General features: G+C 48.4%; 1 protein-coding gene across 4 annotated transcripts; it reads left to right on the top strand.

The window, feature by feature from the left end:
* The first annotated feature begins 31,212 nt into the window (after positions 1 to 31,212).
* gramd2aa (GRAM domain containing 2Aa) lies at positions 31,213 to 87,320 on the top strand. 4 transcript variants are annotated; one of them, XM_068015330.1, is made up of 13 exons: positions 31,213 to 31,332; positions 59,842 to 59,958; positions 62,830 to 62,890; positions 66,711 to 66,783; positions 69,171 to 69,274; positions 72,381 to 72,479; positions 74,179 to 74,250; positions 78,269 to 78,331; positions 79,514 to 79,673; positions 80,155 to 80,248; positions 81,190 to 81,360; positions 82,266 to 82,373; positions 85,804 to 87,320. In XM_068015330.1, exons 1-13 carry the CDS (start codon positions 31,292 to 31,294, stop codon positions 85,805 to 85,807), a joined length of 1,167 nt encoding a protein of 388 aa, XP_067871431.1. In that variant the 5' UTR covers positions 31,213 to 31,291; the 3' UTR covers positions 85,808 to 87,320. The 4 variants fall into 4 exon arrangements, with proteins under 4 accessions (XP_067871431.1, XP_067871432.1, XP_067871433.1 ...); XM_068015331.1 differs by lacking the exon at positions 81,190 to 81,360 and having other exon boundaries at positions 31,217 to 31,332; XM_068015332.1 differs by lacking the exons at positions 81,190 to 81,360; positions 85,804 to 87,320 and having other exon boundaries at positions 31,217 to 31,332; positions 82,266 to 82,377.
* The last annotated feature ends 56,075 nt before the right edge of the window (positions 87,321 to 143,395 follow it).

Below are 143,395 nucleotides of genomic sequence, written 5' to 3'. Positions count from 1 at the left end.
AACCCCAAACTGGTCCTCGTGGGGGCAGGCCATGGAATTAAGCAGAATTGCCCAAGAGTTTGACATGGGCGAGTCCAGGCAGTTCAGGCTCAGACGGACGGTTCAGGACGAGTTTTCTCTCTGCTGTCTATCTGCTGGCAGGGGGTAAACCTGGTGCAGAGGTGGTGTGAAGATAATGGGCCCAGCTGCGATGCCCACCCCTGCCAAATGGGCATTAACCATCTAGACACACACACACAAGGAATGGCCAAGTAAGTGAGGGAGTACGGGGCCCCTCTGTGCACACACACATAGCAAGTATCAGCACTTTGAGGACAGAGGGGAGAATCAGTTAGAGTTTCATACAGCTGCATCTCATTGCATTCCTTCTGTGATGTCAGGGCCTGATAGAGACTAGAACCGTTTAAAGAGAAAGGTTTGACAGGAATTAATGACACAGATTCCTCGCTGTTGTGTAAATCTGCCCAAGGGGCAAGCTCATAGATTGGATTCCTGTTTCTGCTTCTTCCATCAGGCTGTTTCCAGGGAGAATCAGTGAGTGTCTGTACTGGGTGGCATATGGGAGCATAGAAACAGGAGCAGGCCATTCACTCCCAGGGGAAAGGAGGTCGTGGGAGGAGAGGAGTCCAGGAGAGGGGAGGCTGGGAGGGTTGGGAATGGGAACCCAGGTGGGGGGAGGTTGAGGGGAATTGAGGGATGGGAGGCCTGAAGGCAGGGGGACGGGAGACCTCAGGGCGGGCGATGGGAGGCCTCGGGGTGGGGAATGGGAGGCCTCGGGACGGGGGAACGGGAAGCCTCAGGGCGGGCGATGGGAGGCTCGGGGCGGGGGATGGGCAGCCTCGGGGTGGAGAATGGGAAGCTCTCAGTTTCCCAGTTGGGTTCCAGAGGAGAAAGGCTGCTCCTACTGGCCTCACAGGTAACCCAAAATAATTAAAAATAATTTGCACTTTATGGACCTTTTTCTGGCCTTGCTCCAGTTTGCCGCCAGGCTGGGATTCTAGATATCTCAAAAATCAAGCGTCACAGTAGTCATCAACATTTCAAATGTATTGGTAGGTAGTTAATAGCTGTGGGAAAACTGATAAGGCCATTAAGGAAGGAAAATATAGTAGGTTTGGTGAAAGCAGCAGTAGATCAATGAAAATAATATGCTTTTCTGATTCGAATTTGTTGTCTGTTTTAGTTACTGGTAGTCTGTATCTTGAATGGTAATAAGTGCTATCATCTTTCTGCAGCAGTATTGTTCGGCTCACCCCATGGTTAATTTGATTAAAGATTGAAATATAGATATGAAGGAAAGTCTCAGCAAGGGAGGTGGTAGGAGCTCTGCAATTGGTTTCAGTGTCCCTGAGTTAGACAATGACACAATAAAGGATATAGGCCCTGACAACAGCCCTACTGTAGTACTCAAGACCTGTGCGCCAGAGCCAGCCACTCCCTTAACCAAGCTGTTCCACTAAAACTATGACACTAAAATCTACTTGACAATGCGTAAGACAGGATAAATGTAACCCTGTTGGTGTCCTCCCAATCATCAGTCAATTGGTGGAAGGAGTTATTTATTGCCATTAAGGGATACCTACTCAACAATAATCTGAAAAAATGGAGATGGTTGATAAAGATAGTGCAGTTAATTTGTGTATATGGACAAAGAAGGAGGTGGATAGCATAAAAACAGATGATGAGGAAGTACTTTAGGGTTGCACAGTGGTGCATTGGTTAGCACCGCAGCCTCACAGCTCCAGCGACCTGGGTTTAGTTCTGGGTACTGCCTGTGCGGAGTTTGCAAGTTTCCCTCTGACTGCGTGGGTTTCCGCTGGGTGCTCTGGTTTCCTCCCACAGCCAAAGACTTGCAGGTTGATAGGTAAATTGGCCATTGTAAATTGTCCCTCGTGTAGGTAGGTGGTAGGAGAATGGTGGGGATGTGGTAGGGAATATGGGATTAATGTTCTTTTGGGCCTCCTTATCTCGAGAGACAATGGATACGCGCCTGGAGGTGGTCAGTGGTTTGTGAAGCAGCGCCTGGAGTGGCTATAAAGGCCAATTCTGGAGTAACAGGCTCTTCCACAGGTGCTGCAGAGAAATTTGTTTGTTGGGGCTGTTGCACAGTTGGCTCTCCCCTTGCGCCTCTGTCTTTTTTCCTGCCAACTACTAAGTCTCTTCGACTCGCCACAATTTAGCCCTGTCTTTATGGCTGCCCGCCAGCTCTGGCGAATGCTGGCAACTGACTCCCACGACTTGTGATCAATGTCACACGATTTCATGTCGCGTTTGCAGACGTCTTTATAACGGAGACATGGACGGCCGGTGGGTCTGATACCAGTGGCGAGCTCGCTGTACAATGTGTCTTTGGGGATCCTGCCATCTTCCATGCGGCTCACATGGCCAAGCCATCTCAAGCGCCGCTGACTCAGTAGTGTGTATAAGCTGGGGATGTTGGCCGCTTCAAGGACTTCTGTGTTGGAGATATAGTCCTGCCACCTGATGCCAAGTATTCTCCGAAGGCAGCGAAGATGGAATGAATTGAGACGTCGCTCTTGGCTGGCATATGTTGTCCAGGCCTCGCTGCCGTAGAGCAAGGTACTGAGGACACAGGCCTGATACACTCGGACTTTTGTGTTCCGTGTCAGTGCGCCATTTTCCCACACTCTCTTGGCCAGTCTGAACATAGCAGTGGAAGCCTTACCCATGCGCTTGTTGATTTCTGCATCTAGAGACAGGTTACTGGTGATAGTTGAGCCTAGGTAGGTGAACTCTTGAACCACTTCCAGAGCGTGGTCGCCAATATTGATGGATGGAGCATTTCTGACATCCTGCCCCATGATGTTCGTTTTCTTGAGGCTGATGGTTAGGCCAAATTCATTGCAGGCAGACGCAAACCTGTCGATGAGACTCTGCAGGCATTCTTCAGTGTGAGATGTTAAAGCAGCATCGTCAGCAAAGAGGAGTTCTCTGATGAGGACTTTCCGTACTTTGGACTTCGCTCTTAGACGGGCAAGGTTGAACAACCTGCCCCCTGATCTTGTGTGGAGGAAAATTCCTTCTTCAGAGGATTTGAACGCATGTGAGAGCAGCAGGGAGAAGAAAATCCCAAAAAGTGTGGGTGCGAGAACACAGCCCTGTTTCACACCACTCAGGATAGGAAAGGGCTCTGATGAGGAGCCACCATGTTGAATTGTGCCTTTCATATTGTCATGGAATGAGGTGATGATACTTAGTAGCTTTGGTGGACATCCGATCTTTTCTAGTAGTCTGAAGAGACCACGTCTGCTGACGAGGTCAAAGGCTTTGGTGAGATCAATGAAAGCAATGTAGAGGGGCATCTGCTGTTCACGGCATTTCTCCTGTATCTGACGAAGGGAGAACAGCATGTCAATAGTCGATCTCTCTGCACGAAAGCCACACTGTGCCTCAGGGTAGACGCGCTCGGCCAGCTTCTGGAGCCTGTTCAGAGCGACTCGAGCAAAGACTTTCCCCACTATGCTGAGCAGGGAGATTCCACGGTAGTTGTTGCAGTCACCGCGGTCACCTTTGTTTTTATAGAGGGTGATGATGTTGGCATCGCGCATGTCCTGGGGTACTGCTCCCTCGTCCCAGCACAGGCATAGCAGTTCATGTAGTGCTGAGAGTATAGCAGGCTTGGCACTCTTGATTATTTCAGGGGTAATGCTGTCCTTCCCAGGGGCTTTTCCGCTGGCTAGGGAATCAATGGCATCACTGAGTTCCGATTTGGTTGGCTGTATGTCCAGCTCATCCATGACTGGTAGAGGCTGGGCTGCATTGAGGGCAGTCTCAGTGACAGCATTCTCCCTGGAGTACAGTTCTAGGTAGTGCTCAACCCAGCGGTCCATCTGTTTGCGTTGGTCAGTGATTATGTCCCCCGATTTAGATTTGAGGGGGGTGATTTGAGGGGGGGATTAATGTAGGATTGGCATAAATGGATGGTTGTTGGTCGGCACAGACTCGGTGGGCCTAAGGGCCTGTTTCAGTGCTGTATCTCTAAATAAAATAAATAAAACAGCTTGTCCCGTGCAGGCCTCGGGTTGAAATTGTAGTCGGGCCCTGATTACATCACTGGTGCTTGATATGCACATTTAAAGCAGGACCCTCCGCCTTCTGGAGGCTGTCCCATTTGCCTGCTCGAAAAAAAAAGGCTAAAATTCCGACCTTGTGGGTCGGGTATGTCATCAGCATCATTTATCCATTTTCCCATTTATTTCTATCCCTTGCTGTTCTCGCCCACATGGTTCTTGGGTATGATATTACGTCATCTTTCCATCTTCTTCTTGGTCTCCGCCTTCTTTTTCCTGTTCTTGGCTTCCACTCCTTTAGTCCACCCATTATCATTTCTCCGAGCAACATGCTCAGCCCATCTCCAATTGGATTCTTTTATCCCCTGAATGATGTCCTTAACTCAGGTTTTCTGGTGTATTTCATGACACCTAATTTTATCACGAATGGAGATATGTAACATTTGCCTTTCCATTGTTCTCTGAGCTGCACACGGTTTGTGTTGTATATATTTTGTAGTTGTCCAAAATTTCATGATCGGTAGTCCACACTGATCATATACTCTTTTACTTAATGCCTGTGGTATTTTCTTATCACACAGAATATCTCTAACTCCTGAGACAGCTCCTGCACTGCCCTAATCCTACTCAGTGCCTCTTCATTTGTACAATCCTCCATCTTTAATGTTTATTGTCAGTTACTTTTTCAATTTCTTGTTGTACAATTTGTATGGTATCTTGTGTCTTGAAGTTCGTCATATACTTTGTTGTTTCTTTGCGGATTATCAGTCCGATATTTTTATCATCTTTATTTAAGTTATTTAGTTGTACTTCCATGTGTTTAACAGACGAAGTAATCAGTGCAACCTCATCTGCAAAGTGTAAGTCTATTTGTTTTTCTCCATCAATATTTAATCCTTTCTCCTCGAAGGGTATTTCTTGAACATGTCTTCCATTACTGTGGTGAATATTTTTGGTGAGATTGTATCCTTTTATCTCACTCCTCTTTCAGTATCTATCAGCTGTAGGCAGGGTCAGTCGCGATGGCCATTTTAATTGTCTGCCCACCTGGTTTGTGCCAGACGGGGTAGGGTTAAAATCGGGCCTTTAATTTCCAGCCAGGTATAATATATTGGGCATCTAACACACATCTATTACACTTAAACATCCAACTTCACAGTGCTGAAACTATCAAACACACAGAGCTAAAGGCAGTCACTTCACAGCTGTTCCTTTCTGCCGTGCGGCCAGAAATTTCCTCACTCCTCCCAATCTGTAAATTTCCATCTCCAACAATTGGTCTCTAATTCACCTCAGGATTTCCAGCAATTGGACTTTGTGGCTTTAACACGACAAGCTGTCTTAATGACCGGTCCATTTTAGAGGTTAGTGTGTCATGGTATAATGATGGGTTATTATAAAACAAGGCATAATCTGAATGAACATTAACATTGAGGGAGGGTCCCCCAGGCAGCATTTGAACAAGAGGCAATGGATAGAAACTGAGGGTAAAGAACAGATTTAAAAAGGCAGAGTGCACTGAGATTAGCCATGGGTTAGTGGTAGTTCTCTCACCTTGCAGTCAGAAGTTGTGGGTTTACATCCTGATGTAAAGGTTTGACTACATAATCTAGGCTAATGCTGTAGTGCAGTGCAGTACTGGGAGAGTGTTGCACTATTAGAGGTGCTGTCTTTCAGATGCGACGTGAAGCCGAGACCCTATCTGCCCTCTTATCTGGATTTAAACATTCCCGAGCCACTATTTCGAAGAAGAGGAGGGGGATTCTCCCTGGTCGCCTGACCATTATTTCTCCCTCAATCAACATCACAAAAACAGATTATCAGGTCATTATCACATTGCTTGTAGGAAGGAGACTTTTTCAAAGCTAACTTCAGGAAGAAATAAAGAAAGAAAAAAAAACTCCATGGCTGTTTTTGGAGAAAATGCAAATCTTATGGGGCACCTGGGGGTAGAATTTTATCTTTACTGCCACCTCAGCAGAGCAGAGAAAAGAGGATCTGGTGCAAAGATTGACACAGCTCTGAGCAAACTCGCCAACTCTCCTGTAATAAAATGGCCTTGTGCACTGCCCAAGGACAAACAAATGAAAACAGAATCTCAACACTTTAGGCATGTTATCACCTGGAGTTATTCGACTGTGGATGAATCTTTGACAGGTACAGATGCTGTCAGTCTGGGAAGGTGGAAGCATTGAAGTTCTCCGGGTCGTTGATATTCCGTTGATATGCGGTGCAGGGAAACACATTCTAGCTGTACACAGTGGAGGGAAACTCCACCAGGATTTGGACTTTTATTTCCTTTTTCTTTCAGGAATTTGAACATTTTTTCTTTGAATAGTGCATGAATGTCACATGATCCGTGAAACGGGCTTTCAGCAGGAACTGAGGCCCACATCATCGAGGAACAGCATAAACATGGGCCAATTCAGATAGATAGTTGAACCTGGGGCTCCTCTTTTCATCCTCCAAGGCCCTGAGCTCCACTGATATCCTGGTGGGTTAGGAACAGGAGGAGGCCATTCAGCCCCTTGAGCCTGTTCTTCCGTTCAATTAGATCATGGCTGATCTGTATCATGAACCCATCTACCCGTCATCCTTAATACTCATACCCAGCAAAAAATCTATCAGTCTCAGTTATAAAATTCCCAACTGAGTGCCAGCTTCAACAGCTGTTTGAAGGAGAGAAATGTCGATCTTCCCAGCTTGTTGTTGAACCCTGGCAAACTGGATTCCTGACACTCATCATTAATTGCACCCAATTCCAGAAGTATTTTTTTATTTTCAAAGCTAGTAAACAAGTCCAGGTCAATAATCAGTGAGGCAGTCAGTTCAAAGTGAATGAGATAAATATTGATGTGGAAAACTACCAGTCAGTTGACTGGCATCCGACAGCCAGTCGACACTTCGATTGTTCACCCATGTTAAACTTTGGAAAACTTTTTGACAGATCTTTTCATCTGTGACACTTCATGGGAACTGAACAGGCCTTCTGATGGGCTGGGCTTGGGGGTGGGGCAACGAGGGAGCCAATGGTTTAACTGGAACTTGCTACTTATGAAATTCAATCATGCTTTGACGTCACCCCTGTAGCATTTGACCCTGCCTCTCAGCCCTGCTCCATTCGCTTACAGGGAAATGCCAGAGAACATTAACTCTTCAGTTTACAATTGGAAAAAACTGAATCAAAAATAAGATTGTTGGACTGGGAGAAAAAACAAACTTTTGGGGTCCAATTACTTGAGACGCAAACCTGGCAGATACAACAGGCCAGCAAAGATCAAAAACAAAGACTTGCATTTATGTAGCACCTTTCATGACCTCAGGCTGTCCTAAAGTGGTGTGCACTCACCGGTTGCCTAATGTTCTCTGACATTTACCTTGACTACACGACCTGACATTTACACTATCCGCCACCTGCAGTGTGATGCCACCACCAAACACATCTTCCCTTCCCCTCTCGTGTCAGCATTCCAAAGGGATCATTCCCTCCTTGACACCCTGGTTCACTCTCCATTGCCCCCCACACCTTGTCCCCTTCCCACGGCACCTTCCCATGCAATTGCAGGAGGTGTAATACCTGCCCTTTTACCTCCTCTTTCCTCACCATCCAAGGCCCCAAACACTCCTTCCAGGTGAAGCAGTGATTTACTTGTACTTCTTTCAATTTAGTATACTGTATTCGCTGCTCACAATGTGGTCTCCTGTACATTGGGGAGACCAAACGTAAATTGGGTGACCACTTTGCGGAGCACCTCCGCTCAGTCCAAAAGAATGAGCCTGAGCTTCTGGTTGCTTGCCACTTCAATCACCCCCCTGCTCGCCTGCCCTCCTTGTCCTGCTGCAGTGTTCCAGTGAACATCAACACAAGCTCGGGGAACAGCACCTGATCTTTCGATTGGGCACTCTGCAGCCTTGTGGACTCAATATTGAGTTCAACAATTTCAGAGCATGATTAGCCTTGTTTTTAATTGTTTTTTAAATTTATTTTTTAATTATTTTGTTTTATTTTATTTTTTAACCATGTGCCTGCCTTTAACTTGGTTTTTCATGTGGTGCTTTTGGACATTATTCTGCCATTAACACTCTCTCTCTGGACTAATGCTTTGTCTTTGTCTTTTAATACAACCTTGAGCACTCGCTTTGCTTTTGTCCCAGGACAGCTTTGTTATTTAATCTCTCCTGCCCTCAGCCCTATCACACACCTTCCCTTTTCCCTCTTTCCACACCCCCCTTCACTTGCTTAAAACCTGTTCCATTTCTAACCTTTGCCAGTTCCGATGAAATGTCACAGACCTGAAAAGTTAACACTGCCTCTCTCTGCACAGATGCTGCCTGACCTGTTGAGCATTTCCAGCACTTTCTGTTTTTATTTCAGATTTCCAGCATCCGCAGTATTTTGCTTTTATTATAGTAATCTGGAGACTTGAGTTCAAATCCCACCATAGAAGGTAGGAGTTGGGGGAGGTAATTTAATTTCAATTAAATAAATCTGCAATTAAACAGCTAATATCATTAATGGTGCCCTTGAAACTACTATATTGTCATAAAAACCCAGCTGGTTCACTAATGTCCTTAAGAAGGAAATCTGGCCTCTATGTGATTCTAGGCCCACAGCAATTTAGAACATAAGAACGAGGAGCAGCAGCAGGCAATTCAGCCCCTCGAGCCTGCTCCACCATTCAATACGATCATGGCTGATCTCATCTCGGCCTCAACTCCACTTTCCTGCCTGTTCTCCATAACCCTTCAACCCTTCACTAATTAAAAATCTATCTATCTCCTCCTTAAATTTACCCAATGTCCAGGCATCTACCGCACTCTGGGGTAGTGAATTCCACAGACTCACGACCCTTTGAGAGAAGTAATTTCTCCTCATCTCTGTTTTAAATCTGCTACCACTTATCCTAAAAGTATGACCTCTCGTTCCAGATTGCCCCACAAGAAGAAACATCCTCTCTACGTCTCTTTGTCAATCCCCTTAATCATCTTATATACCTCAATTAGATCTCCTCTCATTCTTCTAAACTCCAGAGAGTAAAGGCCTAAACTGCTCAATCTCTCTTCATAAGACAAGCCCCTCATCTCTGGAATCAATCTAGTGAACCTACACTGAACTGCCTCCAATGCAACTACATCCTTTCTCAAGTAAGGAGACCAAAGCTGTACGCAATACTCCAGGTGCGGTCTCACCAATGCCTTGTACAGTTTGAGCAACAGTTCCCTACTTTTATACTCTATTCCTTTAGCAATAAATGCCAAAATTCCATTTGCCTTCCTTATCACCTGCTGTACCTGCAAACTAGTTTTCTGCGATTCATGCATGAGGACACCCAGATCCCTCTGCACCGAAGCACTCTGAAGTTTCTCTCCATTTAGTTATAATTTGCCTTTCTATTCTTCCAATCAAAATGGATAACTTCACACTTATCCACATTAAAATCCATCTGTCAAGTTTTGGCCCATTTATCTAATCTATCCATATCCATTTGTAGATTTCTTATTTCTTTATTGCAACTTATTGTCCCACCTATTTTAGTGTCATCTGCAAATTTGGCTATAGTACCTTCTATCCCTGCATCCAAGTCATTAATATAGACTGTAATTAACTAATATGGACCGAACCCTGTGGCACCCCACTAGTTACATCTTGCCAACCATAAAAAGACCCATTTATTCCAGCTGTGTTTTCTGTTGGTTAGCCAATCCTCTATCCAAGCTAATAAATTGCCCCTAACCCCATGTGATCTTACCTTGTGTATTAACATTTTGTGTGGCACCTTATCAAATGCCTTCTGTAAGTCCAGATATACTACATCTACAGGATCCCCATTATCCACTTTGCTTGTTACATCTTCGAAGAACTCTAGCAAATTAGTCAAACACGATTTACCCTTCATAAAGCCATGCTGACTCTGATGGATTGCATTTTGACTTTCTAAATGTCCTGTTATTACTTCCTTAATAATGGATTCTAACAATTTCCCAATGACTGATGTTAAACTAACTGGTCTATAGTTTCCTACTTTCTGCCTCCCTCCCTTTTTGAATACATTAGCTTTTTTCCAATCCACTGGAACCTTTTGAATTTTGAAATACTATAACCAATGGATCCACTATCTCCACTGCCACTTCCTTTAAGACCCTAGGATGTAGGCCATCAGGCCCTGGGGACTTGTCTGCCTTCAATCCCAATAGTTTGCTCAGTACTTTTTCCCTAGTGATGAAGATTGTTCTAAGTTCCTCCCTTTCTATAACCTCTGCATTACCTGGTACTATTGGGATGGTACTAGTGTCCTCCACTGTGAAAACTGAAGCGAAATACTGCTTTAGTGTCTCTGCCATTTCTGTGTTCCCTTCTATGAACCCCCCCCAGTCTCATCCTCCAACGGACCAACCTTCACTTTAGCTACTCTCTTCCCTTTTATTTGTTTGACTCTGCACTAGCCCAACACATTGCATCCAAAAATGACTGTGAAAACGATAACCCACACAGACTGCAGTGATTCAACACGTTGCCAACCAGTGCTGGCCTTGCTAGTGATGCCCACATCCCCTCAATGAGTAACAAATAGGAAACACAGCAAGGCTCTGCAAACAGTAACTTGATAACAACCAGGTAATCTGCTTTTTGTGATATTGGTTTCAGGATAAATGTTGCCCAGGACACTGAGGAAAACTCACTTGCTCTTTTTAGAATTAATGCCACAGGATCTTTTATAACCATTTTAGAGGCAGACAAGGCCTTGGTTTAAGGTCTCAGCTAAAAGATGGCACTTCCAATAGTGTAGCACTCCCTCAGCACTGGCGAGAGATTGCAGAGCTCTGAGATGCAGAGGGATCTGAGTGTCCTAGTGCATGAATTGCAAAAGGTTAGTATGCAGGTACAGCAAGTAATTAGGAAAGCTAATAGAATGTTATTGTTTATTGTGAGGGGAATTAAATACAAAAGTAGGGAGGTTATGCTTCAGTTATACAGGGCATTGGTGAGACCACATCTGGAGTACTGTGTACAGTATTGGTCTCCTTATTTAAGGAAGGATGTAAATGTGTTGGAAACAGTTCAGAGAAGGTTTACTGGACTGATACCTGGAATGGGCGGGTTGTCTTATGAGGAAAGGTTGGACAGGATAGGATTGTATCCATCGAAATGAGTCTTTGGAACTCTCTTCCTCAAAAGGCAGTGGAAGCAGAATCTTTGAATATTTTTAGGGCAGAGGTAGATAGAATCTTGATAAGCAAGGGGGTGGAAGGCTATTGGGGATAGGCGGGAATGTGGAGTCGAAGTTACAATCAGCTCAGCCATGATCTTGTTGAATGATGGAGTAGGCTCAAGGGATCAAGTGGCCTACTCCTGCTGCTAATTCGTATGTTCACATAGACTGTCAGCCTGGATGATGTGCCCAAGTGTCGGGAGTCAGACACGAACCTACAATGCTCTGACTCAGAGACCAGAATGCTCCCCTTCGGCACCTCAAATATTTAAGAGTGAAATTAAGTGCGAGATGGACAGGGCACAATCTGAAACAGGAGAAAAGAGCCACATCAAAGGCCAGAGGGTGTGGATGGATAAGGAAATTAGGGCCGATCGAACATCTATAATCCAGTGCTGCTACCTTCAGGGATCTGTGGACATTCACTCCAAGGTCCCTCACTTCCTCTATACTTCTCAGTATTTTCCCATTAATCGTGTATTCCTTTGCCTTGTTTGACCTCCCCAAATGCATCTCCTCACACTAATCCAGGTTGAATTCCATTTGCCACTTTTCTGCCCATCTGACCAGACCATCAATATCTTCCTGCAGTCTGCAGCTATCCTCCTCACTATCTACCACACGGCCAATTTGTGTCGTCTGCAAACTTCTTGATCATACCCCCTACATTTACATCCAAATCGTTAATAAATACCACAAAAAGCAGGGGACCCAGTACTGAGCCCTGTGGAACGCCACTGGAAACAGCCTTCCAGTCGCAAAAACACCCATCTGCAACTATCCTTTTTTCCTGCCACTGAGCCAATTTTGTATCCACCTTGCTGCATTTCCCTGGAACCCATGGGATTTTACTTTTTCAACCAATCTGCCATGTGAGATCTTGTCAAAAGCCTTGCTAAAATCCATGTAGACCACATCAACTGCACTACTCTCATCTATCTTCCTTGTTACTTCAAAAAATTCGATCAACTTGGTCAGACAAGATCTTCCCTTAACAAATCCATGCTGACTATCCTTGATTAATCTGTAACTTTCCAAGTGACAGTTTATCCTGTCTCTCAGAATTGATTCCAATAATTTGCCCACTGCTGAGGTTAGACTGACTGGCCTGCAATTATTTGGTCTATCCAAACAGAAGCACAACGTTAGCAGTCATCCAATCCTCCGGCATCACAATGTATCCAATGAGGACTGGAAAATGATGGTCAGACCTTCTGCTATTTCCTCTCTTGCTTCTTTTAATAGCCGGAGGTGCATTTCATCTGGCCCTGATGATTTATCAACTTTCAAGGATGTTAATCCCATTAATACTTCGTCTCTCCCTATGTTTGTCACATCCAATACTTCACACCCCTCTTCCTTAACTACAATATCTGCATCAAAGAACAAAGAACAATAAAAATTACAGCACAGGAACAGGCCCTTCGGCCCTCCAAGCGTGCGCCGATCCAGATCCTCTATCTAAACATGTCGCCTATTTTCTAAGGGTCTGTATCTCTTTGCTTCCTGCCCATTCATGTATCTGTCTAGATACATCTTAAAAGACGCTATCGTGCCCGCGTCTACCACCTCCACTGGCAACACGTTCCAGGCACCCACCACCCTCTGCGTAAAGAACTTTCCACACATATCCCCCCTAAACTTTTCCCCTCTCACTTTGAACTCGTGACCCCTAGTAATTGAATCCCCCACTCTGGGAAAAAGCTTCTTGCTATCCACCCTGTCTATACCTCTCATGATTTTGTACACCTCAATCAGGTCCCCCCTCAACCTCCGTCTTTCTAATGAAAATAATCCTAATCTGCTCAACCTCTCTTCATAGCTAGCGCCCTCCATACCAGGCAACATCCTGGTGAACCTCCTCTGCACCCTCTCCAAAGCATCTACATCCTTTTGGTAATGTGGCGACCAGAACTGCATGCAGTATTCCAAATGTGGCCGAACCAAAGTCTTATACAACTGTAACATGACCTGCCAACCCTTGTACTCAATACCCCGTCTGATGAAGGAAAGCATGCCGTATGCCTTCTTGACCACTCTATTGACCTGCGTTGCCACCTTCAGGGAAAAATGGACCTGAACACCCAAATCTCTCTGTACATCAATTTTCCCCAGGACTTTTCCATTTACTGTATAGTTCACTCTTGAATTGGATCTTCCAAAATGCATCACCTCGCATTTGCCCTGATTGAACTCCATCTGCCATTTCTCTGCCCAACTCTCCAGTCTATCTATATTCTGCTGTATTCTCTGACAGTCCCCTTCACTATCTGCTACTCCACCAATCTTAGTGTCGTCTGCAAACTTGCTAATCAGACCACCTATACTTTCCCCCAAATCATTTATGTATCTCACAAACAACAGTGGTCCCAGCACGGATCCCTGTGGAACACCACTGGTCACACGTCTCCATTTTGAGAAACTCCCTTCCACTGCTATTCTCTGTCTCCTGTTGCCCAGCCAGTTCTTTATCCATCTAGCTAGTACACCCTGGACACCATGCGACTTCACTTTCTCCATCAGCCTACCATGGGGAACCTTATCAAACGCCTTACTGAAGTCCATGTATATGACATCTACAGTCCTTCCCTCATCAATCAACTTTGTCACTTCCTCAAAGAATTCTATTAAGTTGGTAAGACAAAGCATCGCCCCCCTCTTTTGAGAAGACAGACGTAAAGGAGCACCAGAGGCAGAAACACATTGCCACTTGGTGCCAGCTCTGAACTCTAAGAGAAACCAGGGCCTTTGGAGAGCTGAGAAAGTGGACTGTCTGCCTGAAAAGCTTGCTCTGACTCAAAGAAGTCTTGCCTTTCCAGTTCTAGCACAGCTTTCCTGTGCACTATCCTATCTGTTCTACTCAAACCAACACTCTCCTGGGCTGATTCCGCAGGCTAGACATTGGCAAGGAGTAGCTGATTGATGGCTCCGGTCTTCCCAGTGAGTTTGCCTCCCCACACACTCCGATTGGACGGAGGTCTGTGCTTTTGATTGGTGGATTGGCGGGCTGGATACAAAACTTTGGCGGGCTGTAGGAACCAGCCTGATTCCCCCATCCTTTGTAATTACTTTTGCTTCTGATAATTATAAAGGTCTTGCTCCAAGACTTTAAACTTATGTTTTAAAACCCAAACCAAAGAATTTTTTACCATGGACACTGGTGTCCGTGTACTGACATGTTGCTGACCTCTGCGACATGCAGGAAGTTGGGTGGTCGGCAGTTTAATGGGAATGAAGTTGAGAACCCCGTGCTATGGATCCTGCCCCTTTTTCTGATTGTCTAGTCCCATGCAACGCCCATGTAAGTGACCAGGAGATGTAGATGACTGTGTAGACAGAGGAGGTAATGTTGACTGGGCTTTGCTGAGTAAACTACTCCAGGTGGAACCCAGAAAACCTCTCAGTAAACAACTTGTGAACATGCCTGCTTGGAAAGTGTGTTGCTCCATCTCTGTTTGGTTTTATTAGGACCCAAGGGCACTGGTGGAATTTCAATCCCTTATAGATTGGAACTGCAACCCTGGTGACACACAAAGGGCCAAGGGCTAAATCAACCAACAACTCAGAACATCGCCATCAACAACTACTCCAAATTAATTTGTCTTCTGTTTCCATCAACACCAGACTACAATGGTAATTATCTTTGTTAAAAAAAAACTATTATTCTTTCTTGGAATGTGGGCACCACTGGCAAGGCTGGCACTTATTGCCCATCCCTAGTTGTCCTTAAGGAAGTGGTGCCAACTGAGCCAAGGCTGGCTCTTTTGCCCTCTTATGAAAGGCCTTTGTGTGTGACTTCCAACAGAAGGAGTGTAACGGTAAAGCTCTTCAGCAGATGCTTCGTCCCCAGTTAGTGATTGAGACAATATGGTGAGTAGAAAATGGTGGGAGAAAGTGCTCAGCACAAACTCTGACTTGGGGCTGTGATTTCCTAGCTTCAAACGTCCCTTATCTGTTCTATGTCAGTTCTGTATGCTGTCACCTTATTTAGCCTAACCAGAGATATCCTCAGTGTGTAGTAGTTAAACATTAATCTTTATTACCTTATAACTATTTACACTCCACACTAGTCTGTATGAATCCTCCAAAGGCCACGCTGTATCTGTTCTCGTATCTCTCTCACCTTATCTCTTACATCATCATGGTGTGAGGTATTCTTTGCACTTTCTCAAGATTCACCCTTTCTTACACTCTATCTCTCTCCAGGTTTTTATCCAAATATATATTTACTTTTTTATTTACATACTACCCCATCATCCCCCAAGTCTCTGACTTCATAGATTCAATCTGTCAGGAGGCTTCACAACTCTCCCTGATCTTGTTGTTGTTGGATGTAGAAGATTGGTCGTCTTTCTCTGATCTCTTGTGTCTTGACTTGGACAGCCTTCATTGAGGTTTGTCGTATTTGATGCTTTCTGAATTTCCAGTTCAACATCTGATTCGTCTAACTGTATGACCGATTGACATCTTTGATATAAAGGAATAAGATTCCTTTCATTTCTTCTTATCGTACCTTCTGGAGTTCTTCGTAACTAATATTGCTGTTGATCTCCTCTTTCTGGAGAATTACCCCTTCTCTGTTTTGGTCTTGTCCTCATACCTTTTGTCTTTCTGTCGGTAGGTTTCTGGTACGGTATTTCCTGTTATAAATACGGGCTTGTTTCTTTCATTATGACTTTTCTTTGTCTTGTACTGTCTGATAATCCTGGCTTTGTAACCCTGGAAGTAATTTCTAAGGTAAAATTAGAAGTTGCGTTCGAAGTTTTCTTTCCATTAAGAGTTTGGATGGTGCTAATCCACAGAACAACGGGGTAGTTCTGTAGGCCAGAAGTGCTAATTGGAGATCTTGATTTTTCTCCATCACAGCTTTAATGGTTCTGACTGCTCCCTCAGCATTTCCATTAGATTGTGAATACCTGGTAGAATGTGTTAGATGAACAAATCCACATTTTTCTGTGAAGTGCGTGAAGTAATCGTTTGCAAATTGTGGTCCATTACTGGATACTATCTGATTAGGTATACCATGTGTGCGAAAACTTCTTGTAAAACTCTGATGACTGCTTCAGTTGTTGTTGTGTACATCCATTTAACCTCATCCATCTTGAGAAGTAATTGACTATAATTAGATAGGATCTTCGATCAAAGAAGAATTGATCTATTGCCAACCATTCCCACGGTCTAGCTGGGAATTGGGATGAAATTAGAGGTTCTCTCTGATCCTGTCTGTGAACTGCACATAGGTCACAATTTGAAATCAGTTCATCGATATCCTTTGAGATTCTTGGCCACCGCATGGACGCCTGAGCCTGTGCTCTACATTTAGTTATGCCCATATGCCCTTGATTTTCTCCAAGATGTCTACCCAAAGTGACTCTGGAATCACCAGTCTCTTGTCATATACCGGCAAATCATCCACAATGATAAAGTGTCTTCTGTGTTCGAAGAATATTTTCATCCTCTTACCCTTGGGATTCTGTTGTGGCCAACCTTACTCGCTATACTGGGGGGCATGGATGCATTCTTTATCTTGCATCTGTGCCTGATGAATTTGTTGGACTTGCTTCTTCCTAAGTTCTCTGTCCGTGTAGAACTCCTGCAGGAATTTGCTGCATTTCTCTTACTGTTTGAGTAGCATGGCGGGCTGTGCTGTGTTGTGCGGGTTCTCTCTCCATTGGGCGGGCTCTCTGGCAGAGTCCGGACTCTCTGCAGTGCTCAGGTTGGGGTGGGGGCTGTCCCCCATCTGTTCCAGCTCAGTCTCCCTAGACCTGTGAACTATTTCAGGAATTTCTATTGGAAGTGATTCCTGGATTCTTGTTGTTTAACTTCTACTTTCTCTACTTAAGAGTGAGAACTCCTAATTTCTTAGAACATACGGTGTTTCTATTATCTGCTTTCCCTTGTACTGAAGTGTTGCTTGTAATTTCCGCTTTACTTCAAGTTCAAGCCCTCCTGGGCCATGTAACTGAGTTTCGGTTGGTTGCAGAAAGTTTGTGGATAACCACAGCTCTATGTCTGATAAGACTGTTACAATTGCTCCGGCATTGAGTTCGAAATTAGTGATATGTCTGTTGATATATATATATCTGCAGACCAAAATGCCTGATTCGGATCATTAATCTCGCCAAGAAAATGTTTCAATTGCTCTGCTGCAGGAAATTGTTTAACTTCATTAATCACTTGATTCTTAAATACTTTTTCTTTAGAATGTGAAGTAGTTGAGATTTTATTTTGGTACATTTTACTGAAGTGGCCTATTTTTCTGCAATAAAAGTACTCTGCTCAATATGCAGGACACTGTTCGTGCCTGTGGGTACTTTTGGTGCCACATCGCTGGCAGGGTTTTATGGCATCTTTTGCTTTCTCACCCCAGTGTACCTTTTTTCCTGGTGCCTCATTTTCAGCTCTCTGGTGAAGGAACTGAACTCTGAGGCTCTGTTGTTCTTTTGAACTTCAGTTTGTCTCACTAGCTGAATAGATTTATCCAGGGTCAGGTCTTCTTTAGACTGAAAAAAATCTGATAGGAATTCATCAGCAACCCACAACAATACAATTCTGCTTTAAGGTCTCCATATTCACATCCTTCAGCTAGTTTGTAAAGCTCATTGATAAGAGCATTGACTGTTTTGCCCGGTTTCTGGACCCTTTGTTGAAACTGGCTCTTTCTAAAATCTTATTACTCCACAAGCTGAAATAAGAATCAAAAGCTTTTAAAACTTCTTTGAATTTGGCGAATGTTTCATCTTGTCTTGCAATTACATCGTCTGCTGTAGCCCCAGTGGAACACAACAGTTTATTCACTTGTTCTGCTTCAAACTGGTTCTCTAACTTAAATGCAATTCTGTATCTGAGAAAACTTTTTCTCCATAATACCCAGTTTTGAACCTGATTGGGTCCCTCTTGACTTTGGAAACTCTCCGACTTTTTTAGACTGTTCCCCTTGAGGAAACTCTTTTTTTTTTAGGCTAGCTTGCTTTAATGGAGTGTTGCAGGTGCTCTTGAATGTCCCCTGCTCTTTTTAATAGGCTGTTTTAGGGTTTTCTCCTTTGCTTGAGAACTTCACTTTGTTTGCTTATTTAGCTTGCCTTAATGGAGTTGACGCAGCTGTTTGAGTGTTCCCTGCTATTTTAATAGACTGTTCTGGGGTTTGCCCCTTTCTTTGAGAACTTCAGTTTATTTGTTTTTCTTCAGGCTTGGCTGCATTAATGGAGTGTCCCTTCTGTGTTTGGGGGTTTCCAACACTTTTTGGCAGTTCTCGTGCTTTGCAGGGATTTCCCAATCTTCGTCCTCGTGTTCAGCCCGAGTCAAGGATTGGGTTTTTCCCCTCTTTTTTTCTCTTGCATGATGCCTTCAGAAAATTACTTTAAGCCCTTCAAAGGCTTTTAACGTAATTCCTCGACCGTTGGCACTGTAATCCCGATCGACGAAATTCATTGGCAGGCAACCACGTTTCCGTTCTCTGGAGCTTCTCTTAGCCTCTTCTCGAGATTTGCAGCTTTTTGGTGCTTTATTCCAGGTCAGGCCTTTTTAGCTAGTTTTTCAGATTACCATGTTATACGTAAGTTCAGTACACTGCCACCTTATTTAGCCTAGCCAGAGAGAATCTTAGTCTGTAGTAGTTAAACATCAATCTTTATTACATTATAACTATTTACATTCCACACTAGCCTGTGTAACTTCTCCAAAAGCCACATGCTGTATCTGTTCTCGAGTTTCTCTCGCATGATCTCTTACATCATCATGGCGTGAGTATTCTTTACACCCTCTCAAAATTAACCCTTTCAGACCCTTATACTACAGTCTCACTCCCCAGAATTTGTGGTGTTCCTTCTTCGACAATAACGTGCCTTTAACATAATAAAAGTCCTTCAAGGAACGTTATGGGACTGCAGATTGACACTGAGCCAAAGAAGAAGACATGAACACAGGTGACTTGCTGTAAGAGGGTGGTTTTAAGGAGCATTTTAAAGGAGGACAGATAGGTAGAGAGGCGGAGAGGTTTAGAAAGGGAATTTTTCCCATGCGATTAGTAAATGAAGTTTTAGAGCATTCTCTTTCCCTTTTATGTCTGCTTTTTAAGCAGACTGTATTCTGCCAGCAGAATAGAAGAGGTAAGAGGGCATAATTGCCCCCTTGTTTGCCCATTGATACCCAAATGTTAGCAAACAGCCCATGTTGAGTCTGGTGATGTGTGCAGTGCATCATGTGGTTACACTAGATAGGACAATCACTTAATTCCGAATGCGTGTGAGGTTGTGAGTGAAGGAACGTTTCCACAACCAGGTTTTTTTTTAATATTCATTCTTGGGATGTGAGCATTGCTGGCTAGGCCAGCATATATTGCCCATCCCTAATTGCCATTGAGAAGGTGGTGGTGAGCTGCCTTCTTGAACCACTGCAGTCCCTGTGAGGTAGGTACACCCACAGTGCTGTTAGTGAGGGAGTTCCAGGATTTTGACCCAGTGACAGTGAAGGAACGGCGATATAGTTCCAAGTCAGGATGGTGTGTGGCTTGGAGGGGAACTTGCAGATGGTGGTGTTTTCATGCATCTCCTGCCGTTGATCTAGGTGGTAGAGGTTGCGGGCTTGGAAGATGCTGTCGGAGGAGCCTCGGTGAGTTGCTGCAGTGCATCTTGTAGATGGTACACACTGCTGCCACTGTGCATCAGTGGTGAAGGGAGTGAATGGTGAAGGTGGTGGGTTGGGATGCCAATCAAGCTGGCTGCTTTGTCCTGGATGATGTTGAGCTTCTTGAGTCTTGTTGGAGCCGCACTCATCCAGGCAAGTGGAGAGTATTCCATCACACTCCTGACTTGTGCCTTGTAGATGATGGACAAGCTTTGGGGAATCAGGAGGTGAGTTACTCGCCGTAGAATTCCCAGCCTCTGACCTGCTCTTGTGGCCACAGTATTTATATGGCTGCTCCAGTTAAATTTCTGGTAAATGGTGACCCGCAGGATGTTGATAGTAAGGGATTCAGTGATGGTAATGCCATTGAATATTAATGAGATAGTTAGATTTGCTCTTGTTGGAGATGGACATTGCCTGGCATTTGTCTGATGTAAATGTTATTTGCCACTTATCAGCCCAAGCCTGGATGTTGTTCAGGTCTTGCTGCGTACAGGCATGGACTGCTTCAGTATTTGAGTTGTTGTGAATGGAACTGAACACTGTGCAATCATCATCAAATCAGCCTTATGATGGAGAGAAGGTCATTGATAAAGCAGCTGACGATGGTTGGGCCTATCCTGATGAACTCCTGCAGCAATGTCCTGGGACTGAGATGATCAGCCTCCAACAATCACAACCATCTTCCTTTGACTCCAACCAGTGGAGAGTTTACCCCCAGTTCCCATTTTGCTAGGGCTCCTTGATGCAATTCTCAATCAAATGCTGCCTTGATGTCAAGGGCAATCACTTTCACATCACACCTGGAATTCAGCTCTTTTGTCTATGTTTAGACCAAGGCTGTATAATGAGGTTTGGAGCTGAGTGGCCCTGGTAGAAACCAAACTGAGCATCAGTGAGCAGGTTGTTGTAGGAATTGTGTGATAGCACTGTCAACAACACCTTCCATCACTTTGCTGATGATTGAAAGGAGACTGATAGGGCGGTAATTGGCTGGGTTGGATTTGTCCTGCTTTTTGTGGTCAATTATTGGGTATTATCAGGTAAATGCCAGTGTTGTAGCTGTACTGGAACAGCTAGGGGAGCGGCTAGTTCTAGAGTACAAGTCTTCAGTACCACAGCTGGGGTGTTGTCAGGGCCAATAGCCTTTGCAATATCCAGCGCCTTCAGCTGTTTCTCCAGTTCACGTGGAGTGAATTGGATTACCTGAAGTCTGGCATCTGTGATGCTGGGGACTTCAGGAGGAGGCTGAGATGAATCATCCACTTGGCACTTCTGGCTGAAGACGGATGCAAATGCTTCAGCCTTGTCTTTTGCACTGATGTGCTGGGCTCCCCCATCATTGAGGATGGAGATGTGTCTAGAGCCTCCTCCTCCGATTAGTTGTTTAGTTGCCCACCACCATTCACAACTGGATGTGGTCGGACTGCAAAGCTTTGATCTGATCAGATGGTTATGGGATCGCTTTGCTCTGTCTGTTGCACGCTGCTTTCAGTGTTTAGCCTGAATATAGTCCTGTGGCTCAATGGGTAGGACTCTCACCTTTGAGTTAGAAGGTCTGGGTTCAAGCCTTACTTCAGGGCTTAAACACAACAATCAAGGCTGATACTTTAGTGTAGTACTGAGGGAGTGCTGCACTGTTGGAGGTGCTGTCTCTTCAACAAGATGTTAAACTGAGGCTCCATCTGCTTGGGTGGATGTAAAAGATTCCATGGTACTTTCTGAAGAAGAGAAGGGGGGGTTCTCCCTGGTGTCTTGGCTAATATTTATCCCTCAATCAACATGGCTAAAATAGATTATCTGGCTGTTATCACGTTGCAGTTTGTGGGAGCTTGCTGTGCACAGATTGGCTGCTGTGTTTCCTGCATTATAGCAGAGACAACACTTCAAAAAGTACTTCATTGGCTGTAAGCACTTTGAGGCATCCGGTGGTCGTGAAAGGTACTATATAAATGCAAGACTTTCTGTTTTTTATGTTGTAGCTTCACCAGGTTGGCACCTCATTGGGTGGTGCTTAATAAGCATTCACTGAAAGCTGTGAAAGGAATTTAACCAGATAGTTATAGTTGTTCTAGATGCTTATTATATTGAATTAATGAAATGTAATAATCTGTTCTGTTATCTTGGCTGACCTGGTAAATTCAGAAAATTCCTTCCTACATTGCCTCCAAGTACACGGTTTGTTGGTTGCTCCATTACCACTAGTTGCCTTTCTTGTTCCACGGCCTCGCCCCCTCCCTATCTCTGCAATCTCCTCCAGCTCGACAACCACCTGAGACTTCTGCACTCCTCTAATTCTGGCCTCTTGAACTGCTGCTGCTGTTTGTAGCTACTGCTACCAGGAGATCTGCTGTCCTGGTATGTCACACTCGTCTATCTTGCGCCATCCTCACACATTCACTGTAGGTCATCTGCAACCGCTCTGTGACGTCCATCATCCAACTACGCCTGGGTCGCCCCCTCTTTCTGCTGCCCTCCACTTTGCCCTCGAGGAGAGATCTCGGTAGCTTTCCAGCTCTTGAACATCCTTGATTTAATCGCTGCACCACTGGTGGCTGTGCCTTCAGTTGCCTCGGCCCAAGCTTTGGAATTCCCTCCCTACACCTCTCTCTCTACCTCGCTTCCCTCCTTTAAGACACTCCTTAAAATCTTTCTCTTTGACCAAGCTTTTGGTCATCTGACCTAATATCTTTTTGTGGCTCCGTGTCGTATATTGTTTTATAATGCTCCTGTGAAGAGCCTTGGGACGTTTTATTACATTGAGCGTAAGTTGTTGTTGGGCAGCTTGCCTGGGCATCCTGTAACTCTCAGTCCCAATGACAGACAGCTCCCTACTGCCCCCCACCCCCACACTGTGGTTCACTTAATCTGCCATAATTTGAAGTGCCACATCAGTGAATGAGAGCACTCTCTGCCCTGCTACACTGTCTTGCCTGCCGCCTTTACACTCCTTTGAATCCTGCCCACAGAGCTCTGTGTCACGGTGAACGTCACAGGGCTACAATTAAAATCAGAGCTAGACCATTCAGGACAGAAGTTCTGAAACGCTTGTTCAGGAAAAGGGCAGTCAAAGTGTGGAACTCTTACCCACAAGAAAGCAGTAGACTCTAGCTCAATTAATAATATTAAATCTGAGATCAGTAGATTTTTGCTGGACAAGGGTATAAAAGGATATGGAATCAAGGCTGGAGGGAAGTATTAAGATTCAGATCAGCCATGGTCACATTGAATGGCAGAACTGGTTTGAAGGGCTGAATGGCCTCCTCCTAACAGCTGATTTGTACTATATTTGGATTTTAAATGAAGCTCCTGTGAAGGCATCATTTTAAGTTCCAGTGCAATGCAAGTCAACAGTTGATGTTGCAGCCAGTGAAATTCCCTTACACCGTGTGAGCAGTGCAGGTTTTCTGCTGTTGGGATAGTGGGGAGGGGGGGGTGGTGGTTCCCTTAAAACTGTGCTCTTCACTGCCTTTTCTTGCCACTAGCTTTGGAAATTACTTTCGGTGCTCCACTCTCATTGGATTTCATGGGCAAAACAAAAGAGCGGAGTGTCTAATGACACCACTGTGCCAGCCAGTGGGTTAGAGGAGGGATGAGACTGAGGTCTGGATTCACAGCAAGAGGCCTATTTACTCAGCAAACAGGATCTGTTCAAACAGCGCACTAAGGAGTCTATTTAAAAACTCTTTACCCGCTATGGCAGGTAGAACTCATGACCAGAACAGCAGCAACTGCTCCCGATAAAAGCAGGGAGATTTCTCCAGTAAAATGCAGTGAGTTACACACAAATTAAGTGCATCAAATCAATCCCAGTCCCTTACAGCAGTGCGGATTCCAGGTGTGATTGACGGAGGAATTAGCCAATCTATATTCTGGAAATAGTACTGGGAATAATGGAGTGTCATGGTCCTGTAGTTTTTTTTCCAGGAATATGCGGTTTGCCTTTAAGGCTTGCAAAGGATCAGTATAGCTTTAAGAATCAGCAAGATTCAGGAGTTATAGGAAGGTGCATTTTCATTGCATAAGAAACAGCCATTTGGAGACTGCGATTCAAAGGGTGCATTCTCGTTACCATAGATACAGCCACTGGGAGTGAGTATCAAGCAATACATTTGTTACAATTCAATTTTGAACTGGCTTTTTAGTTGAAGACAGTTTTTTCCAATAGAACACAGACACAGAGGACACACAGACAGACAGCTGTGGCATTTAGCACCTGAAAAAAGAGCTCTCAACCATTTAAACTGAAGGAATAGGATGTTAGTCTGTTTATTATTGTCTCTCAAAATTCAAAAAAAAAGTCAAGCCAAAACAGAGATCTCCGATAATTTGAACTGAAGGAAAGGAAGTTAGACCATGACAATCTATTATCCCTCAAAAACTCTAAAGTCAGATTGATTCTATTGAAAGTGTTTGCAAGTCATTAATTGTTGAAATTCGCTGGAGAAGGAAAGCATCACCTACTGCTGGAGTTAGACTATGGACTGTTCTACTGTGGAAGATACTTTTTTCAGCATCGGACAACTGTGAGGTCTTCAAGCAACATTCTGTGAGGACTTCAAGCAATATTGGACTGTAAATTTGCAAGGACTCTAATTTTTTTCTATTTTAAATGTTGTTTATATCTTCATAGTGTTAATTCTTCTAATTAAAGAGTTAATTTGTTGATTTAAAGGCACCTGGTTTGGTTAGCCTCATTCGGGGGGTTAATAGATGGTATAATTTGGCTGGGTCTTTCTTTAATTTGGAAAGTTTTAAATTATATGTTAGGCGATCTGTGTAGCGACGGGATTGATTTAACAATGCGTTTCTCCCAACCCAATCAGAATCATATATTTTGATTGGGGGCTTTGGCTGGAGCAGTCAGTCGTGACAGGAGTTACTATATCCCACCAATAAAGAGGGGACACCAGCTGGCATTAGGTGCAGACAGTTGCACCCATTGTGGAATCAATTGTATCTGCAGCTACCCCAGCATTAACAGACTTAAAACCTCCCCAAAGAATCCTTTTATTACTAATTAGACATTGGAATGTAAGAATCTGTGCTGTGTAATTTTCCAAAGACCTGCTGCTCAATGGAAGAGCCACATTGGGAATTGCCCATGTAAAAGGGTGGGAGCTCATCAAGCCAGTGCTTCACACATTACATACTGAAGCTGCAGACGGGAAAGAAGGTGTTCTGCTAAATCCTGTCTTGACAGCCTTCAAGTGGAATGAATACGTTAGTCACGGAATAAATCCTGTCCGGACAGTGTTTGGGTGGTTCTGTACCATGAAGATATCTGCTTGTGTCTAATCCTTGCTGTTTGGAAAACTGAAGAAGGTTTTGCCTGAAGCAGTATTGCACAGTTCATTCTCTGCTGACATTGGAGTAAAATCATTGCTGTTCACAGCTGCCCTGTTGCTAAAGAATGTCTCGCTCTGTGTCGGCTTGATCAGGCACATCAATAGTTAGGGTGGAGAAGTGAGGGTTGTTCTCCTTGGAGCAAAGGAGATTGAGGGAAGATTTGATAGAGGTGTACAAGATTATGACAAGTTTAGCTAAGTCAGACAAAGAAAAGCTGTTCCCATGAGCTGTTGGTACAGGGATTAGGGGGACACAGATTTAAGGCTTTGGGGACGAGATGCAGGGGGGATGTGAGGAAGAACTTTTTTACACAGCGAGTGGTAATGGCCTGGAACTCTCTGCCTACGAGGGTGGTGGAAGCGGAATGATTTCAAAAAGAAATTGGATGGGAACTGGAGAGAAATAAACTTGCAGGGCTACGGGATCGAGTGGGGCAATGGAACTGACTGGATGGCTCCACAGAGAGCTGGCATAGACTCGATGGGCCAAATGGCCTCTTTCTGTGCTGTAATGCCTCTATAGTGTCAGCGAATGGCCGGGATACAACGTGGCACTGAGACAAGGGCCAGGGAAAGAGGAATGAGATGATCGGAAGCTGTGAAAACTCTCACTTTGACAGTGTGATGGAGGCAGTGTGATAGGTCATAGCCTATCAAAGGCTCTTCAGGGCTAATTGTTTGAGCTTATCGTAGAACCATAAAATGAAACAGCACAGAAGGATACCATTTGGCCTATCGTGCCGCTGTCTGCCCATCGTGACTTAGTTCTGGCCGTTAGGTGAACAGTCTGCAGAACAAGTTAACTGATCTGCTCTGAAGACAGAGCAGTTGATTTTTGTGACTTGATTTGCATTCACTAAGGCTTCATTAAAGTGTGTTTTGCTGTAAAGTGTGATGTCGGTCTGTGGAAATTAGATCCCTTTGAGAATATGAACACTGAAGCCACTTGGGGATCAGTACCTTTATTGATCAGTTGGTTGGGTCACTGCATTTTGATGGCACACTTGGCACATGAGGAGATGTTAAACTGAAGCCTCATGTGCCTTCTTGGTTGACATAAAAAATCTCGGCACTATTTCCATGAAGAGCAGAGGAATTCTTTCCCCGTGTCCTGAATAATATTTATCCCTTAACTAACATCACTAAAAAAAACAGATTATCTGGTTATTATCTCATTGCTGTCTGTGGGAGCTTGCTGTACAGAAATTGCCTTCCGAGTTTCCTACATTACAACAGTGACTGCTCTTCAAAAGTACTTCATTGGCTGTAAAGTACTTTGGGAGGTCCTGAGGTTGTGAAAGGTGCTATATAGATGAAAGTCTTTCTTGCTTTAGATTGCAGAAATCTTGTGAACAAATATCAATATCTAATCCACAGAGATGTGACTATGTCATTCCTGATGATAATTGGCTAGGATGTTGGAAACTCGGGGGCAGACGTTACGCTGTTGTGCATCGGAGGGGAACATTTATTCCCTGCGTGTAAACCACAAGAGAAAGAAGGCAAAGACTCACATGCTGAACCTCCATGTCCTTTTATCTTCCTTCAGGGTGACGGCGGCTTTAGCTGAGGGGAGGCGGAGTGCCTGCTAAAGGGGTAGGCATGTGAATGAGGTGGGCGGGGGTGCTCCCAACCCTGGCACATTTTGTCTTGCACCAGATTCGTGCCCAGGTCCAGGGAGGGAGGGGGAGACCATCGGTCCTATACTTTCTCACGTCAGGCTTTTGATGTTCCATCTGAGATTAGGTCAGCTTGAAGCTAAGGACTTCAAAGGAACTTAATTAAAACAATCGCCAATTCATGCTGGTATCATAACTGCTCATGGCTGGGTTGTCAATGGATGAACAGAGCATCTCATTAAACGTCCAGGTTCTGCCACTGATTTAAGTTCGCAGGAGGGGAGGGGTTACAATTGGTCCAGTACCTTTGACCTGGGTTCCCAAATCAGGTCAGTAACGTTGCTATTCCCAATGACCCCTTCTGGAAATACATAGATCTGGACGTTGAGTGAGAACAAGATCGAGCTTGTGTGAGATGCCCCGTCCCCACCCCCTGCACTTGGGTATCTTGCTCACGTTTACTGTTGAGGCTCATCCATACATCCAGACTTAGATCAACTGTAGGTGGCACAGAATAGCCATGGATCAGAATCCCTGCAAAGGCTCCTTACCAGCAGGGGCGGCTGCTGGAAGGGAAAAGATTTGATGAGAAAAGTAAAACAAAAACAGGATTAAAAACAATTACAATTACTGAAGGGTCAAATGTCACAAAATGCTGTCATTTTAAAACATGGAACCTTGATGGAATGTTGGTGTATTTACGAAACAGCTTTCACAACCTCAAGACATCCTGAGGCATTTTACAGCCAATGACGTACTTTTCTTCTAAAGTGTAATCATTGTTGTAATGTGGGAAGTGTGGCAGCCAATTTTCACACAGCAAGATCCCACAGACCACAACGTGATAATGACCAGAAAGTTCCTTCTGACAATATTGTAGAATTCTAGAATTTCGAACTGCAAAGGGAGGACTGAGGATATTCTGTGCTTTAATGATGCAATGCGGAAGTGAGGGGGGAGATATTCCTCTTCACTTTGCTTGGGCAGTGCTCAGATCCCAAGAGCACTGAGTTAGAAATGGGGCCCGAGATTAGAATTAGAATTAGAATTAGATCTGTTAGATCAAGTCTTCACCCCGTAACCCGAACCCAGGATCTTCTGGGGGTTCCACCAGCGGGCATAACTGGACTGGCAGAGTCTTCGTCTGCCTCTGGGGCACACGAACAGGAGGGCACTCCAACACTGGCAGTGAGGTTTGAGCCAAGACCCTCTGTCGGAGTTCCAGCCTGAGATGGAAAAGTGCAATTGGTCAATTCAGTCACTCTCCCAGAATGACAATCAGGCTCCAATACCAATGGTCAGATCAGCAGCAGGCCTTGCCAGGGGACTGGGTCACACCAGGTAGTGAGGGGGCAGGGGAATGGTGGGAAATGTAAGTGGCCTGGGTCGAAAAATTAAGATTTCACTCCTTCCGTAGCAGGTGGAGCTTAACCTCCAATGCACCAGGTGTGTCTCCATGAACGTACATTTATACAGCAAGTTTCAGATCCCCAGAAGGTCACAAATCCACTGTTGTTACGTAGGCAAATGCGGCAGCCAATTTGTGCACAGCAAGCTCCCACAAACAGCAGATGAGGTGAATGACCAGATATGCTGTTTTTGCTGATGTTGTTTAAGGAATGTTGACTACGGCTATGGCAATGGGCAATGATGGCAATTCTGACAAAGCAGCACTCCTGCAGTACTGCGCTAGTGTCAGATTATATACTGTTAAATCCCAATTTGCCCAATGGGCGGATGCCCTTTCACTCATGGAGGTAAGAGATAGGAACATGGGAAGAGGAAGAGGCCATTCAGCTCCTCAAGCCTGTTCCACCATTCAATTAGATCAAGGCTGATTTGCATCCTAACTCCATCTACCCACCTGGATTCCATAATCCTTAATATGTTTCCCTAACAAAAATCTTTCTATCTCAGTTTTAAAATTTTCAATTGTCCCCCAGTCTCGGAACAGTCTTTCGGAGGAAGAACGTTCCAGATTTCCCACTACTCTTTGTGTGAAGATATGATTTCACCAGTGAACTGGCTCTAATTTTAAGATTATTCCCCCTTATTCTCGACTCCCCCCTCCACCCCCCTTCAAAGCAGAGAAAATAATTTCTATCCTCCCCCACAGAATCACAGAATCGTTACAGTGCAGAAGGAGGCCATTCGGCCCATCGTTTCTGCACGCTCCGAAATAGCAATTCACTCGGTTCCATTCCCCTGCTTTCTCCCCATTGCCCTGCACATTCTTCCTTTTCGTATAACTGCCTAATCCCGATCAAATCCTATAAACAGCTTAAACCTCTCAATTAGATCATCCCTTAAGCTTCGAAAATCAATGGAATAAGAGCCTACTCTGTGCAACCTGCCCTCATAATCTCACCCTTTTAGTCCTGGTTTCATGCCGAAAAGATCAGACACAGAACTAAGTGTGAATCCTGGTTCAGAAGCACCTGGAACTGAAGCAAAGTGAAACTCAGCGCAACAAATGACGAGAGCAAAGAGAGTGAAGGAAACAACGGAATACCGAAACCAAACAAGCACCTTAAGTGTACTCCAGGGTAAAGATTGAGTTTCAAAAAAGCAATAGATTAGATTGTCACGTTTTTACCCCTGCGGCTTACATTTCTGTAATATCTAGACTGAAGGGATGAAAGTTTCTCTTTTTACCAGCTGTAAGGGTCCTATGTGAAATATTAGTTCATTTTTTAACTCTGATTCTCACTCGAAAAGCAAAAAAATTCCTTTATTTGGCACAAAGTGGGCTAAATTAACATTCTCATTCAGAAAGGCCTATAAGGACAGTGTAGGAAATGGAAAGTGTCACTCTGGTGTTGCAAGGAATGCTTTTTTGGAGTTGCTGAGGAGAGGGGCAGCATTATCATGTTATATCTGACCCGGGCCTATTGAGGAAAATTCAACACTCCCATGGTTGAACAGAATTTGAAAGGAGCGTGGGTCAGAGACAGAGACCCTTATGTCTGAGTCGCACCATCTCTGAGAGCAACTCAATGCTGGGAGTGTGGGAGGACTGAATTTACCCAACTCAGCTGGGTGATACTGTGCGGATAACTGTCTTCGATAGGGATCACCTGACCAAAGAACTGATGTTTCAAGGAACTGGGTAGCCAGTCAGGTAGCTGATAGAAGAGAGTCCACTAAACCAGTAGAACAGGAAAGGGTGTAGAACAGGAAAGAATTCGGAACAACTTATTCAGGAGATCAGACTTTGGCAAGCCTCCAGTTTCAGGCAGCATCCCAGTAACAAATCCTTTGTCTTTCGGAAGAGAAGGTGATGGGGGCGGGGGGAAGGAAGATTTTCCACTATTAGCCTAATTGATGAAATGTCACAGCTGTGTATCACTGGGTAAATGAAATGGAGCTGTCACCATTGATTTCCAGGCTCATGAGAAAACCACATGGAGAGTTAAAACATTTCCCGTTACTGGAGTATAACAGAGAGCTGCTCGGTCATGGCAAGTGTGATGATTCTGAGGCATTAAATGTCCCTGTGGTGACATCTCAGTGTAACAGAGCAGCTGAGTGCTGGCTGTGCTACAGTGCAAAGGCATCAACATCCACCCTGAAATATATCAGGGTATCCAAAGCTACCCAGTACTGACTGGGTGCCAGTGGCAACATCACCAACGTGGCAGCGGAACAGGTCAGCTGCTGTTGAAAAGCTGTACAAAAAAAAATGCAGTGTTGCAGTACAGTTTTAAAAGAACAGGTCCCGCTGTCAGAACCCTTTTAAAAGAGAAGGCAGTAAACCTCAGCACCCTTTCGAAATAGGGGTCCCGCTATCAGGAGCCTTTTTCATTCATCCTCCAATTCTCCCTTTGATTATTCTGCGGTTGCTCTTAACCCCTGAGTGTCGAGTCTCCGGATGGCACTGCCATGGGCAGCTGCAAGTGGGTGGGCAGGTTCCTGTTTGATTTCCCCTGCTGCTTAGCTTAGTACCACTGAGCCAGTTATAGCTTTCACACTGGGTCCCTAGTCAATATTGACTGTAATTGTACTCAAGATCTTCCTGTGATTTGCTTTCCCTGCTTGGTTCAGCCCTCTAGGACACCCTCTAAGCAAGAAGTCCTCTGCTGGGACCTGCTTGCTCAAACATTGTTATAATTTGCCTATGCTTTTTCATTAACTTTAAAAGTATTTCCCCATGACTAGGGTTTGAAATCTGCTACAAAAGCCTTTTCAAAATCTTTGTCCAGGGGTGTTGCATTCTGCCTGCTTCACCCAGTTGCTCCAGAGAGAGATGGCACACAGGTATTTTGTGCTGAGCTATTATTTTGCAGTCTGTGGTATTTGTGTGGGAGGTCCTTTTAGCTGATTGAAATGTGTGTGAATAATCTGTCTAACCACGCCCTCCTTCAGATCCGATTTCCTAAATCTTCCCCCAGCTCTGTTGACATATCACTCTGTGGTCATACTGACTGGCTGCGTGCGTTCAAGGAGCAGAGTGTGGGATGACTACACTGAAAAATAGAGACAGGCTGAACAGCCACAGGTGAGTGACAGCTGCAGTCTTACTGTGTCTTTGTGATCGCTGGTGCCACACTGTGTTGCTGGGGTGTCAGTAAACTGGACTATTCACCACAGTTTATATCGTGCCTTCGGTAGGCGGCTTGTGCAAGCTTACAGCTGAGAGCTGGAATTGGCCTCTTAAGCTGCATTAGAAAGATCTTTTGAAATAAACTGAAATCTTACAGGCCTCCCTGCTGATGTGTGGTCTATTTTCGGTCGGTCAACTGTTTTGACTGTTTCAGCTGCTCTGGCAGAATAGTTTCCTTTGTGTGTGTGTGTGTGTGTAACTGTGCTGGGGCCCCGTCTTCACTGTTTCAATTCCGGCGAGCTGCTCAAAGCTGAAACTAGCTGAACATTTAACACTGTAATTGCCGGCAGAGGGCCTCTGGTGAAACTGCATTCCGGAGCTGTCCCTGCTCCAGAGAGGAGGATCTGCTCAGCAACAACTGACCACAAAGTGCCTCCCTAAAATTCACCCACCACATCTCTCTTTGCAAACAGGACACAATAGACCGTTCTGTCAACCAGGAGTGGCTGTGTAGTCTAGGATCATGTGATGAGGTATAACATGAGGTAGAAACAAAGAAAACACTGACCTAAATTAGCCTCAGTAGCAGCTAATAAAGCGAATCACGCTATAGATAATTGACTTTGGAATATGTCATCCAGGGACAATACTTGACAATGGCCAGGTGAGACTGACAGTTCTCAGACTGACAAGAGCCAAAAAATAGCCTGAAATGCAACCTGGCAGAACGGTGAGCTTGCTCTGTAACAGAGGTCGTATTGCTGGGTTGGAACAGAGGTGGGGAGAGAGGAAAGGGAAGCGGGGTGGGGGGGGCGGTGGAATTTGAACCCCGTAAACGGGTGGCCCGGAGTTGGGGCAGATGTTATAAATTTCAAAAAATCTGAGAGCCAATCCCAACTTGGCCCACTTTTCTGGGTTTAATGGAGCCACGCCAGAGGTCAGACAATTTAAATACTTCAATAAGGCTGGCAGCCTCTGGTTTAACCTGTTTTACCAGTTGAACTGGAGTCGGACAGCTGTCTGAGGCTTTAGAAAGCCCAGTAGCTAAAGGGAGGCAAATAAGCAGGGAGAAGCTAAGTGTTTTTCTAGCACTGCTTGTGGGCCCGGAGGAGCAGGAGCAATTCCCCCACCCCCAGTCCCAACCTTCCCCACCCTCTATGGATGTTCCTCCCACCCCATACAAAGGCCTCTGGGGTTGAAGATCGGACGCTGCCCTCTCCCCCCCCCCCCCCCCCCCCCCACACAGGGTCAGGGATCAGAAACTCTTCCCTCCTCACCCCCCCCACCCCCCCCCCTCCCCCCATGCCCCTGTCAATATCAAGATTGAATTGCTGGTCTGTATAACTGAGGCCAAGCAAGTTTGGAATGAAGACTGAAAGGGCTGAGTGATGTTCTGTATTTGGAGACTGGTTGCTAGTTAGTAACTGTAGCTCGATGTAGAAATTAAATACTACTAAACAAGCAGTGTGAGAGGGCCATTTACTGATGTAGCAACCGTCTGGCATGAAAGAACCGTAAGCTCCAGAATAAATATAACTGAGATTACAATAAACCAGCCCAGGACAATTATATTTAACTGTATAATTATACTTAACATGACTTATTATACTTAACTTATACTTAACTATATTTAACTATAGTTCGGTTCCCTTTCCTGACCATCTGGATCACTCTGGCCCTGTTCTGCTGTCTCATTGGTCACCCAAAAGCTTCAGGCCTGTCCTGAGCTATCCTGGACCTGCAGCGTCCTGTGTTTCCTATTGCCTGCTACACTGCCCTGAGCTTTGTTACTTCTGGCCTATTGTCCAGTCCCTCTGGAGTACTGCTGGGAGTTGAGGGCAATGTTGAGGGTACAGTGCCGATTGATCAGAGTGATGCAAGGGCTTAAAGGGTTAAAATAGTAAATTGACAGAAGTTGAAGGGGTGTTCTAAATGATGTGTTTAAAACGACTAAAGGATTCAATAGGGAACAGAGAAACTGTTTCCTTTTGCGATTGGGAGAATCCAGACAAGTCGGCCAAAATTACAGCTGACCAGGGATTAAATCAGCAACCACTTTTTCACACAAAGGGGAGAGAAAATCTGGAATTCTGTCCCCCATGGGGCTGTGGCTGCTCGGGGGCCATAGAAATGCTCACGACTGCTATTACCAGATTTTTATTAAGTAAGAGTAAACTTGAGGTCTGCCAAAACTCTGCTGCCCGTGTCTTAACTCATTCCAAGTCCTGTTCGCCTAGCACACCTGTACTCTCTGATCTGCATTGGGACCCGGTCAAGCAACATCTTGATTTTAAAAATTCTCATCCTTGTTTTCAACTGCCTCCATGGCCTCGCACCTCCCTATCCCTGTAATCTCCTCCAGCCCCACAACCCTCCGAGATATCTGTGCTCCTCTAATTCTGGCCTCTTAAGCATCCCTGATTTTAATCGCTTCACTGTTGGTGGCCGTGCCTTTAGTTGTCTAGGCCCCAAGCTCTGGAATACCCTTCCTACACCTCTGCGCCTCTCCACCTCTCTCTCTTCCTTTAAGACACTCCTTAAAACCTACTTCTGACCAAGCTTTTGGTCATCTGACCTAATATCTCCTTATGAACCTTTATAAAGCCCTGGGTAGGCCCCAGCTCAAGTATAGCATCCAGTTCTGGTCACCACACTTTAGGAAGGTTGAGAGGGTGCAGAGGAGATTTACCAGAATGGTTCCGGGGATGCGGGATTTTAGTTACAAGGTTAGGTTGGAAAAGCTGGGGTTGTTCTCTTTGGAGCAAAGGAGATTGAGGAGAGATTTGATAAGAGATGTACAAGATTATAACAGACATAGGTAAGTGAGACATGGAAAAACTGTTCCTATGGGATTAGCATCCTTGAAAGTAGAAAAATCACCAGGTCCAGTTTAAATGTATCCTAGGCTGTTAAAAGAAGCAAGACAGGAAATAGCAGAGGGTCTGACCATCATTTTCCAGTCCTCACTGGAGAATTGGAGAATTGCTAATATTGTAGACTGGGTGACCGCTTTGCGGAACATCTCCGCTCAGTCCGCAAGCAGGACCCTGAGCTTCCGGTTGCTTGCCATTTCAACACTCCCCCCTGCTCTCATGCTCACATCTCTGTCCTGGGATTGCTGCAGTGTTCCAGTGAACATCAACGCAAGCTCGAGGAACAGCATCTCATCTACCGATTAGGCACACTACAGCCTGCCGGACTGAACATTGAGTTCAATAATTTCAGAGCATGACAGCCCCCCATTTTACTTTCATTTTTAGTTATTTTTTCTTCCTTTTTTTTTACATTCTTTTTTACATTTTTTACAATCTTTTTTTGCATTTATTTCATTTCATCTTAGTTTGTTCAGTTTGCTTACCCACTGTTTTTTTTCAGGTTTGCACTTGCTGCTGTTCAATATTCAGTGTATTTACACCTAATCTGTACTAATGCTTTGTCTTTCAACACACCATTAACATATTGTTTGCCTTTGCTCCGTGACCTTTTGGTCAGCTATGTGGCCTGGTCCAATCTGCACCTTCTCCTTTGTTATCTCTTGCCCCACCCCCACCTCACTTGCTTATAATCTGTGACTTTTCTAATATTTGTCAGTTCCGAAGAAGGGTCACTGACCCGAAACGTTAACTCTGCTTCTCTTTCCACAGATGCTGCCAGACCTGCTGAGTGATTCCAGCAATTCTTGTTTTTGTTGCTAATATTGTACCTCTGTTTAAAAAGGGAGCAAAGGATAGACTGAATAATTACAGGCCAGTTAGTCTAACCTCAGTAGTGGGCCAATTATTGGAATCTATTCTGTGAGACAGGATAAACTGCCACTTAGAAAGGCACAGTTTAATCAAGGATAGTCAGCATGGATTTGTTAAACTTGATGGAATTTTTTGAAGTAACAAGGAGGATAGATAAGGGTAGTGCATTTGATGTGGTCTACATGGATTTTAGCAAGGCTTTTGACAAGGTCCCAAATGGCAGACTGGTTGAAAAAATAAAATCCAAGGGATCCAGGGAAATGCAGCAAGGTGGATACAAAATTGGCTTAGTGACAGGAAACAAAGGGTAATTGTTGACGGCTGTTTTAGAGACTGGAGGGCTGTTTCCAGTGGCGTTCTGCAGGGCTCAGTACTGGGTCCCCTGCTTTTTGTGGTGTATATTAATGATTTGGATGTAAATGTAGGGGGCATGATCAAGAAGTTTGCGGATGACACTGTGTGGTAGATAGCAAGGAGAATAGCTGTAGGCTGCAGGAAGATATTGATGGTCTGGTCAGATGGGCAGAAAAGTGGCAAATGGAATTCAACTTGGAGAATTGTGTGGTGATGCATTTGGGGAGGTCAAACAAGGCAAAGGAATACACGATTAATGGGAAAATACTGAGAAGTGTAGAGGAAGTGAGGGACCTTGGAGTGAATGTCCACAGATCCCTGAAGGTAGCAGAACAGGTTGATAAGTTGGTTAAGAAGGCATATGGAATCCTTTCCTTTATTAGCTGAGGTATAGAATACAAGAGCAGGGAGGTTATGCTGGAACTGTATAAATCATTGGTTAGGCCACTTGAGTACTGTGTACAGTTCTGGTCACCTCATTATAGAAAGGATGTAATTGCACTAGAGAGGGTACAGAGGAGATTTATGAGGATGTTGCCCAGACTGAAAAAATGCAGCTATGAGGAAAGATTGGATAGACTGGGGTTGTTCTCCTTGGAACAGAGAAGGATAAGGGGAGATCTGATTGAAATGTACAAAATTTTGAGGGGCCTGGATAAAGTGGAGATGAAGGGTCTATTCACCTTAGCAGAGAGGTCAATGACGGGGGGGCATAGATTTAAAGTGATTGGTAGAAAAATTATAGGGGGATGAGGAAAAACTTTTTGGTGATGGTCTGGAACTCACTGCCTGAAAGGGTAGTTGAGGCAGAGACCCTCAACTCATTCAAAGGGAGTCTGGATATGCACCTCAAGTGCTGTAGTCTGCAGAGCTACAGACCAAATGCTGGAAGGTGGGATTAGAATAGGTGGATTGTTTTTTGGCCGGAACAGACACGATGGGCCAAGTGGCCTCTTTCTGTGCCTTAAACCTTCAATGATTCTATTAACTGATTGTACAAGGAGACTAGGGAACACAGATTGAAGGTTTTGGGTAAGAGATGCAGGGGGAACGTGAAGAAGCACTTTTTTACAGAGCGGGCCTGAACTTGCTGCCCATGAGGGTGGTGAAAGCGGAGACAATCAATGATTTCAAAAGGAAATTGGATGGCAACTTGAAGGAAATAACCTTGCAGGGCTACGGGGATTGAACGGGTGATTGGGACTGACTGGATTGCTCTGCAGAGAGCTGGTATGGACTCGATGGGCTGAATAGCCTCCTTCTGTGCTATAAATGACTCGATGACACTGTGTGGTTCAGTGTCATCATTTGTTTTATAAAGGTTCTGTGAAGTACCTTGGGACAATTTATTGTGTTAAAGGTGCTATATAAATATAAGTTTTTGTTGTGCTGGGCTTTAGGTTAATCCCAAGGATGTTATAAGGTGCTATATCAATGCAAATGCTCTCCTTCCTATAACTGTGTGATACCTGTACCAGAAGGTGTCAATCCTGTAATGTCCTCTGGGGTCACACCATGCCCTGGCATAGATGCCGCTTATAGTCTAAATAGAGTGCAGCTCATTGGCACTTTAAACAGCTGAAGAGCGTTCTGGGTGGAGTGCCCGAATTGGCTTCAGCACAGTGAATGGAACTTAACAGCCGAAGCTCGAGACATCTAAACATCAGCTGGACGTCGGAGAGGAGGGACTGAGAGGAAGTGAGATTCAGCAATGCACTGGGTTTTCCCACACAGTTTACTGGTCAGCTGTGTAAAACAAGCACTCCCTACCTGCTCTCAAATCCTCTCAGCCAGTCTGACGCAACATCAGAAGGTGGCAATGAGGAGCAGAACAGCCCTGCACAAAACTGACCAGTAAAATTAACGGAAAAGCTAAATGGTCATTGAAAAGAGCAATTTGGGTTTGATATCTGCATGGCTACAATGGGCAGTGATCAGTAAATGAACTAGGTAGCACCTTGGGACAATATTTATAAGTACTAAACAACTGCAAGTTGTTGATTGTAATTTTTGTACCTTCTTAGTTCTCTTTGATTGGTAGAATTAATTCCACTGGTTATCTGCTCATTTGTAAGTTCCAGCTCTGTTCAGTTGTGATTTGAAGCCATTTAGGGATACAATATTTGAGCCAGTGTGATTGTGATGCTTGCCATGCGTATATAAGACAATAGGTCCCCTGAAGCTTGATGGATATGTTACATGTATAAATATATAAACTCCTTAATCTCCTTTGGGATTGTTACAATAGGGTGTCAAGACCAAGTTTAGTCTTTAGCTGATTGCAAGATTAAAGGTCAATGGATAATTGAACCAGGGCGAGCAGACATAATTTAGCCATACATTCGGTCCTCATATCTCTGCAATATTTTGATATTATTTACAGTTGTAGTAAAACTTTGGGAAAAGCAGAATAGAATCGGTTGGACATATGGTTTTCTCTTGTACAGATGGAGGAGCTGGGAGACATAAGACTGAGACACTACAGTGCCACCACTGATAAGAGGTTGTAATTACACTGACAAGTTTACATTGGCAGTCGCCATTGTATGTAAAATTTTTAAGACCGCAATTGTTGACAACGCGATCGGTAGGTGGCGCTGTTTTGGCACATGCGCAAATACAGCATGTGCAACGAAAACGTCACAGCTTGCGACTGTAGCAGCTGCCAGGACTAAAGATGGCGCTGTTCAAAGAATCACAGAGATGAAACCTGACAATCACGTGGCAGAATACAATGGCCGAAGTGAGAGAGTGGCACGGGCCGGGAAGAGCAGCGCGGGGGCCGGGGAGAGCAGCGCGGGGGCCGGGGAGAGCAGCGCGGGGGCCGGGGAGATCAGCGCGGGGGCCGGGGAGAGCAGCGCGGGGGCCGGGGAGAGCAGCGCGGGGGCCGGGGAGATCAGCGCGGGGGCCGCGGAGATCAGCGCGGGGGCCGGGGAGATCAGCGCGGGGGCCGGGAAGAGCAGCGCGGGGGCCGGGGAGATCAGCGCGGGGGCCGGGGAGAGCAGCGCGGGGGCCGGGGAGATCAGCGCGGGGGCCGGGGAGATCAGCGCGGGGGCCGGGGAGAGCAGCGCGGGGGCCGGGGAGAGCAGCGCGGGGAGACCAGCGGAAGCGGTGCCGGGGGGCGAGGGGGGCGAAGGGAGAGGGAGGAGAAAGAGGGAGAGGGAGGGGTAAGGAAGGGGGGAGGGAGAGAGCTGGGGGGAGAGGGAGGAAGGGGAGAGCAGCGGAACGGAAGAGGAGCGCCTTTTTCTGTGCATGCGCCATAAACACAATAGCAAAAGACTTACTGGCCAGTCCCTGGACCCGGTGACACCAAGGTCTTCGTACACTCGCTCCCCGCGGCTCTCTACAGCCTCTCGCTTCCGGCCCTCTCCATTCAGCCATTCCCTCCAGCTGCGGATGCCCGATCCAGTTTCTTTCTCCCCTACCCAGTTGCTTTCTCTACTTCTCCACAGTACTTCAGGCATTGCAACTGTCTGGTCCCTGCATTTTGCATGCTCCCTCTCCCCACCCCTCCCCCTCTTCACCCACCCCTCCCTCTACCCCCCCACCATAGTTGAATATCTGAAGTGCAGTTGCAGAGTCGGGGAAATAGCATGCAAAACAAAACCTCAACAATTCTGGGTTTAATTATTGAAAAGTTTTATTAAGTTCATTAAGTATCCGAGGAACTTCTGTGCATGGATACATGAGTGTTGTGTCCAGCATTCCCGTTAGACAGACAGGCCGAGTCTCTGCTATGCACAGCTAAAGAGATTGTTCCTGGAGAGCCTTGTGGTGAATAAACGCATGGCTCTCTATTCCACTACTGTATTGTCCATGTGAAGAAGGCAAAGTCACAAGAGTCTGAGCTCAGTCTATTCTTGGTGAATGTTCCCCAAGCGCATCCCAATGTGCATTCCCAATTCATCCATAAATGCAATGTTCCTTTCCACATCGTGATGAGCTCCGCAGCATGATCTAGTTGCCTTCGTTGCTTGAATGCTGACCTTAAGTCTCAAGGATTGTTTTCTCAAGGGCATGTTTTACATGAAAAGAAATAAAGCAAATCAGAGTCAGAGCTTGCCTCCCTCCATCCACTGAAATTACTGTTGTGCACACCTTTTTAAGTTCTGCAGTGAAGGCACCAATTGATAACGTCGCCAATGAATCACTTAGTACCCACCTCAGCTGTAGGAGTCAGGATGATGTTACTGCCCCTATCTCGTGATGGTTCAATGCTGCTCTCAGGGAAAACATGAATGATGTGAGGGTGCTGGAAAAGAAGCACATTTCTTTTGGGCTATGAACATAAAGCTGGCCATTTAGCCCAGCAGTTCCCTGCCAGTGGTTATGTTACTCGTGCGTCTTTCCATCCATTCCCATTTAATCCTGCCTACTACTATCACCAGTTGTGTTCACAGCAAGAGCATTCACATTTCTGCTACCACTGGACACGGCATGCTTGTTTCTTTTAGTGCTCAGTCTCTTCTTGCTGAATGTTCCCCAAGTGCTTGACCCCTTTGGACGCCCTCTCTGCTTGACAGGCAGCAACTGGCAATTGCGGAGTCTCACATGGCTCTGCATGGTTGTTTCAACGTCGGATGGGGAAACAGGTGGCTGTGTGTCCATGAGCACTGCCCTGATGGGTGTAGGAGCAGGTGACTGTGTGCCCATGAGCACTGCCCTGATGGGTGTAGGAGCAGGTAACTGTGTGTCCATGTGCACTGCCCTGATGGGTGTAGGAGCAGGTGACTGTGTAACTGAGCAGCAAGGAGATGGTCCCGCAGGTAGAGGAAGTGGAGATTTGAACAGGTAGGCATATGTATGGTCCATCAGATCATTAGGCCAGGGGGTGAGACGCTCAGGATCCAGGGTTTGTGACACGTGACTGATGTCCAGCACGTGGCCACCTCCATCCGAAGGTGCTTCCGGGCAATTGTTGGGCATAGTAAATGGCTCCATCTCATCAGCCAGTCCTTGCTGCCAGCGGAGAGTCTGTTGCCGCAGCCAGTCCAATCTCCTCATGAATGCTGCCGTTCCACTCTGCAGAATGGCCTGTTGTAGCTGGTACAATTGATCTGAAAGCAAGCGGTATTTTTCATTGTGGCTGAGGGGCCTTGGCTGTTCCTCTGTAATCACAATGGCAGCAGCCATGCCTGTCGTCGTTGGTGTCTGAGATGCACGCCAGCGACAATTGGGGGCGAGCCTGTCCAAAGGCAGACCCAGATGCCTCTGCACAACAACAGCATGTTTGCAGGGCAACAAAGTCTGAATGGAGAAGATGCAGCTGCAGGTAGCCTGGCCATCATGTATCTGCAGTGTGTACTGTTTGGCGCCAGAAATCACAGTCACTGTGCCTTCATCCTGCTACATGCGGTGGCCCAGACAATGGAAATGTTTTCAGAGCAACTCACAACAGGGGCTGGAGAACATGCGGTGGCCCAGACAATGGAAATGTTTTCAGAGCAACTTACAACAGGGACTGGAGAACATGCGGTGGCCCAGACAATGGAAATGTTTTCAGAGCAACTTACAACAGGGACTGGAGAACATGCGGTGGCCCAGACAATGGAAATGTTTTCAGAGCAACTCACAACAGGGGCTGGAGAACATGCGGTGGCCCAGACAATGGAAATGTTTTCAGAGCAACTCACAACAGGGACTGGAGAACATGCGGTGGCCCAGACAATGGAAATGTTTTCAGAGCAACTTACAACAGGGACTGGAGAACATGCGGTGGCCCAGACAATGGAAATGTTTTCAGAGCAACTTACAACAGGGACTGGAGAACATGCGGTGGCCCAGACAATGGAAATGTTTTCAGAGCAACTCACAACAGGGGCTGGAGAACATGCGGTGGCCCAGACAATGGAAATGTTTTCAGAGCAGCTTACAAAGGCAGAGCAACTTACCTTGGAACAATCTCCTGTGTCAAATAAAAATGAAGCAAGTCTCCAAAACAAATAAATAATTCAGATAAAATGCGAGAAAATGCCCGAGGAAACCTCCCCTCCTTCCACTTTCAAAAAGTTGCGCCGAAGCTTAGACGCATGCGCAGAGGCCAAACTGGCGCGTTGGCGAGGAAGACGAAATAACGCGATGACGTCAACTGCGCATGCGCACAACGGTCCTGGCAGGTCGCAGCGCATGCGCAGAGATGATGAGACTGTGTGCGCATGCGCGTACCGTGTCGGCTGCGCATGCGCGAAGCGGCCCTGGTAAGCCGGACCGCAGCGCATGCGCAGGGGGCATGAGACCGTCTGCGCATGTGCGCACCGCGGCGCATCCTGATGACGTGTCCGATGAAGTAGCGTTGTCATTAATTACTTTGAATTTTTAATGATTTATCATCTGTAGCTGAAACCCTCATTCATGCCTTTGTTACTTCTAGTTACCTGTACTATTCCAACACACTGCTGGCTGGTGCCCCACATTCTACCCTTTGTAAACTTGAGGTTATCGAAAACTTTGCTGCCTATGTCTTAACTCGCACCAAGTCCTGTTCACCCATTACTCCTATGCTCGCTGACCTACATTGGCTCCCTGTCAAATAATGTCTTGATTTTAAAATTCTCGTTCTTATTTCCAAATCCCCTCCTGTCATTGCAATCTCCTCCAGCCCCACAACCCTCTGAGATATCTGTGCTCATCTAATTCTGGCCTCTTAAGCATCCCTGATTTTAATCACTCCACGCCTTCAGTTGTCTATTCCCTCTCTACACCTCTCTCTCTACCTCACTTTCCTCCTTTTAAGGTACTCCTTAAAACCTACCTCTTTGAACTTTTGGTCACCTGACCTAATATCTCCTTAGGTGGCTCGGTGTCATATTTTGTTTTATGATGCTCTTGCGAAGCATCTTGGGATGTTTGATTACATTACAGGCGCTATAGAAATATAAATTGCTATTGACGTAGATGCTTTTATTGAAGTTGTGCTGTGATTTGTGACCTGGACGAGACATCAGATTATACTTTGATGACAACTCCCCAATAATTTACTACCTACAAAATATATTATGTGTATAGAATCATAGAATAATACAGCCCAGAAAGAGGCCATTTGGCCCATCATGCCTATGCCAGCTCTTTGAAAGAACTATCCAATTATTTCCATTCCCCTGCTCGTTCCCCACAGCCCTGCAGATTTTTCAATTTCAGTATTTATCCAATTCCCTTTTGAAAGTTGTTATTGAATCTGTTTCCACCTTTCAGGCAGCGGATTTCAGGTCATAACTGTGTTTAAAAAAAAATGATCGTGGATACAGTTTCATCCCATCCACTCTATTAACACCCTACACCCTACACCCTAGTCTCTCATACTGAAGTGCCTCACCCTGCTATTATCCTGGTAAATCTCCTCTGCATCCCCTCCAAGGCCTTGACTTCTTTCCTAAAGTGTGGTGCCCAGAATTGCACTCCGTACCGTATACACTCCAGGGGCCTACCTGCCCGAGATCAGTTTGTCAGGAGTCATAAGCTTCAGCATATGAGTTGTGGGGAAAAGAAAATGAATGCAAGTGAGGAAGGAGCAAGCAATAGTAAGAACTGTACAGCACAAATATAATCAGTAAATAGAGCGACTTCACTGCTACTCATGGGCTTGTGCCAACAAGGCTTAACACGCAGATCCAGTCACAAAGTAAGAAGGCATGGAATGAGAAAGAGGTAGTCACTTGTATGAAAGGCCCACACTGCGGGGAGGGATTGTACAATGCTTGCTGCAATTCAGGCTCTTCCCTAACAATCACATCATTCTGTGAAAGAACAGGTCACACCCTTGGTACAAATCAGCTGATGAGACTCCATGTCAAGACAAGGTTCACCGAAGAATACATATTGTACTTACAGATAGAAACTGGGAGGCTGGATCTTTAACAGCTCTGTAATTTGGCAGTTGTTTCTCAACAGTTGCTGCATGCATTTAACTTTTTCTGTGTTACAACAGTGACTCCATTTCAAAATATAATTTGTGGCAGTAAGGACATCCTGCCATCATGAAAGATGCTATAGAAATGCAATTCTTTCTGCCAAGCAACCTTTTCATCATAATGCTTCTTTAACTTTACTATCGCTGGGTGAAAATCCTGGAGCTCCCTTCCTTACAGCACTGTGGGCGTACTCGCACCACATAAACAGCAGCGGTTTAAGAAGGCAGCTTACCACCACCTTCTCGAGGATGATTACGGATGGGCAATAAATACTGGCCTTGGCAGTGGTGCTCACATCCCACAAATGAATAAAAAAAGGGTGCAAAGCTCACCCTTGACACCACATCCTATTACATGTCATAATACTGTTACTCCATTGTTTCTGCTCAGACCCAGGGCTGTGCTCCAATCTATGAGGGTGGATTGAGTGAAGTTATCCTATTTGCACAGTTGGAAAGCCTCCTTGATTCACTGTCCCAGGCAGACAATCTCCCAATATGCAAGTAAAAACCCTTGAGCTAATTCAAGAAAACAATCTCTACGAAATTCCTCTATAATTTCCAGAGGCAATTCAGTAAACTCCAGGACACCATGGTGATTGATGTCGCTAGCCCTATTTAGCCCACCTACCTTCTAGATCTTCTCGCTCTCCCCCGCCCACCCCACTCTGGGATTCATCCAGCCTCCTTTTGAAGGCTTGGTGGAAATCCACACTGACACTTCACACTCGTCAGGATGGAAGACGGTCGCATACTGTATGGTGAGGTAGCTGGGGCCAGACGACCAGTGGGGCACCCAAAGCTCCGCTTCAAGGATGCTTTCAAGCATGACATGAAGACCCTAAATGTCGACTGTCGCACCCGGGAGTCACTAGTTGGCACTAGAAAGAGGAAAAGGGCGACACATCCTGTGGACTGGTGTACACTACCACGATGACCAGTTGCTACAGCAGCTTGGCAACGTGCCAATGTCAAAAACAACAGCTCACAGTGTCACTTGGCAGCTGCACGTGCAGCACTTGTGGCAGAACCTGCATCTCAAGGATTGGCCTTCACAGCCATCAGCAAAGGTGTACCAAGAGAAGACACCCCACCTAATGGATTGTTTGCTGCGTGTCCATCATCTTTCGTAGATGGAAGTTTGCCAACTTCCCACTCGGCCAATCCAGTTCAGCAATCAACGACTCCCTGTAAAAGAAAAAATCAGGAACACCCTGAATATAAACATATGCACAACACAGCCAGAACCAGATTCCTGAACAGAGTAGATCAACAGAGGATGAGAGTGAGTGAGAGAGAGAGAGAGATCAGCCAGGGAGAGCATTCATTACAAAGAGACCAAATCAGAGAGAAAAAGGTGTGAGAGAGACAAATGAGGTTAAGAGATTAACAAAATAAATCAGCCAATGGGAAGTGCGAGAGAAAGGAACAGAGAGATGAACAAGAAAGATTAGACAGAAAGAAAGATCAGACATGTCTGAAAGTTGGTTCTGGTGCTTAATATATTAACCATAGAACCATAGAAAAATTCCGGCACAGAAGGAAGCCATTCAGCCCATCATGTCTGCGCTGGCCGAAAAATCTAGCCGCCCAATCTTATCCCACCTTCCAGCACCTGGTCCGTAGCTTTGCAGGTTACAGCACTTCAGGTGCAGGTCCAGGTACCTTTTAAATGAGTTGAGGGTTTCTGCCTCCACCACCGATCTGGGCAGTGAATTCCAGACACCCACCACCCTCTGGGTGAAAAAGTTTTTCCTAATGTCACCTCTGATCCTTCTAACAATCATCTTAAATCTGTGCCTCTGGTAATTGACCTCTCCGCCAGAGTAAACAGGTCCTTCCTGTCTACTCTATCTAGGCCCCTCATAAATTTGTACACCTCAATTAAGTCACCCCTCAGCCTCCTCTGTTCTAAGGAAAACAACCCCAGCCTATCCAATCTTTCCTCAGAGCTGCAACTTTCAAGCCCTGGCAACATTCTTGTAAATCTCCTCTGTACTCTCTCCAGCACAATTATGTCCTTTCTGTAATGTGGTGACCAGAACTGTACACAATACTCCAGCTCTGGTCTAACCAGCATTTTAGACAGTTCCAGCATCACATCCCTGCTTTTGTATTCTATACCTTGGCCAATAAAGGAAAGCATTCCATATGCCTTCTTCACCACTCTATCTACCTGTCCTGCCACCTTCAGGGACCTTTGGACATGCACTCCAAGATCTCTCACTTCTTCTACCTCTCTCAGTATCCTCCCATTTATTGTGTATTCCTTCGCTTTATTTTCACTCCCCAAATGCATTAACGAAGACGATTGGGGAAAAGAGATGGGAATAGATCAGCTAACGTGTGATCAAATTTCAAATTGCGACCTTCACTACAGATTCCTGAGGCAGACCTAAACTGGAGCAGCGGAGCAGTGCCTGTGAATCCCAGTGCTGCTGCTATGTTTTCAAACTCAGCTTTTCAGAGTTGACACATTCTTGCTGCGGGTAACTCTTCCTCCAGTGGAACTGGAGTGAAGGTTTCACCTCTTGCTCACTGCACCACAGAGTTCCAGTGAAGTGAATCTCAGTGTTTCTTCCGTCCCTCTCCCCTTCCTTCCATAACTTTGGGGGCAGGCTTCTGGGCTCCCTGAGAAATCCCATTGGTTACGCCTCCCCTGAGGTCAGCAGTGAACGTGCTTGTGTACACAGTCATAGGTGGGTCTCTCAATACCCTTTTCAAATGACAGTCGATCCCAGAAAGATACATTGCTCTTTGACTATGTGTGGGGTGTTGGGGGAGAGACTACCAACGAGGGAGCAGCAGCAATGAAAAGGTGTCCCAGTGAGGTTTTCAGTCAGACCTACTAGTTTCTTCTGCTTCCGGGCCTCTGTTTTCACTTATTTTAACAGCTGTCAAGGGATCTGGGTAAAATACGAGAATTGCTTTTTCATTCGGTCTTTCTGTGTGAGTTCTTGTTGAGTGTGACTTGAGGCGTGCCAGAGCAGGAAAGGGTTTCAATTCCATCAAATGCTGGCTTAAGTTTCCATATGACGTGTAAAAGAGGTGCTGCCTTCAGGAGACAAGCACAGAATCCATTTGATCACATGCACTTGGTACAGTCAATGCCATGTTCTTTGGCCCATCTCCAAACACTTGTTATTGAGTAGATAACGTGCCTTTAGTAAAGAAAGTACTTGCATTTATATAGTGTTATTCACTACCTCAGGATGTCCGAAAGAATTTGAATTTGGACGTATAGTCACTGTTGATATGTAGGGAATGTAACACTGCAAGCTTCCACACATGTCAATGACCAGATATAAAATAAAAACAAGAAATGCTGGGCTGGCAGCATCGTTGGAGAGAGAAGCAGAGTTAACGTTTCAGGTCAGTGACCCTTCTTCAGAATGGATAACCTGGTTTAGTGATGTTGGTTGAAGGATGAGTATTGGCCAGGACACCAGGGAGAACTCCCCTGCTCCTCTTCATGGAAGGAACCATGGGATCTTTTGCATCCATCTGGGAGGGCAGACGGAGCCTCAGTTTAACATTTCATCCGAAAGGCATCACCTCCGACAGTGCAGCACTCCCTCAGTACTGCACTGGACGCTTAGAAAATAATGGTAAAATTGGACAGGGTCAGCATGGATTTATGAGGATGTTACTTGCAGCATAGATAAAGGAGAACCAGTGGATGTGGTGTATTTGTATTTTCAGAAAGCTTTTCATAAGGTCCCACATTGGAGGTTAGCAAACAAAAATAGAGCACATGGGATTGGGGGTAATATACTGGTCTGGATTGAGAATTGGTTAACAGACAGAAAACAGAGAGTAGGAATATAGAGGTCATTCTCAGGATTGCAGGCTATTACTAGTGGGGTACTGCAAGGATCAGTGCTGGGGCCACAGCTGTTCACAATCTATAGAAATGATTTGGATATGGAGACCAAATGTAATATTTCCAAATTTACTGACAACACAAAACTAGGTGAGAATGTAAGTTATGAAGGCAAAAAGGCTTCAAGGGGACTTGGACAGGATAAGTGAATAGGCAAGAACATGGCAGATGGAATATAATGTGAATAAGTGTGAAGGTATCCACTTTGGTAGAAAAAACAGAAAGGCAGAACATTTGTTAACTGGTGAGAGGTTGGGAAGTGTTGATGTCCAAAGGGACCTGAGTGTCTTGTTCATGAGTCACTAAAAACTAGTATGCAGGTGCAGCAAGCAATTAGGAAGGCTATTGGTATGTTGGCCTTCATCACAAGAGGTTTTGGGTACAGGAGTAAAAATGTCTTGCTGCAACTGTACAGAGCCTTGGTGAGACTGCACCTGGAGTATTGTGTACAGTTTTGGTCTCCTTATCTAAGGAAGGATATACTTGCTATAGAGGGAGTGCAACGGAGGTTCACCAGACTAATCCCTGGGATGGTGGGATTTTTTTATGAGGAGAGATTGAGGAAACTGGGCCTGTATTCTCCAGAGTTTCGAAGAATGAGAGGTGATCTCATTGAAACCTACAAATTTCATACTGGGCGTGACAGGGTGGATGTAGATAGGATGTTTCCCTTGGCTGGTGAGTCTAGAACCAGGGGACATAATCTCAGAATAAGCGGTAGGCCATTTAATACTGAGATGAGGAGGAATTTCTTCACTCAGAGGGGGGGGGGGGGGGGGTGAATCTGTAACATTCTCTACCCCAGAAGGCTGTGGAAACTCAATCATTGAGCATGTTCAAGACAGAAATTGATAGATTTCTGGATACTAATGACCAATGGATATGGGGATAGCATAGGAAAGTGGCGTTGAGGTAGATGATCGGCCATGATCTAATTGAATGGCAGAGCAGGTGACGGGCTGAATGGCCTACTCCTGCTCTTATTTTCCTATAGAGTGTCAGTTTGGAAGTTGTGCTCAAGTCTCTGCAGTGGGACTTGAATCCACAACATTCCTGACACAAAGGCGAGACTGCTACCCACTAAGACACAGCATACAGCTTGGCCAGATCATTTTTTTTTTTTTTGGAAAATAAGTTTGTGTCCAAATATTGGGAGCTAAGGAATTTGTGGCACTCTTTCACTCTCTGTAACCAGTCAAAGACTCGAATGTCCCAGGGCAGGGAGAACCTTTACTCCAACCTCAGGAAACGAGCTCAGACCAGACAGTTCCGAAGAAGGGTCACTGACCCGAAACGTTAACTCTGCTTCTCTTTCCACAGATGCTGCCAGACCTGCTGAGTGAATCCAGCATTTCTTGTTTTTGTTTCAGATTTCCAGCATCCGCAGTATTTTGCTTTTATATCAGACCAGACAGTACCTGTCCCACACTTCCATGTTCTGAACCAGTCTCTCTCTCTAGATTATTTGATTGAAATTGTTAAGTTAACCACTTTTACCTGTGCCAGTCCACAGGCAACATGCCCCCTGCCCAAGCCCAATCCACTTTCTCGCTATCTGTCCCAACAGCTTTCAAACTCTATCCCTTCCACTGACCCTGATGCCCATATGTCTGCTGTCATCTTACTGCAAACCCTGTGGTTGAGAGCAGGAATTTACTGCATGAGTGAAGAGAGGGTGTGAATGATATAGAGAAAGGGTGGGAAATTTAGAGAAGAGACCCAAGTAAAGAGAAACAGAACAGAGAGAAAGAATGAGGAAGGGATGGAGACAAACAAAGAGATGGACAACACAATGAGAAGTGTGTCGGAGCCTTAGGGAAAGAGCAAGAAGATGGGAAAATTACAGAAGAGTGATACAGAAAGTATTACAGTCGCAGAGAATGAGAAACATTTAGTGCAAGCATAACATTTCCATGTTCATGATTTGAAATTTAGATACATTTTTGCATTGTCCATTCCTAGTTGCCTTGAGAAACCAATTAGCCACCTTCTTGAGTTATAACTGAGTAACTTTGTTGGCAACTTCAGAGGATAAGTTGAGACTCTATCATTAAGAATGAAAGACTTGCATTTACATAGCACCTTTCATGACCTCAGGCCATCCAAAAGCACTTTACGGCCAATTAATTACTTTTGAAATGTAATCATTGTTGTAGTGTAGGAAACATGGCCGTGAATTTGTGCACACAAATAGCAATGAAATAAATGACCATATATTCTTTTTTCCATACTAGCACTTCAGATACATCTTCCTTTTTCCTCAACCGAGGATTCCCTCCTACTGTGGTTGACAGGGACCTCGACAGTGTGTGATCTATTTCCCACACTTCTGCTTTCGCCCTTTCCCTTTCCTCCCAGGGTTCTCTTTGTCCTCACCTTCCACCCCACCAGCCTACATATATGGATCATCCTCCACCATTTCTACTATTTGCAGTGTGATGCCACCACCAAACGCATCTTCCCCTTCCCTTTCAGCATTCCGAAGGAACCATTCCCTCTGTGACCCCTAGTCCACTCCTTAGTCATCCCCAATAACCTCTCCCCTTCCCGCAGCACCTTTCCAAGCAAGTGCAGGAGACGCAACACCTGCCCTTTTATCTCCCTCCCGTCTCAGCGACCAAGGCCCCAAACACTCCTTCCATATGAAACAGTGATTTGCGAGTACCTCTTTCAATTTAGTATACTGTATTCACTGCTCACTATGTGATCTCCTGTACATTGGGGGGAGCAAAGGCAGATTGGGCGACTGCTTTGTGGAACACCTCTGTTCAGTCTGGAAGCGTGACCCAGAATTTTCGGCCACCTGTCATTTTAATTCTCCAGCTTGCTCCCACTCTAACCTTTCTGTCCTTGGCTTGCTGCAGTGTTCCATTGAAGCTCAATGCAAGCTCGAGGAACAGCATCTCATCTTTCAACTGGGCACTTTACAGCCTTCTGGACTCAACATCGAGTTCAACAATTTTAGACTGTTACCTCTGCCCCCGTTTTGTTTTTTTTTCTTTGCTGGTTTTGGGTTTCATTCTCTTGTTCTTTTTGCTTTCGGACGGTAGCTGTTAATCATTCTGCCATTCACACCTCGTCTAGAAGCATCTTTTGTTTCTTTTCCTGTCCCATTACCACTCCCTTTGGCCTTGCACAAGGAAATATTTCGTAATTTAATCTCTCCAGCCTGCCACCCTATCATGGAGTTTCCCTTTTGTTGTTTTTCCCACCCACCCATCCTCCGCCCCCAGATTTATTGAATGTCATTCCCAGCTTGCCATGTTTAATTTGGTTACATATTTGATTTGGTTGAATTATGATGAGCAATTCTCCCCATTTAAAGTTTTATGTTTGCATTACTACGTTTTATTAGCTTGCTTGTAAAAGTGCTTGCGTATGACTGAGTCAAGCTCCTATTGGTTGTGGAGAGTCGTGTGTTCGATCTTAACCAATTGCAACACACGCGTGAGATGTGCTGTACTGGCACCAGTAATGAATGCTTCACTACGCAGCTATCTACTGGCACAACCAAACTGAGTAAGCGATGGAAACAATCTGAAAAAATGATTTACACATACAGCACACTTCAACGTCCGATATAAATACACCAGATAAACCCAGGCTACTATTGGCAAGTGGCTCTAACTGGCTATTGTGCTTATAGCGTGAGATATACACTTCTTCCTCTCAGAGATTAGTAATAGTTGGTAATAGTAATAGTTTGACATCTAGCCCTCCCAGATGGGAGCCTTGCTCAGCGAGAGAGTGGGTCAGAGATAGGGTTACAACACTCTAGAGCTGATACTCCAACCTGTGCTTCCATTGAGCAAGGGTTCCCACTGGGAGTGCAGCATCATGGGCTTTACCAGAGTGCACTGTTGGGCTTTCTGGTCCAGCAGACATGGACAGTTATTGAGTGTCAGCCATGGCTCAGAGGTAGCACTGTTTGGATTGGCCACACCACCAGGGAGAACTCGTGGCCACACTCGGGGTCTTACTCAAAGGTGAGTTTCAGGGATGTGGCTCACTTGGTAGCACTCTCACCTCTGAGTGACAAGGTTCTGGGTTCAAGTCCCACTCCAGGGCTTGAGCACAAAAATCAAAGCTGACGCTCTAATGCAGTTCTGAGGGAGGTGCTGCAGTGTTGGAGATGCTGTCTCCAAGGGAAGATCGGAACCAGCAATCCCGGCTCCATGGCAGTTGCTGCCGCTCTGATTGTCTGCCACCCACCCCCCCCCACCCCCCCACCCCCACCACACCACCTTCCCCCACCCCCCCCACCCCGTCCCCCCCACCACGGAACCCGATGTCGGGCTGAGAACAAAATCCAGTTCAATGGCTCAGTATTATGACATGTGTTGGGATGTATGTGTTGGGTTTTGCAGCCTTCAATTTAATGTGCAATCACATCCTTCCTATAGTGTGGTGCTCAGAACTGTACACACTACTCCAGCTGTGGCCTAACTAGCATTTTGTAGAGCTCCATCATAACCTCCCTGCTCTTATATTATATGCCTCGGATAATAAAAGCAAGTATCCCATATGCCTTCCTAACCACCTTATCTACCTGTGCTGTTGCCTTCAGTGATCTATGAACAAGTACACCAAGGTCCTTCTGACCCTCTGTACTTCCTAGGATCCTACCATCCATTGTATATTCCATTGCCTTGTTAATCCTCCCAAAGTGCATCACCTCACACTTATCAGGATTGAATTCCATTTGCCACTGCTCCGCCCATCTTACCAGCCCACCTATATCGTCCTGTCGTCTAAGGCTTTCTTCCTCACTATTTATGACACCGCAAATTTGCGTGTCATCTGCGAACTTACTGATCATGCCTCCTATATTCACGTCGAAATCATTAATGTACACTATAAACAGTAAGGGTCTGAGCACTGATCCCTGCAGTACACCACTGGTCACAGGCTTCCAATCGCAAAAACAACCCTCGGCCATCACCCTCTGCCTCCTGCCACTAAGCCAATTTTGGATCCAATTTGCCAAATTGCCCTGGATCCCATGGGCTGTTACCTTCTTAACCAATCTCCCATGTGGGACCTTATCAAAAGTCTCACTGAAGTCCATGTAGACTACATCAACTGCTTACCATCATCTACACATCTAGTCACCGCCTCGAAAAATTCAATCAAGTTTGTTAGATATGATCTCACCCTGACAAAGCCATGCTGACTATCCCTGATTAATCCCTACCTCTCCAAGTGGAAATTAATCCTGTCCCTTAGAATTTTTTCCAATAGTTTCCCTACCACTGATGTTAGACTCACTGGCCTGTAATTACCTGGTTTATCCCTGCTACCTTTCTTGAATAATGGTACCACATTCGCTGTCCTCCAGTCGTCTGGCACCTCTCCTGTGGCCAGAGAGGATTTGAAAATTTGAGTCAGAGCCCCTGCTATCACCTCCCTTGCCTCACATAACAGCCTGCGATAAATCTCATCTGGGTCTGGGGGTTTATCCACTTTTATGCCCGCTAAAAACACTAATACCTCCTCCCTTTCAATGCTAATTTGTTCAAGTATATCACAATCCCCCTCCCCGATCTCTATACCTACATCGTCCTTCTCTATAATGAACACAGATGAAAAGTAATCATTTAAAACCTCACCTACATCCTCTGGCTCCACAAACAGATTGCCACTTTGGTCCCTAATGGGCCCTACTCTTTCCCTGGTTATTTTCTTGCCCTTAATATACTTATAAAACGCCTTGGGATTTTCCTTTACCTTGCCCACCAGTGTTTTTTCATGTGCTGTCTTCGCTCTCCTAATTACTTTTTTAAGTACCCCCCTACACTTTCTATACTATTCTAGGGCCTCTGCTGTTTTCAGCACTCAGAATCTGCCATAAACCTCCTTTTTTTTTCCTTATCCAATCCTCTATATCTCTTGACATCCAGGGTTCCCTGGACTTGTTGGTCCTACCCTTCACCTTTACGGGAACATGTTGACCCTGAACTCTTACTATTTCCTTTTTGAATGACTACCACTGGTCTGATGTAGACTTTCCTACAAATAGCTGCTCCCAGTCCACTTTGGCCAGATCCTGTTTAATCATATTGAAATCAGCCTTCCCCCAATTCAGTACCTTTTATTTCCGGTGCATCTTTGTCCTTTTCCATAACTACCTTAAATCTTAGAGAGTTATGGTCACTATTCCTGAAATGTTCTCCCACTGACACTTCTCCACTTGTCTGGCTCAAAAAGCTCTCCTGGATGCACTTTAAGAATTCTGCCCCCTTTAAGCATTTTGCACTAAGACTATCCCAGTTAATATTGGGGAAGTTGAAATCCCCTACTATTATTACCCTATTATTTTTACACCTCTCTGAGATTTGCCTACAAATCTGCTGCTCTATCTCTGTCTGACTATTTGGAGGCCTGTAGTACATTCCCAGCCAAGTGACTGCCCCTTTCTGTTTTTAAGTTCTACCCATATGGCCTCATTTGAGGAACCTTCTAAGATATCATCCCTCCTTACTGCAGCAGTTGACTCCTTGATCAACAGTGCAATGCCACCTCCTCTTTTAAACCACCCCCCCCTTGTAATGCCTGAAGATTCTATACCCTGAAATATTGAGCTGCCAGTCCTGCCCTTCCCTCAACTATGTCTCTGATAGCAATAATATCATATTCCTATGTGTTAATCAACGCTCTCAATTCACCTGCCTGACTTGTCTTGTCTTGTGACGTCGCCGTACTTTGATTCGAGTTGCTTTGTCATTTTATATGGGTACTACTTAAAGGAGAACTGCCTTGATTGAGAATTGTTTAGCAAACCCTTTTCTGTGCATGCCAAGTGATGGCACTGTTCAAGTTAAAATGTATGAGTGTGTTTTTTTTCCTGCTGCCTTTGGGATGAGAATGATAATTTGGATCTTCTATCTGACCCTCCAGCTCCCCCAGGAGCCTCTGGAACTGTGATATTGCTGATAGACTATGTTTGAGCTGTTTGGAAGGCTCTCTGGGAAAGTATTACAGAAAGGAATCTGCCAACTTATAATTGAAGGCATGTTTTAGTTTTGGCTTTACAGTGAATATGCCATGACAGCGACTTCATCTCTCCCAGAATTATGTTGTTCGCCCCACATTCAGTGGTCATGTGCGGAAAATGTTTTTCTGAAAGAATTGCGAAAAACATAATCGCCAGATCTTGCTGGAAAATACCAGGGGATTAACGATGCAACTTGTTAGTAATGTACAAATTGGTCAGCAAGCTCAGGGGCTGAAGACATACTCCCCGAGTTAAGAATTTCCAGAACTTGCTGGTTGATTTACGCTGCTGCACCACTTGTTTTGCACAAACGGCATCTCGCCCTTAGCCTCCCCGTGACTTTTAAAAACTTGATGGATTTTCACATTAATGGCCCATTCGACTCGCTGCAGAAAGTTAAGCCTAGTAATTAAGAGTGTAAGTGTCCTTTTAACTGCATGATATTTGTTAATGTCATGCAATTCGACCTCTCGAGCCCAGAAAGAGAACAATTTAAAATCTTTAATTTCATTCCTGCATGTACTAAATTGTTGATAGAGATTTTTAAAATGGCAATTTAAAACTTTTACACTTCTTTATTTCTCTTTTCTCTTTCTTTTTTTCTCACTTCATGCAATTTATCCCTCCCTCTCTTTTTATAGAATCAGTAGTATAGTGTCAGCCATGGCCTAGTAAGCACTCTTGCCTCTGAGTCTAGAAAGCTGTGGGTTCAAGTTCCACTCTGGGATGCCACACCAGTGCAGTACTGAGGGAGTGCTGCACTGTCAGAGGTGCTGTCTTTCGAAAGAGATCTTAAACCAAGGCCCTGTCTGCCCTCTCGAGTGGATGTAAAAGATTGCATGTATTGTTTTGAAGACGAGTGGGGAGTTCTCCCCAGTGTCCTGGACAATATTTATCTCTCAATCGACATCAATAAAATGGATTATCTGGTTATTATCATCTTGATGATTGTGAGAATTTGCTGTGGGCAAATTGGCTGTTACGTTTCTTACATTACAACAATGACTACACTTCAAAAGTACTTCATAGGCTCTGGGACATCCTGAGATCGTGAAAGGCATTATATACAGGCAGGTCTTTTTTTTTCTTCTTGTTTCTCTTTCTGTATCTGATTTGATTCGGATTCAACCTATTGCCTTCTTTGTCTTTCCTCTGTTCCTTTCTCTAAATCTCATTGTCTATGGAGATACATTGTTGCTCTCTCTGTTCACTCAGGTCCCAGATGCCTCATTTCTTCATTTTGCTATAATCAGCTCGCATTCCCAGCAAGCCACAACGCAAAACAATTTTGAGCTGAAGGGTGCAGGAAAAGAAATCTAATGTACAGCACAAGATGCCCCATTCCAGCAAGATCAGGTCTAGTGCACTAGAGAGCATCTTACACACACAATAACAGGCAGCAGAGAATGTGTTACAGAGAGATTAACAGGCAGCAGAAAATGTGTTAGAGAGAGATTAACAGGCAGCAGAGAACGTGTTACACGGAGATTAACAGGCAGCAGAGAACGTGTTACACGGAGATTAACAGGCAGCAGAGAATGTGTTACACAGAGGTTAACAGGCAGCAGAGAACATGTTACACGGAGATCAACAGGCAGCAGAGAATGTGTTACATGGAGATTAACAGGCAGCAGAGAATATGATGCACAGAATTACAGGCGTAGAGAACGTGTTACACAGAGAATAACAGGCAGCAGAGAATATGTTATGCACGGAATTACAGGCCGTAGAGAACGTGTTACTCAGGGAATAACAGGCAGCAGAGAATATGTTATGCACGGAATTACAGGCCGTAGAGAACGTGTAACACAGAGAATAACAGGCAGCAGAGAATATGTTATGCACAGAATTACAGGCCGTAGAGAACGTGTTACTCAGGGAATAACAGGCAGCAGAGAATATGTTATGCACAGAATTACAGGCCGTAGAGAACGTGTTACACAGAGAATAACAGGCAGCAGAGAATATGTTATGCACGGAATTACAGGCCGTAGAGAACGTGTTACTCAGGGAATAACAGGCAGTAGAGAATATGTTATGCACGGAATTACAGGCCATAGAGAACGTGTTACACAGAGAATAACAGGCAGCAGAGAATATGTTATGCACAGAATTACAGGCCGTAGAGAACGTGTTACACAGAGAATAACAGGCAGCAGAGAATATGTTATGCACGGAATTACAGGCCGTAGAGAACGTGTTACTCAGGGAATAACAGGCAGCAGAGAATATGTTATGCACGGAATTACAGACCGTAGAGAACGTGTTACTCAGGGAATAACAGGCAGCAGAGAATATGTTATGCACGGAATTACAGGCCGTAGAGAACGTGTTACACAGGGAATAACAGGCAGCAGAGAATATGTTATGCATGGAATTAAGGCTGTAGAGAACGTGTTACACAGAGATTAACAGGCAGTAGAGAACATGTTATGCACGGAATTACAGGCTGTAGAGAACGTGTTACACAGAGATTAACAGGCAGTAGAGAACATGTTATGCACGGAATTACAGGCCGTAGAGAACGTGTTACACACAGAGAATAACAGGCTGCAGAGAATGTGTTGCACAGAGAAAAACAGGAGCTGTTGGCTGACAATGTGAGTGGATTCCACTATTGTAGGAGGGTGTATAGCTGCCACAAGCTGATGCTCCTGGTTCTCTGTGAGTATTGGTAGTTGACCTCTGTGTTTTAAGTTTTATGTTGTTTGTGACGTCTGCTACCACACATGATATTCTCTGCCTATCTGCGGAGTCAATCGCAGCTCAGTGGGTAGCACTCTTCAGGGACTTGAGCACAAAATCTAAGTTTATGCTCTAGTACAGTACTGAGACAGTGCTGTTAAATCTAGGTCCGGTCAAGTGTCCTGGCTAATATTTGTTCCCTAAGCAACACCACTAAAATTGGTGACTATCGCGTTACTGTTGTGGGATCTTGCTGTGTGTAACGTGGCTGCTGGGTTTCCTATAGTTTTGGGACTCTCTGTGGTTGTGTAAGGCACTGTATACATACAAGCCTTTCTTTCTGTCTTATGTGTTTAATTAAAGAGACAGCGACATTACAGTAAATTGACCTGCAAGGTCTCTAATAGTTTTACACACGCAACAGTTGAAATGTGTATAAAATTGGTGAATTGTCTGGAGGTCACATTAGTTTATCCCAATTGAAGCCACACATTTACTGGACCATAGTAAAAGCTAGTTGGTGAATAAAGGATAGAAAGTCACCTAAGTCAGATATCAGAAGATAAGTTTTACAAACGTGTCCACCCTGTGTGGAACCTTGCCCACCAGAAGCACATAATCAAGAAATCCCACTCATTTTAATGGCCTGAAAATCATTGTAGGTGGAATTGTCGATATGTGTTCCCAGTGGGCAAGACTCCAAACTGGGAGGGCACATTCATGAACTTTAACCTTAGATATCCAGGAATGACAGCGAAGGCGCTAGGATGTATGCAAAACTGGGTGGTTGTATATGATTTATAGCAAGGTTAAATGGTGTAGAAACTTGAGCACAGAATCCAGGCTGATGCACTAGTGCAGCACTGAAGGAGTAAATGATCCCATGGCTCTAATTTGAAGACGAGCAGGGGCATTATCCCTGGTGTCCTGTCCAACATTTATCCCCCAACTGATGTCAGTTAAAGCAGATGATCTGGTCAGTATCACATTGCTGTTTGTGGGAGCTTGCTGTGCCCAAATCGGCTGCCCCATTTCTTACATTACAACGGCAGCTACACTTCGTAAAGCGTTTTGGGACATCTTGAGGTTGTGAAAGGCGCTATAGAAATGCAAGTTCTTTCTCTCCTTGCAGAAAAAGGCAAAGCATCTGCTCCATGGAGCTTGTACCTGAGAGGATCTGGGGGCTGAAATTGGTAGAGCTGTAGATGGTTCTTTTTTTCTCTTGAAGAGAAATTTCTGAGGATTGAAAGTAATAGCATTGTTTACAAAAGAATCAAGAGAAATACTTCGGAGCTACACACCAGTGAGTTTGCATTTCAGTCGTGTGAAAAGCCTATTGAACCTTTATCACACGCTAAGTAAGGGTAATGTCAAGGTGGCTCAGTGGTAATGTCACTGGACCAGTAATCCAGAAACACAAGCTAATGTTCTGGGGATACAGGTTCAAGTTCCTCTCTGGCAGCTGGTGGAACTTGCATTCAATTTAGTAACAAAAAACAATCTGGAATTGAAAGCCAGCAGTGGTGACCATGAAGCTACTGTTGATTGTCATAAAAACCCATCTGGTTCACTAATGTCCTTTAGGGAAGGAAATCTGCTGTCCTTACCTGGTCTGGCCGACATGTTACTCCAGACCCACAGCAAAGTGGTTGCCTCTGAATTCAGTTATCAAGGGCAATTAGGGATGGGCAACAAATGCCGGCCTTGCCAGTGATGTCCACATCCCATGAAACAAATAAGTTAACTTGTATTTTTCATTATGTGACTTTATGATTGATGCAAAATTGAGTTTAGTTGGCTGTACCTTTTAAGAACGTTCTTCTGACTTTGTCACCAGGCATCAGCAACTTCACGAAACAGTCTGGACAATATCCATCATTTTTATGATTGTCTGTGTGAGAGAAGGCAGATTTTATTGATTATATAAATTAGACAGAATACAATTACAATGACTTTATTCGAAGAGCTTAATGGAATTAGAAATCCCTGGAAGGACAATGTGTACTTTATTTACAGTCTCTCATTGCATAGTTTGTGTTGCGGTCAGTTGGGTAAAGCAAATGAACCAGTAATGGCCAGGAGACTGCCAACCTGACCAGAACTACTTTAACTGATTGCCTTTACTGTTGAGAAGTATTTGATTTATGTTCTTGCTTTACATTGAGGAAAAGACAGATCGAGAATGAAGACAGTAGCCGTGTGGTCCTCATTTCTAATCCTGTGTGAGGCAACTTACAGGGGCTTGTGAAATCATCATCCATGTAAAGTTTGATCAGAGACTCAGTTAAAAGTTACTGAAAAGAGCTGCTACGTTTGAACTTTTTATTGTTTTGAAACAGTTTATTTCCTGTGTACAGCAAGTGTATTTTTGCACTTTTTCTGTATTCTATATAATTATCTTACTTGTAAATAAATGTGACTATTAGTTTTAACCTGAATATAATAGTTTGACAGTGTGATATTTGCCATGTGTCACTCATCTTTGCCACTGTAACTTCCTCCAACCCTGGAACCCTCCAAGATCTCTGCCTTCCTCCAACTCTTGTTTCTTGTGCACCTCCCTGTGTCGTCACTCCACCATATCTTCAGCTGCCTCCCTAAAACTATCTGCCTCTCCATCTCTCTCTCTCTCTCTCTCTCTCCATTCCTTTAACACACTCCTTTAAAACCTACCTCTTTGGCCAAGCTTTTTGGTCACCTGTGTAGATATCTTCATGTGTGGTTTGGTGTCAAATTCGTTCGGATCACACTGCTGTGAAGCGCCTTGGGCTGTTTTACCATGTTAAAGGTGCTATGTAAATGTAAGTTGTTGATGTTGACATAAGGTGTTGGTTATACCCAAAGGAAGGAGGCCATCATTGGATGGAAAGCCAATTAATTGCTTCTGTTGTCACAGGTTGAAACCACCACCTGAAATGGGGCCTCTGCAGACTAGCCGCAGCCCCTCCCCCAACCCGGATGTAGTTGAGACCTCGATGGAAGAGGATAGCCTCGAATCCCACTCACGCTACAGGTAGATGACATCCAGTGAACTGATCCTGCAGTAGAACCTCTTTGCTATTTCTGATACTGGGGCTTAGAGGGTTAAATTATGTGGGCAGTTTGCATAAACTTAGCTTGGTCGAACGTTGAGTGGTGAACTGCTCAAGGTGTTTAAAATGTTGAAAGGACGCTATAAGATAGTAACGGAGAAATTATTTCCTCTAGAAGGGGATTCAAGAAGAGGAGAGGTCATAGTCTTAAAATTAGGACTAGGCCATTCAGGAGTGAAATCAGGAAGCACTTCTTCACACAAATGGTAGCAGATATTTGGAATTCTCAACCCCAAAATGTTTTAAAGACCTCTATCAAATCACTTCTGGAGAAAAGAGCCCCCCATCTGCTTAAGTTTTTCCTAATAGTTGTACACTCTCAGCTTTGCTATCATCCTTGTAAATGTTTTGTGCATTCTCTCCAGTTCTTGTAATCTGGAGACCAGAGCTGAGGTCAGTCCTTTAAGTGTGGTATATAAGATTAAGATAAGTTATCTGCTTTTGAGTTCTATTCTAGAAATGAACCCCATTGTTTTGTTTGCACAGTTTATGGCTTTGTTGAACTGTGTTGCTGTGATTTGTGCATCTGTTCCTTTAGCTCCCTTTGCGCCTCTACCTCATTTGTCCATTTATTCATCCAATGAGGCAACAGTGCTAAAAACAGCCCGTTGCGCAGTGGTTAGCACTGCAGCCTCACAGCTCCAGCGACCCGGGTTCAATTCTGGGTACTGCCTGTGTGGAGTTTGCAAGTTCTCCCTGTGACTGCGTGGGTTTTCGCCGGGTGCTCCGGTTTCCTCCCACAGCCAAAGACTTGCAGGTTTATAGGTAAATTGGCCATTATAAATTGCCCCTAGTATAGGTAGGTGGTAGGGGGGATGTGGTAGGAATATGGGGTTAATGTGGGATTAGTATAAATGGGTGGTTGTTGGTCGGCACAGACTAGGTGGGCCGAAGGGCCTGTTTCAGTGCTGTATCTCTAAATAAAATTTAAAAAATTTCGTCTCACAAAAGGCAAACGTGGCAAACCACACAGTAAATAAAATGAACGCCAGTGGAGTGGTGTTGCCAAGGCTTTGTGGACTGGATTGATGGCCTATTTAAGGGGAGACTTGATGCATAGATGAGGGAGAAGGGAATAGAGGTGTGGGGGTGAGGGGAGAAGGGACAGAGTGGGAAGAGGTAATTAGAGATGGGGAAGGCTTGTCTGGACCAGTTGGGCTAAATAGCTTGTACCTGTTCCATAGATCTAATGCATCAAGACTTGAGGGTCACATATGGCATCGCTGAGTCTAAACAAGTCAAAACTCCCAAGTCAAACGTTCCACCTTCCACTCTTACTAGATTGGGGGGAATGGATGAATCTGTTTTTATTCCAATAGTGTTGGTTGAGTGAGGAATGTCAGTCTTTGATTCGTAATATGGGACCTTACACCTTCACCCAAACAGACCTCTGTTTATCATCTCTCCAAAAGACAGTGTGGCACTCCCTGAGTAACTGTGCTGAGGAGTCAAGCCCAGATTATCTACTCAAATCTTGGAGTGGGACTTAAACACACAACTTTCTGACTTAGATGCCACAGTGCTACTCACTGAGCCTTAGAAAGACGGGTTTCAGTCTGATGATTGTATGGTTGTTTCAATTTACATAGAAATGAATATTAAAATTAGGTAGACACTCAATTCCTTGTGTAGAATCCTTGATGTAACAGGAAACTCTTTCAAATTAGACCCATTGTTAAGACCTCAGTGAGACCGTTAAAATTACACCAAATTTCACATTTTAAGTCTTTTATTACAACAACTAAACTAAAAGAAATTCTCATTAACTAAAGAGTACTTTTTAAGTAGCTGATACCCCAATTTACAAAGAAATGTAATTTCTTTACTTATTAAAATACTCAAAAACCTCACACCACACTTATACATTACACAGTCCTTTTTGATGACAAAATCCTTTGCGGTTAAAAGTCCCGAACTTCTCCCAGACCTTTCTCAAAGTCAATGCCCTCTTCGCTCACTTCTCAGAGCGCTTTCGACCTGGATGTCCGTGAATAAGGCGATTCCTGTGATCCTGTTGTTCTTTTCCTTCTCCGCAAACTTCAACTTTCAAAGCAGGTTCAAGTCTCCACAACCTTTCACTGTATCAGGCTTCCCAGAGCAGGTATTCCCCGCCTCTCTCTCTCTCTCTCTCTCTGCCTCTTGAGCTGGGATCACTGATTGTCTTCCTTTCTTACAGCCTATTCTGAGGCTGCAACTGCTAGTCTTCTGTACAGTCTGTCTGCTTTCAGAAAATCTGTTAAATTTATCTGGAATCAAAATTCAATAGCTTATTGTCTTTTTCCAATACGTAAAGTCCAGAAGTCTGGTTTCTGCAGAGCCACCTGGGCCTTTCATTGTTCCCAGGTGTTAACAGCTGCCTGGTACATTTGCATCTTCAGAATCGCTGACTCTTGTTTACGACCCAAAAGTCTGGTGGGTGAAACCCATTGTTCTTCAGGTGTTACCCCTGCAGTCTCTGTTTAAAAAAGGAGTCTTTGATCTGTGTTCTGCAAGATTTCTGTCTTCTCCTTAAGCTGAATGCAAGTGAGGTCACCTGACTTCTCAGACTCCATCTTAAACTTTTAAAAATCACAGTTTTTTAAAAAACATAATCATGTTACAAAGTCCCGCAATCTAGACAATGTGTACTTTCATTCAGATAGGAGAGCATCTCTCTACATGTGTACTCGCACAGGCAAATTAAACTGCAGTGTCGGAATTAATGAGGATCAAACCTCTCCAACCTGGTTAAGGTGATTCACCAATTTGCCTCTTTTTACAATCAGTCAGCATTCTGCTTTGTCTATTTTCAGGGATGTGATGTTAGGTGACTCTCTGAACTCTGGCAGCTTCAAGAGGTTTCACCGAGGATCTGTGAGTATTTGTTCTGATCTCCCTCTGCCATTGAGTACGAGCTCCTACCAGGGTTGCCAACCCTCCAGGAATTTTAGATGACTCTCCTGGACAATGCTGTAAGCAATACCCAGGAACAAAAAAACATAGAAACGTTTAAGAAAAACTATTGTGTGTATTTATTTTTACTTATTTGTTATAATAATATACAGGATATAAAAAATTGACTTTTTAACTGGTGAGGTGGTTGAAGATGGGAGGTTTTGTGATGAAATCTCCAGGAATATGTCCAACCAGAGTTGGCAACCCTAGTTCCTATGCTTATTGGGCTGAATTTTGTGCTCACAGCAGGAATCCCGTCATCAGGCTGAAAAGGCTGAGAGAGTCCTGCCTCGGCCGGCTGGAGACCTCCAGGTGTGATTCTGCTGCACCAGGCCAATTAACAGCCCAGCTGCAGGATTCCCATTCCTTTAAAACAGGGATCCCGCCTCCAATGGCTGTCAGCCAATCAGAGGGCTGGCAGCTTAGCAGTATCGCCTACACCTCTGGGAATGGTGGCCTCTGCCGGTACTGTCAGAGGCCTCGGATCCAGGCCCCGTACTGGAGCCTAGACCCAAGATGAGTGAGGCGGGGTCGCTGGGGCCAGATCGGCAGGTGGGGGGAGGGTAGGCGTTTAGCGCAGGGGGATGGGGGTGTCAGGGAGGTGGAGCTTTTCCTGGCGGAGGCCCTCTGTAGGCCACAGATTATCCACAGAGGAGGTTCCCCCCCCCCACACCAAGTCTGTAGGGAGGTCGCCTCATTTTACTGGGTGACTTCCCCATGTGGCGGAAGCCCCCCTCCACCTGCCCCCCTCCCCTCAACACTGCTGGTTAAATCTCAGCGGTGGCAGGAAGAGGCCCTTAACTAGCCGGTAATAGGCCACTTAAGGGCTTCAATTGGCCTCTGCCTATCCTGCCCCTGACAAAATTGTGTTGTGATGGGGGGCGGCGGGCGATGTGCCCTCTGTCCCCAGGGATAGGCACCAATGTGCTGCACAACAGACATTTGACAAAATTATTGACTCAGCCACGGATGTGGGAGCAATTAATCAGTATATAAAGTGTATCACCAACCTAATGCCATCAAAACATAATCCAATTTAAAACACATTTCTCCCTGTAAATAAAGTAGCAAAGTGTGCAAATATCAATGGAGAGCAGCACAACTGTATTAGCCAGCAAGCAAAAGAGTATGCAATGCCAATGTGAATGACTTTTGTTGACAGACTAGAGCTAGCTACATTATGTGCTAATGTTGTGTTCGCATGTAGCCAGCCAGCTAACCCATTATACAATAAAAACCAGGACCTGTGAGAAGTAGCTTTGTCATTCAACCAGTAAAATAGCAAATAATTTTCCACACTGGAAGAAAAGATTAGCTAGCTGCCCAGGTTAGCTAGGAAGCTAATCATAATAATAAAGTGATATGTAAATCAGAAATAGCAGTGGGACAATACTGAGCCCTGGGTGAACCTATTAAATATTTCACCACCACCCCCCACCCCACCCCATCACCAACCCCAATATTAACCGACACCTCTTATTTGCTATCCTCCATTAAAAAAAATTCAGACCCAGCTTTTGCCCAGAGTCCCCACAGTTTTGAGCTTTCAGTTTAATTAATAACCTTTTGTGTGGAATTTAAAGTACACAACTTCATAGTGTTTACAACAATCAGTGAGAATTAATATTGTGAGCTGGACCAAATTCAAAGTCCAATTTTGACATCCCGAATGAGTGGGCACTAAAAGCCAGTGATTCATGCTAGATCGATCTGCAGCGGAGCCTGCTTTAAAACAGAGAAGGTGGTAGAAATGTTAATACTAACAATGATGTTTAATTTAGACAGCGGGCCCTTGCCTGGTACATATATGGTGTGCAAATTTACATTTATGGTCACCTTGACAATTAGGCTTTCGAGGGCGATGAAGGCTCTTGATAAGCAGCTTGAGAGACACCACTGGTCAATGCCGGTACTGCATGATAGGCTGATGGAAAATCTGCAACTGGTTTTACATCCCAATCAATTTTATTAATAGAAATCATCCACTGTGTTTAACAGATTGCCAATTCACCATTAACCCATTTCATGCTATGGCTGCTGGTAATCTTGGAGCAAGACATTTAAAATTACCACAGACCTTTATCATGGACACTGATGTCTGTGTATGGACATGTTGCCGACCCCTGTACACCGTCACAATTCTATGGCCACCGCCCCACACCACCCCCCCCCCCCCCCCCCACCCCCTCAGGCACCGCTTCCGAACCCATAAAATTCAGCCCATTGTGTGCCGATGAAATTCTGAGGGTCAAACATCATAGGGAATCCCAGAGCTGAATCCCAGTAAAGGGCACATTCCCCATAGAGGTGACATTGCTGTGAGCTGTCAGGAGATTGTCAGCAAATCTTAGTGATGTGGTCTCACTGCTATAGGTTCCCCTTTTATCCTTCTAAAACTCTATGTGTCGTTACTATGCAAAAACCACAGCTGAAAATTGACTTTTGACCAAGAGAGGCTACATGATGATCTGAACATCTGGGGGTATGCACGGCCCTCTGAGAAAGCCAGATGTGGATGGAGTCGGAGGAGGTAGGGGCCTTGTCTGAGTAGCCGCCAGCGAATACACCACAGCTTCGAAGGGCGTGTTACTCTCTGACGCAGCCCTTACCGTGCAAAGAGTCCAAAATTGGGTTTTGGCCATTTGTGCTCTCTGGGGGGAGCCCCGCCCACTCTCTGGGTCTATTAGGAAATTGCGCATTCCCTCGCTATGGTTTTCACCCCATGGCAGCCAGGAGCAAAACTCCGGGTCTCTGCTTGTTTTACTGGAGCTGGACACAAGGGGCATCATACAGCTACATGGTACCAATCTTTCACCCACGACTCCTTCCACACTACAGTGCTGCTCTCTGACCCTCCCAACACCTTTCAAACTATAGAGTTCTGCCCCTCTGACCCCTGAACCCTCCAATACAATAGATTTCTGCCTACTGACCCCTGACCTGTCCCTTGGTACAGTGTTGTCCCCTGACCTCTCCCACACAGTGCCGCCCAAGACACTGCACCCATCACCCCCCCCCCCCCCCCCACCCCCTGCACACTACAGAGCATGGACTCTCTGACCACACCCCTCCCCTGACTCCCCTCCAGTACAGAACACTCCCCAACCCCTTCCTGACCCCTGACCCCCTGTTAAAGAGTGCTGCGACTGATCTTTCCCCATATATTATAGACATACAGATTCCTTACCACCTGCCAAAATATTACATTTTTGAATCCTTGTTTCAGTTTAGGCTGCCATTGTAATTGGAGAATCAAGTGAATTTAGTGGTTTCAATCAAACCCACTAATTTATTCTCCAATTATTAACCCCAGTGACAACTGACTTGTGTCGAAGTGCTCCATTCAATATATTTATGTCTGTTCAATGACGGTTCATGCAGTAGGATGCCCCACGCCAGAGCCTTGAGCACATCAGAGAGGCCAGCACTCCTAGTGAGGGAGTGCTGCACTGTCGGAGGTGCCGTCTTTCAGATGAAACATTAAACCGAGGTCCCATCTTCCCTCTCAGGTGGATGTAAAAGATCCCACGGCTAATTTCGCAGAAGAACGGGGATGTTCCTGACCAACATTTAGTCCTCATCCAGCATCACTGAAATAGATTATCTGGTCATTATCCGATTACTGTTTTGGGACCTTACTGTCTGCCCCATTTCCTACATTGCAACAAAAAGTACTTAATTAGCTGTGAAGCCTCCTAAGATCGTGAGAGGTGATATATAGAATCTTTCTTTCTTTCAGACAATAAAGAAATACAATGCTCAGTATCACAAACTCTTCAAGGAGGTTCCGGAGCAAGAGATGTTGAGGAAAGGTGAGTCTCTATCCAGTGAGAGTCAGAGAGTGAAATTAATATTTATATTTCAGAAAGAATTCATGTGCAAACTTGCATAACTAAAAAAATAAAGTTAGTGCATTGAAATGAATTTTGCTTGTCTGGGCTGGCCAGTTTTGAAAGCTTCTGACTCATGTGATGTTGAAATAAACCCTAATATTACAGTCATAAGATGGTTAAAGTAATGTAATTGGGTTTTATTGTCGGAATAAAAAAATATCCAAGCAGACTTCACTTCTGCCCACCTCCTATTCTGCCTTTGTTTGATTTTATTATGTTAAACCTATTTCCTCTAACTTAAAATAACCTGGTCTAACATTTTTCCAATCCTACACAACATGTGCCCCCTCCATTCTGTGCTACTCTGGGGGGTGGGGAAGGAAAAGAAGGTGGCACAAACAATACAAAGTCATGGGTTGAATTTGTCCGTTACTCATCCCTTCCCCAAGGGTTTCAAGCTATCTGGAAAACGGCCACAATCTGTGGTTAACTGCACACAGTACGGTGTTGATAGATAAACATTCTCACGGCACAGAGACAGAAGTTATTATGTATAAATAATGCCGCATGACACGAGAATTTTCAGGAACAGGAAAAAGATACTACTAGGCCCGAATAAGCCTCTGCCTTTTTCACAGATCAGGTCCCAGTTGGCTGTTGCATGTTCCACATTTCAATGTCGTAAAAAGTCTTCAGTGCATCCTCTCCCTGTCTCTGTGCCTCACCATTGGCAGCTGTGCCTTCAGCAGCAGAGGCCCCACACTGCAATTCCCTGTCTAAACCCCTTCATCTCCCTCTCAAAGGCCCTCCTTAGAACCCACCTCTTTGACCAAGCTGTTGGATCGCCAGTCCTTCTTTGGCTTAGCGGCAATTTTCAGTATGATTACGCCTCTATAAAGCACCTTGATACATTACCCTCTCCATGGACTGGATGTATGTGAGCATAATCCAGGGAATATTTTTGATATAGCATCTGCTCCATACAGTGCTCTCCTTAGATAGCAGTTGACTGGAAATCATAGGGTTAATGTTACAGATTCATGCTGTGCGTGCAGGGCGCGCATTTCGAGAATTCAGGCCTACCTGATCTCCTGACGGGCACTCCCACCAGGTGAGATCCTGAACCCGGGAGCACATTTGTAAAATCTACCCAGGAGGGTAAAACTCCATCCATTCTGCTTCAAGCACTGGGGTGAGAATTCATCACTGGGTCATGTAGCAAGTTCATAAACAACAAATATTTGCACTTATATTGCGCCTCTAAAGTAGTAAAATGTCCCCAGCCACTTCATTGGACAAATATTGACATCAAGCCAAGAGGAGCTATTAGGACAGGGCCTACAAAGTTCTTGGTCTGAGAGGTAGGTTTTAAGGAGTGTTTCAAAGAAGGAGAGGCAGATAGATTAAAGAAGGAATTCCAGAGTTTAAGGCCTAGACAGCCAAAGGCACAGGTAGCAGTGATGGAGCAAAGGGGACTGGGCGATGCACGAGAGGGCAGATTTGGAGGAACGCAGAGTTCTCGAAGGATGTAGAGCTGGACAAGGTTACATGCAATTATACAAGTGTCCTCTGTTCAAGTGTTTCACACAAGACAAACCATAAAGGAAAGAAAATGAAAGTAAACAGAACATTGTTGCTCGGAATTTTTGAGCTGACTTCTAGGCCTCTGAACTCCCCTTGCCCAATATTACCAGATTGCTTGCTCCCAAATCAAGAATACCATGGATTAGATACAACTTGGAGAACATTTTTAACACTTTCTTACCATCTCATTACAAGTACCAAGCAGAGGACAACTGAGACTTTATGGTTTTGCTGCACGTAGCGACCAACCATATTCTTAGCCCTGCATACTTTAAACCTAACCTTAGAAGAGTGTCCATTTGCTGTCCTAGTTTGAAGTTTCCCACTTTGCTCATTCATCCTGTGTCCCAAAGTGAGATTCGTGATTTCATGTGCTTGGCCCATCTCCACTGCCAGGGAGAGACCTTGATGTCACCCGACCGGGATAGATTCAAACACATGGCCTGGAGATAAGTCGGTAGCCTTCTAACCTATAATTGCCACCCAGACCCCTGGGATGAAGTACTCTTTGGGATTCAGCTGTTGTGACAGATTGAAGACTGTTTAATGTGATGTAGGAGTGAGTTACACAGACTCTAGAGGCTGATTCTCTGAACGTGAACTTCTGGTGTGAAATCTCACTGCCCAAATAACAACCCCAAGATCCATAACTGGGAAAAGTGTTCCATTACCCAGCATCAATACCTCTCTGTTCAAAAGGTACAAAGTTGACCAGAACAAGCAATGTAAAGAAGGATTTGTGTTTGATACTTTTTCTCTGTTCCTTCTGGCTTCTCATGCAGCCTATTCCTGCGCTCTCCAGAAAGACATCCTAATCCAGGGTCGTCTCTACATCTCCAGCAACTGGCTGTGCTTCTATGCTAACTTCTTTGGAAAAGACATTAAGGTGTGTGAACCCTAACGGAGTGACATTCAAACCCTGCTATGTTTATTGGCGCTCCACTGATACCTGCAAAACCTAATGAATAAATCACACTAAGTAGAAAATCCCAAAGGGTTGTCATACGAAGATAAACAATTTGGAGAAATTACCATTAACTTTAAGAACATTTTTCTCATGTTAAAAATAGATATTTTTGTTTCAGTGAATGCTGACCAGTTGCCAGGGGAACTGTAGGGGAGTGAGATTGAACATGGATGGGGACAACTGTGAGGAGGGATGATATGTTAGAAGGATCATCAATTGAGGCCATATGGATGGAGCATAGGAAGACACAAAAGGGGCAATCAGACTACTGGGAGTGTACTATAGACCCCCAAACAGAGGGAGATAGAAGAGCAGATATGTAGGCAAATCTCTGAGAAATGCAACAACAAATAGGGAAGTATTAGTAGGGGATTTTAGCTACCCCAATATTAACTGGGATAGTTCTAGTGTGAGAGGAATTGAAGGAACAGAATTATTAAGTTGCATTCAGCAGAACCTTTTGGGCCAGTATTAGCTAGTGGAAAAGAGAGGGTGCGGTTCTGGACTTGGTTTTAGGTAATGAAGCTGAGCAGGGGAAGGAGTGGCATTGGGAGAGAATTTTGATAGTAGTGATCATAATTCAGTCAGTTTTAACATAATTATGGAAAAGGACAGAGATAGAACAGGAGTTAAGAGTTCTCAATTAGGGCAAGGCCAATTTTACTAAACTGAGGAGTGATTTAGCGTAAGTGGACTGGAAACAGCTACTTGAAGGTAAATCAGTGTCAGAGCAGTGGGAGGCATTCAAAGGGGAGATTCAGGGTGTTCAGAGTAAACATGTTTCCACAAATAAAAAGGGTGAGATGGCCAAATCTAGAGCCCCATGGATGTCAAGCAGCTTACAGGGTAAGATAAGGCAGAAAAGGAAAGCTTATGTCAGACACTGAGAACTCAATATTACAGAAAGCAGAGAGGAGTATAGAAAGTGGAAGGGAGAAATCAAAAAGGAAATTAAGAAAGCAAAGAGAGGGCATGAAAGAGTATTGGCAAGTAAACCCAAAGATGTTTTATCAATACATTAAGAGCAAGAGGATAACTAAGGAGAGAGTAGGGCCCATAAAAAATCAAAAAGATAACCTATGTGTAAGGGCGGAAGATGTTGGTATTGTTCTTAATGAATACTTTGTGTCTGTCTTTACAAAAGAGGGGGACGATGCAGACATTGTAGTTAAGGAGGAGGAGTGTGAAGTATTGGACGTGATAAACATAGAGAGAGAGGAAGTATTAAGGGGATTAGCATCCTTGAAAGTGGATAAATCACCAGGGCTGGATGAAATGTACCCCAGGCTGTTAAAAGAAGTCAGGGAGGAAATAGCAGAGGGTCTGACTATCATTTTCCAGTCCTCACTGGATACAGGTGTGGTGCTGGAGGACTGGAGGTCTGCTAATGTTGTACCTTTGTTTAAGAAAGGAGCAAGGGATACACCGAATAATTACAGGCCAGTCAGTCTAACCTCAGTGGTGGGCAAATTATTGGAATCAATTCTGAAATTGTCACTTAAAAAGGCACGGAGTAATCAAGAATAGCCAGCAAGGATTTGTTAAGGGAAGGTCATGTGTGACTAACTTGATTGAATTTTTTGAGAAAGTAACAAGGAGAATTGATGAGAGTAGTGCAGTTGATGTGATCTACATGGATTTTAGCATGGCTTTTGACAAGGTCCCACATGGCAGACTAGTTAAAAAAAAAAAGGCCCATGGGCTTTAGGGGAATGTAGCAAACTGGATACAAAATTGGCTCAGTAGTAGAAAACATAGGTAATTGTTGGGTGTTTTTGCGACTGGAAGGCTGTTTCCAGTGGAGTTTCGCAGGGCTCAGTACTGGGTCCTCTGCTTATTAATGATTTGGGAGCAAATGTAGGGGGAATGATCAAGAAGTTTGCAGATGACACAAAAACTGGCCGTGTGGTAGATAGCGAGGAGGATAGCTGTAGGCCGCAGGATGATTTCAATAGATTGGTCAGCTGGGCAGAAAAGTGGCAAATGGAATTTAACCCAGAGAAGTGTGAGGTGATGCATTTGGGGAGGTCAAACAAGGAAAAGGAATACATAATAAATGGGAAGATACTGAGAGGTGTAGAGGAAGTGACGGACCTTGGACTGCATGTCCACAGATCCCTGAAGGTGGCAGGACAGATAGATAAGATAGTTAAGAAGGCATATGGAATCCTTTCCTTTATTAGCCGAGGCATAGAATATAAGAGTAGGGAGGTTATGCTGGAACTATATAAAGCATTAGTCCTTAAGTACTGTGTGCACGTCTGGTCATCTCATTACAGAAAGGACGTAATTGCACTAGAGAGAATACAGAGGAGATTTATGAGCATGTTGCTGGGACTGGAAAAATGCAGCTATGAGGAAAGATTCGATAGGCTGGGGTTGTTTTCCTTGGAACAGATGAGGCTGAGGGGAGATTTGATTGAGATGTACAAAATTGTAAGGGCCTGGATCGAGTGGATGTGAAGGGCCTATTTACCTTAGCAGAGAGGTCAGTGACTAGAGGGCATAGATTTAAAGTGATTGGTAGAAGGATTTGAGGGGAGATGAGGAAAGGTTTTTCACCCAGAGGTTGGTGGGGGTCTGGAACTCACTGCTTGAAAGGGTGGAAGAAGCAGGAAACCTCATCTCATTTAAAAGGTGCCTGGATGTGCTCCTGAAGTACCGTAACCTGCAGGGCTATGGACCAAATGCTGGGGAGTGGGATTAGGCTGGGTGGCTCTTTTTTTTTGGCCAGTGCAGACACGATGGGCCAAGTGGTCTCTTTCTGTGTTGTAAGCTTTCTATGATTCTAACTAGCAGACAGTATTTCATTGGTTGTCTGTTATATGCCACGCCCGATATTCAGTCCCAATAATTTCAATAAATCTGAATATCGGGTGTATAATGGGAAGTAAAAACCAATGTGCCTGTTTTGTGTCCAGGTTCATATCCAATTTCACCCCTCCCCCAGAGTCCCTGAAACTGAGACGAGGCAACAAAAACTGACAAAAAAAATCTTAACAGTTGCCGCTTCCAACTCTTTCAGGTCACAGTTTCCATTACATCAATCATACTCGTCAAGAAGCACCGGACAGGAGGTCTGCTGCCCAATGCTATCGTGATCAGGACAAGTTCCAATGAAAAGGTGATTGGCCAATGTTCAGCTTCGGTCCAAGCTCCAGCTCTGCTCCAGGTTTGAGCAGAGTGCCTGGAGGAGAATACGTCCCCTTGGAGACAGGCATTGGGATCCAGTTCAGAGAAGGTCCATGAGGCTGATCCCTAGTCTCAGAAGTCCAGGAGGAAAGATTTGGAAATTCCTCAGACATTCTGCCTCTGCTCTGCCAGAGACCCTTTCTGCACATGTAATCATGGCTCCCTCAACACTGCCAGAAAAACTACAGCAGGATGTCTGAGGAAATTCTGAGCCTCTCGGGATTTAAGCCTCCTGTGGGATGGAGCGCATGGAGGTCAGGAGATGATGGGCAGAAAGGAAGGGTGACTTAACTACACTTCTTCACACCCTGCCTCCTGTAAGGACTCCATTCCATTCTCCCAGTTTCTCCGTCTCCGATGCATCTGCTCTGATGATGCTACCTTCCATGACAGCGCTTCTGATATGTCTTCCTTTTTCCTCAACTGAGGATTCTCCGCCCCCCCCACCATGGTTGACAGGGCCCTCAACTGTGTCTGGTCCATTTCCCACACCTCTGCTCTCACCCCTTCCCCTCCCTCCCAGAACCCCAACAGGGTTCCCCTTGTCCTCACTTTCCACCCCATCAGCCTCCATATCCAAAGGATCATCCTGCACCATTTCTGCCATGTCCAGTGTGATGCCACTACCAAACGCATCTTCCGTCCCCTGTCAGCATTCCAAAGGGATCGTTGACATCCGTGACATCCTGGTCCACTCCTCCATTACTCCCACCACCTTGTCCCCTTCCCACGGCACCTTCCCATGCAATTGCGGGAGGTGTAATACCTGCCCATTTACCTCCTCTCTCCTCACTATCCAAGGCCCCAAACACTCCTTTCAGGTGAAGCAGCAATTTACTTGTACTTCTTTCAATGTAGTATACTGTATTCGCTGCTCACAGTGTGGTCTCCTCTACACTGGGGAGACCAAACACAGACTGAGTGACCGCTTTGTGGAACACCTCCTCTCAGTCCAAAAACATGACTCCGAGCTTCCTGTCGCTTGCCATTTCAACACTCCCCCCTTCTCTCATGCCCATATCTCTGTCCTGGGATTGCTGCAGTGTTCCAGCAAACATCAACGCAAGCTCGAGGAACAGCATCTCATTTACCGATTAGGCACACTACAGCCTGTCAGACTAAACATTGAGTTCAATAATTTCAGAGCATGACAGCCCCCCATTTTACTTTCATTTTTAGTTATTTTTTCTTCCTTTTTTTTTACATTCTTTTTTACATTTTTTACAATTTTTTTTGCATTTATTTCATTTCATCTTAGTTTGTTCAGTTTGCTTACCCACTGTTTTTTTTCAGGTTTGCACTTGCTGCTGTTCAATATTCCCTGATTTTAATCGCTGCACCATTTGTGGCTGTGCCTTCTGCTGCCCAGGCCCCAAGTTATGGAATTCCCTCCCTACACCTCTCCACCTCACTTTCTTCCTTTAAGGCGGTCATCAAAACCTGCTTCTTTTTCAAAATCTTTGGTCATCTGAACTACTATCCTTATGTGGGTCAGCATCAAGTTTTGTTTGATAACGTAGCTGTGAAGTGCCATGGGATGTTTTACTGGCTTAAAGGTGGTATATAAATGCAAGTTATTGTTGTTTTGATTTGTGCTGTATTTAACAAAGCTCTCTTTTTTGTTGCTGCAGTACATCTTAGTCTCCTTCATCTCGAGAGATAGCGTCTTTAACATGTTGAAGCAAGTCTGCTCGCATTTAGAGGTAGGATCTGAATCATAGCTGGTCTTTTCCTGCCCCAGACCCGCTGCTGTCTTCCTGTTTGGGATGTGACTGATCAGTGAATCTTAGCACTGAACAAAGGGACGAGGAGACAAAACTAGAGCACCTTCCATCAAAACTCCTTCAGTCCTTTTCCTCTCTGCTGCAATGTATTGGCTTTCAGTTCATGTTATTGTCCAGACTTTTATCAGCAACACACAGGCTATAATCTCACACAACAACATGCACACTGTACAGGAACTACATATAACTCACACAGTAGTAGTCATACCATATAGGAACTATACTGGAAGCGCTGTCTGTTGGTTGAGTAGCTGTTATCCACGGCTCAGTTGGTAACACTCTTGCCTTCCAGTCAGAAGGTTATGGGTTCAACTTCTACTCCAGGAGTTGAGCACAAAAGACTGAGCTGAAGCCCCAGTGCGCTGCTGAAGGAGTGCTGCGCTGTTAGAGTTGTCGTCTTTCAGATTGGGCACTTAACCAAGGCCCATCTTCCCTCTCAGGTGAACATTAAAGATTCCTTGGTGCTATTTTGAAGAAGAGTAGTGGAATTCTCCCCGGTGTCCTCGTCAATATTTATTCCTCAATCAATCTCACAGAAACAAATTACCTGGTCATGATCACATTGCTGTTTTTGGGAGCTTGCTGTGCGTAAATTGGTTGGCTGCCATGTTTTCTACATTACAACAGTGACTACACTTCTACAAAGTACTTCATTGGCTGTAAAGTGGTTTGGAACATGCTGAGGTTGTGAAAGGCGCTATATAAATGCAAATCTTTTTGTGAACTGCATGTACCCGCACAGCATGCACACTAGGTAGGAATTGTATAGATCTCGCCCAATAGCATATACATCATATAGGAACTGTATTTTTCTCTCCTAGTGATCTGCTCCTGGCTCCCCACTGGGAGCACTGAATTTACCGTAACATGTAACCTGTCTCTAATCTCATAGGGGCGTATACAAGAAGAGGAATTTGCATGAGATATATGGAATTCCAATATGGCATGTAGAATATTGAGACAAATATGTGCAGTTTCTATATGATATATCACACACATTGTATAATTTAATTTAAGTAGGATGTAGTTGGTTGTAGTTAGGAATAAAGTAATTCTGGTATTAAGAGTGTTGAGTTGCCTTTTAATGGTATCCTTGATACTGAGGCAGAACTCACACTGGGCATTGATTCTCCACATCACTGAACACTTGCTCTCCTAACAACTGCACCAGGATTCAAACATACAGTCTATATGTAGCAAGTTTCCTGGTGTAAAAGACACATGGAGGATAAGGTGTGTACATTTCTTATTGGGTCACATGAGGTAGGTGATATATGCCCCCATGATGTGCACTCCAATACCACAATGGTGTAACAGGATATGAATGCTTCTGATGAATGTCGCTGAGGTTCCAGTAAAGATCATCCCATTGTTCGCTGGATTTATTGACTTGGAGTAAAAAGGGGCCAGAATTTGCTGGGAATGTAATAGCGAGTTTAGCGCACCCTCTGTTAATATATTAATAACCCAGCAACGTATGGTGAGGAAGCGATACCCCGTGAGTTGAGAATTGCCACAGGCTGGGCAATTTGCACCACTCTGTCATTAGTCACATGAAAACAACAACTCACCCCATGTGATTCAAGAAGTTGCTGCATTTGTGTGTTAATTACCAATTAAACTTCCCACAGAAAGTTAGGACTGGTACTTAAGAGCATAAGTACCCTTTAAATGACGAGATTTAAGAAATGTGAAAGGAGTGCCATTTGACTTTCAGTGATCCATGTACTGAACTACGAGATTCCCTTCTTAGAAATCCACTTTAACATTCCATCTAACGCCACTCAACCTCTCCGGCCCAGAAAAGGAACAATTGAAACTGTGAAGTCTCATTCCTGCAGGTAGTAAATCGTGTGTAGAGATTTTTAAAATTTAATTGATAAAAACATTTATTTCTTTCAGTTTCTTGATCTTTATTGTTTAAAGATAACACACGACCACTGTGATTCACTGCTTCAACAATTCACTGCTTCAACTCACTGTGGCACACAGCAATACAATGATGATTGAAAACATCATAAAATGAAACAGCACAAAAGGAGGCCATTTGGCCCTTCATGCTTGTGCCAGCTGTTTGGGTATTTAATAATCAAGTATATACATCCCATAGCAGCCCATACTGTAACACATACACCATAGAGGAACTGAAAAATCTCACACATACACCACAGTGAGAAACGTAGAACCTAGAAATGACTGCAGTGGTTGATTTTAAATTCTATTCATCTGTTCGCTTTGTTAACTGAGGCTTAAATAATTTAAATAGAATATTAGAGGATTTCTCAGAAAGGAATCGTGCAGTTCAGTAAATAGATACTGAAATGATATTCTTTTCACATTTCAACAGCTCCTAGTACACACGTACAAAGGACAGAACTTGCATTTATATATCACCTTTCACATCCTCAGGACACCCCAAAGTTCTGCACAGCCACTAAAGTTCTTTTTGAAATGTACTCACTGTTATAATGTAGGGCAATAAACTTGATGCACCTCAACCACAAACATCGGCCCTCCCCCCAAACGGTAGTTCAGAAAAAGTCATAAGGAGCATTGGCTCTCACACTTACCATTGAAGGGACCTCCCAGTGAGTGAGAATTATGTGGGAGCAATCACTACGGCTAATTGGAAAAAAACATAATGAAAGATTTGAAGCCTGAAACAGAAAGCTGTGACTGAACGTCTTGGGCACAGATGAGGAGTGTATTGCTAGTGAGTCCAAAACCCCTGAGAATTCATGTCCCTGCAGTTAGTGAGCTGGATACAGCTCAACAATGAGATTCTGTACTGTGAGTACTGACTAATAATTGAGGCTAAAAAGCTTCTGATATAGAAGACCAACAGATTGCGGACAATACTTAATGTTAAGATTCTCCACCTTTGAGAGGAGAGGGTTCAGGGGAAATTTAATAAAGGTGTTCAAAATTGTGAAAGGGTTTTGATGGAGTAAATAAAGAGAGCTGTTTCCAGTGGCAGGAGGGTCGGTAACCAGAGAACTCAGATTTAAGATAATTGGCAAAAGTACCAGAGGGGGAGATAAGGAGAGCGTTTTTTACTCAATGAGTTGTTGTGATCAGGAATGCATTGACTGACAGGGTGGTGAAAGCAGATTCAATAATAACTTCTAAAGACGAATTGGATTACTACATGAACAAGAAACATCTGCAGGGCTAAGGAGGAAGAGTGGGTGTAGCAGACTAATTGGATAGCTATTTCAAAGATGGGCTAAATAGCCTTTTATGTTGTATGATTCACAGTGTTATATTGTGAACCCTGTAAATATCCATATAATGATGTGACTGGGATGGGGGAGATGTGTATCGCTAAGACACTAACCTGCGCTGCCAGTTAATTGCACCATATACATCGCTCCTCATCGAGCTTCTTGTGTAGAGCTTCAGATCCTGGCTGAAGGATTGGGAGAGGCCCAGATCCCAGAATGGAAGAGCAGCTTAGTGATTGTTGTTGAAATATAGCAGGACATTACCTATTCACTATGGAACTGTGTGTGACGGGATTAAGTTTTCAACATTGTAAATTTACAGAGTTTCTAATAGCAACACGGAGTCTAGAGGTTGTGCTTTGTCCAATGTGGCTTGTGTGGTGTCACTTTTGAGAATAGTGACACCTATAGGCCTATTCCTATATAACTGTCCCTATTGTATTTTTAAAATCCATATAAGTTTGCATAGTTTAATGGGCACAACCTGATTTTGAAAAAGCCAAACAATGGAAGTTCTGTGAAGTGTAACTTCTTGTCGTAAACTTGTCAAAGTTTCAGTCCTGAGCTGCAGCCTCCATATTGAAGTGTAACATTAGCTCCTGTGCCAAAATAACCTCAATGGTTAGTTTGAAAGCTCTTTTCTTTTAATTAGTGAAAGAGAATTTTCTCTTTTCTCTCAATATGTGGTTTACTGTGCCCTTCCTTGTCTTCAGGATATCAACACGAAATGTTTGAGTGTGAGCCAGTCCCAAGACACATGTGATTCCCTACCCTTGGTAAGTTGTTTTCTCTTTGTTCAGATTTTCTACGTTCTTGACCTAGTTTCCCTTCATTATCTCCTCAATCCCAAGAAATCCCAAGCTGGAACGTTAGCGCTGACCCAACAGCCAAGTACGGTTTGAGCTTCAGTCATGACTAAGATTTGTATTTAAGCGTGCCCGGGAAGAGACGTTTGCCAAATATGTCTGGGATAGAGAGGATTTGGAGAAGTTAGAGAAAATAATAGCGCGATAATAATTAAACTAAAGAGATAGTACAGGTTTACAGTGGCTGTCTGAGGGGAGTAAATGCAACATAACACAGTACACCCTAGTGCAGTATATTGTGTGTGACCTGTTAGTGCTGCAAGAGTGGAATCCAGGTAGTGACTCACCTTAGTCATCTCCTCAAAAAGATCAGCACCACTGGCTGAGTGGTCCCCAGGGCTGTGTAACTGCAAGTTCCTCTGAGGCAGTAACAGTGCCTCTTTCGATGTAGTTTATGGAGAGTGCTGCCCATCGGTACTGAGATAGCTGAGCTGAACTGAGCTGAGCTCTGCTCCCAGGCCTTTTCCAATTCTGAAATAAAAACAGATAGTGTTGGACATACTCAGCAGGTCTGGCAGCATCTGTGGAGAGAGAAACAGAGTTAACGTTTCAGGTCAGTGACCTTTCATCAGTTTTCTTCTTGGCCGTTCGTGACAGTGCTGAAATTCCATTTTTAATTGGCGCATTTCCACCCAAATCCCCTCCCCAAAGTCTTTAGGATTAAGTACGTCGGTGTAGCAATGTACTGACCTGCCCAGTTCTCAATACTCCATCTATTTGATTCAATATTCTCCTGCCAAATAGGCATTTTGCTGTCTCTGAAAACAGTTTCCCGTAAATAGAATGTAAAGGACAGTATATTGATGACACTAGGAGGATTCCACGCCTGAAAGGGGCACAGATCGGAGATAAGCACAGTATCTGACCCTAATTCTCCTACTTGCACTCTCTGTGAGTGTAACTCCCAATGGGCAGTACAGGATCGCAGTTACACTCATTTTTAGTTTGATTAGAAAAATTATTAAATAGAAAAACCCATGTGCATCCTTCCCCTTGGGAGCTTTGTGTTGGCAACAGTGATGAGGTTTTATCCAACCCCTAGCGTCTGTGGCTGAGCGACTGGGTGACATCACTTTCTTTACTATTTCACAGGAAGGCTATAGGTTACATTTGGACTGGAAGAGGAAACTAGCCAGTGGCTCCTCGTCTTCACTGCCAGAAACCGAGTACCAGTCCCTGATGGGGAACTCCTCCAGCAGTCTAAGTTCTCCAGAGGCAGAGAGCTCCAGTTACAACAGTGAGACTTTTAGAGGTTAGTGCCGAACATGACCAGATAGGTTATGGTGCCTCAGTGTGCTCGTACCAGAAGGTGTGTCTGTGTGAGTGTGGGATGGCTGTGCATTTGAACAAGCACGTGAGGACACTAGCACATGTACTCGTGAGTTTGTACAGGGTGTTTATAAAGTCCCGGTGGAACTTTGAACTGTAATAACTTTAGGTATACACACAATAGAAGCAAACTGTAAACTGCACATGAAAGCATAATACATGGAGTTTTTTTTAATGTTAATGTTGTTCGTGTGTTAATGTTCGTGAAGTCACTCAGCAGCAACTGAAGAATATTTTCATTGAATCAGGAAATCAGATTGAATGATGTATTACAAAAGATGGTGAAGACGAGAGATTTGAACAGTAATGTTAAAGCCAATGAAATATGTAAGATGGGCCTCTCACTGCCCCCTCCCCCACCCTCTTACCGAACTGGTGTTTAATAATGTTTTTCTTTTGTTTAGGAAGACTGGCAAAGAAAGAACAAATACTTGAATTGGACCCCGTTGAGGGGATTGGAGAATTGGAATATGGAATCCTCAGGATATTAATTGTAATGTAAGTATTGGACAATGTATCCATGGCAACTTTCCACAAGTTGCACTCGTTTGTGGGCCTCGAGGAAGCTTCAAAAATTAAGTTGGTTCTTTTGGCCGCAAAGCACATTTTTGAATATAATTCTTTTTTTAATTTACCACAAGCCTGACTACTGTACTCCAATACAACTAGTAAATGGTTCTGTATATATTTTAAGTCATATTCAGTTATTTAACATCGAGTTACTCAGAGGTGGTGGGTTGAGACTGTGATTATAAATGCTTGTTTTTTGTGATAAACCCATTTTCAGCTGTATTAAATCAGACTGCGCTAAATTGCCACTCTTAAATATATCAAAGAATATTTTTAAAAGCAAACTTTTAAAAAAAAGTATTACGTTTTATTCATGCCCAATCATGCTGGTTCATGGTAGATTTTACATTTGACACGATACAAACAAGCTCGAGTGGAACTCGAGGAAATAAAACACTTCCCAAAACGGGAATGCGTGCCCAAGTCGGACACTGTACCCCATTGTTGGAACAGAGTAGATGGAGATCCATTTTACAAATGGTCATGCTAAACCTGATACTGACACCACCTGAAGTGGAAAAAATTGTCCCAACTGCTAAGATTCGGGACCTTAAAATGTTTGCCCCAGAAAGCTGCTGTATAATCTCTATTTTGGGGGGTATCCAACTGTGCATATAGCCCATCAAACACCATCTCTGCTGTGCTGTCAAAGGAAGAGTTAGTTATGTCCTGTATGCGTTTTCTTTGAGGCTTTGTTGTGCAATAGCTTATTTTATTTTTGGGAATGAAGAAGCCTCATGTATTGAGTGGCTGAATGGAACTTAATTAAAAAGAATCCGCGACTGTTGTCTTTGTGCCCCTTTAGCTATCATTCTTTCTGGTTCTGTGCTAAAACTATCTCTCGACATATCTGCATGTCCTCCTTTCAGACCCTTTTTTTTCCCTGACTGTTCCCGTGGTAACTCTCCGAAAGGAAAAGGTGACCATTTGGGCTCCCGTTTCTCCTCTAACGCTGATGGCAGAGGTGAGTGGCTGAATTCCAGTAGGCTTCAGGCACATGACATTTGGAGCCCCATCTGCCTTGGAGGACTCAATGGGAGGTAAGTAGAAGACATGAAAATGGCCTAAAATAAAAACAGAAAATGCTGGAAATACTCAGCGGGTCAGGCAGCGTTTGTGGAGAGAGAAGCAGAGTGAACGTTTCAGGTCAGTGACCTTTCATCGGAACTGGAAAAAATTAGAGATGTAACAGGTTTTAAGCAAATACAGAGGCAGGGAAAGGGTGAGGTGGAGGGGAGGAAAGAATAAAAGGACTCAACATTGAGGTGAACAATTTCAGATCATAACTACTGCTCCCATGTTTTCCGGGTAATGATTCTGGTGTGGTCATTTACCGTTCCTCTACACCCATCTTTTGTTTCATTACGTGTCCCATTACCATTCCCTTTTGCCTTACACCATCACCCCTCTTGTTAGTTAATCGCTCCTGCCTTCCACCCTATCACAGACCTCCCCTTTTGTTCTTTTCCCCTTTCCCTGCCTCTGTACTTGCTTAAAATCTGTCACATCTCTAACTTTGAAAGGTCACGGACCTGAAATGTTAACTCAGTTCCTCTCTCCACAGATCTTGCCTGACCTGCTGAGTATTTCCAGCATTTTCTATTTTTATTTCAAATTTCCAACATCCGCAGTATTTTGCTTTTATATAAGTATGGCCTATGTAGGTAAGTTGAAACATAACAGGCAGGTGGAACAGAAAAACCATTACAAGGTCTGAGTGACACGTATAGGAACATCAATATTAAACTTCAAGATTTCAACAGACAGGAAGTTACGTGTGTAACGTGTGCAAAATTTAGCCCTTTGTATACTGTAGATGTTTATCCAAGACTGAAAAACATTTAGAGATAAGTTATTTTCAAACTGACTGTTGTGAAGGTTATATGTTCATTTATGTAATTTAAATTCTGTGGATTCATCAAATGGCGACTGTATGTTTTCCTAGAGTCATTATTTTGTTGGCATCGTCGATTTACATGACGTTCAGAGTTTACTCCCTGGAACAACAGCTGGGGCTCCTGGATGCAGCTTCCCAGTCCCTTGCCCATAAGAGGTAAGCTCAGTGCCCAATATCTCATCCGTGGTCAAAACATCGTTCTAATGCCCACTCTCCATAATCACTCATCAACACATGGGTCCAGTGCCACTCCTGTAATTGGGCAATGGCACAGGGGTCAGTGCCACTCCTGTAATCAGGCAATGGAGGTGTCAGTGCCACTTGCCGTAATCATTCAATGGTTTTGGTCCAATGTCCTGTGCCGCATCATCAGCCAGAGGAGGGGTAATTTTGAAATCAATGGACTGAAAATCTTGTTTGATGCCCTGTGGCTCCTTGAGGCTCCCTGACTACCAGCACGTATCAGGAAAAGACCCATTTACAAGTCCATTTCCCACTTGTATATTGGCCAACAGTTCATGGTTCTAATTATCTGTGAAAGAGTTGCATTTATTGTTACAACGGTTCTGTTGCGCGACAATCAGCTTGGTTCAGTGTAAGAGAAACGTGTACAGAAAAAGTTTCTTTCATTGTTGAAATGTGTTTAGGTGATAATAGGAGGAGTAGTTACCCACCATTTCCCAATGCAGTCAGTTCTGGTCCCAGTGGAAAGAGCAGAACAGTGCCAGTGATTCCCAGTGGGTCAACATTGCCAGCTGATGCTAAAATTCCCAGCTGGGGCACCTCTGATGAATGTTCAAAGTGCCTAGTTCCATATTACTGAATGAAAGTGCTTCCATAGAAATTAGTGACAACACTTCATAGAACCTTTACAAAGCTCTGGTTCGACCACAACTAGATTATTGTGTTCCGTTCTGGTCACCACACCTTCAGAAGGATGTGAGAGTACTTGAGAGGGTGCAGAGGAGATTTACCAGAACGGTTCCAGGGATAAGAGATTTTAGCTACAAGGTTAGGTTGGAGAAGCTGGGGTTGTTCTCCTTGGGGCAAATGCGATTGAGGGGAGATTTGATAGCGGTGTACAAATTATGACAGGTTTAGATAATGTAGACAAAGAAAAACTGTTCTCAACCACAACCATCTTTCTTTGCAATTGGTACGACTCCAACCAGCAGAGCTTTCCCCAATTACCATTGACTCCAGTTTTGCTAGGGCTCCTTGATGCCATACTTGCTCAAATGCTGCCTTGATGTCGAGGGCAGTCACTCTCACCTCACCTCTTGAGTTCAGCTCTTTTGTCCATGTTTAGCCCAAGGCTGTAATGAGGTCAGGAGCTGAGTGACCCTGGTGGAACCCAAACTGAGAATCATTAATTCAGGTTATTGCTGAACAAGTGCCGTTTGATAGCACTGTCGAGACACCTTCCATCACTTTACTGATGATTGAGAGCAGACTAATAGGGTGGTAATTGGCCGGGTTGGATTTGTCCTGCTTTTTATGTACAGGACATACCTGGGCAATTTTCCACATTGCTGAGTAGATGCCAGTGCTGTAGCTGTACTGGAACAGCTTGGCTAGGGACGTGGCTAGTTCTGGAACACAGGTCTTCAGTACTATTGCTGGAATGTTGTCAGGGCCCATAGCCTTTGCAGTATCCAGTGCCTTCAGTTGTTTCTTGATATCATGTGGAGCAAATCGGATTGGCTGAAGACTGACATCGGTGATGCTGGGGACCTCAGGAGGAGGCCGAGGTGGATCATCCACTTGGCACTTTTGACTGAAGACAGATGCAAATGCTTCAGCCTTGTCTTTTGCAATGATGTGTTGGGCTCCCCCATCATTGAGGATGGGGATGTTTGTGGAGCTTCCTCCTCCTGTCAGTTGTTTAATTGTCCACCATTCATGACTGGATGTGGCAGGACTGCAGAGCTTAGATCTGATCTGTTGGATCGCTTAGCTCTGTCTATTGCATGCTGCTTTCGCTGTTTGGCGTGAAAGTAGTCCTGTGTTGGAGCCTCACCAGGTTGACACCTCATATTTAGGTGTTTCTGGTGCTGCTCCTGGCATGCCCTCCTGCACTCTTCATTGAACCAGGGTTGGTCCCTTGGCTTGATGGTTATGGTAGAGTGGGAGCTATACCGGGCCATGTGGTTACAGATTGTGGTTGAATACAATTCTGCTGCTGCTGATGGCCCACAGCGCCTCATGGATGGCCAGTTTTGCATTGCTAGATCTGTTTGAAATCTATCCCGTTTAGCATGGTGGTAGTGCCACACAACACGATGGTGGGTACCCTCAATGTGAAGACAGGACTTCGTCTCCACAAGGACTGTGCGGTGGTTACTCCTACCAATACTGCCATGGAAGATGCATCTGTGAAAGGTAGATTGGTGAGGACGAGGTCAAGTAGGTTTTTCCCTCTTGTTGGTTCCCTCACCACCTGCTGCAGACCCAATCTAGCAGCTATGTCCTTTAGGACTCAGCCAGCTCAGTCAGTAGTGGTGCTACTGAGCCACTGTTGGTGATGGACATTGAAGTCCCCCCCCCAGAGTACATTTTGTGCCCTTGCTACCCTCAGTGCTTCCTCCAAGTGGTGTTCAACATGGAGGAGTATTGATTCATCAGCTGAGGGAGGGGGGTAGGTGGTAATCAGTAGGAGGTTTCCTTGCCCATGTTTGACCTGATGCCGTGAGACTTCATGGGGTCTGGAGTCGATGTTGAGGACTCCCAGGGCAGCTCCCTCCCGACTGTGTACCACTGTGCCACCAACTCTGCTGGGTCTGTCCTGCTGGTGGGACAGGACATACCCGGGGATGGTGATGGTGGTGTCTGGGACATTGTCTGCAAGATTCTGTGAGTATGACTATGTCAGGCTGTTGCTTGACTGGTCTGTGGGTCGGCTCTTCCAACTTTGGCACAAGCCCCCAGATGTTAGTGAGGAGGACTTTGCAGGGCTTGGATTGCCATTGTTGTTTCTGGTAAGTCGATGCTGTTCATTCCCTGTCCCTTTTTTTGAACAGGAGTGTAACGTTTGTAGTTGTCCAGTCCTCTGCCACCACTCCCATATAGAACTGAATGGAGTAGAGACACCTCCATAGAAATGACTGGGCTGAAGGCGCTGCCATTTAACTGAATAGAGTGGGGCTTCTTCCATTAAAATGAATGGAATGGAGTCACGTCAGGATACAAGCTGAGGCCCAAAATGGCCATCCTCTGATGCACTGTTTTTAATCAGTTCAGTGAATTCAAAAATTCCACAGCTAATGGTATCATGAAGACAGGTGATCCCTTCAGAATGAGAGGGGGCTGGTTGGAGGGTGGGGAGGAGGGTGGGAGAGTGTGTTGCCGGGATCGTTAGCATTTGCTTCTAGAGTATCTGACAACGTCCTGATGCAGATGGTTACTGGCTTTGTGCAGTGACATGTTTAAGTTTTGTGAGTCTGATTTTGTGTAATTGGGTGTATATTCTGTTAGTCTATCATTAGTATATTGAAAATGCATTTGAATCATCCACTGAAATCGATCTTGTGAATGTCAGCTGCACTAGCATGTGATGAACTCACTTCCATATCTCCTTATGTCCCAGGTAAAGCACATGCTTGAGTTTCCATTGATACTGTCAGCTCTGGAGTGGACCAGGTTGAAGCCACAGCAACACTGAGACTCCAATGCCTCTCACAGGTTCTCTGGATGGAAGTAGCTCAAAGTCATCACCACTTTCCTGCCTACTGTTAGCAAAGGGATCAAGACTAACAGTGCGCTATGACCTTACTTCGTGTACAACATGAAGCCTTCAATAAGATTACATAAAATCACCCGATGAACAGCCTGATTTAATTTTGATTGAATATCTAATTTCAAGGGGATTTCAATCTGAGATAGCACTCCATTCAACAGATTAAAATGTTTCTGAGCTTACTTCTGTGACCCATATCCGGGCTCAGTGCTTGAGCTGAAAGAGAGGATCCAGCTTAGGGATGGAAATGGACTTGCGAGGTTTACTTTTTACATTTGTAGGAAATTGGACAACAGTGTTTCGAACTCCGGAAACAGATGTTGATAGTAAGATATCCCTAGGCCTGCTCATTGAGAGCACTGGGATTACATGAGGAGTTAGGAAGCTTAACTTTATCAGATGTGGCAGAAAAGCAGAACTCTCTTCCATCGCGGACAGCATCAGCACTCCATCATGTGAGGAGGTGGAACCTACATTACCCTGGTCTGCACTTTACAAAGAGGGTTTTCTAACACCGCCCACTGATTTCATAAAGCTGCTCACTGTCATAGCGTAGACACTGCCTCAATTTATTTATAATCATTGCTTATCAGGTGCTGATTGAATAATATTGTACAGACTGTTATTTTGAGAAGAAACTTCTCAAAGAAGCATCTTTGGGTTTTGATATAAACATTAATGAAAAAGAGGCACTAAATGCACTCAATGTATAGCATCTATTGGATGATGTGGCATGGGGACATGTCCTGGAGGGAATGATAGCAGGATATGCATTGGAATGGAAGAACCACATGTATAGGGCAGAAGGACCAAATAGAAGAAGGGACATGTGCCAGGGAACATGAGAGCATAACAGAGCAGAAAGGAGAACATCTATTCCAGAAGAACATGTTTGTAGAAGTGGTAAAGAGCATTGGGGAGATGTAAAGTATGCACCACAAGATAATCTTTCACTGGATATGATGGGCAGGGTTTAGCAATTGGATGGCGAATGCTGAATAGGGTAGGAGGGCACAGAACTGGCATAACTGGTGAGCATAGAATTGTGAAAAGTTAATGGAATTGGATATAACAGGAAGACACGCAAGTGCCCGTATGACTACACAATTATGGTGTGAGGTTACAACAGAATAATGGTGCACAATACACATTTCTGATGATCAGATTCTACAGCCTATAATGTAAATGGGGAGGGATCTATAAGTAGAGCACTCATTACTTGGGCTCTGTAAGCACTGCCACTCAAATCGGAGAGATGGCCAAAGTTTGATCGTCATAAATGTTTAAACTGTTTTTGTCATTTTTCCATAAAATGATCAGTGTGATAAATACAATAAAGATGGCATTTATTTGTTCATGTGATATTCTCACTGTTTAAGTTTAAATTTGCCAACTTCTTTTCATTTGTGTCAAAGGGTTAATTTTGAGGTTGTGGACGTGGGGGTAGGGACTGCCCCATTGCAAGCTCTGAAAGAATTTCTATTCAGGAGGGGTTTGCTTCTTCCACCATTCCTATCTACTTAGGTAGTTCAAGCAAGTCTGGAGAGGACTTGTCTGCTGGTGCTATTAGGCCACAATGGGATTTCTGCCTGAAGCTCCCCGATTAACCCAGCAACAACAGACACAGGTCCCATTCTCAGCCTAGTGAAGTCCCCAATCAAGTCAATTGTACATGGTTTGTGTAACAAAAATGGCCTGAATGGCATCGTATACTTTCCTGTGTTCTTGTAAGAGTGTTTGAGACCACCTGAACTCCATTGACCTGGTTATATTTATTGGCACCGACTGACTGGCCCTGACATGTAACTCCTGCTACTGAAATGATACCTACCTTATCTTGGGCTGTCTAGGGAAGTGCATTGAATGAGTGCTCACTTCGCACTAGCTTACCATTGTGTTTATCTAGTTGTATCCTTGGTGGTACAATGGCATTAGCCTGTTGTACTCAAAACCTATATAGAGGGCTAAGCTGACCCATTATTCTGACCTATTATAAGCTGATCACTATTCTCCTCCTCACTATAATCCTACCTATATAGCCTGTTCCTGATATTCCTTTGCTAAATGATTATATCCTACAAGCCCCGTATACAATTCCCCTCTTGGTTTCTCTTTCCAATGTTGCAATTCATGGCCCTTTGTCCTCAAACCATTCAATTAAGTGCAAGTGACTCTTCACTCACTTCAGGTTAGCATCAAGGAATTACTAAATAAATAGTCGTTTGGTAGTACAGAACTTGAGTATTGCTGAAAACAGACAGTTTGTCGAAGCTTTTCGTCTTGCACTCATCAGGACAATCCACAAGAATACCAATGTAAGGGAAAGCAACAAAAGCTTCGGCAAAGTGTCTTTGTCTTTAGCAATAGTAAATAAATAGTTATGAAGAAAGGACTTGCATTTATATAGCACCTTTCACAGGCTTAGAATGTCCCAAAGTCCTTCACAATCCATGAAGTACTTTCTTGGTGTCGTCACAGTTGTAAGGTAGGAAAATGCGGCAGCCACTTTGTGCACAGCAAGCACCCACAAACGGCAATGAGATAAATGACCTGATGTGATTTGATGATATCAGTTGAGGGATAGTTATTGGGCACTGGGAAAACTTCCTTGCTTTTCTTCGAATAGTACCATGGGATCTTTTATGTCCAGCCGAGAGGGCAGCGGGGCATCAATTTAACATTTCACCTGAAAGAAGGCACCTCTGACAGTGCAGCACTCCCTCAGAAATGCACTGGGCGTGTCAGCCTGGATTGGTTACCTAAGTGCCGAATTGGGTCTTGACTCCACGACTTTCTGACTCAGAGGTGAGAGTGCGATTTTGTTTTTTTCCAAATTGGAGACGGTAAATTATTAACTTGTTTCCAATGCACTCCGAGTGAATAAATTCGTAAATAAACACTTTCTAGAAATTATGACATAAATTATTAACTCGCACTAATTCAACTCCAATCAATTATTAAATGAATCTCTTTATTCCTGGACATCAAGCTAATATATTATCAATCAGAACCTTTTCTTGTTTGTTTCAATAGCAATGAATTATTAAATAGTCTTACCTCACAACTCAACCATTTTATGAAGAAATAACCTTTCACACTACAGTTCAAACCCACTAAAGAGTACAGTTTGCTATGTTCAGGAATAGAGGACAAACTTATTGTATTTGGTCGAATTTAATTGACCCAAATCAAGATGGCAGTCTATTCCATTTTGCTTCTGGTGTTTTCATAGAATACCATCAATGTTAACCAAAAGGGAAGAAACAATTGAGAAGAATCTGTAATGAACCTGCTTTCACATTTCTGAAATACCTGAATTGGTACTTATGAGGGTAAAATGGTGAACATTGTTTTAATCCAGTTGTGGAAACCATCTGTAATGATGTGGGTTCACACATGTATGACTCTACCTTATTATGCTGCAAGCTGTGTGGGAGTGGGTGGGTGAATCACCTCTAATGGAGTCTGCCCAATATTGGTCCATTTCAATTAGATAGAGCCTGGCGCAGGACCCAGAAAAGCTGCCCTTGAATGTGACAGGAAACGAGACAGAGAGTTCTGCTAAGGAACTGTTACAGATGGACTATTGCAACCATTTCAGCTAAAACAGATCTGCTGACCTTCCAGAGGTGTTAAGTGTCTGAGTTCCCAGTGCCCCAGGGCTATCTTTTTTTTATTATTTGTTCAGGAGATGTGGGCATCATTGGCTAGGTCAGCCAGTTGCCCTTGAGAAGGTGGTGGTGAGCAGCCTTCTTGAACCGCTGCAGGCCATGTGTTCCAGGTATACCCACAGTGCTGTTAGGGAGTTCCAGGATTTTGACCAGTGACAGCGAAGGAACGGCGATATAGTTCCAAGTCAGGATGGTGTGTGACTTGGAGGGGAACTTGCAGGTGGTGGTATTCCCATGCATCTGCTGCCTTTGTCCTTCTAGGTGGTAGAGGTCGTGGGGTTGGAAGGTTCTGTCGAAGGAGCCTTGGTGCATTGCTGCAGTGCATCTTTTAGATGGTACACACTGCTGCCACTGTGCAGCAGTGGTGGAGGGAGTGAATGTTTGTGGATGGGGTGCCAATCAAGTGGGCTGCTTTGTCCTGGATGGTGTCAAGCTTCTTGAGTGTTGTTGGAGCTGCACCCATCCAGGCAAGTGGAGAGTATTCCATCACACTCCTCACTTGTGCCTTGTAGATGGTGGACAGGCTTTGGGGAGTCAGGAGGTGAGTTACTCGCCTCAGGATTCCTAGCCTCTGACCTGCTCTTGTAGCCACGGTTATTTATATGGCTACTCCAGTTCAGTTTCTGGTCAATGGTAACCCCCAGGATGTTGATAGTGGGGGATTCAGTGAACGTAATGCCATTGATTGTCAAGGGGAGATGGTTAGATTCTCTCTGGTTGGAGATGGTCATTGCTTGGCACTTGTGTGGCGTGAATTTTACTTGCCACTTATCAGCCCAAGCCTGGATATTGTCCAGGTCTTGCTGTATTTCTACACGGACTGCTTCAGTATCTGAGGAGTCACGAATGGTGCTGAACATTGTGCAATCATCAGTGAACATCCCCACTTCTGACTTTAAGATTGAAGGAAGGTCATTGGTGAAGCAGCTGAAGATGGTTGTGCCTAGGACCCTACCCTGAGGCTCTCCTGCAGTGATGGCCTGGAGCTGAGATAATTAACCTCCAACAACCACAACCATCTTCCTTTGTGCTAGGTATGACTCCAACCAGTGGAGAATTTTCACCCTGATGCACATTGACTCCAGTTTTGCGAGGGTTCCTTGATGCCATACTCAGTCAAATGCTGCTTAGATGTCAAGGGCAGTCACTCTCACCTCACCTCTTGAATTCAGCTCTTTTGCCCATGTTTGGACCATGTTGTAATGAAGTCAGGAGCTGAGCGGTCCTGGCGGAACCCAAACTGAGCGTCATTGAGCAGGTTATTCCTAAACAATGGTGCCGCTTGATGGCACTGTTGACGACACCTTCCATCACTTTACTGATGGTTGAGAGTAGACTGGGGCAGTAATTGGACAGATCGGACTTGTCCTGCTTTTTGTGTACAGGACATACTTGGGCAATTTTCCACATTGCTGGGTGGATGCCAGTGTTATAGCTGAACTGGAACAGCTTGGCTAGGGGAGCGGCATGTTGGGGAGCGGCATGTTCTAGAGCACAAGTCTTCAGTACTGTTGCTGGAATGTTGTCAGGGCCTATAGCCTTTGCAGTATCCAGTGCCTTCAGTTGTTTCTTGATATCACGCGGAGTGAATTGAATTGGCTGAAGACTGGCATCTGTGATGCTGGGGCCTCAGGAAGAGGCCGAGATGGATCATCAACTCGGCACTTCTGGTTGACGATTGTTGCAGATGCTTGTTGCTGGGTTATGGACGGCCCCGTCACAGAATTACTTTGCTACAAGGCTTCAAAGTGCCTCAGTGACATGTTCGGTACTTACTGGGGCGATCAGCTGAAACGCTGACATTATTGTGTAGAGAAATCAGCGTTTACCTGAGTCGAACATGACTTTCACTCATTAATAACAGTTTGATTGACTGTAAATATCTTGGACTGAGTATTTCAATGGGCGGGGAGCAGGTGTATGGAGTTACTGAGACTCGCAATGCAGGTGCGGTTACTGAAAACAGCAAAAAGTAACCCTGTCACTGCATCAATTGCTGAATACAAACACACATATATACTTTCTATAACAGCATAACTTCTCTATTGATGGTCGCACACCATAGAATCATACAGTACCAAAGGTGGCTATTCACACTGAGAAGATTTAAGGCTGGCAAGGATGTAATTACAAGGGGACAAGTCTATAAAAAGTTTCCATCATAAATGTGGATATAGTGAATAATAATGAATAAGATTGCAAGGACGTTTGTGTAGATGAAAGATTTCAAATATATGCAAAACAGAATGATGCAGCATAGAAGGAGGCCATTCTGTCCAATCTGCCTGTGCTGGCCCTTTCAAACAGCTATCCAATTAGTGCCACTTCCCTGTTCCTTCCCCAGAAAATATTTCCGTTTCCAGTGTTTATTCCCTTTTGGAAGTTACTATTGAATCTGCTTCCACCGCCCTTTCAGGCAGCACATTCCAGATCACAACAACTCTCTGTGTAAATATATTTCTCCTCATCTCTCCCTTTGCTTCTCCTTGCCAATTATTTCACCAGACAAATTACTTTTGCACCATAAAAGTCAATGATACATTTAATAACGGCACGTAGATCAATCGTGTGAGAGAAAATAATGAACATTAACTATTATAGATTATTTCAGAGTGCTGTGTCCTTTAATAAGGAGTCTCTTCATCCAAAGTAACTGGAAAACCTTTTTTGCCGTGTTTTTCAGACTCTGTGATTGAAGATTTAAATTATGTTGAAATATTGTTGGACAAAAAAATTATAATGTAGGTATCAGCCGTAGTTCCTTGGTAGCATCTGAATCAGAAGGTTGTGGGTTTAAGTCCCACTCTGAAACACAAAACCTAGGCTGACACACGAGTGTAGTACCGAGGGAGTGCTGCAATGTTGGAGGTGCCGTCTTTCAGCTGAAACATTAAAGCATCTCTGGGAGAGGGAGGAGACAATAAAGTGCTAAGGGAAGAATAGCAGGGGAGTTGTATCTGGTACCGTGACCAATATTTATCTCTCAACCAACACCTAACAGATCAATCTGGTCATTTATCTCAGTGCTGTTTGTGGGATCGTACTGTGCGAAAATTGGCCACTATCTTTCATATATTACAGCAGTAACTATGCTTCATTGGTTGTTTAGTTTAGAGATACAGCACTGAAACAGGCCCTTCGGCCCACCGAGTCTGTGCCGACCATCAACCACCCATTTATACTCATCCTACACTAATCCCATATTCCTACCAAACATCCCCACCTGTCCCTATATTTCCCTACCACCTACCTATACTAGTGGCAATTTATAATGGCCAATTTACCTACCAACCTGCAAGTCTTTTGGCTTGTGGGAGGAAACCGGAGCACCCGGAGGAAACCCACGCAGACACAGGGAGAACTTGCAAACTCCACACAGGCAGTACCCAGAATTGACCCCGGGTCGCTGGAGCTGTGAGGCGGCGGTGCTAACCACTGCGCCACTGTGCTGCCAATTAATACATGCCATCCCTCCCCCCTGTCCCGACCCCGTCACCACCAACTGCCAACTCTCACCCTGGAACCTCCAAGAAATCACCTTGATATAGTTATGGATTCCCAATCCCCTCCCTTTCGACCTTCCCTCCACCATATACAATTGACCCCAGTGACTGTGTGTAAAGTACTTTGTGAAGTCCAGAGTTTGTGAAAGGTATGATATAAAGGCAAGTTCCTTCTTTCTTTTGTACAGGGAACTTATGCGTGGATGCAGAAGATGTGGGCAGGGTTCTTATTGAGTTTTTTGTCTCTGTCAACACAAAGGAGAGGGTTTGTTGCAGACATTGTAGTTAAAGAGCAGGATTGTGAATTATTAGATGCGATGAGCATAATGAGAGGAAGTACTAGAGGGTCTGACATCCTTGAAAGTGGATAAATCGCCAGGACCAGATGAATTGCATCCCAGGTTGTTAAAGGAAGCCAGGGAGGAAATAGCAAATGTGCTGAGGATCATCTTCAAATCCTCACTAGATACAGGAGAAGTACCAGACGATTGGAGGTCTGCAACGTTGTACCATTGTTTAAAAAGGGTGCGAGGGATAGACCAAATAATTATAGGCCAGTCAGTCTGACTGCAGTGGTGGGTAAATTGTTAAAATCTATTCTGAGTGACAGGATAAACTGCCACTTAGAAAGGCACGGATTAATCAGGGATAGTCAACATGGACTTGTTAAGGGAAGGTCATGTCTTAATAACTTAATTTAGTTTTTTCAAGAAGTAACAAGAAGGATTGATGAGGGTAGTGCAGTGGATGTGGTCTACATGGACTTTAGTAAGGCAGTTGACAAGGTCCCACATGGCAGACTGGTCAGTAAAATGAAAGCCCATGGATACAGGGGATTGTGGCAAGTTGGATCCAGAATTATCTCAGGGCCAGGAAACAAAGGGTAGTAGTCGATGGATGTTTTTGCGAATGGAAAGCTGTTTCCAGTGGCGTTCTACAGGGCTCAGTGTTGGGTCCCTTGCTGTTTGTGGTATCTATTAATGATTTGGACTTAAATGTGGGAGGCATGATTGGGAAATATGCTGATGACACAAAAATTGGCCATGTAGTTAATAGTGAAGAGGATAGCCGCAGACTCCAGAATGATATCAATGGTTTGGTTGAGTGGGCAGCAAAGTGGCAAATGAAATTCAAGCCGGAGAAATGTGAGGTAATGCATTTGGGGAGGGCAAATAAAGCAAGGAATGCACAATAAACGGGAGAATATTGAGAGGGGTAGAAGAAGCGAGAGACCTTGGAGTGCATGTCCACAGGTCCCTGAAGGTGGCAGGACAGGTCGATAGAATGGTGAAGAAGGCATATGGAATGCTTTCCTTTATTGGCCGAGGTATAGAATTCAAAAAAGCAGGGATGTGATGCTGGACCTGGATAAAACACTGGTTAGGCCACAGCTGGAGTATTGTGTACAGTTCTGGTCACCACATTACAGAAAGGACATAATTGCTCTGGAGAGAGTACAGAGGAGATTTACAAGAATGTTGCCAGGGCTTGAAAGTTGCAGCTATGAGGAAAGATTGGATAGGCTAGGGTTATTTTCCTTAGAACAAAGAAGGCTGAGGGGAGACTTAATAGAGGTGTACAAAATTATAAGGGGCCTAGATAGAGTAGACAGGAAGAGCCTGTTTCCCCCGAGCGGAGAGGTCAATTACCAGGGGGCAGAGATTTAAGGTGATTGGTACAAGGATTAGAGGGGATGTGAGACCTTTTCACCCAGAGGGTGGTGGGTATCTGAAATTCACTGCCAGGAACAGTGGTGGAGGCAAAAACCATCAATTCTTTTAAAAGGTACCTGGACATGCACCTGAAGTGCTGTAGTTGGCAAGGCTATGGACCAGGTGCTGGAAGGTGGGATTAGATTGGCAGCTAGTTTCTTTGGCTGGCACAGACACGACGGGCTGAATGGCCTCCTTCTGTGCCGTAATTTTTCTATGGTTCTATGACGGGACAAAGGTGAGACATGCTAGATTCACTATTCTCCCCTTCCTGGCGTAAAGGCACTGTCTGTTTAGCTATTCATGACTACACACCGTGAATGTAATCTCAGCTGGACATCATTTGGATGAATGTGAACCTTGCTGAGATTCTATACAACAAGAAACCCAATTAGCTTCAGACAAACTGAGCTAGTGTGACCTCGAGCAATGGAACATCTGCAGCTACACTGAGCAGCAGTCGGCCAAATGAACTGTCTCGATTCATCTCGCATGGTGGGGGATGGACGGATATTATTGCCCCTGCAAAACTGTTCTATAATGTTTTAGTCACTTCTGAGTCATAAACAGAGATATTTATTTCTCTTCGAGTGTGAGTCATTGGATCTCTGTGTGAAAGCTGTGGAAATGTTGTCAGGCAGGAGAAAAGAAAGATGGAAAAGACTCAGGATGTTCCAAAGCGCTTTCCAGCCAGTGAAGTACTTTTTGATGTGTAGTCACTGTTGTAAATCTTTGACCCCACCGTCCTTGCAAGCTACCGTCTCACCTCCAAACTCCCTTTCCTTTCCAAAGTTCCTCAACGTGTTGTCACTTCCCAAATCCGTCTTTCCCAGAACTCGATATTTGAATCCCTCCAACCAGTTTTCTGACCCTGCCAGAGAGCAGCTCTTATCACAGTCACAAATGACATCCTATTTCTCATCCACATGCTGCCCTTCGGTGTTTCCACATGTATGCTGATAACACCCAGCTCTACCTCACCACCACCTCTCTCAATGACTCTATTGTCTCTAAATTGAGAGACTACTTGTCTGCCATTCAGAAATTTCCTCCAACTAAATACTGGGAAAATCGAAGCCATTCAGTATCTGCCACAAATTCCGTTCCCTAGCCACAACTCCATGGTTTCTCCTTGGTAACTGTCAGGGCCTGAACCAGACTGTTCGCAAACGTGGTGTTATATTTGACCCTGAGATGAGCTTCCGACCACATATTCGCACCATCAGTAAGACCGCCTATTTCTACCTCTGTACACACTTGTACACACGACTGAGTCAGCGGTGCTTGAGATGGCTTGGCCATGTGAGCCGCATGGAAGATGGCAGGATCCCCAAAGACACATTGTACAGCGAGCTCGCCACTGGTATCAGACCCACCGGCCGTCCATGTCTCTGCTTTAAAGACGTCTGCAAACGCGTCATGAAATCCTGTGACATTGATCACAAGTCGTGGGAATCAGTTGCCAGCGTTCGCCAGAGCTGGCGGGCAGCCATAAAGACAGGGCTAAATTGTGGCGAGTCGAAGAGACTTAGTAGTTGGCAGGAAAAAAGACAGAGGCGCAAAGGGAGAGCCAACTGTGCAACAGCCCCAACAAACAAATTTCTCTGCAGCACCTGTGGAAGAGCCTGTCACTCTAGAATTGGCCTTTATAGCCACTCCAGGCGCTGCTTCACAAACCACTGACCACCTCCAGGTGCATATCCATTGTCTCTCGAGATAAGGAGGCCCAAAGAAAGAAAGAAAGAAAGAAAACATTGCCCGACTTCATCTCTGCCTCAGCTCATTTGCTGCTGAAACCCTCATTCATGCCTTCCTTACCTCTAGACTTGACTATTCCAATGCACTCCTGGCTGGTCTCCCACATTTTACCCTCCGTAAACTTGAGGCCATCCAAAATTCTACTGCCCGTGCCGTAACTCGCACCAAGTCCGTTCACCTCTCACCCCTGTGCTCGCTGACCTACATTGACTCCTGGTGGAGCAGCAGCTCGATTTTAAAATTCTCATCCTTGTTTTCTAGTCCCTCCATGTCCCCAGCCCTCCCTATCTCTGGAATCTCCTCCAGCTCCACAACCCCCAACGATATCGGTGCATCTCTAATTCTGGCCTCTTGAGATTTTATGATTTTAATTGCTCTACCATTGGCTGCCTGGGCCCTAAACTCTAGAATTCCCTCTGCTTCCAACTCGCTTTCCTCCTTTACGACATTCCTTGAAACCTACCTCTTTTACCAAGCTTTTCGTCATCTGTCCAAAAATCTCCTTATGTGGGGCGGTATCAAATTTTGTTTTGTAACGTTCCTGTGAAGGGACTCGGGATGTTTTATTACATTAAAGATACTATATAAATACCAGTTGTTGCTGCAGAATGGGAGCTGAATTACACAGATTGACCCTTAGTCTGATCTGAATAAATTTTATCATGATTTACATCACTGCATTTTGGGTGTTTACATGATGGAAAAGAAAGCTTCACAATTATTTTTGATGGTTACCAACGCACCTCTAAAGAAAATGTTAACTTTTGCGCCGAATTCTTTAGAGACAGAGGGCCGTGTGATGCAGTCCAGCATTTGGTTGCCATGGTGTGTTGCTAAGACACAAGTGACCTTTTAGGATGTGCTATCACATCAGTGCTAGGAGTAGCTTGCAGGGGCAGGCAGGGTGGTGCAAGTCTATAGTTAAACATTCACCCTAAAAAAAACCTCAGCTGCTTTCTGGGGATTATTTCACCAAAGTTGAATAGATTTACTGAGGCATTGTGCCCAAGTGTGTCAGACTGCTAATAGGCACGGGCTCGGGTTTCTAGGGGTCAGACATTCGGGCCTTTATATAAAGGCAGTCAGTCATCACTGTGGGGCCTTTACTAGGACTTTGGTGGAACTCTCACCTGCTCACACATAGCGAGCGTCCCACTGGGCCCACTTAGGGCTGCCAACCCTCCAAAGTTGTTCCAGAGACTCTAACACAATACCAGGGCAAGAATTGTCGTGGCATTAATCAATATTGTGTGTTTCTTTCATTTTCTTTGAACACTTTCATTTATTAGTTACACAGTGGCACATGGGCGGCACAGTGGCGCAGTGGTTAGCCCCGCAGCCTCACAGCTCCAGGGACCCGGGTTCGATTCTGGGTACTGCCTGTGCGGAGTTTGCAAGTTCTCCCTGTGTCTGCGTGGGTTTCCGCCGGGTGCTCCGGTTTCCTCTCACATCCAAAGACTTGCAGGTGATAGGTAAATTGGCTGTTGTAAATTGCCCCTAGGTGATAGGGAATATGGGATTACTGTAGGGTTAGTATAAATGGGTGGTTGTTGGTCGGCACAGACTCGGTGGGCCGAAGGGCCTGTTTCAGTGCTGTATCTCTAAATAAAAAAAAAAATATTGGATGTGGGAAAATGTTGACATGGGCATTCAACACTCATGACACTGAAAGAAAGATTTGCATTTATTTAGTGCCTTTCATAACCTCAGGACATCCAAAAGCATTTTATAGCCAATGAAGTAGTTACTGTCATAATGTAGGGAACTTTTAAATAGTGCCATGGAATCTTTTGTATCTAGTGGAGAGGACAGACAGGGTGTCTGTTTAAAGTCTCATTTCAAAGGACAGTAACTCAGAAGCACAGCACTCCATCAATCCTACACTGTAGCGTCAGTGCTCAAGTCTCCGCCATGACTTGAACCCTCAATCTTCTGACTTAGAAGTGAGAGTGCTACCCACTGAGACAGAGCCAACTCTTGCTTGGTTATACACATTCAGACTAATGGGTCTGTCACAGTTTGGGTTCACATGCCCAAGCAGGATGCTGTTGGAGATATTATAAAAAATAATTCATCTTATGAACAGGTAGTAAGTGGTGTGAGGTAACTTCCACTGCTCACTTCCCAACTAACTGAAATCGTGTTTTATTAAAATTGGTGTGTTAGCCCCTGAGGGTTTGAGGATCAGACCTAAACAAACAACAGGTTTCGTCATAGGTTTAAAAAAAAATTATATTTATTTTAATAGCAAAAACCCGAAATTTGCAACCTTCACCCACTCACGCATTCACACACACACACACACAAGAATAAATGGATAAAGAAAGGGTAGGATGCAATTTAAATTCAAAGGGAGGTAAGTGCTCAAGGTTCACAGAAAACATGTTGTATCTTCTCGGGAGGAAATGTCTTTTCAAAGGTGCAGGCCTGGAAATTTGTAGTCGTGAGCTTGTTGAGGTGTTGAAGATGTCTGGTGGTTAAGACTTCAGACTGGAGGTGGTGGTCACTTTAAGTTCTCTGCTGTAGTAAGTTGGAGTGTAGAATTAGCAGCAGGCCTTCTTCCTTGTGCTGGTCTGATCTCAGAGCCTTTGGTTGGACTGGCTGTCGTTGGTTTTTCCTTGACCTCCCCTCTCTCTCCAGAGGGTGACCTTTTAAGGTAAAACTCCATCACCTTTGATTTTCTGTTAGGTGACACATGGCCCTCTCCCCTGGTGTGACCACACAATAGACCAGGATATGGAAACCATGGCTATCTGCTGATGACTGAATAGGGACCATTCTGTTGGACCTATTCATTTTGTTTTGGGCTGTGAGTCAGCTTGTCTGCAGAACCCTTTGTTACATCGTTCATGTAGATAGGAGTCATCAATATGCAATGGCGCTCCTTTCAATTTCAATGGGTGCTCCCCAGAGCTATTCAGACGCAGCTAATGAATTTCAACTTTGCAGACAGGTTTGTTAATTTTCAGTGTAGGAGGGGGTCACGTGACCGTCACTCCATTTTGACTGTGGTATAAGTGTCCATGTTCTTGTGGTTTAGTTTAACAGTTGCCTTTTTATTGTCATAATTCCTCCAATTCATTGTTCATTTCATCACGGCACCTTCCGTGCATGACCTAAGCATTACGGCATCAAATTACCTTTGAGGTTTTCAAGCATCTATCCCTTTACCAGTTAATGCCTGTAATATCAGCCATTCCTTCCCATCCTCCAATGCCCTGCATTCAGGGATGTCCTTTCTCTCTGTATGATCTGCAGCTTCTTCTATTACGAACTCAACAATTACTTTTCATTAATGAGTAATGACTTTCTCTCTTATCTGCTAATAATTATTCACACCGCCAGCAATCACCCAGATCCAATCTGATTTAACACTGGAAATTAATGATTGGACACCTGCAGCCTTCTCTCATTTGAGAGGGAGGCAAAGTCACTTATTGTGTATTGTGGCAACTTACTTTCCATAATGATCTTTCTTTTTAATGATTTTTTTTTGTTTCCATTTAGGATGTACTGTATTATATAAACATCCAGAATGTGGATCATGTTAAAGGGATACATCTTCAAGTTTGGCAAAACCATTTTGTTTCTTTACAAACCTGCAGCGTAATGGCTTAATTTGTGCTGGAATGTCTCATTTTTCCGGTGAAGGCAGGAACTGTCCCCAGGATGTCACAAATGCAAAAGGAAATACCACTTACTCTCTGGAACAGCATAAACCCCGGCACTCGCCTAAGAATCCACATTTTTCCACTGCCCCTACGCTATGTTTACATCTGCAGCACTGGCAGAGGGAACATAATTGCTAGCCCTTAGTTACAGCTCCTCCCTTAATCCTTTGAATAGCCTTTCTGAGGGGCATAGTGTCAGCTGTGGCTCAGTGGTCGTGCTCTTGCCTCTGAGTCAGAAGATTGCAGGTTTAAGTCCCACTCTAGAGATTTGAGCACAAAAATCTAGGCTGACACTGCATAGGGTCATAGAGTCGTACAGCATAGAAACAGACCCTTCGGCCCACCGCATCCATGCCGACCATAATGCCCATCTATACTAATCCCACCTGCCTGCATTAATTCCACATCCCTCTATGCCTTGCTCATTCAAGTACCTGCCCAGATTCCTCTGAAATGTTGTTACTGTTCCTGCCTCCAACACCACCTCAGGCAGCTCATTCCAGATACCCATTATTCTTTGTGTGAAAAATTTACCCCTTTCATCCCCTTTAAATCTCCTCCCTCTCACCTTAAATCTATGCCCTCTAGTTTTAGTCACCCCTACCATGGGAAACAGACTCTGGCTATCTACCCTATCTATGCCTCTCATAATTTTATATACCTTTATCATGTCCCATTTCAGCCTCCTTTGCTCCAGGGAAAACAGACCTAGCCTATCCAATCTCTCTTTATAACTCAAGCCCTCCAAACCAGGCAACATCCTTGTGAATCTTTTCTGCACCCTCTCTAGCTTAATCACATCTTTCCTGTAGTGCGGCGACCAGAACTGCACACAGTACTCCAAATGCGGCCTAACCAACGTTATGTACAACTGTAATATGATGTCCCAACTCATGTACTCAATGCCTCGGCCAATGAAGTCAAGCATGCCATACGCCTTCTTCACCACCCTGTCTACCTGTGTTGTCACTTTCAGGGAACTATGTACTTGCACCCCAAAGTCTCTCTGCTCAAGAACACTCCCCAGAGCCCTGCCATTCATTGTATATGTCCTGCCCTGGTTTAACTTCCCAAAATGCATCACTTCACGCTTGTCTGCGTTAAATTCCATTTGCCACTCCCTTACCCACTTTCCCTGAGGGTGTGCTGCACTGTTGAAGGTGCCACCTTTCAAATAAAACATTATAATGGAGCTATATCTGACCTCTCGTGGATATAAAAGATCTCAGCACTATTTCATGGGACAGTTCTCCCCAGTGTCTTGGTCAACATTCATCCATCGACCAACACCTAAAATCAGATCATCTGGCTGTAATCTCATTGCTCTTTGTGGGATCTTGCTGTACAAAATAGCTGTTGTGTTTCTGATATTAATAACAGTAACAATTTTTAAATAATTCATTGGTTGTAAAGGGCATTGGGATGTCCTGAAGATGTGAAAGTCACTATATAAATGAAATTCTTTCTTAAATGTCTTCTAAAGTGCAGACAGAGTCTGCACTGTATGTATCCAACTTATACAGCAGCGCGCCCTCTTCACCATCATTGCCTGGGGTGCTGTGCCGCTCCATCACTGCATTCTTTGCCTTCTTCCATATTTTTCTTCTTTTGCCATTCAGAAACTATTGCCAGACAAAAATCTGGTGGTGTCCAGTTCCAACCATCTCCCTTTTTGTGCCTGCAGAAGCCAAGCAGATTATGCCCCACAGGCCAGACTCCCGGCCGTGAGTATGTTCCAAGATAGGAACTCCCATGAAATACTCCGTTAGGATTGCAGGTTGGAGCATCCTGCACTGCAGACTAGGGGGAGGGGGGAAACCCACCCGAACCTTTCTTGTTATTCCTTCTGGCAGATCGGGAGTTCTGTCATTACCAGCGCCCAGGTCAGGAGGCAGGAGGAGCTGTTTGGCAGCCCAGGGCCTCTAAAATGTTATAATCTATCCCCACGGTGGAGCTAAGGTTAAAGGACATCCCGATTTGGCCAACTTGTCACAGCTCACCCTCTTCCCCCCCAATGCTGTGTTGCTGTTCACGTCAGGGTCAGAACAACAATGCCATCGGGAATTTAGAAGTTTAGCGAGTAAATTATTGCAGTCACTTTTGGGTGAGTTCTGACAAACAAAATTGGACAACCTCAAAAAGTGATTTGGGGGTCATGACCTATGGCCTTTCCCCCCCCCCCCCATCACTGGCTCTGCCACTGACATTTGCTGCCCATTAGTCATGACTTCATGAGCAACTGGCAGAGCATAACCCCTCCCCCACCGCACCCTGGTCAAGCAGGCAGAAAGACCTGTTCCAGGAGGTGGCAGAGATTTGTGACAGGGGTTTGGAGGAGGGCAGATACCTGAAGTACCGCTCCTCAGTTCGATCTAGGTAAGTGACTCTCGTCCTGTGCATCCTGTGCGTTGGGTATGGCCTCTACAAAAAGCCCTCCCTGCTATATCCACCACTTGCTGTCTTCCTCCATCCATTGGCCAGCATTTTTTGCCCATCCCTAATTGCCCTTGAGAATGTGGTGGTGAACTGCCTTCTTGAACCACTACAGTCCATGTGGTGCAGGTACACCCACAGTGCTGTTAGGGAAGGAGTTCCAGGATTTTGACCCAGCGACAGTGAAGGAACGGCGATATAGTTCCAAGACAGGATGGTGTGTGGTTTGGAGGGGAACTTGCAGGTGGTGGTGTTCCCATGCATCTGCTGCCCTTGTCCTTCTAGGTGGTAAAGGTTGCGGGTTTGGAAGGTGCTGTCGAAGGAGCCTTGGTGCGATGCTGCAGTGCATCTTGTAGATGGTACACACTGCTGTCACTGGGTGTCAGTGATGAAGGGAGTGAACATTTGTAGATGGGGTGCCAATCAAGCGGGCTGCTTTGTCCTGGATGGTGTCGAGCTTCTTGAGTGTTGTTGGAGCTGCACCCATCCAGGCAAGTGGAGAGTATTCCATCACACTCCTGACTTGTGCCTTGTAGATGGTGGACAGGCTTTGGGGAGACAGGAGGTGAGTCACTTGCTGCAGGATTCCCAGCCTCTGACCTGCTCTTGTGGCCACAGTATTTGTGTGGCTGGTCCAGTTCAGTTTCTGGTCAATGGTGACCCCCCCCCCCACCCCGCCCAGGATGTTGGTACTGGAGGATTCAGTGATTCAACTAGCAGTGATGAGGCCCCATGATCGGCACAGAAAGCTTATTGAGGGTGATAAGGCAAAAGAAAGTGTGAAAGAAGCGACCTGGAAGCTGTGCTGGCAAACCAGACAAGAAAGCATCCTATGATCCAATGAGATGCAGCTTCAGTGCCTCTGAGAGGCCAATCCCACCAGGCTTTACTGGCAGGCCAGTCACTGGGTGGGACTTCTGCGTGATTTTGTGTTAAAATCGCTTCCGGCCCGAACTATGTCATAGAACCGTGATGTCATTGCAGTCACGAGATTCCCACCTACTTGTGCTAGATTCCTGTCCACAATCAAAAAGACCCTCTGATAAAATGGCAATGGGTGGGAACAGAGCGGTGAGTACAAGGGCAATTTTAACCCCTCGCCAGCCCCGTTGCCACCAGGCAACAAGGTTAGAATCAGGCCAAGAGACTCTAGAAAGATATTTTATGGAGGGAGGCACTAGATGAGAGATATTTTGGAGAGAGATAATTTGGGAAGATGCGCTCAGCAATAGTCTCCCTTTCTGCTTTTTTTTACATGCAAAATGATAATTGTTTTAGAGAATAAAATACAGGATATTGATGTGGAATAAACTGGCTGATTGGAGTCTTTGTTCTAAAATGACAATGTTAGGGGAACAGCAGTTCAGCACAATCAATTTAATAAACTTCTCCATAAGTAAAACTGAATCTGTTTCGAACAGATTGGAGAGGCAGGATATCGGATTACCGCAGTTCTGTTCATGTTACTGATGGCACACAGCACCCTGTGATAACAATAGGGCAGAAGGCTCTTGCAAATATAAATTGTGCCAGGTTCCTACGTGCTGTTTCCTCTCACACACTCCTGCCAAGCAACTGTTGGCTCCCCTTCGGCTTCTTCCCCTGCAGGTGGAGGAGTGAGCATCTTCCTTTCATGTTTAACTCCAAACGCACCATTTACAACAACAACATGAAGATTTTCATTGGGCACGAAACCTGCTTAAACATACATTTGATAGAGTAAACAGGGGAATTGGATTCTGTCAAAGCTTCCAGCTTCAAATCAGCCTAGTAAAACCCTGATCTGTACAGCATTCCCTCCTCTTCCAGGTCTGGCATCTGTCCCACTCTGTGCCGTCAACCAGCCATCCAGTCAGTGTGAAAGCTACATGTGCATATGATGTAGGGATTATGTAGTATCTTGTTCAGGAATACCAAAGGTGCTTGAAGTATACACACAGCTGTGTTTGAGGTATGCACATTGCTATGTTTGAGGTACACATATAGCTGTGTTTAAGGTATACATACAGCTGTGTTTAATGTATCCATACAGCTGTGTTTGACGTATCCACACAGCTGTGTTTGTGGTACACCTACAGCTGTGTTTGATGTATCTATACAGCTGTGTTTGATGTATCCATACAGCTGTGTTTGATGTATCCATACAGCTGTGTTTGTGGTACACCTACAGCTGTGTTTGATGTATCCGTACAGCTGTGTTTGATGTATCTATACAGCTGTGTTTGATGTATCCAGACAGCTGTGTTTGATGTATCCATACAGCTGTGTTTGATGTATACATACAGCTGTGTTTGTGGTACACCTACAGCTGTGTTTGATGTTTCCGTACAGCTGTGTTTGATGTATCTATACAGCTGTGTTTGATGTATCCATACAGCTGTGTTTGATGTATACATACAGCTGTGTTTGTGGTACACCTACAGCTGTGTTTGATGTTTCCGTACAGCTGTGTTTGATGTATCTATACAGCTGTGTTTGATGTATCCATACAGCTGTGTTTGATGTATACATACAGCTGTGTTTGATGTATCCATACAGCTGTGTTTGATGTATACATACAGCTGTGTTTGTGGTACACCTACAGCTGTGTTTGATGCATGAAAATACAAACAATGATGGATAGATAAAAACCCTCTGGTTCATCTAGCCTGTCCCACACAATCCACAAGATCACCTGGGAGAGGCAAAAAAAACAGATAAAAACCCCAGGCCAACTGGGAATCATAGAATGATTACAGCTCAGAAGGAGGCCATTTGGCCCATCGTGTCTGTTCTGCTCTCTCCGAGAGCAACCCACTCCCCCGCCTTTTCCCGTTACCCTTTAAATGATTTCTCGTCAGATAATTGTCCAATTCCCTTTTGAAAGCGACCACTGAATCTGCCTCCACCACACTCTCAAGCAGTGCATTCCAGATCCTAACCACTCACTGTTTAACAACGTTTTCCTTCATGTCACCATTGCCTCTTTTGCCAATCACCTTAAATCAGTGCCCTCTGCTTCTGGATCCTTCCGCCAACGGGAACAGTTTCTCCCTATCTACTCTGTCCAGACCCCTCATGATTTTGAACACCTCTATCAAATCCCCTCTTGATTTTCTCTTCTCCAAGCAGAACAACTCCAGCTTTTCCAATCTATCCTCATAAATGATGTTCTTCATCCCTGGAACCATTCTCGCAAATCTTTTCTGCATCCTCTCTAACTTTATGGGGAGAAAGCCTGAGAAATTCCTCTCCAATTCATCGATGTAATTAAAATGAGGTCACCCCGGCCCTGAATTCCCAGCAAAACTCGCTTTTGTAGGAGGTGATGTCCAAGCTTCCGCTTGAAGGAAATCAGCCAATCAGTGTGCACCGCACAAGACAGCAGCCTGTTCCAGAGGTCCATTATTCTGTGGGATAAGAACCAGTTCTTGTCATTGACTCTGAAATTGGCCTTACACAACATAAAATTGTGACCCCTGGTTCTCCCAATACAATTGCCTTCATCATCCTGCAATCCTCAATCAGATCACCCTAAGTCTACATTTCTCTGAAGTGTACAGTCCCAACACCTTTAGCTTATCTTGGTAACAGTGGGTGGCGCAGTGGTTAGCACCACAGCCTCACAGCTCCAGCGACCCAGGTTCGATTCTGGGTACTGCCTGTGCGGAGTTTGCAAGTTCTCACTGTGACCGCGTGGGTTTTCACTGGGTGCTGCAGTTTCCTCCCACAGCCAAAGACTTGCAGGTTGATAGGTAAATTGGCCATTATTAATTGCTCCTCGTATAGGTAGGGGAATTGAGGGAAGGTGGGGATGTGGTTGGAATATGGGATTAATGTAGGATTAGTATAAATGGGTGGTTGATGGTCGGCACAGACTCGGTGGGCCAAAGGGCCTGTTTCAGTGCTGTACCTCTAAAATATAAATAAATAAATATAACTAAGATGCTTTAGAATGAATCTAGTAACTCTCCTCTGCAGCCATTCCAAAGCCTCACGATCACCCACCATCGCAAACTTCGGCACGATATTCCAAGAGAGGCCTGACCAGCCTTGTACAAAAAGAAAAGTATACCTCGTCTTATAGTGAATTGAAACACAACTGCACCCCAACATCCTATTCTCTCTACCTATCATTCAGAGCCTTGTTTGTGGAGCTTTAGAGATGTATGCACGAGAATGCCCCGATCTCCTTGTTTCTCCACCTTTAATGCTTTTCCCTGAAGAGTGTGTGTACGTTGAGCATTCATGCTGCCCACGTGCACGCCACTGCACTTTTCCGAATTAAACATAATTTGCCAGTCCTGAGCCCAATCTCCCTACAGATTAAGAGCTGCCGAAGCCATTGAGCAATGTCTACAGTCCTAACATTCACACAGATCTTCGTACCATCTGCAAATTTGCAGATTGTGCCCAAAACACCTGTATCCAGATCATGAATAAAAATAGTAAAAGAGTAACGTTCCCAACACTGACCGCTGTGGGACACCACTGGTGACTGGTCTCCAAACAGATCCAAATCCATCTGTAAATACCAGCCAGTTTCCAAACACGTCAAGAGAAAACCACTAATCCCAGAGCCTTTAATCCTGTCGAGAAGCCACTTGTCCAGCAAAAACTTGGTGGAAATCTAAATAGGCAATGTCTACTGGGCTTCCCTCACTCACCAAACATCAATATTACTGGATCCTTCATGGTGTTCGTTATATACATACCGCAGTCTTTGATGTATTTGTTGTACAGCTGTGTTTGAGGTCCTCTTGTGTATTAGTTGGGAGTTGCAGCTTCAGTCCACAGCCCCTGCCACCATCCAGAGAGAGAGACACACACAATATATAAAAAGGAGTTAGATATACAGCAAAGGTGAGTGTTAAAGAGGGACTGAGCCTTGTTCCTGTATCACAACTAAGGACAGTTATCACTGGGACACTGGAGAAATGGCAGCACCTGGAATATGGAAGGTACATCTGTGTGGATAGGGAGCCCAGCTCAGTGAGCGAAAAGCTCGTGAGGGTGCGAAATAACCACCTGAGTGTGCAAGAAGCTCATCTGAGTAGAATGTGTGACACGAGGACCAAAGGGACTGGGAAGATTAACGTTGGCAGTTTGCAATCGAGTAACACCGTCACAAGTTCATTTTTGCCAAAGGAAGCAGAGGATCACGGAGGGTCAGAGAGGAGCAAGGATGGTCAGAGAGGAGCAAGGAGGGTCAGAGAGGAGAACGGAGGGTCAGAGAGGAGCAAGGATGGTCAGAGAGGAGCAAGGAGGGTCAGAGAGGAGCACGGAGGGTCAGAGAGGAGCACGGAGGGTCAGAGAGGAGCAAAGAGGGTCAGAGAGGAGCAAGGAGGGTCAGAGGAGAGCAAAGAAGGTCAGAGAGGAGCAAGGAGGGTGAGAGAAGAGCAAAGAGGGTCAGGGAGGAGCAAGGAGGGTCAGAGAGGAGCAAGGAGGGTCAGAGAGGAGCAAGGAGGGTCAGAGAGGAGCAAAGAGGGTCAGAGAGGATCAAGGAGGGTCAGAGAGGAGCAAGGAGGGCCAGAGAGGAGCAAAGAGGGTCAGAGAGGATCACGGAGGGTCAGAGAGGAGCAAGGAGGGTCAGAGAGGAGAAAAGAGGGTCAGAGAGGAGCAAGTATGGTCAGAGAGGAGCAAAGAGGGTCAGACAGGAGCAAGGAGGGTCAGAGAGGAGCAAAGAGGGTCAGAGAGGAGCAAGGAGGGTCAGAGGAGAGCAAAGAGGGTCAGGGAGGAGCAAGGAGGGTCAGAGAGGAGCAAGGAGGGTCAGATAGGAGCAAAGCGGGTCAGAGAGGAGCAAGGAGGGTCAGAGAGGAGCCAAGCGGGTCAGAGAGGATCAAGGACGGACAGAGAGGAGCAAGGAGGGTCAGAGAGGAGCAAAGAGGGTCAGAGAGGAGCAAGGAGGGTCAGAGAGGAGCAAGGAAGGTCAGAGAGGAGCAAGGACGGTCAGAGAGGAGCAAAGAGGTTCAGAGAGGATCACGGAGGGTCAGAGAGGAGCAAGGAGGGACAGAGGGAAGCAAAGAGGGTCAAAGAGGAGCAAAGAGGGTCAGAGAGGATCACAGAGGGTCAGAGAGGAGCAAGGAGGGTCACAGAGGAGCAAAGAGAGTCAGAGAGGAGCAAGGAGGGTCAGAGAGGGGCAAGGAGGGTCAGAGAGGGGCAAGGAGGGTCAGAGAGGAGCAAAGAGAGTCAGAGAGGAGCAAGGAGGGTCAGAAAGGAGCAAGGAAGGTCAGATAGGAGCAAAGCGGGTCAGAGAGGAGCAAGGAGGGTCAGAGAGGAGCCAAGCGGGTCAGAGAGGATCAAGGACGGACAGAGAGGAGCAAGGAGGGTCAGAGAGGAGCTCGGAGGGTCAGAGAGGAGCACGGAGGGTCAGAGAGGAGCAAAGCGGGTCAGAGAGGAGCAAGGATGGTCAGAGAGGAGCACAGAGGGTCAGAGAGGAGCAAGGATGGTCAGAGAGGAGCACGGAGGGTCAGAGAGGAGCAAAGCGGGTCAGAGAGGAGCAAGGAGGGTCAGAGAGGAGCAAGGAGGGTCAGAGAGGAGCAAGGAGGGTCAGAGAGGAGCAAAGAGGGTCAGAGAGGAGCAAGGAGGGTCAGAGAGGAGCTCGGGGGGTCAGAGAGGAGCAAAGAGGGTCAGAGAGGAGCAAGGAGGGTCAGAGAGGAGCCAAGCGGGTCAGAGAGGATCAAGGACGGACAGAGAGGAGCAAGGAGGGTCAGAGAGGAGCTCGGAGGGTCAGAGAGGAGCACGGAGGGTCAGAGAGGAGCAAAGCGGGTCAGAGAGGAGCAAGGATGGTCAGAGAGGAGCACAGAGGGTCAGAGAGGAGCAAGGATGGTCAGAGAGGAGCAAAGAGGGTCAGAGAGGAGCAAGGAGGGTCAGAGAGGAGCTCGGAGGGTCAGAGAGGAGCAAGGATGGTCAGAGAGGAGCACGGAGGGTCAGAGAGGAGCAAGGAGGGACAGAGAGGAGCTCGGAGGGTCAGAGAGGAGCAAGGATGGTCAGAGAGTAGCAAGCAGGGACAGAGAGAAGCTCGGATGGTCAGAGAGGAGCACAGAGGGTCAGAGAGGAGCAAAGAGGGTCAGAGAGGAGCAAGGAGGGTCAGAGAGGAGCAAAGAGGGTCAGAGAGGAGCAAGGAGGCTCAAAGAGGAGCACGGAGGGTCAGAGAGGAGCAAAGAGGGTCAGAGAGGAGCACGGAGGGTCAGAGAGGTGCACGGAGGGTCAGAGAGGAGCAAGGAGGGACCGAGAGGAGCACGGAGGGTCAGAGAGGAGCAAAGAGGGTCAGAGAGGAGCAAGGAGGGTCAGCGAGGAGCAAAGAGGGTCAGAGAGGAGCACGGAGGGACAGAGAGGAGCAAGGAGGGACCGAGAGGAGCAAGGAGGGTCAGAGAGGAGCAAGGAGGGTCAGAGAGGAACACGGAGGGTCAGAGAGGAGCACGGAGGATCAAAGAGGAGCACGGAGGGACAGAGAGGAGCACAGAGGGACCGAAAGGAGCACTGAGGGTCAGAGAGGAGCACGGAGGGTCAGAGAGGAGCACAGAGGGACAGAAAGGAGTACGGAGGGTCAGAGAGGAGCATGGAGGGACAGAGAGGAGCACAGAGGGACAGAAAGGAGTATGGAGGGTCAGAGAAGAGCACGGAGAGTCAGAGTGGAACACGGAGGGTCAGAGAGGAGCACAGAGGGACCGAGAGGAGCAAGGAGGTTCAGAGAGGAGGACGGAGGGACAGGGAGGAGCGCGGAGGGACAGAGAGGAGCACGGAGGGACAGAGAGGAGCACGGAGGGTCAGAGAGGAGCAAGGCGGGTCAGAGAGGAGCAAAGAGGGTCAGAGAGGTGCAGGGAGGGTCAGAGAGGAGCACAGAGGGTCAGAGAGGAGCAAGGAGGGACCGAGACGAGCACGGAGGGTCAGAGAGGAGCACGGAGGGTCAGAGAGGAGCAAAGCGGGTCAGAGAGGAGCAAGGAGGGTCAGAGAGGAGCACGGAGGGTCAGAGAGGAGCAAGGCGGGTCAGAGAGGAGCAAAGAGGGTCAGAGAGGAGCAGGGAGGGTCAGAGAGGAGCACAGAGGGTCAGAGAGGAGCAAGGAGGGACCGAGACGAGCACGGAGGGTCAGAGAGGAGCACGGAGGGTCAGAGAGGAGCAAAGCGGGTCAGAGAGGAGCAAGGAGGGTCAGAGAGGAGCACGGAGGGTCAGAGAGGAGCAAGGATGGTCAGAGAGGAGCTCGGAGGGTCAGAGAGGAGCAAAGAGGGTCAGAGAGGAGCAAGGAGAGTCAGAAAGGAGCAAGGAGGGTCAGAGAGGAGCAAAGAGGGTCAGAGAGGAGCAAGGAGGGTCAGAGAGGAGCTCGGAGGGTCAGAGAGGAGCAAGGATAGTCTGAGAGGAGCACGGAGGGTCAGAGAGGAGCACGGAGGGTCAGAGAGGATCACAGAGGGTCAGAGAGGAGCACGGAGGGTCAGAGAGGAGCACAGAGGATCAGAGAGGAGCAAGGAAAGTCAAAGAAGAGCACGGAGGGTCAAGGAGGAGCACGGAGGGTCAGAGAGGAGCACGTAGAGTCTGAGAGGAGCACGGAGGGTCAGAGAGGAGCACGGAGGGACAGAGAGGAGCACAGAGGGACAGAAAGGAGCACGGAGGGACAGAGAGGAGTATGGAGGGTCAGAGAGAATGGAGGGTAGGAGAGGAGCACTGAGGGACAGAGAGGAGCACGGAGGTTCAGAGAGGATCACGGAGGGACAGAGAGGAGCACGGAGGGTGAGAGAGGAGCACGGAGGGTCAGAGAGGAGCACGGAGGGACAGAAAGGAGCACGGAGGGTCAGAGAGGAGCACGGAGAGTCAGAGAGGAGCACGGAGGGTCAGGGAGCAGCACGGAGGGACAGAAAGGAGCACGGAGGGTCAGAGAGGAGCAAGGCGGGTCAGAGAGGAGCAAAGAGGGTCAGAGAGGAGCAGGGAGGGTCAGAGAGGAGCACGGAGGGTCAGAGAGGAGCAAGGAGGGACCGAGACGAGCACGGAGGGTCAGAGAGGAGCACGGAGGGTCAGAGAGGAGCAAAGCGGGTCAGAGAGGAGCAAGGAGGGTCAGAGAGGAGCACGGAGGGTCAGAGAGGAGCAAGGATGGTCAGAGAGGAGCACGGAGGGTCAGAGAGGAGCAAGGATGGTCAGAGAGGAGCTCGGAGGGTCAGAGAGGAGCAAGGAGGGTCAGAGAGGAGCAAGGAGGGTCAGAGAGGAGCAAAGAGTCAGAGAGGAGCAAGGAGGGTCAGAGAGGAGCTCGGAGGGTCAGAGAGGAGCAAGGATAGTCTGAGAGGAGCACGGAGGGTCAGAGAGGAGCACGGAGGGTCAGAGAGGATCACAGAGGGTCAGAGAGGAGCACGGAGGGTCAGAGAGGAGCACAGAGGATCAGAGAGAAGCAAGGAGGGTCAAAGAAGAGCACGGAGGGTCAAGGAGGAGCACGGAGGGTCAGAGAGGAGCACGTAGAGTCTGAGAGGAGCACGGAGGGTCAGAGAGGAGCACGGAGGGACAGAGAGGAGCACAGAGGGACAGAAAGGAGCACGGAGGGACAGAGAGGAGTATGGAGGGTCAGAGAGAATGGAGGGTAGGAGAGGAGCACTGAGGGACAGAGAGGAGCACGGAGGTTCAGAGAGGATCACGGAGGGACAGAGAGGAGCACGGAGGGTGAGAGAGGAGCACGGAGGGTCAGAGAGGAGCACGGAGGGACAGAAAGGAGCACGGAGGGTCAGAGAGGAGCACGGAGAGTCAGAGAGGAGCACGGAGGGTCAGGGAGCAGCACGGAGGGACAGAAAGGAGCACGGAGGGTCAGAGAGGAGCAAGGCGGGTCAGAGAGGAGCAAAGAGGGTCAGAGAGGAGCAGGGAGGGTCAGAGAGGAGCACGGAGGGTCAGAGAGGAGCAAGGAGGGACCGAGACGAGCACGGAGGGTCAGAGAGGAGCACGGAGGGTCAGAGAGGAGCAAAGCGGGTCAGAGAGGAGCAAGGAGGGTCAGAGAGGAGCACGGAGGGTCAGAGAGGAGCAAGGATGGTCAGAGAGGAGCACGGAGGGTCAGAGAGGAGCAAGGATGGTCAGAGAGGAGCTCGGAGGGTCAGAGAGGAGCAAGGAGGGTCAGAGAGGAGCAAGGAGGGTCAGAGAGGAGCAAAGAGTCAGAGAGGAGCAAGGAGGGTCAGAGAGGAGCTCGGAGGGTCAGAGAGGAGCAAGGATAGTCTGAGAGGAGCACGGAGGGTCAGAGAGGAGCACGGAGGGTCAGAGAGGATCACAGAGGGTCAGAGAGGAGCACGGAGGGTCAGAGAGGAGCACAGAGGATCAGAGAGAAGCAAGGAGGGTCAAAGAAGAGCACGGAGGGTCAAGGAGGAGCACGGAGGGTCAGAGAGGAGCACGTAGAGTCTGAGAGGAGCACGGAGGGTCAGAGAGGAGCACGGAGGAACAGAGAGGAGCACAGAGGGACAGAAAGCAGCACGGAGGGACAGAGAGGAGTATGGAGGGTCAGAGAGAATGGAGGGTAGGAGAGGAGCACGGAGGGACAGAGAGGAGCACTGAGGTTCAGAGAGGATCACGGAGGGACAGAGAGGGGCACGGAGGGTGAGAGAGGAGCACGGAGGGTCAGAGAGGAGCACGGAGGGACAGAAAGGAGCACGGAGGGTCAGAGAGGAGCACGGAGAGTCAGAGAGGAGCAAGGATGGTCAGAGAGGAGCAAGGAGGGTCAGAGAGGAGCAAAGAGTCAGAGAGGAGCAAGGAGGGTCAGAGAGGAGCTCGGAGGGTCAGAGAGGAGCAAGGAGGGTCAGAGAGGAGCAAGGATGGTCAGAGAGGAGCTCGGAGGGTCAGAGAGGAGCAAGGAGGGTCAGAGAGGAGCAAGGAGGGTCAGAGAGGAGCAAAGAGTCAGAGAGGAGCAAGGAGGGTCAGAGAGGAGCTCGGTGGGTCAGAGAGGAGCAAGGATAGTCTGAGAGGAGCACGGAGGGTCAGAGAGGAGCACGGAGGGTCAGAGAGGATCACAGAGGGTCAGAGAGGAGCACGGAGGGTCAGAGAGGAGCACAGAGGATCAGAGAGAAGCAAGGAGGGTCAAAGAAGAGCACGGAGGGTCAAGGAGGAGCACGGAGGGTCAGAGAGGAGCACGTAGAGTCTGAGAGGAGCACGGAGGGTCAGAGAGGAGCACGGAGGAACAGAGAGGAGCACAGAGGGACAGAAAGCAGCACGGAGGGACAGAGAGGAGTATGGAGGGTCAGAGAGAATGGAGGGTAGGAGAGGAGCACGGAGGGACAGAGAGGAGCACTGAGGTTCAGAGAGGATCACGGAGGGACAGAGAGGGGCACGGAGGGTGAGAGAGGAGCACGGAGGGTCAGAGAGGAGCACGGAGGGACAGAAAGGAGCACGGAGGGTCAGAGAGGAGCACGGAGAGTCAGAGAGGAGCACGGAGGGTCAGAGAGCAGCACGGAGGGACAGAAAGGAGCACCGAGGGACAGAGAGGAGTATGGAGGGTCAAAGAGGAGCAAGGAGGGTCAAAGAGGAGCACAGAGGGTCAGAGAGGAGCAATGAGGGACCCAGAGGTGCACGGACCGTCAGAGAGGAGCAAGGAGGGTTAAAGAGTAGCATGGAGGGTCAGAAAGGAGCACGGAGGGTCAGAGAGGAGCAAGAGGGTCAGAGAGGAGCACGGAGGGACCGAAAGGAGCACTTAGGGTCAGAGAGGAGCACGGAGGGTCAGAGAGGAGCACAGAGGGACAGAAAGGAGTAGGGAGCGTCAGAGAGGAGCACGGAGGGTCAGAGAGGAACACGGAGGGTCAGAGAGGAGCACGGAGGGTCAGAGAGGAGCACAGAGGATCAGAGAGGAGCAAGGAGGGTCAAAGAAGAGCACGGAGGGTCAAGGAGGAACACGGAGGGTCAGAGAGGAGCACGTAGAGTCTGAGAGGAGCACGGAGGGTCAGAGAGGAGCACGGAGGGACAGAGAGGAGCAGAGAGGGACAGAAAGGAGCACGGAGGGACAAAGAGGAGTATGGATGGTCAGAGAGAATGGAGGGTAGGAGAGGAGCACGGAGGGACAGAGAGGAGCACGGAGGTTCAGAGAGGAGCACGGAAGGACAGAGAGGAGCACGGAGGGTGAGAGAGGAGCACGGAGGGTCAGAGAGGAGCACGGAGGGACAGAAAGGAGCACGGAGGGTCAGAGAGGAGCACGGAGAGTCAGAGAGGAGCATGGAGGGTCAGAGAGCAGCACGGAGGGTCAGAAAGGAGCACGGAGGGACAGAGAGGAGTATGGAGGGTCAAAGAGGAGCAAGAAGGGTCAAAGAGTAGCATGGAGGGTCAGAGAGGAGCACGGAGGGTCAGAGAGAAGCAAGATGGTCAGAGAGGAGCACGGAGGATCAAAGAGGAGCACGGAGGGAAGAGAGGAGCACAGAGGGACCGAAAGGAGCACTGAGGGTCAGAGAGGAGCACAGAGGGACAGAAAGGAGTAGGGAGCGTCAGAGAGGAGCACGGAGGGTCAGAGAGGAGCACGGAGGGAGAGAGAGGAGCACGGAGGGTCAGAGAGGAGCACAGAGGGCCAGAGAGGATCAAGGACGGTCAAAGAGGAGCACAAAGGGACCGGGAGGAGCACGGAGGGACAGAGAAGAGCATGGAGGGTCAGAGAGGAGCAAGGAAGGTCGAAGAGGAGCACAGAGGGTCAGAGAGGAGCAAGGAGGGTCAGAGAGGACCACGGAGGGTCAGAAAGGAGCACAGAGTGTCAGTGAGGAGAATGGAGTGTCAGAGAGAACGGAGGGTCAGAGAGGTGTACGGAGGGACAGAGAGGTGTATGGAGGGTCAGTGAGGAGTATGGAGTCAGAGAGGAGCATGGAGGGACAGAGAGGAGCACAGAGGGACAGAAAGGAGCACGGAGGGACAGAGAGGAGTATGGAGGGTCAGAGAGAACGGAGGGTCAGAGAGGAGCACGGAGGGACAGAGAGGAGCACAGAGGGTCAGAGAGGATCACGGAGGGACAGAGAGGGGCACGGAGGGTGAGAGAGGAGCACGGAGGGTCAGAGAGGAGCACGGAGGGTCAGAGAGAAGCAAGATGGTCAGAGAGGAGCACGGAGGATCAAAGAGGAGCACGGAGGGACCGAAAGGAGCACTGAGGGTCAGAGAGGAGCACGTAGAGTCTGAGAGGAGCACGGAGGGTCAGAGAGGAGCACGGAGGGAGAGAGAGGAGCACGGAGGGTCAGAGAGGAGCACAGAGGGCCAGAGAGGATCAAGGACGGTCAAAGAGGAGCACAAAGGGACCGGGAGGAGCATGGAGGGACAGAGAGGAGCATGGAGGGTCAGAGAGGAGCAAGGAAGGTCGAAGAGGAGCACAGAGGGTCAGAGAGGAGCAAGGAGGGTCAGAGAGGACCACGGAGGGTCAGAAAGGAGCACAGAGTGTCAGCGAGGAGAATGGAGTGTCAGAGAGAACGGAGGGTCAGAGAGGTGTACGGAGGGACAGAGATGTGTATGGAGGGTCAGTGAGGAGTATGGAGTCAGAGAGGAGCACGGAGGGTCAGAGAGGAGCATGGAGGGACAGAGAGGAGCACAGAGGGACAGAAAGGAGCACGGAGGGACAGAGAGGAGTATGGAGGGTCAGAGAGAACGGAGGGTCAGAGAGGAGCACGGAGGGACAGAGAGGAGCACGGAGGGTTAGAGGAGCACAGAGGGTCAGAGAGGAGCACGGAGGGTCAGAGAGGAGCACAGAGGATCAGAGAGGAGCAAGGAGGGTCAAAGAAGGGCACGGAGGGTCAAGGAGGAGCACGGAGGGTCAGAGAGGAGCACGGAGGGACAGAGAAGAGCACGGAAGTTCAGAGAGGAGCACGGAGGGACAGAGAGGAGCACGGAGGGTCAGAGAGGAGCACGGAGGGTCAGAGAGGAGCACGGAGGGTCAGAGAGGAGCACAGAGGGTCAGAGAGCAGCACGGAGGGACAGAAAGGAGCACGGAGGGACAGAGAGGAGTATGGAGGGTCAAAGAGGAGCAAGGAGGGTCAAAGAGGATCACAGAGGGTCAGAGAGGAGCAGAGGGACCCAGAGCAGCACGGACCGTCAGAGAGGAGCAAGGAGGGTCAAAGAGTAGCATGGAGGGTGAGAGAGGAGCACGGAGGGTCAGAGAGGAGCAAGAGGGTCAGAGAGGAGCACGGAGGATCAAAGAGGAGCACAGAGGGACAGAAAGGAGCACGGAGGTTCAGAGAGGATCACGGAGGGACAGAGAGGGGCACGGAGGGTGAGAGAGGAGCACGGAGGGTCAGAGAGGAGCACGGAGGGACAGAAAGGAGCACGGAGGATCAGAGAGGAGCACGGAGGGTCAGAGAGCAGCACGGTGGGACAGAAAGGAGCACGGACCGTCAGAGAGGAGCAAGGAGGGTTAAAGAGTAGCATGGAGGGTCAGAGAGGAGCACGGAGGGTGAGAGAGGAGCAAGAGGGTCAGAGAGGAGCACAGAGGGACCGAAAGGAGCACTGAGGGTCAGAGAGGAGCACGGAGGGTCAGAGAGGAGCACAGAGGGACAAAAAGGAGTAGGGAGCGTCAGAGAGGAGCACGGAGGGTCAGGGAGGAACACGGAGGGTCAGAGAGGAGCACGGAGGGTCAGAGAGGAGCACAGAGGATCAGAGAGGAGCAAGGAGGGTCAAAGAAGAGCACGGATGGTCAAGGAGGAACACGGAGGGTCAGAGAGGAGCACGTAGAGTCTGAGAGGAGCACGGAGGGTCAGAGAGGAGCACGTAGGGACAGAGAGGAGCACAGAGGGACAGAAAGGAGCACGGAGGGACAAAGAGGAGTATGGATGGTCAGAGAGAATGGAGGGTAGGAGAGGAGCACGGAGGGACAGAGAGGAGCACGGAGGTTCAGAGAGGAGCACGGAGGGACAGAGAGGAGCACGGAGGGTGAGAGAGGAGCACGGAGGGTCAGAGAGGAGCACGGAGGGACAGAAAGGAGCACTGAGGGTCAGAGAGGAGCACGGAGAGTCAGAGAGGAGCACGGAGGGTCAGAGAGCAGCACGGAGGGAAGAGAGGAGCACAGAGGGACCGAAAGGAGCACTGAGGGTCAGAGAGGAGCACAGAGGGACAGAAAGGAGTAGGGAGCATCAGAGAGGAGCACGGAGGATCAGAGAGGAGCACGGAGGGAGAGAGAGGAGCACGGAGGGTCAGAGAGGAGCACAGAGGGCCAGAGAGGAGCACGGAGGGTCAGAGAGGAGCACAGAGGGCCAGAGAGGATCAAGGACGGTCAAAGAGGAGCACAAAGGGACCGGGAGGAGCACGGAGGGACAGAGAGGAGCATGGAGGGTCAGAGAGGAGCACGGAAGGTCGAAGAGGAGCACAGAGGGTCAGAGAGGAGCAAGGAGGGTCAGAGAGGACCACGGAGGGTCAGAAAGGAGCACAGAGTGTCAGCGAGGAGAATGGAGTGTCAGAGAGAACGGAGGGTCAGAGAGGATTACGGAGGGACAGAGAGGTGTATGGAGGGTCAGTGAGGAGTATGGAGTCAGAGAGGAGCATGGAGGGACAGAGAGGAGCACAGAGGGACAGAAAGGAGCACGGAGGGACAGAGAGGAGTATGGAGGGTCAGAGAGAACGGAGGGTCAGAGAGGAGCACGGAGGGACAGAGAGGAGCACGGAGAGTGAGAGGAGCACAGAGGGTCAGAGAGGAGCACGGAGGGTCAGAGAGGAGCACAGAGGATCAGAGAGGAGCAAGGAGGATCAAAGAAGAGCAAGGAGGGTCAAGGAGGAGCACGGAGGGTCAGAGAGGAGCACGGAGGGACAGAGAGGAGCACGGAGGTTCAGAGAGGAGCACGGAGGGACAGAGAGGAGCACGGAGGGTGAGAGAGGAGCACGGAGGGTCAGAGAGGAGCACGGAGGGTCAGAGAGGAGCACAGAGGGTCAGAGAGCAGCACGGAGGGACAGAAAGGAGCACGGAGGGACAGAGAGGAGTATGGAGGGTCAAAGAGGAGCACGGAGGGTCAGAGAGGAGCACGGAGGGTCAGAGAGGAGCAAGAGGGTCAGAGAGGAGCACGGAGGATCAAAGAGGAGCCCGGAGGGAAGAGAGGAGCACAGAGGGACCGAAAGGAGCACTGAGGGTCAGAGAGGAGCACAGAGGGACAGAAAGGAGTAGGGAGCGTCAGAGAGGAGCACGGAGGGTCAGAGAGGAGCACGGAGGGAGAGAGAGGAGCACGGAGGGTCAGAGAGGAGCATGGAGGGTCAGAGAGGAGCACGGAGGGACAGAGAGGAGCACGGATGGTCAGAGAGGAGCAAGGATGGTCAGAGAGGAGCAAGGAGGGAGAGAGAGGAGCACGGAGGGTCAGAGAGGAGCACGGAGGGACCAAGAGTAGCACGGAGGCTCAGAGAGGAGCATGGAGGGAGAGAGAGGAGCACGGAGTGTCAGAGAGGAGCACGGAGGGACAGAGAGGAGCACGGATGGTCAGAGAGGAGCAAGGAGGGCAGAGAAGAGATTGGAAGGTCAGAGAGGGGCTCGGAGTGTCAGAGAGGAGCAAGGATGGTCAGAGAGGAGCACGGAGGGTCAGAGGGGAGCAAAGATGGTCAGAGAGGAGCACGGAGGGTCTGAGAGGAGCAAAGAGGGTCAGAGAGGAGCACGGAGGGCCAGAGAGGAGCAAGGAGGGTCAAAGAGGAACACAAACGGACCGAGAGGAGCACGGAGGGACAGAGCGGAGCACGGAGAGTCAGAGAGGAGGACAGAGGGATCCAGAGGAGCACGGAGGTTCAGAGAGGAGCAAGGAGGTTCAAAGAGGAGCCCGGCGGGTGAGAGAGGAGCACAGAGGGATCGAGAGGAGCACGGAGGTTCAGAGAAAAGCACGGAGGGTCAAAGAGGAGCACAGAGGGTCAGAGAGGAGCACAGAGGGTCAGAGAGGAGCAAGGAGGGTCAGAGAGGAGCACAGAGGGAGAGAGAGGAGCACCGAGGATCAGAGATGAGCACGGAGGGACAGAGAGGAGCACGGAGAGTCAGAGAGGAGCACGGAAGGTCGAAGAGGAGCACGGAGGGTCAGAGAGGAGCACAGAGGGTCAGAGAGGAGCAAGGAGGGTCAAAGAGGAGCACGGAGGGTCAGAGAGGAGCACAGAGGGTCAGAGAGGAGCAAGGAGGGTCAAAGAGGAGCACAGAGGGTCAGAGAGTTGCAAGGAGAGACCCAGAGGAGCACGGAGGGTCACAGAGGAGCACGGAGGGTCAGAAAGGAGCACAGAGTGTCAGAGAGGAGCAAGGAGGGTCAAAGAGAAGCACGGAGGGTCAGAGAGGAGCACAGAGGGTCAGAGAGGAGCACAGAGGGTCAGAGAGGGGCAAGGAGGGTCAAAGAGGAGCACATAGGGACCGAGAGGAGCACAGAGGGTCAGAGAGGAGCAAGAAGGGTCAGAGAGGAGCACGGAAGTTCGAAGAGGAGCACAGAGGGTCAGAGAGGAGCAAGGAGGGTCAGATAGGAGCACGGAGGGTCAGAAAGGAGCACAGAGTGTCAGAGAGGAGAATGGAGTGTCAGAGAGAACGGAGGGTCAGTGAGGAGCATGGAGGGACAGAGAGGAGCACAGAGGGACAGAAAGGAGCACGGAGGGACAGAGAGGAGTATGGAGGGTCAGAGAGAACGGAGGGTCAGAGAGGAGCACGGAGGGACAGAGAGGAGCACGGAGGGTGAGAGGAGCACAGAGGGTCAGAGAGGAGCACGGAGGGTCAGAGAGGAGCACAGAGGATCAGAGAGGAGCAAGGAGGGTCAAAGAAGAGCACGGAGGGTCAAGGAGGAGCACGGAGGGTCAGAGAGGAGCACGTAGAGTCGGAGAGGAGCACGGAGGGTCAGAGAGGAGCACGGAGGGACAGAGAGGAGCACGGAGGTTCAGAGAGGAGCACGGAGGGACAGAGAGGAGCACGGAGGGCCAGAGAGGAGCACGGAGGGTCAGAGAGGAGCACGGAGGGACAGAAAGGAGCACGGAGGGTTAGAGAGGAGCACGGAGAGACAGACAGGAACACGGAGGGTCAGAGAGCAGCACGGAGGGACAGAAAGGAGCACGGAGGGACAGAGAGGAGTATGGAGGGTCAGAGAGGAGCAAGGAGGGTCAAAGAGGAGCACAGAGGGTCAGAGAGGAGCAATGAGGGACCCAGAGGAGCACGGACCATCAGAGAGGAGCAAGGAGGGTCAAAGATTAGCACGGAGGGTCAGAGAGGAGCACTGAGGGTCAGAGAGGAGCACGGAGGGTCAGAGAGGAGCACAGAGGGACAGAAAGGAGTAGGGAGCATCAGAGAGGAGCACGGAGGGTCAGGGAGGAGCACGGAGGGAGAGAGACGAGCACGGAGGGTCAGAGAGGAGCACGGAGGGACAGAGAGGAGCACGGAGGGTCAGAGAGGAGCACGGAGGGTCAGAGAGGAGCACGGAGGGACAGAGAGGAGCACGGATGGTCAGAGAGGAGCAAGGATGGTCAGAGAGGAGCAAGGAGGGAGAGAGAGGAGCACGGAGGGTCAGAGAGGAGCACGGAGGTACCGAGAGTAGCACGGAGGCTCAGAGAGGTGCACGGAGGGACAGAGAGGAGCATGGAGGGTCAGAGAGGAGCACGGAGGGACAGAGAGGTGCACGGATGGTCAGAGAGGAGCAAGGAGGATCAGAGAGGAGCAAAGAGGGTCAGAGAGGAGCAAGGAGGGTCAGAGAGGAGCTCGGAGGGTCAGAGAGGAGCAAGGATGGTCAGAGAGGAACACAAACGGACCGAGAGGAGCACGGAGGGACAGAGCGGAGCACGGAGAGTCAGAGAGGAGGACAGAGGGATCCAGAGGAGCACGGAGGTTCAGAGAGGAGCAAGGAGGGTCAAAGAGGAGCCCGGCGGGTGAGAGAGGAGCACAGAGGGATCGAGAGGAGCACGGAGGTTCAGAGAAAAGCACGGAGGGCCAAAGAGGAGCACAGAGGGTCAGAGAGGAGCACAGAGGGTCAGAGAGGAGCAAGGAGGGTCAGAGAGGAGCACAGAGGGAGAGAGAGGAGCACCGAGGATCAGAGATGAGCACGGAGGGACAGAGAGGAGCACGGAGAGTCAGAGAGGAGCACGGAAGGTCGAAGAGGAGCACGGAGGGTCAGAGAGGAGCACAGAGGGTCAGAGAGGAGCAAGGAGGGTCAAAGAGGAGCACAGAGGGTCAGAGAGTTGCAAGGAGAGACCCAGAGGAGCACGGAGGGTCACAGAGGAGCACGGAGGGTCAGAAAGGAGCACAGAGTGTCAGAGAGGAGCAAGGAGGGTCAAAGAGAAGCACGGAGGGTCAGAGAGGAGCACAGAGGGTCAGAGAGGGGCAAGGAGGGTCAAAGAGGAGCACATAGGGACCGAGAGGAGCACAGAGGGTCAGAGAGGAGCAAGAAGGGTCAGAGAGGAGCACGGAAGTTCGAAGAGGAGCACAGAGGGTCAGAGAGGAGCAAGGAGGGTCAAAGAGAAGCACGGAGGGTCAGAAAGGAGCACAGAGTGTCAGAGAGGAGAATGGAGTGTCAGAGAGAACGGAGGGTCAGAGAGGAGCATGGAGGGACAGAGAGGAGCACAGAGGGACAGAAAGGAGCACGGAGGGACAGAGAGGAGTATGGAGGGTCAGAGAGAACGGAGGGTCAGAGAGGAGCACGGAGGGACAGAGAGGAACACGGAGGGTGAGAGGAGCACAGAGGGTCAGAGAGGAGCACGGAGGGTCAGAGAGGAGCACAGAGGATCAGAGAGGAGCAAGGAGGGTCAGAGAGGAGCACGGAGGGACAGAGAGGAGCACGGATGGTCAGAGAGGAGCAAGGATGGTCAGAGAGGAGCAAGGAGGGAGAGTGAGGAGCACGGAGGGTCAGAGAGGAGCACGGAGGTACCGAGAGTAGCACGGAGGGACAGAGAGGTGCACGGATGGTCAGAGAGGAGCAAGGAGGATCAGAGAGGAGCAAAGAGGGTCAGAGAGGAGCAAGGAGGGTCAGAGAGGAGCTCGGAGGGTCAGAGAGGAGCAAGGATGGTCAGAGAGGAGCACGGAGGGTCAGAGAGGAGCAAGGAGGGACGAAGAGGAGCTCGGAGGGTCAGAGAGTAGCAAGGATGGTCAGAGAGTAGCAAGCAGGGACAGAGAGGAGCTCGGATGGTCAGAGAGGAGCACAGAGGGTCCGAAAGGAGCAAAGAGGGTCAGAGAGGAGCAAAGAGGGTCAGAGAGGAGCAAGGAGGGTCAGAGAGGAGCAAAGAGGGTCAGAGAGGAGCAAGGAGGCTCAAAGAGGAGCACGGAGGGTCAGAGAGGAGCAAGGATGGTCAGAGAGTAGCAAGCAGGGACAGAGAGGAGCTCGGATGGTCAGAGAGGAGCACAGAGGGTCCGAGAGGAGCAAAGAGGGTCAGAGAGGAGCAAAGAGGGTCAGAGAGAAGCAAGGAGGGTCAGAGAGGAGCAAAGAGGGTCCGAGATGGAGCAAAGAGGGTCAGAGAGGAGCAAAGAGGGTCAGAGAGAAGCAAGGAGGGTCAGAGAGGAGCAAAGAGGGTCAGAGAGGAGCAAGGAGGCTCAAAGAGGAGCACGGAGGGTCAGAGAGGAGCAAAGAGGGTCAGAGAGGAGCACGGAGGGTCAGAGAGGTGCACGGAGGGTCAGAGAGGAGCAAGGAGGGACCGAGAGGAGCACGGAGGGTCAGAGAGGAGCAAAGAGGGTCAGAGAGGAGCAAGGAGGTTCAGCGAGGAGCAAAGAGGGTCAGAGAGGAGCACGGAGGGACAGAGAGGAGCAAGGAGGGTCAGAGAGGAGCAAGGAGGGTCAGAGAGGAACACGGAGGGTCAGAGAGGAGCACGGAGGATCAAAGAGGAGCACGGAGGGACAGAGAGGAGCACAGAGGGACCGATAGGAGCACTGAGGGTCAGAGAGGAGCACGGAGGGTCAGAGAGGAGCACAGAGGGACAGAAAGGAGTACGGAGGGTCAGAGAGGAGCATGGAGGGACAGAGAGGAGCACAGAGGGACAGAAAGGAGTATGGAGTGTCAGAGAGGAGCACGGAGAGTCAGAGAGGAACACGGAGGGTCAGAGAGGAGCACGGAGGGTCAGAGAGGGGCACGGAGGGACAGGGAGTAGCACAGAGGGACTGAGAGGAGTAAAGAGGGTTAGAGATGAGCACGGAGGGTCAGAGAGGAGCAAGGAGGGTCAGAGAGGAGCACGGAGGGTCAGAGAGGAGCAAGGAGGATCAAAGAGGAGCACAGAGGGACCGAGAGGAGCAAGGAGGTTCAGAGAGGAGGACGGAGGGACAATGAGGAGCGCGGAGGGACAGAGAGGAGCACGGAGGGACAGAGTGGAGCACGGAGGGTCAGACAGGAGCAAAGGGGGTCAGAGAGGAGCAAGGAGGGTCAGAGAGGAGCACGGAGGGTCAGAGAGGAGCAAGGCGGGTCAGAGAGGAGCAAAGAGGGTCAGAGAGGAGCAGGGAGGGTCAGAGAGGAGCACGGAGGGTCAGAGAGGAGCAAGGAGGGACCGAGACGAGCACGGAGGGTCAGAGAGGAGCACGGAGGGTCAGAGAGGAGCAAAGCGGGTCAGAGAGGAGCAAGGAGGTTCAGAGAGGCGCACGGAGGGTCAGAGAGGAGCAAGGATGGTCAGAGAGGAGCACGGAGGGTCAGAGAGGAGCAAAGCGGGTCAGAGAGGAGCAAGGAGGGTCAGAGAGGAGCAAGGATGGTCAGAGAGGAGCTCGGAGGGTCAGAGAGGAGCTCGGAGGGTCAGAGAGGAGCAAGGAGGGTCAGAGAGGAGCAAAGAGGTTCAGAGAGGAGCAAGGAGGGTCAGAGAGGAGCACGGAGGGTCAGAGAGGTGCACGGAGGGTCAGAGAGGAGCAAGGAGGGACCGAGAGGAGCACGGAGGGTCAGAGAGGAGCAAAGAGGGTCAGAGAGGAGCAAGGAGGGTCAGCGAGGAGCAAAGAGGGTCAGAGAGGAGCACGGAGGGACAGAGAGGAGCAAGGAGGGTCAGAGAGGAGCAAGGAGGGTCAGAGAGGAACACGGAGGGTCAGAGAGGAGCACGGAGGATCAAAGAGGAGCACGGAGGGACAGAGAGGAGCACAGAGGGACCGATAGGAGCACTGAGGGTCAGAGAGGAGCACGGAGGGTCAGAGAGGAGCACAGAGGGACAGAAAGGAGTACGGAGGGTCAGAGAGGAGCATGGAGGGACAGAGAGGAGCACAGAGGGACAGAAAGGAGTATGGAGTGTCAGAGAGGAGCACGGAGTGTCAGAGAGGAACACGGAGGGTCAGAGAGGAGCACGGAGGGTCAGAGAGGGGCACGGAGGGACAGGGAGGAGCACAGAGGAACTGAGAGGAGTAAACAGGGTTAGAGATGAGCACGGAGGGTCAGAGAGGAGCAAGGAGGGTCAGAGAGGAGCATGGAGGGTCAGAGAGGAGCAAGGAGGATCAAAGAGGAGCACAGAGGGACCGAGAGGAGCAAGGAGGTTCAGAGAGGAGGACGGAGGGACAATGAGGAGCGCGGAGGGACAGAGAGGAGCACGGAGGGACAGAGTGGAGCACGGAGGGTCAGACAGGAGCAAAGGGGGTCAGAGAGGAGCAAGGAGGGTCAGAGAGGAGCACGGAGGGTCAGAGAGGAGCAAGGCGGGTCAGAGAGGAGCAAAGAGGGTCAGAGAGGAGCAGGGAGGGTCAGAGAGGAGCACGGAGGGTCAGAGAGGAGCAAGGAGGGACCGAGACGAGCACGGAGGGTCAGAGAGGAGCACGGAGGGTCAGAGAGGAGCAAAGCGGGTCAGAGAGGAGCAAGGAGGGTCAGAGAGGCGCACGGAGGGTCAGAGAGGAGCAAGGATGGTCAGAGAGGAGCACGGAGAGTCAGAGAGGAGCAAAGCGGGTCAGAGAGGAGCAAGGAGGGTCAGAGAGGAGCAAGGATGGTCAGAGAGGAGCTCGGAGGGTCAGAGAGGAGCTCGGAGGGTCAGAGAGGAGCAAGGAGGGTCAGAGAGGAGCAAAGAGGTTCAGAGAGGAGCAAGGAGGGTCAGAGAAGAGCTCGGAGGGTCAGAGAGGAGCAAGGATAGTCTGAGAGGAGCACGGAGGGTCAGAGAGGAGCACGGAGGGTCAGAGAGGATCACAGAGGGTCAGAGAGGAGCACGGAGGGTCAGAGAGGAGCACAGAGGATCAGAGAGGAGCAAGGAGGGTCAAAGAAGAGCAGGGAGGGTCAAGGAGAAGCACGAAGAGTCTGAGAGGAGCACGGAGGGTCAGAGAGGAGCACGGAGGGTCAGAGAGGAGCACGGAGGAACAGAGAGGAGCACAGAGGGACAGAAAGGAGCACGGAGGGACAGAGAGGAGTATGGAGGGTCAGAGAGAATGGAGGGTAGGAGAGGAGCACGGAGGGACAGAGAGGAGCACGGAGGTTCAGAGAGGATCACGGAGGGACAGAGAGGAGCACGGAGGGTGAGAGAGGAGCACGGAGGGTCAGAGAGGAGCACGGAGGGTCAGAGAGGAGCACAGAGGATCAGAGAGGAGCAAGGAGGGTCAAAGAAGAGCACGGAGAGTCAAGGAGGAGCACGGAGGGTCAGAGAGGAGCACGGAGGGTTAAAGAGTAGCATGGAGGGTCAGAGAGGAGAACGGAGGGACAGAGAGGAGCAAGAGGGTCAGAGAGGTGCACGGAGGGACCGAAAGGAGCACTGAGGGTCAGAGAGGAGCACAGAGGGACAGAAAGGAGTAGGGAGCGTCAGAGAGGAGCACGGAGGGTCAGAGAGGAGCAAGGAGGGTCAAAGAAGAGCATGGAGGGTCAAGGAGGAGCACGGAGCGTCAGAGAGGAGCACGTAGAGTCTGAGAGGAGCACGGAGGGTCAGAGAGGAGCACGGAGGGACAGAGAGGAGCACAGAGGGACAGAAAGGAGCACGGAGGGACAAAGAGGAGTATGGATGGTCAGAGAGAATGGAGGGTAGGAGAGGAGCACGGAGGGACAGAGAGGAGCTCGGAGGTTCAGAGAGGAGCACGGAGGGACAGAGAGGAGCACGGAGGGTGAGAAAGGAGCACGGAGGGTCAGAGAGGAGCACGGAGGGACAGAAAGGAGCACGGAGGGTCAGAGAGGAGCACGGAGAGTCAGAGAGGAGCACGGAGGGTCAGAGAGCAGCACGGAGGGACAGAAAGGAGCACGGAGGGACAGAGAGTAGTATGGAGGGTCAAAGAGGAGCAAGGAGGGTCAAAGGGGAGCACAGAGGGTCAGAGAGGAGCAATGAGGGACCCAGAGGAGCAAGGAGGGTCAAAGAGTAGCATGGAGGGTCAGAGAGGAGCACGGAGGGTCAGAGAGGAGCAAGATGGTCAGAGAGGAGCACGGAGGATCAAAGAGGAGCACGGAGGGAAGGGAGGAGCACAGAGGGACCGAAAGGAGCACTGAGGGTCAGAGAGGAGCACGGAGGGTCAGAGAGGAGCACGGAGGGTCAGAGAGGAGCACAGAGGGACAGAAAGGAGTAGGGAGCGTCAGAGAGGAGCACGGAGGGTCAGAGAGGAGCACGGAGGGAGAGAGAGGTGCACGGAGGGTCAGAGAGGAGCACAGAGGGCCAGAGAGGATCAAGGACGGTCAAAGAGGAGCACAAAGGGACCGGGAGGAGCACGGAGGGACAGAGAAGAGCATGGAGGGTCAGAGAGGAGCACGGAAGGTCGAAGAGGAGCACAGAGGGTCAGAGAAGAGCAACGAGGGTCAGAGAGGACCACGGAGGGTCAGAAAGGAGCACAGAGTGTCAGTGAGGAGAATGGAGTGTCAGAGAGAACGGAGGGTCAGTGAGGAGTATGGAGTCAGAGAGGAGCATGGGGGGACAGAGAGGAGCACAGAGGGACAGAAAGGAGCACGGAGGGACAGAGAGGAGCACGGAGGGTCAGAGAGCAGCACGGAGGGAAAGAAAGGAGCACGGAGGGACAGAGAGGAGCAAGGAGGGTCAAAGAGGAGCACAGAGGGTCAGAGAGGAGCAATGAGGGACCCAGAGGAGCACGGACCGTCAGAGAGGAGCAAGGAGGGTCAAAGAGTTGCATGGAGGGTCAGAGAGGAGCACGGAGGGTCAGAGAGGAGCAAGATGGTCAGAGAGGAGCACGGAGGATCAAAGAGGAGCACGGAGGGAAGAGCGGAGCACAGAGGGACCGAAAGGAGCACTGAGGGTCAGAGTGGAGCACGGAGGGTCAGAGAGGAGCACAGAGGGACAGAAAGGAGTAGGGAGCGTCAGAGAGGAGCACGGAGGATCAGAGAGGAGCACGGAGGGAGAGAGAGGAGCACGGAGGGTCAGAGAGGAGCACAGAGGGCCAGAGAGGATCAAGGACGGTCAAAGAGGAGCACAAAGGGACCGGGAGGAGCACGGAGGGACAGAGAGGAGCATGGAGGGTCAGAGAGGAGCACGGAAGGTCGAAGAGGAGCACAGAGGGTCAGAGAGGAGCAAGGAGGGTCAGAGAGGACCACAGAGGGTCAGAAAGGAGCACAGAGTGTCAGTGAGGAGAATGGAGTGTCAGAGAGAACGGAGGGTCAGAGAGGCGTACGGAGGGACAGAGAGGTGTATGGAGGGTCAGTGAGGAGTATGGAGTCAGAGAGGAGCATGGAGGGACAGAGAGGAGTATGGAGGGTCAGAGAGAACGGAGGGTCAGAGAGCAGCACGGAGGGACAGAGAGGAGCACGGAGGGTGAGAGGAGCACAGAGGGTCAGAGAGGAGCACGGAGGGTCAGAGAGGAGTACAGAGGATCAGAGAGGAGCAAGGAGGGTCAAAGAAGAGCACGGAGGGTCAAGGAGGAGCACGGAGGGTCAAAGAGGAGCAAGTAGAGTCTGAGAGGAGCACGGGGGGTCAGAGAGGAGCACGGAGGGACAGAGAGGAGCACGGAGGTTCAGAGAGGAGCACGGAGGGACAGAGAGGAGCACGGAGGGTGAGAGAGGAGCACGGAGGGTGAGAGAGGAGCACGGAGGGTCAGAGAGGAGCACGGAGGGTCAAAGAGGAGCACAGAGGGTCAGAGAGCAGCACGGAGGGACAGAAAGGAGCACAGAGGGACAGAGAGGAGTATGGAGGGTCAAAGAGGAGCAAGGAGGGTCAAAGAGGATCACAGAGGGTCAGGGAGGAGCAATGAGGGACCCAGAGCAGCACGGATCGTCAGAGAGGAGCAAGGAGGGTCAAAGAGTAGCATGGAGGGTCAGAGAGGAGCACGGAGGATCAGAGAGGAGCAAGAGGGTCAGAGAGGAGCACGGAGGATCAAAGAGGAGCCCGGAGGGAAGAGAGGAGCACAGAGGGACCGAAAGGAGCACTGAGGGTCAGAGAGGAGCACTGAGGATCAGAGAGGAGCACAGAGGGACAGAAAGGAGTAGGGAGCGTCAGAGAGGAGCACGGAGGGTCAGAGAGGAGCATGGAGGGTCAGAGAGGAGCACGGAGGGACAGAGAGGAGCACGGATGGTCAGAGAGGAGCAAGGATGGTCAGAGAGGAGCAAGGAGGGAGAGAGAGGAGCACGGAGGGTCAGAGAGGAGCACGGAGGGACCAAGAGTAGCACGGAGGCTCAGAGAGGAGCACGGAGGGAGAGAGAGGAGCACGGAGGGTCAGAGAGGAGCACGGAGGGACAGAGAGGAGCACGGATGGTCAGAGAGGAGCAAGGAGGGTCAGAGAGGAGCACAGAGGGAGAGAGAGGAGCACCGAGGATCAGAGATGAGCACGGAGGGACAGAGAGGAGCACGGAGAGTCAGAGAGGAGCACGGAAGGTTGAAGAGGAGCACGGAGGGTCAGAGAGGAGCACAGAGGGTCAGAGAGGAGCAAGGAGGGTCAAAGAGGAGCACGGAGGGTCAGAGAGGAGCACAGAGGGTCAGAGAGGAGCAAGGAGGGTCAAAGAGGAGCACAGAGGGTCAGAGAGTTGCAAGGAGAGACCCAGAGGAGCACGGAGGGTCACAGAGGAGCACGGAGGGTCAGAAAGGAGCACAGAGTGTCAGAGAGGAGCAAGGAGGGTCAAAGAGAAGCACGGAGGGTCAGAGAGGAGCACAGAGGGTCAGAGAGGAGCACAGAGGGTCAGAGAGGGGCAAGGAGGGTCAAAGAGGAGCACATAGGGACCGAGAGGAGCACAGAGGGTCAGAGAGGAGCAAGAAGGGTCAGAGAGGAGCACGGAAGTTCGAAGAGGAGCACAGAGGGTCAGAGAGGAGCAAGGAGGGTCAGAGAGGAGCAAGGAGGGTCAGAGAGGAGCACGGAGGGTCAGAAAGGAGCACAGAGTGTCAGAGAGGAGAATGGAGTGTCAGAGAGAACGGAGGGTCAGAGAGGAGCATGGAGGGACAGAGAGGAGCACAGAGGGACAGAAAGGAGCACGGAGGGACAGAGAGGAGTATGGAGGGTCAGAGAGAACGGAGGGTCAGAGAGGAGCACGGAGGGACAGAGAGGAGCACGGAGGGTGAGAGGAGCACAGAGGGTCAGAGAGGAGCACGGAGGGTCAGAGAGGAGCACAGAGGATCAGAGAGGAGCAAGGAGGGTCAAAGAAGAGCACGGAGGGTCAAGGAGGAGCACGGAGGGTCAGAGAGGAGCACGTAGAGTCGGAGAGGAGCACGGAGGGTCAGAGAGGAGCACGGAGGGACAGAGAGGAGCACGGAGGTTCAGAGAGGAGCACGGAGGGACAGAGAGGAGCACGGAGGGCCAGAGAGGAGCACGGAGGGTCAGAGAGGAGCACGGAGGGACAGAAAGGAGCACGGAGGGTTAGAGAGGAGCACGGAGAGACAGACAGGAACACGGAGGGTCAGAGAGCAGCACGGAGGGACAGAAAGGAGCACGGAGGGACAGAGAGGAGTAAGGAGGGTCAAAGAGGAGCAAGGAGTGTCAAAGAGGAGCACAGAGGGTCAGAGAGGAGCAATGAGGGACCCAGAGGAGCACGGACCATCAGAGAGGAGCAAGGAGGGTCAAAGATTAGCACGGAGGGTCAGAGAGGAGCACTGAGGGTCAGAGAGGAGCACGGAGGGTCAGAGAGGAGCACAGAGGGACAGAAAGGAGTAGGGAGCATCAGAGAGGAGCACGGAGGGTCAGGGAGGAGCACGGAGGGAGAGAGACGAGCACGGAGGGTCAGAGAGGAGCACGGAGGGTCAGAGAGGAGCACGGAGGGTCAGAGAGGAGCACGGAGGGACAGAGAGGAGCACGGATGGTCAGAGAGGAGCAAGGATGGTCAGAGAGGAGCAAGGAGGGAGAGAGAGGAGCACGGAGGGTCAGAGAGGAGCACGGAGGTACCGAGAGTAGCACGGAGGCTCAGAGAGGTGCACGGAGGGACAGAGAGGAGCATGGAGGGTCAGAGAGGAGCACGGAGGGACAGAGAGGTGCACGGATGGTCAGAGAGGAGCAAGGAGGATCAGAGAGGAGCAAAGAGGGTCAGAGAGGAGCAAGGAGGGTCAGAGAGGAGCTCGGAGGGTCAGAGAGGAGCAAGGATGGTCAGAGAGGAGCACGGAGGGTCAGAGAGGAGCAAGGAGGGACAGAGAGGAGCTCGGAGGGTCAGAGAGGAGCAAGGATGGTCAGAGAGTAGCAAGCAGTGACAGAGAGGAGCTCGGATGGTCAGAGAGGAGCACAGAGGGTCCGAGAGGAGCAAAGAGGGTCAGAGAGGAGCAAAGAGGGTCAGAGAGGAGCAAGGAGGGTCAGAGAGGAGCAAAGAGGGTCAGAGAGGAGCAAGGAGGCTCAAAGAGGAGCACGGAGGGTCAGAGAGGAGCAAGGATGGTCAGAGAGTAGCAAGCAGGGACAGAGAGGAGCTCGGATGGTCAGAGAGGAGCACGGAGGGTCCGAGAGGAGCAAAGAGGGTCAGAGAGGAGCAAAGAGGGTCAGAGAGAAGCAAGGAGGGTCAGAGAGGAGCAAAGAGGGTCAGAGAGGAGCAAGGAGGCTCAAAGAGGAGCACGGAGGGTCAGAGAGGAGCAAGGATGGTCAGAGAGTAGCAAGCAGGGACAGAGAGGAGCTCGGATGGTCAGAGAGGAGCACAGAGGGTCCGAGAGGAGCAAAGAGGGTCAGAGAGGAGCAAAGAGGGTCAGAGAGAAGCAAGGAGGGTCAGAGAGGAGCAAAGAGGGTCAGAGAGGAGCAAGGAGGCTCAAAGAGGAGCACAGAGGGTCAGAGAGGAGCAAAGAGGGTCAGAGAGGAGCACGGAGGGTCAGAGAGGTGCACGGAGGGTCAGAGAGGAGCAAGGAGGGACCGAGAGGAGCACGGAGGGTCAGAGAGGAGCAAAGAGGGTCAGAGAGGAGCAAGGAGGGTCAGCGAGGAGCAAAGATGGTCAGAGAGGAGCACGGAGGGACAGAGAGGAGCAAGGAGGGTCAGAGAGGAGCAAGGAGGGTCAGAGAGGAACACGGAGGGTCAGAGAGGAGCACGGAGGATCAAAGAGGAGCACGGAGGGACAGAGAGGAGCACAGAGGGACCGATAGGAGTATGGAGTGTCAGAGAGGAGCACGGAGAGTCAGAGAGGAACACGGAGGGTCAGAGAGGAGCACGGAGGGTCAGAGAGGGGCACGGAGGGACAGGGAGGAGCACAGAGGGACTGAGAGGAGTAAAGAGGGTTAGAGATGAGCACGGAGGGTCAGAGAGGAGCAAGGAGGGTCAGAGAGGAGCACCAAGGGTCAGAGAGGAGCAAGGAGGATCAAAGAGGAGCACAGAGGGACCGAGAGGAGCAAGGAGGTTCAGAGAGGAGGACGGAGGGACAATGAGGAGCGCAGAGGGACAGAGAGGAGCACGGAGGGACAGAGTGGAGCACGGAGGGTCAGACAGGAGCAATGGGGGTCAGAGAGGAGCAAGGAGGGTCAGAGAGGAGCACGGAGGGTCAGAGAGGAGCAAGGCGGGTCAGAGAGGAGCAAAGAGGGTCAGAGAGGAGCAGGGAGGGTCAGAGAGGAGCACGGAGGGTCAGAGAGGAGCAAGGAGGGACCGAGACGAGCACGGAGGGTCAGAGAGGAGCACGGAGTGTCAGAGAGGAGCAAAGCGGGTCAGAGAGGAGCAAGGAGGGTGAGAGAGGCGCACGAAGGGTCAGAGAGGAGCAAGGATGGTCAGAGAGGAGCACGGAGGGTCAGAGAGGAGCAAAGCGGGTCAGAGAGGAGCAAGGAGGGTCAGAGAGGAGCAAGGATGGTCAGAGAGGAGCTCGGAGGGTCAGAGAGGAGCAACGAGGGTCAGAGAGGAGCAAGGAGGGTCAGAGAGGAGCAAAGAGGTTCAGAGAGGAGCAAGGAGGGTCAGAGAGGAGCTCGGAGGGTCAGAGAGGAGCAAGGATAGTCTGAGAGGAGCACGGAGGGTCAGAGAGGAGCACGGAGGGTCAGAGAGGATCACAGAGGGTCAGAGAGGAGCACGGAGGGTCAGAGAGGAGCACAGAGGATCAGAGAGGAGCAAGGAGGGTCAAAGAAGAGCAGGGAGGGTCAAGAAGAAGCACGAAGAGTCAGAGAGGAGCACGTAGAGTCTGAGAGGAGCACGGAGGGTCAGAGAGGAGCACGGAGGAACAGAGAGGAGCACAGAGGGACAGAAAGGAGCACGGAGGGACAGAGAGGAGTATGGAGGGTCAGAGAGAATGGAGGGTAGGAGAGGAGCACGGAGGGACAGAGAGGAGCACGGAGGTTCAGAGAGGATCACGGAGGGACAGAGAGGAGCACGGAGGGTGAGAGAGGAGCACGGAGGGTCAGAGAGGAGCACGGAGGGTCAGAGAGGAGCACAGAGGATCAGAGAGGAGCAAGGAGGGTCAAAGAAGAGCACGGAGGATCAAGGAGGAGCACGGAGTGTCAGAGAGGAGCACGGAGGGTTAAAGAGTAGCATGGAGGGTCAGAGAGGAGTACGGAGGGTCAGAGAGGAGCAAGAGGGTCAGAGAGGTGCACGGAGGGACCGAAAGGAGCACTGAGGGTCAGAGAGGAGCACGGAGGGTCAGAGAGGAGCACAGAGGGACAGAAAGGAGTAGGGAGCGTCAGAGAGGAGCACGGAGGGTCAGAGAGGAGCACGGTGGGTCAGAGAGGAGCACGGAGGGTCAGAGAGGAGCACAGAGGATCAGAGAGGAGCAAGGAGGGTCAAAGAAGAGCACGGAGGGTCAAGGAGGAGCACGGAGGGTCAGAGAGGAGCACGTAGAGTCTGAGAGGAGCACGGAGGGTCAGAGAGGAGCACGGAGGGACAGAGAGGAGCACAGAGGGACAGAAAGGAGCACGGAGGGACAAAGAGGAGTATGGATGGTCAGAGAGAATGGAGGGTTGGAGAGGAGCACGGAGGGACAGAGAGGAGCACGGAGGTTCAGAGAGGAGCACGGAGGGACAGAGAGGAGCACGGAGGGTGAGAAAGGAGCACGGAGGGTCAGAGAGGAGCACGGAGGGACAGAAAGGAGCACGGAGGGTCAGAGAGGAGCACGGAGAGTCAGAGAGGAGCACGGAGGGTCAGAGAGCAGCACGGAGGGACAGAAAGGAGCACGGAGGGACAGAGAGGAGTATGGAGGGTCAAAGAGGAGCAAGGAGGGTCAAAGAGGAGCACAGAGGGTCAGAGAGGAGCAATGAGGGACCCAGAGGAGCAAGGAGGGTCAAAGAGTAGCATGGAGGGTCAGAGAGGAGCACGGAGGGTCAGAGAGGAGCAAGATGGTCAGAGAGGAGCACGGAGGATCAAAGAGGAGCACGGAGGGAAGGGAGGAGCACAGAGGGACCGAAAGGAGCACTGAGGGTCAGAGAGGTGCACGGAGGGTCAGAGAGGAGCACGGAGGGTCAGAGAGGAGCACAGAGGGACAGAAAGGAGCACAGAGGGCCAGAGAGGATCAAGGACAGTCAAAGAGGAGCACAAAGGGACCGGGAGGAGCACGGAGGGACAGAGAGGAGCATGGAGGGTCAGAGAGGAGCACGGAAGGTCGAAGAGGAGCACAGAGGGTCAGAGAGGAGCAAGGAGGGTCAGAGAGGACCACGGAGGGTCAGAAAGGAGCACAGAGTGTCAGTGAGGAGAATGGAGTGTCAGAGAGAACGGAGGGTCAGAGAGGCGTACGGAGGGACAGAGAGGTGTATGGAGGGTCAGTGAGGAGTATGGAGTCAGAGAGGAGCATGGAGGGACAGAGAGGAGCACAGAGGGACAGAAAGGAGCACGGAGGGACAGAGAGGAGTATGGAGGGTCAGAGAGAACGGAGGGTCAGAGAGGAGCACAGAGGGACAGAGAGGAGCACGGAGGGTGAGAGGAGCACAGAGGGTCAGAGTGGAGCACGGAGGGTCAGAGAGGAGCACAAAGGATCAGAGAGGAGCACGGAGGGTCAGAGAGGAGCACGGAGGGTCAGAGAGGAGCAAGGAGGGTCAAAGAGGAGCAAGGAGGGTCAAAGAGGATCACAGAGGGTCAGAGAGGAGCAATGAGGGACCCAGAGCAGCACGGACCGTCAGAGAGGAGCAAGGAGGGTCAAAGAGTAGCATGGAGGGTCAGAGAGGAGCACGGAGGGTCAGAGAGGAGCAAGAGGGTCAGAGAGGAGCACGGAGGATCAAAGAGGAGCCCGGAGGGACAGAAAGGAGTAGGGAGCGTCAGAGAGGAGCACGGAGGGTCAGAGAGGAGCATGGAGGGTCAGAGAGGAGCACGGAGGGACAGAGAGGAGCACGGATGGTCAGAGAGGAGCAAGGATGGTCAGAGAGGAGCAAGGAGGGAGAGAGAGGAGCACGGAGGGTCAGAGAGGAGCACGGAGGGACCAAGAGTAGCACGGAGGCTCAGAGAGGAGCACGGAGGGAGAGAGAGGAGCACGGAGGGTCAGAGAGGAGCACGGAGGGACAGAGAGGAGCACGGATGGTCAGAGAGGAGCAAGGAGGGTCAGAGAAGAGATCGGAGGTTCAGAGAGGGGTTCGGAGTGTCAGAGAGGAGCAAGGATGGTCAGAGAGGAGCACGGAGGGTCAGAGGGGAGCAAAGAGGGTCAGAGAGGAGCACGGAGGGTCTGAGAGGAGCAAGGAGGGTCAGAGAGGAGCACGGAGGGCCAGAGAGGAGCAAGGAGAGTCAAAGAGGAACACAAACGGACCGAGAGGAGCATGGAGGGTCAGAGCGGAGCACGGAGAGTCAGAGAGGAGGACAGAGGGATCCAGAGGGGCACGGAGGTTCAGAGAGGAGCAAGGAAGGTCGAAGAGGAGCCCGGCGGGTGAGAGAGGAGCACAGAGAGATCGAGAGGAGCACGGAGGTTCAGAGAAAAGCACGGAGGGTCAAAGAGGAGCACAGAGGGTTAGAGAGGAGCACAGAGGGTCAGAGAGGAGCAAGGAGGGTCAGAGAGGAGCACAGAGGGAGAGAGAGGAGCACCGAGGATCAGAGAGGAGCATGGAGGGACAGAGAGGAGCACGGAGGCTCAGAGAGGAGCACGGAAGGTCGAAGAGGAGCACAGAGGGTCAGAGAGGAGCAAGGAGGGTCAAAGAGGAGCACAAAGGGACCGAGATGAGCACGGAGGGACAGAGAGGAGCACGGAGAGTCAGAGAGGAGCACGGAAGGTCGAAGAGGAGCACGGAGGGTCAGAGAGGAGCACGGAGGGTCAGAGAGGAGCAAGGAGGGTCAAAGAGGAGCACGGAGGGTCAGAGAGGAGCACAGAGGGTCAGAGAGGAGGAAGGAGGGTCAAAGAGGAGCACAGAGGGTCAGAGAGTTGCAAGGAGAGACCCAGAGGAGCACGGAGGGTCACAGAGGAGCACGGAGGGTCAGAAAGGAGCACAGAGTGTCAGAGAGGAGCAAGGAGGGTCAAAGAGAAGCACAGAGGGTCAGAGAGGAGCACAGAGGGTCAGAGAGGAGCACAGAGGGTCAGAGAGGGGCAAGGAGGGTCAAAGAGGAGCACATAGGGACCGAGAGGAGCACAGAGGGTCAGAGAGGAGCAAGAAGGGTCAGAGAGGAGCACGGAAGTTCGAAGAGGAGCACAGAGGGTCAGAGAGGAGCAAGGAGGGTCAGAGAGGAGCACGGAGGGTCAGAAAGGAGCACAGAGTGTCAGAGAGGAGAATGGAGTGTCAGAGAGAATGGAGGGTCAGAGAGGAGCATGGAGGGACAGAGAGGAGCACAGAGGGACAGAAAGGAGCACGGAGGGACAGAGAGGAGTATGGAGGGTCAGAGAGAACGGAGGGTCAGAGAGGAGCACGGAGGGACAGAGAGGAGCACGGAGGGTGAGAGGAGCACAGAGGGTCAGAGAGGAGCACGGAGGGTCAGAGAGGAGCACAGAGGATCAGAGAGGAGCAAGGAGGGTCAAAGAAGAGCACGGAGGGTCAAGGAGGAGCACGGAGGGTCAGAGAGGAGCACGTAGAGTCTGAGAGGAGCACGGAGGGTCAGAGAGGAGCACGGAGGGACAGAGAGGAGCACGGAGGTTCAGAGAGGAGCACGGAGGGACAGAGAGGAGCACGGAGGGTCAGAGAGGAGCACGGAGGGTCAGAGAGGAGCACGGAGGGACAGAAAGTAGCACGGAGGGTTAGAGAGGAGCACGGAGAGACAGACAGGAGCACGAAGGGTCAGAGAGCAGCACGGAGGGACAGAAAGGAGCACGGAGGGACAGAGAGGAGTATGGAGGGTCAAAGAGGAGCAAGGAGGGTCAAAGAGGAGCACAGAGGGTCAGAGAGGAGCAATGAGGGACCCAGAGGAGCACGGACCATCAGAGAGGAGCAAGGAGGGTCAAAGATTAGCACGGAGGGTCAGAGAGGAGCACTGAGGGTCAGAGAGGAGCACGGAGGGTCAGAGAGGAGCACGGAGAGTCAGAGAGGAGCACGGAGGGTCAGAGAGCAGCACGGAGGGACAGAAAGGAGCACGGAAGGACAGAGAGGAGTATGGAGGGTCAAAGAGGAGCAAGGAGGGTCAAAGAGGAGCACAGAGTGTCAGAGAGGAGCAATGAGGGACCCAGAGGAGCACGGACCATCAGAGAGGAGCAAGGAGGGTCAAAGATTAGCACGGAGGGTCAGAGAGGAGCACTGAGGGTCAGAGAGGAGCACGGAGGGTCAGAGAGGAGCACAGAGGGACAGAAAGGAGTAGGGAGCGTCAGAGAGGAGCACGGAGGGTCAGAGAGGAGCACGGAGGGAGAGAGACGAGCACGGAGGGTCAGAGAGGAGCACGGAGGGACAGAGAGGAGCACGGAGGGTCAGAGAGGAGCACGGATGGTCAGAGAGGAGCAAGGATGGTCAGAGAGGAGCAAGGAGGGAGAGAGAGGAGCACGGAGGGTCAGAGAGGAGCACGGAGGTACCGAGAGTAGCACGGAGGTTCAGAGAGGAGCAAGGAGGGTCAAAGAGGAGCCCGGCGGCTGAGAGAGGAGGACAGAGGGATCCAGAGGAGCACCGAGGATCAGAGAGGAGCACCGAGGGTCAGAGAGGAGCAAGGAGGATCAGAGAGGAGCACAGAGGGAGAGAGAGGAGCACCGAGGATCAGAGAGGAGCATGGAGGGACAGAGAGGAGCACGGAGGCTCAGAGTGGAGCACGGAAGGTCGAAGAGGAGCACAGAGGGTCAGAGAGGAGCAAGGAGGGACAGAGAGGAGCACGGAGAGTCAGAGAGGTGCACGGAAGATCGAAGAGGAGCACGGAGGGTCAGAGAGGAGCACAGAGGGTCAGAGAGGAGCAAGGAGGGACAGAGAGGAGCACGGAGAGTCAGAGAGGAGCACGGAGGGTCACAGAGGAGCACGGAGGGTCAGAAAGGAGCACAGAGTGTCAGAGAGGAGCAAGGAGGGTCAAAGAGAAGCACGGAGAGTCAGAGAGGAGCACAGAGGGTCAGAGAGGGGCAAGGAGGGTCAAAGAGGAGCACATAGGGACCGAGAGGAGCACAGAGGGTCAGAGAGGAGCAAGTAGGGTCAGAGAGGAGCACGGAAGTTCGAAGAGGAGCACAGAGGGTCAGAGAGGAGCAAGGAGGGTCAGAGAGGAGCACGGAGGGTCAGAAAGGAGCACAGAGTGTCAGAGAGGAGAATGGAGTGTCAGAGAGAACGGAGGGTCAGAGATGAGCACGGAGGGACAGAGAGGTGTATGGAGGGTCAGAGAGGAGTATGGAGTCAGAGAGGAGCATGGAGGGACAGAGAGGAGTATGGAGGGTCAGAGAGGAGCACAGAGGGACAGAAAGGAGCACGGAGGGACAGAGAGGAGTATGGAGGGTCAGAGAGAACGGAGGGTCAGAGAGGAGCACAGAGGGACAGAGAGGAGCACGGAGGGTGAGAGGAGCACAGAGGGTCAGAGAGGAGCACGGAGGGTCAGAGAGGAGCACAGAGGATCAGAGAGGAGCAAGGAGGGTCAAAGAAGAGCACGGAGGGTCAAGGAGGAGCACGGAGGGTCAAAGAGGAGCAAGTAGAGTCTGAGAGGAGCACGGGGGGTCAGAGAGGAGCACGGAGGGACAGAGAGGAGCACGGAGGTTCAGAGAGGAGCACGGAGGGACAGAGAGGAGCACGGAGGGTGAGAGAGGAGCACGGAGGGTCAGAGAGGAGCACGGAGGGTCAGAGAGGAGCAAGGAGGGTCAAAGAGGAGCAAGGAGGGTCAAAGAGGATCACAGAGGGTCAGAGAGGAGCAATGAGGGACCCAGAGCAGCACGGACCGTCAGAGAGGAGCAAGGAGGGTCAAAGAGTAGCATGGAGGGTCAGAGAGGAGCACGGAGGGTCAGAGAGGAGCAAGAGGGTCAGAGAGGAGCACGGAGGATCAAAGAGGAGCCCGGAGGGAAGAGAGGAGCACAGAGGGACCGAAAGGAGCACTGAGGGTCAGAGAGGAGCACTGAGGGTCAGAGAGGAGCACAGAGGGACAGAAAGGAGTAGGGAGCGTCAGAGAGGAGCACGGAGGGTCAGAGAGGAGCATGGAGGGTCAGAGAGGAGCACGGAGGGACAGAGAGGAGCACGGATGGTCAGAGAGGAGCAAGGATGGTCAGAGAGGAGCAAGGAGGGAGAGAGAGGAGCACGGAGGGTCAGAGAGGAGCACGGAGGGACCAAGAGTAGCACGGAGGCTCAGAGAGGAGCACGGAGGGAGAGAGAGGAGCACGGAGGGTCAGAGAGGAGCACGGAGGGACAGAGAGGAGCACGGATGGTCAGAGAGGAGCAAGGAGGGTCAGAGAAGAGATCGGAGGTTCAGAGAGGGGCTCGGAGTGTCAGAGAGGAGCAAGGATGGTCAGAGAGGAGCACGGAGGGTCAGAGGGGAGCAAAGAGGGTCAGAGAGGAGCACGGAGGGTCTGAGAGGAGCAAAGAGGGTCAGAGAGGAGCACGGAGGGCCAGAGAGGAGCAAGGAGAGTCAAAGAGGAACACAAACGGACCGAGAGGAGCATGGAGGGTCAGAGCGGAGCACGGAGAGTCAGAGAGGAGGACAGAGGGATCCAGAGGGGCACGGAGGTTCAGAGAGGAGCAAGGAGGGTCAAAGAGGAGCCCGGCGGGTGAGAGAGGAGCACAGAGAGATCGAGAGGAGCACGGAGGTTCAGAGAAAAGCACGGAGGGTCAAAGAGGAGCACAGAGGGTTAGAGAGGAGCACAGAGGGTCAGAGAGGAGCAAGGAGGGTCAGAGAGGAGCACAGAGGGAGAGAGAGGAGCACCGAGGATCAGAGAGGAGCATGGAGGGACAGAGAGGAGCACGGAGGCTCAGAGAGGAGCACGGAAGGTCGAAGAGGAGCACAGAGGGTCAGAGAGGAGCAAGGAGGGTCAAAGAGGAGCACAAAGGGACCGAGATGAGCACGGAGGGACAGAGAGGAGCACGGAGAGTCAGAGAGGAGCACGGAAGGTCGAAGAGGAGCACGGAGGGTCAGAGAGGAGCACGGAGGGTCAGAGAGGAGCAAGGAGGGTCAAAGAGGAGCACGGAGGGTCAGAGAGGAGCACAGAGGGTCAGAGAGGAGCAAGGAGGGTCAAAGAGGAGCACAGAGGGTCAGAGAGTTGCAAGGAGAGACCCAGAGGAGCACGGAGGGTCACAGAGGAGCACGGAGGGTCAGAAAGGAGCACAGAGTGTCAGAGAGGAGCAAGGAGGGTCAAAGAGAAGCACGGAGGGTCAGAGAGGAGCACAGAGGGTCAGAGAGGAGCACGGAGGGTCAGAGAGGAGCACGGAGGGACAGAGAGGAGCACGGAGGGTCAGAGAGGAGCACGGATGGTCAGAGAGGAACAAGGATGGTCAGAGAGGAGCAAGGAGGGAGAGAGAGGAGCACGGAGGGTCAGAGAGGAGCACGGAGGTACCGAGAGTAGCACGGAGGTTCAGAGAGGAGCAAGGAGGGTCAAAGAGGAGCCCGGCGGGTGAGAGAGGAGGACAGAGGGATCCAGAGGAGCACCGAGGATCAGAGAGGAGCACAGAGGGTCAGAGAGGAGCAAGGAGGATCAGAGAGGAGCACAGAGGGAGAGAGAGGAGCACCGAGGATCAGAGAGGAGCATGGAGGGACAGAGAGGAGCACGGAGGCTCAGAGTGGAGCACGGAAGGTCGAAGAGGAGCACAGAGGGTCAGAGAGGAGCAAGGAGGGACAGAGAGGAGCACGGAGAGTCAGAGAGGAGCACGGAAGGTCGAAGAGGAGCACGGAGGGTCAGAGAGGAGCACAGAGGGTCAGAGAGGAGCAAGGAGGGTCAAAGAGGAGCACAGAGGGTCAGAGAGGAGCAAGGAGGGACAGAGAGGAGCACGGAGAGTCAGAGAGGAGCACGGAGGGTCACAGAGGAGCACGGAGGGTCAGAAAGGAGCACAGAGTGTCAGAGAGGAGCAAGGAGGGTCAAAGAGAAGCACGGAGAGTCAGAGAGGAGCACAGAGGGTCAGAGAGGGGCAAGGAGGGTCAAAGAGGAGCACATAGGGACCGAGAGGAGCACAGAGGGTCAGAGAGGAGCAAGAAGGGTCAGAGAGGAGCACGGAAGTTCGAAGAGGAGCACAGAGGGTCAGAGAGGAGCAAGGAGGGTCAGAGAGGAGCACGGAGGGTCAGAAAGGAGCACAGAGTGTCAGAGAGGAGAATGGAGTGTCAGAGAGAACGGAGGGTCAGAGATGAGCACGGAGGGACAGAGAGGTGTATGGAGGGTCAGAGAGGAGTATGGAGTCAGAGAGGAGCATGGAGGGACAGAGAGGAGCACAGAGGGACAGAAAGGAGCACGGAGGGACAGAGAGGAGTATGGAGGATCAGAGAGGAGCACAGAGGGACAGAAAGGAGCACGGAGGGACAGAGAGGAGTATGGAGGGTCAGAGAGAACGGAGGGTCAGAGAGGAGCACAGAGGGACAGAGAGGAGCACGGAGGGTGAGAGGAGCACAGAGGGTCAGAGAGGAGCACGGAGGGTCAGAGAGGAGCACAGAGGATCAGAGAGGAGCAAGGAGGGTCAAAGAAGAGCACGGAGGGTCAAGGAGGAGCACGGAGGGTCAAAGAGGAGCAAGTAGAGTCTGAGAGGAGCACGGGGGGACAGAGAGGAGCACGGAGGTTCAGAGAGGAGCACGGAGGGACAGAGAGGAGCACGGAGGGTGAGAGAGGAGCACGGAGGGTCAGAGAGGAGCACGGAGGGTCAGAGAGGAGCAAGGAGGGTCAAAGAGGAGCAAGGAGGGTCAAAGAGGATCACAGAGGGTCAGAGAGGAGCAATGAGGGACCCAGAGCAGCACGGACCGTCAGAGAGGAGCAAGGAGGGTCAAAGAGTAGCATGGAGGGTTAGAGAGGAGCACGGAGGGTCAGAGAGGAGCACGGAGGATCAAAGAGGAGCCCGGAGGGAAGAGAGGAGCACAGAGGGACCGAAAGGAGCACTGAGGGTCAGAGAGGAGCACTGAGGGTCAGAGAGGAGCACAGAGGGACAGAAAGGAGTAGGGAGCGTCAGAGAGGAGCACGGAGGGTCAGAGAGGAGCATGGAGGGTCAGAGAGGAGCACGGAGGGACAGAGAGGAGCACGGATGGTCAGAGAGGAGCAAGGATGGTCAGAGAGGAGCAAGGAGGGAGAGAGAGGAGCACGGAGGGTCAGAGAGGAGCACGGAGGGACCAAGAGTAGCACGGAGGCTCAGAGAGGAGCACGGAGGGAGAGAGAGGGGCACGGAGGGTCAGAGAGGAGCACGGAGGGACAGAGAGGAGCACGGATGGTCAGAGAGGAGCAAGGAGGGTCAGAGAAGAGATCGGAGGTTCAGAGAGGGGCTCGGAGTGTCAGAGGGGAGCAAAGAGGGTCAGAGAGGAGCACGGAGGGTCTGAGAGGAGCAAAGAGGGTCAGAGAGGAGCACGGAGGGCCAGAGAGGAGCAAGGAGAGTCAAAGAGGAACACAAACGGACCAAGAGTAGCACGGAGGCTCAGAGAGGAGCACGGAGGGAGAGAGAGGGGCACGGAGGGTCAGAGAGGAGCACGGAGGGACAGAGAGGAGCACGGATGGTCAGAGAGGAGCAAGGAGGGTCAGAGAAGAGATCGGAGGTTCAGAGAGGGGCTCGGAGTGTCAGAGGGGAGCAAAGAGGGTCAGAGAGGAGCACGGAGGGTCTGAGAGGAGCAAGGATGGTCAGAGAGGAGCACGGAGGGTCAGAGGGGAGCAAAGAGGGTCAGAGAGGAGCACGGAGGGTCTGAGAGGAGCAAAGAGGGTCAGAGAGGAGCACGGAGGGCCAGAGAGGAGCACGGAGGGCCAGAGAGGAGCAAGGAGAGTCAAAGAGGAACACAAACGGACCGAGAGGAGCATGGAGGGTCAGAGCGGAGCACGGAGAGTCAGAGAGGAGGACAGAGGGATCCAGAGGGGCACGGAGGTTCAGAGAGGAGCAAGGAGGGTCAAAGAGGAGCCCGGCGGGTGAGAGAGGAGCACAGAGAGATCGAGAGGAGCACGGAGGTTCAGAGAAAAGCACGGAGGGTCAAAGAGGAGCACAGAGGGTTAGAGAGGAGCACAGAGGGTCAGAGAGGAGCAAGGAGGGTCAGAGAGGAGCACAGAGGGAGAGAGAGGAGCACCGAGGATCAGAGAGGAGCATGGAGGGACAGAGAGGAGCACGGAGGCTCAGAGAGGAGCACGGAAGGTCGAAGAGGAGCACAGAGGGTCAGAGAGGAGCAAGGAGGGTCAAAGAGGAGCACAAAGGGACCGAGATGAGCACGGAGGGACAGAGAGGAGCACGGAGAGTCAGAGAGGAGCAC

This window comes from Heterodontus francisci, chromosome 35 (genome assembly GCF_036365525.1).
Source record: "Heterodontus francisci isolate sHetFra1 chromosome 35, sHetFra1.hap1, whole genome shotgun sequence".
NCBI lineage: Eukaryota > Metazoa > Chordata > Chondrichthyes > Heterodontiformes > Heterodontidae > Heterodontus > Heterodontus francisci.
This window is presented reverse-complemented; position numbering and strand designations above follow the sequence as displayed.

Excerpts from the sequence above, each read along its gene's own strand:
- gramd2aa (XM_068015330.1), top strand. The coding sequence starts at position 31,292 with ATGACTACACTGAAAAATAGAGACAGGCTGAACAGCCACAG. Across the intron at positions 66,784-69,170 it reads GCAAGAGATGTTGAGGAAAG|CCTATTCCTGCGCTCTCCAG; the intron begins GTGAGTCTCTAT and ends CTTCTCATGCAG. Across the intron at positions 69,275-72,380 it reads TCTTTGGAAAAGACATTAAG|GTCACAGTTTCCATTACATC; the intron begins GTGTGTGAACCC and ends CAACTCTTTCAG.